Source organism: Melospiza melodia, chromosome 28 (genome assembly GCF_035770615.1).
Source record: "Melospiza melodia melodia isolate bMelMel2 chromosome 28, bMelMel2.pri, whole genome shotgun sequence".
NCBI lineage: Eukaryota > Metazoa > Chordata > Aves > Passeriformes > Passerellidae > Melospiza > Melospiza melodia.
In genome coordinates, this window is record NC_086221.1 from 1,855,686 (window position 1) to 1,970,648 (window position 114,963).

The 114,963-nt window shown below is 56.6% G+C and overlaps 6 protein-coding genes across 14 annotated transcripts; 1 reads left to right on the plus strand and 5 right to left on the minus strand.

Annotated features, from left to right (window-relative positions):
- Positions 1-37,406: 37,406 nt before the first annotated feature.
- Positions 37,407-51,820, minus strand: LOC134430259 (copine-5-like). 3 transcript variants are annotated; one of them, XM_063177834.1, is made up of 21 exons: positions 51,437-51,818; positions 49,898-49,938; positions 49,254-49,300; positions 48,025-48,128; positions 47,489-47,528; positions 47,325-47,401; positions 46,213-46,272; positions 46,065-46,128; positions 45,750-45,853; positions 45,444-45,548; positions 44,488-44,529; positions 44,140-44,215; positions 43,349-43,402; positions 43,210-43,271; positions 42,413-42,459; positions 41,542-41,723; positions 40,620-40,747; positions 40,451-40,553; positions 39,726-39,783; positions 39,432-39,505; positions 37,407-37,686 (listed from the first exon to the last, which is right to left on the minus strand). In XM_063177834.1, exons 1-21 carry the CDS (start codon positions 51,517-51,519, stop codon positions 37,639-37,641), a joined length of 1,599 nt encoding a protein of 532 aa, XP_063033904.1. In that variant the 5' UTR covers positions 51,520-51,818; the 3' UTR covers positions 37,407-37,638. The 3 variants fall into 3 exon arrangements, with proteins under 3 accessions (XP_063033904.1, XP_063033907.1, XP_063033903.1); XM_063177837.1 differs by having other exon boundaries at positions 37,550-38,108; positions 41,542-41,600; positions 51,437-51,820; XM_063177833.1 differs by having other exon boundaries at positions 37,550-38,108; positions 51,437-51,814.
- Positions 51,821-53,256: 1,436 nt separating this feature from the next.
- Positions 53,257-56,127, minus strand: PPIL1 (peptidylprolyl isomerase like 1). Of its 3 annotated transcripts, none has more exons than XM_063177996.1 (4): positions 55,989-56,127; positions 54,685-54,839; positions 54,537-54,605; positions 53,257-53,545 (listed from the first exon to the last, which is right to left on the minus strand). In XM_063177996.1, the coding sequence occupies exons 1-4, from the start codon at positions 56,042-56,044 to the stop codon at positions 53,325-53,327; spliced, it is 501 nt and encodes a 166-aa protein (XP_063034066.1). In that variant the 5' UTR covers positions 56,045-56,127; the 3' UTR covers positions 53,257-53,324. The 3 variants fall into 3 exon arrangements, with proteins under 3 accessions (XP_063034066.1, XP_063034067.1, XP_063034068.1); XM_063177997.1 differs by having other exon boundaries at positions 55,908-56,035; XM_063177998.1 differs by lacking the exon at positions 55,989-56,127 and adding an exon at positions 55,835-55,951.
- Positions 56,128-56,356: 229 nt separating this feature from the next.
- Positions 56,357-59,904, plus strand: PSRC1 (proline and serine rich coiled-coil 1). Of its 4 annotated transcripts, none has more exons than XM_063177993.1 (6): positions 56,357-56,422; positions 57,504-57,541; positions 57,624-57,681; positions 58,117-58,468; positions 58,663-59,068; positions 59,156-59,904. In XM_063177993.1, the coding sequence occupies exons 2-6, from the start codon at positions 57,526-57,528 to the stop codon at positions 59,269-59,271; spliced, it is 948 nt and encodes a 315-aa protein (XP_063034063.1). In that variant the 5' UTR covers positions 56,357-56,422; positions 57,504-57,525; the 3' UTR covers positions 59,272-59,904. The 4 variants fall into 4 exon arrangements, with proteins under 4 accessions (XP_063034063.1, XP_063034065.1, XP_063034062.1 ...); XM_063177994.1 differs by lacking the exon at positions 56,357-56,422 and having other exon boundaries at positions 56,458-57,541; positions 58,663-58,819; positions 58,898-59,068; XM_063177992.1 differs by lacking the exon at positions 56,357-56,422 and having other exon boundaries at positions 56,456-57,541.
- CELSR2 (cadherin EGF LAG seven-pass G-type receptor 2) lies at positions 59,559-90,570 on the minus strand. 2 transcript variants are annotated; one of them, XM_063177990.1, is made up of 34 exons: positions 86,719-90,570; positions 83,992-84,639; positions 83,200-83,422; positions 82,527-82,642; positions 82,032-82,120; positions 81,248-81,405; positions 80,641-80,804; positions 79,614-79,739; positions 79,006-79,172; positions 78,208-78,393; positions 77,983-78,096; positions 76,582-76,756; positions 75,775-75,916; positions 75,228-75,348; positions 74,833-75,016; positions 73,957-74,058; positions 73,125-73,219; positions 72,838-73,047; positions 72,023-72,206; positions 70,995-71,138; positions 70,202-70,439; positions 69,618-69,803; positions 68,384-68,510; positions 67,184-67,384; positions 66,507-66,681; positions 65,400-65,512; positions 65,252-65,328; positions 64,311-64,437; positions 63,707-63,823; positions 63,493-63,623; positions 62,855-62,943; positions 62,620-62,763; positions 61,867-62,074; positions 59,559-61,793 (listed from the first exon to the last, which is right to left on the minus strand). In XM_063177990.1, exons 1-34 carry the CDS (start codon positions 90,533-90,535, stop codon positions 61,760-61,762), a joined length of 9,132 nt encoding a protein of 3,043 aa, XP_063034060.1. In that variant the 5' UTR covers positions 90,536-90,570; the 3' UTR covers positions 59,559-61,759. The 2 variants fall into 2 exon arrangements, with proteins under 2 accessions (XP_063034060.1, XP_063034061.1); XM_063177991.1 differs by lacking the exons at positions 59,559-61,793; positions 61,867-62,074; positions 62,620-62,763; ... (7 more) ...; positions 67,184-67,384; positions 68,384-68,510 and having other exon boundaries at positions 69,624-69,803; positions 70,293-70,439.
- A 1,358-nt stretch (positions 90,571-91,928) lies between these two features.
- SARS1 (seryl-tRNA synthetase 1) lies at positions 91,929-99,312 on the minus strand. Its single transcript, XM_063177751.1, has 11 exons — positions 99,125-99,312; positions 97,019-97,089; positions 96,779-96,859; positions 96,079-96,237; positions 95,478-95,621; positions 95,180-95,335; positions 94,202-94,423; positions 93,661-93,790; positions 92,666-92,823; positions 92,450-92,579; positions 91,929-92,375 (listed from the first exon to the last, which is right to left on the minus strand). The coding sequence occupies exons 1-11, from the start codon at positions 99,258-99,260 to the stop codon at positions 92,221-92,223; spliced, it is 1,542 nt and encodes a 513-aa protein (XP_063033821.1). The 5' UTR covers positions 99,261-99,312; the 3' UTR covers positions 91,929-92,220.
- Positions 97,019-113,132, minus strand: ELAPOR1 (endosome-lysosome associated apoptosis and autophagy regulator 1). Its single transcript, XM_063177750.1, has 23 exons — positions 112,981-113,132; positions 110,772-110,892; positions 109,589-109,781; positions 108,380-108,527; positions 107,770-107,850; positions 107,416-107,521; positions 107,189-107,338; positions 106,745-106,833; positions 106,495-106,672; positions 105,769-105,897; positions 105,596-105,686; positions 105,410-105,515; positions 105,195-105,332; positions 104,838-105,092; positions 104,049-104,222; positions 102,695-102,860; positions 101,953-102,049; positions 101,776-101,877; positions 101,089-101,215; positions 100,843-101,021; positions 100,597-100,762; positions 100,146-100,398; positions 97,019-97,089 (listed from the first exon to the last, which is right to left on the minus strand). Exons 1-22 carry the CDS (start codon positions 113,077-113,079, stop codon positions 100,330-100,332), a joined length of 2,964 nt encoding a protein of 987 aa, XP_063033820.1. The 5' UTR covers positions 113,080-113,132; the 3' UTR covers positions 97,019-97,089; positions 100,146-100,329.
- Positions 113,133-114,963: the final 1,831 nt, after the last annotated feature.

The following is a 114,963-nucleotide window of genomic DNA, read 5'->3' on the forward strand; positions in this document are numbered from 1 at the left end:
CTAAGGAAGAACTTGTTTACTCGGAGCATGGTGCAATCCTGTCACAGCTTGCCCCAAGAGCTTGTAGGTGCCCCATCCCTCCAACCATTCTGGCTCCGGTGGCAAAGGGCTCTGAGCAACCTGATCTCTTTAAAGATGTCCCTGCTCATTGCAGGACACTTGCACCAGAGGACATTTGCAGGGCCCTGCCAGCCTAGCCCAGTCTAGGATTCCTCACTGTTTTCATTTGAAGAGCACCAAGAGTGGAGGTGAGGAGGAAGGGGGCTCATCTGATGCCTTGGACTTGAGTGAAGGAGGAGCCCATCCCTCAGAGCCTGTTTCACCTGCAGCCTCTTCACATTTTACCTGCAGGAGCTCCTTGGCAGACCAGCACTGCTCCTCATCTCTCTGCAGGCAGCAGCTCAGGAAGTCATGCAGGCAAGATGAAAATAGGTTGGGCAGCTTTTGTCTTCCTCCTGTGGCTATCAGGAGTTGAGGCTGGGGAAAAAGGAGACACCAGGCTCCACCTGCTTCTTTCCATCTGTCACTGCTCTCCCAGAGCCCATTGATTAAGCTCCACTCTGCAGTGGCAGTTTCTGCCCTGGCAGAGACACAGAGATGACTTTGCTTTACCAAACAAACACCCAAACCCCGATGCAGCCACAGCTTTCCCACCATCCTGCAGATCTTGCCTTGGCAGCTGATTTCATTGACTGACCTAGTTAGTGGGAACTACATCAGCACAAGCACATTTCCTTCCCTGAGGATTCATACCAGCTTGAGGAGGTTTTTGGAAGAATGACTTTGCTATACTGACTCCACTCTGTACCCAAGGGTTAGTACATGGAAAATATGTCTGCAGTGCTTCTCGTCCCTTAAGCACAGCTGCCATAAAACAAAATGAATCAAGATTTTTGCTTTGTTCTTGAAAACAATGGGAATTGGAAGAAAAGAAAGGAAATCCACCAAGTATTCCTCACGTAAGGAAACAAACATTTGGAATCTCATCTTCAACACAGACACATTAAGATGCATGCACAAATGTACTGGGATGAAAACGCCTGCTTGGACACACAGGAGCCACATGCAGCTCTGTCTCTCAGCAGCCTGAAAATTTCTGCTTTACTTACATGGAAAAGAAAAAATTTTCATGGTCAAATCAGAAGGAGAGGTTCCATCCCTACGGTCACCCTCTACTCATTTGGCTACTCAAGTCAATGCATGAATAGTAAGCCCATCCCAGAAAGTGCCAGGAATAAATGCGAGGTTTTGGCAGGCTCTCCACATCACCAGGCTCTGGCTTGGTGACGAGCAGAATGTGGCTTGTGCTAGGAGAGAAACACGGTCACTGAGTGTTTCAGCAGCACTGCACAAGAAGCAGAAGAGACTTTGTGGCCTTTACACCCTCATGCCCAGGTTTCAGGCATGTTTCCCAGTGAAAAGAAATTGCACACGGGGTTAAGTTCCTCTCTAAAAACCAGTGCCTTAGGAACTTTCATGTGTTTGGGCTTCTTTTCTTCATTTCTGCAAATGTAACACCAGTTCTGAGAGGCTTGCCTTGTGGTTTAAGGGGCATCTTCACAGACAGACAAGTGGGAAAAACTTGAAACCCAAAGCAAATGTTGCCTGAGAAGAGCTGGGGAGTGTTTACCTTTGGTGAGGCTTGAGCTGTCTGGCAATCGCTTTCCATGATGTGCAGAAACATCCAGCTGCTCCCCAGAACTCAGTCCCTCTGGGCACACAGGCCTCTGGAAACACCTGACAATTCCAACCTTTCTCCTGCTCAAGAGCATCTAACCTAAGCTGAGCTCCAGTTTCTTCAGCAAGGCCAAGGATGCTCACTTCCATGCAGCTGACAATGCCCATGGAGCTCAGCAGGTCTTTCTGATACTCCTCAGGCCAGGGAATTACAGTGTTGATTGGCAAGACATTGGCTGATCATTATCCAGTGTGGTTCATGTGGAACCAAGCTCTAACATGCTGACAAGCCAGAGGGAGAGAGCTCATTCTGCTTTTGCAAGATGGTATTTAGAAACATAAGACACCGACTTGGAACTATTCAAACTTGCAGAATCCATCTCAAATAGACAAAAATAACAATGGCAAGAGCCCTCGGAGCCTCCATAAAAATGCCCACCACTGTCATGATAACTCTGGGCTTGTGGCACTGAAATAGATGGTGACCAAAGAGACTTTGCTATAATCCTCTTTAACTCAACAAAGGTTACAATGGCTTAGCTCCTGTGCTCAAGTTAATGTGCATTTTAGAACTTCCCAAGAAGGTGAATTCAACCTCCTTCATTGCTCTCTGCTGGAGTCCCAAGAGAATTTCAGGGTGCTTTTTGTCATTTACAGCTGTCACTGCTTAGCTCTTGAACATGAGACTCCCTCATGACTGATGAAAGTTGTCTAGTTAAGAGTGGGTAAAAGACATGGTCTTGCTCTAGAAGGAGATGAGAAGGTTTCTGCAGTCTTTGTCATCTCTACTGCTCGTGATTTCTATACAAAACCAGTGGGAAGTTTTCTGAAGGCAGTCCAGAAGCTGGCAATATGGACAGCTTACAACGGAACACTTGCTGCAGTGCAACCATGGTGACACCAGAAAGGACTTCAAAAATTTAAAAGGGCAAACAAAGCAGTTGGAAGGAAAAGAACATGAACCATTATTCCATTTTTCTAATCTATCTTTCTTTAAATCATCATTTTTGTGCAGTTTCGCAGCTTGCGTTGGTATCCCTCTGAAGGAATCTGAGACAGAGTAAGCTTTTGAATGGAGTAGAAGTGAGAAACGCAGGCCAAGTTGCCTTTTTTGCCATCAAATACCAGTTACGCTTGAACTACCCTTTGCTTAAGGTGCTTAGCTTACACTAAGAATTGATTAGCACATTTTGATGGGAGCAAATTTTACTGTCATGACTGAGTAAATTTTGTTGTCACTCAGAATTTTGCTGTCATCTGAATAGCAATGTTTGTGTCAAAATAGTATTTTGTCTCCTGTATCTGAAGAAGGTAAGCCTTTTCCTGTCAGCAGTGTTGCTTAACCTTTGATGTCATATCCCTCTTCACATCCATCTTCTGCTTAAGGCTTATTAATCTACTTTAGAATTGGCACATGGAATAAGACTACTTTTCCTTTTTGAAAGCTGATGTCATTTGACCTACTTACAGCAAATAATTCATTAATTGCAAGTCCCCAGCTAGCATCTTTTAGGCATATTCTAACCTTCTAAAGAAGTAACAAAAGCACTCTCGAATACTTGACTTTCTTAAGCACACAAAATGCTTCCCTCCTTTGCAGTTGGCATCTCTCAAATGAACCACATGTCTGCAGTATTTTAACATGCGCCATATTTAGCCAAGTCAATCATAACAAACAAAAAGCAGTCCTATTACAGCGACCTGAGTGGGCACGGCTGGTGATAGAGAGACGGTGAATCTTGTATCTTGATCAGAAGGCTTATTTATTAAGATATGATATATAATACATTATGACTATACTAAATAGAACATAGAGAGAGGTTTGCAGAGCTGCTAGCTAAGCTAAGAATAGATAGAAAAGAATCCCAAACAAAGTTGTGTCCAGGGACTCAGTCCCCTCACTTGCCCTGGTGATTGGCCCTTAATTATAAACATAGGAAATGAGCCAATCAAGGTGTCCCTGTTGCATTCCACAGCAGCTGATAATAATTGTTTACCTTCTCTTCGGAGGCCTCTGGCCTCCCGAAGACACAGAAATCCAAAAGAAAGGATTTCTGTGGAGAAATGTCTGCGACACAGTCCCTTCAATTCAGAAATAGTTTTCAGTTGTTCTTGAATATACAAAACATGCCCTTACCATACGCATTGCATGCAGATTTAATGGTTGTGAAAGCAAACCCTGTTTCTCTTGTGATAGAATGGTTTTCCACAGTTTTCCACAATTGTTCTTGGCACAGTTTTCTACTGATGTGACTGTTAGGAAACTTGAAGGTACTTCTAAGGTACTGTAGTAAGCAGAAAAGGAGGAGAGGTTGTGCCTTATTTCTGATTTTCTTTTTGAATTTCTTCCTCTTGCTCTTTTTCATGTCACCTTTCTAGATATTGTGATTTAGATTGGTAGTTTACTAAGCTGTGTTTTCTGTCGGGAATTCTTGTAAATTCCCAAAGGAACCCACCTGGTGAATAGGCATCTTGTTATGATTTGCTAGCTACGTAGAAAATCTTCCTGTCGCTCTAAAATGTTTTTGATACGCATTTTTATCACCATTCAAATGAAAAGAGAACGGTTCCTCTAGTCACTACTTTTGTACTAGATTCAGTTCAATGTGCGCTAACGGTGCAAAAAAGTCCTGCTGGAAGAAAGGATCTGTATAGAAATTGACCAAGACATGTGCTACATGGGTCTTGGAAAGGTTTGAAGTTTCTCTACTTTCCGGCAGTCTGTCTTCACAGCAAGACTTGAGGAGGGCTTTTGCTAGCATTTCTTTGACAGAAAGCAAGAACAAAGCAAGCAAAATAGAGCAGCAAAAGAAGATAGCAGCAAAAGGCACATTAATCTGTTAATCTGTTAATCTGTTAATCATGCATCGATGGAGTATACCATCTATGCATGCTGCTGACAAAACTATATACAATCACGAACGGAGACGGGACATCCGGACCAGTGACATGAGCTATTTATTCAGCACATCAGTCTCAGCACATTGTTAGACCATGGAGACAGGATGTTAACAGCTTGCTGATCCACAGGGAATGCCAAGGGGGTGTGACATTACAGCATAGCATAAAACCATCTCGGCCTAGATTTCAGCCAATCACACCTAGAGCAACACATATTGCCAAGAATTCTATCCAATCCTATGAAACACACGTGATGGTAGGTAAAAGAAAGACTGGTTCATAAGAGACAAAGAACAGAGATCCATTCATACTAACCTTCTAAAGAGATACATTAAATAACCCTGTTGCAATCCATAAGCCAGTTCTACAGAGGCCTATTGTTATTTGTCACCTATGCTCTACTGCTTAGGAAACTTTTTTGCTGTATTTGCAATGCTAACAAAACTTCTGCCTGAGGCTTACTCTTTTTAACCATTTCCTCCAAACCCTCTAACTTTATGAATTCCAGCATATGCATACTAATAAATGGGGACTCCAGACAAAGGGACAAATGCAGATGAATTTCAGGGAAGGAAATTAGTGGAGAGCTAACTGCAGTCCCTTGACTTCACAAGAAATGGTGTCCGGTAATCCCAACCAGAAAGAAACAGAACTCCATTTTCAAATGGGTTGCCATCTATGGTCCTCTCTTCTTCCTGTATGAAGGAACTGTGTTTTGAATCAATCTTCAAGATGGGATGGCTAAAGACCTTAGATGCCTCCAATTTTTTTTTTTCCAGAAGCAACTGTCTCAAAACCTCTTCAAAGCTGAATTTTTCCCTTAAGATGCCATCATTTAAAAGAGCACCTTTTCATTTAACAGGGTATTTCAAACATCATTTACGAATTTAGACTAAAAGTAACACTTTTCCTAGTAGTCTTTCATTTTTTGCAGCTCAGTGTTAACATAGGCAGCAAAGAAGAGAACAGACCACAGCTCTTTCTGGAGCATCTTGAACAAATGCCCTTGCTTATGTTCTAATCATTCACTTCACCAAAATACCTAATGATGAAGAAAAGGTTGTTTACATGGCAATGAATGGGTGTGATTTCTCAAGTAGAATTTGTATCACATAGATGATACTTGGCAAACAGCAAATGAAGGGGTTTTCTTCAGCTCTCGGACTGATGTTATGTGTGGGTAATTTAAAGAAAAGATAACAAGAAGGATATTTTTAACAGGTGAATTTAATTACACCCCTACCATGGGCATCTGAATCTTATGAATAGACAGTGTCTGATTTAGAAAAACATAAAGAATGATCACAGTTTAAAGAAAGATAGGATCATAAACCCTTTGCTGATGGAATGTAGCCTATTCATTGGTTGAAATGAAGCAGGTAGACAGGACATATGAAATATTTTTTTTGTGGATCAAACATTTATTTTCGAAAGTGATGCTGACAGATGGAGAATTCACCAACTTAGATATTGCCAGTAGACAAGGTTGCATAACTTGCTTCATCAAGTTATGCCTTGGAATCATCATCCAAGTGGATTTTCCCTGCATCTGTGAAAATGTGCCTACCTTTTTGACAATATTTTTGCAGCAGCATTGTTCGGCCTGATCAGCTGGTATGGAGGGTGAATTAGCAGCAGCAGCAAGGTGACTGGCCAGGAGAATTTGCTTCAATGGATTTTGATCTCCTGGATATTTTGAAGATCTGCTTCAGCCCCGTTTGTCAAACACTACCTTTAAAGGGTGCTAAACAATTGTTCAGGCTATGGATCACATGAAGAAGTATTTTCTGGGGTCCGTACTGGGCCATATGCTCTTTATTCTCTCCCTCAACCTCTCCATCACCTCTCATCTGTTTCACATGAGCTATCTTCAAGGTCCACAGGCTAGTTTTCACAGAATCTTCAGGCCTGATGCAGTAAGAATGATGAATAGAACAGAGCTGGGATCAATTTTCCAGTTTGGATAAAATGCATTCTGCACACAAATCCAAGGAGAAGGTGCTGCCCCGATGCCCAGAAAAACTTTCACTACTACTAGTGCTCTACGTCAACCGCAACTTAGTCCGAAAGAAAAGCTTTTTCTCTGAGAGCATCTGAGAGGTTTGCATGAAACACTGATATCTGACATATGCAATTTTGAATAGGAGAGGAAAAAGAAAATGGCAAGAAGTTTTTAATTTTAGTGGTTTCAATTTTAATTTCCGTGCACTTTTTCAAAACTTGTCAGCTCAAATGCCCATCAACATCTTTTAGTCATCTGTAAGTCAGTATTCATATAAAATGTGCTTCAAATCAAAAGAATTTCAAATTTTCACTCCAAGTTTCTATGCCTAGATTTATGATTTCCTACACATATTAGATGAAAGGAAGGCCTTTTTTACTGTGGGAGTGCTGGAACACTGGAACAGGCTGCCCAGAGAAGTTGTGGGTGTCCCATCCCTGAAAGTATTCAAGGTCAGCTTGGACGGGGCTTGGAGCAGCAACAAAGGAGAAGCTTGATGGTAGAGAAACGAAGTTGGACTATAGAAGAAACTGGGATTGAAGGATAGGAGCAAGTTTTCTCTCAGTTCTTGGGGTAAATTCAAAGTTGTACAAAATGACATTTATCTGTGCTATTCACTACTGTAACAGAAAGGTTCATGAAAACTGTACAGAAGATAGCAAATTTTGAAAGAGATAAGAATTACAGCATGAAATCCATGGGATGGGTTACAGCATGAGACAACCTCTAAGAGAAAATCTCTGTGTTTCAGCACCTCATCATGGTAAGATTTCATGAAGTGCCAAAGAAGGCGGCAAAATATCATTCCGGACATTATTTACTGGAGTTCAGCCTGGACTGAACTCCATTAGTAGGAATTGGGTTTGAACATCATGTAGATATACCACACAAACTTTCCCTTCACTGAAAAATTACTGTTTACAACGAATAAGCAATTGACGATCAAAATTGATGGAAAGTATCTTAAACATGTCAAGTATTTCATTGTAGATGATCTGTGATCCCAATACTTCTTCCACCTTAGAGAGGGACAAAACAATTCTTCCATATCATGATGGTTTAAAATTGTATCAACCAATGTTTTCTGCTGAAAAGATATCATCTATTTTTTTCTATTTTTGGAAGGAAATATTCCTAGACATACAACAGGTGAGAACTAAGTAATTTTAAAGAAACAAATGAAATGAAAATATTTTAAATGAAAAGCTGTGTTTTAAATAGGAGCTAAATATTAAACAGAATTTTTGTACCAGGCATTTGAATTATTGCACCAGCTCTTTTGCCCATAAAGAGAGGCATTTAGCATTTCAGTCTTTTCCAAGGTGTCCATGATCTGCTATGCAGATCTCTGTGTGTGCCTAGGTGTGTGTGGAAGGCGGGGCATGTGAAGGGGAGTGTGTATGTTTGCTTTACAATTGTTGTGGCAGATTCAGCCTCAGCTCCACATTTTGTTTTAGAAAGGTCACACAGAGTGGATATGAAGTTTACTATCAACAAGAGATCAATTCCCAAATCATCCATTTGACTCTACCTTATAAATCATGTGCTTTGTTGCATATTTTATCAAATCTACTTTCAAGCCAGATGGAGGAAGGAGAATGTGGGAATCCCTCCGCCGTCTTGCAACTTTTATGCACGTAGATTTTCAAGAAAATCATCATTTCTCTTTTAAATATGTCTGGAACAGGCATGATGGTAGTGTCAACCTCTTGGAGTTTTTGTTGCTGGGAGAAGTTGTACAAAAGGATTGGTTTTACATTGACCAGTTACTGAATCAAGCGCAGGAATACATTGGAAATTCAACTGGGGGTTCTTTTTCCCAGCAGACTACTTCTAGAACGAGCTTGTACACTGGAGCTGACTCTTTTGCTCTCTTTTTGTTTCTTTCCTGTTTTCTTGGCTTCTTTGCCACTATCTAGACAATTTTGGAACTTTTTACCCAACTAAAATTGTTTCAATAGTCTGATCGTGATAATACATTTTTGCAAGGAATTTTTTAAATCTTTCCTCGAGTTAAGAAAGTCAAGGACTTAGGTCTTTTTCTTCCCTTATCAATATTGCAATGAAATTGATAAATAAAGACCAACTCTTTATTTTTGTTTTTAACCCAAGAAGATAATTCCCATCCATGAATCCATTTTGTGGACCATTATTTGCCATTCTGATATAAGTTGTCACTTCTTAACAATAGACATTCTGTGACTATGTTGACAGCACTTTGGGTGAAGATCCTAACTGGTCTTAAATACACATAGGGAGAAATTTGCTCTGCCAGTGCCAGTCGTAAGCACGCGTATCAGACTATCTTTCTATAGCTGGGAATTTTCCGATGAAAGGGATTCAGTTAGGGAAGAGACACTTGTCCCAGAGTTTTACATTCTTCTTGAACACTGCTTAAATAACTTAGATCCCATGTCCATTTGGATCTCTGTCTGCACAGAACTTTGTCATGCCAGTGCTTGAAATGCATCTTGAAGAGAATTCACTAGCACAGAAAGAATGAGATTGGAAGGGGTTGGTGGGGCTAATCAGGCGCAACCCCTCTGCTTAAACCAGGATACCTAGAGCCTCTTGCCCAGGATTCTATCTGGGTGTACTTTTAATGTCTTCAAAGATCCAGGCTCCACAGTCTTTCTGGGCAGTCTGTGCCGTGGTTCAGTCACCCTTACAGTAAAAAATCATTTGGTGATGTTCAAAGGCAATCTCCTGTATTTCAGTGTGTGCCCACTGCCTCTTGTCTTTTCACTCAGCATCACTGAAAAGACACTGGTTCCCTCCCCTTTGCCCTATTGCTTCCGGTAGGTATGTGTGCTGCCATGTAGAGAAATGTCAAAAACATCCCTGAAGCCCAGGCAGACAATATTCCCTTCATCTACCAGTCAAGTTGATTCATGAGAGGAGTCTAAAAAGATGTTCAGCATGAAATTCCCCTGGAAAATCCATGCTGACTACATTAGTTTGTCGTCCTTCATGTGCCTGGAAAGGCTTTCAAGGAATAGCCGCTCCATTAACTTCCTGAGGATAAAAAAGAGTCTGGCTGGTTTGCACTCTTCCGAGTCCTCCTATTTGCTTTTGTGAAGATAGGTTTCATTTCCTTCCATCCAGTCTTTATGGCCTCTTGTCGTCTACATCTTAGCAAAAAGCTGTTCCACTATGTCTGGCAAGGGGAAACTGCGCCAGCCAGCACAGAAAACATCTCCCATCGTGTTCAAGATGTTGCACGGAGGTCTGCAGAGTGTTTGGAAAGAAGAGAAAGAAAGTTGTCCAGAACACCTTCCAATCGAATGTTCATGTGATTGGAAAAGCAGGAGAGTAGTAAGGTACTGTTTTGTATCAGTTTGCAAGCGGCGCACAAAATCCCAGTGTTGTACAGCTTCCTTCTGCACCTTCCCGAAGCTGCCGATCTCTCCGGCTCCCGGAGGCGAAGAAGCAGCTTCTTCGCGCAAAGATGATTGTGCCGGCCACAGTGCTCTCCGGAGCGCGGCTTCACCCGAAAGATTCTCGGGAGCGGTGCTAGGCTCCGGGGAGCGCCGTATCTTCGTCTTTAGCGTCTCTTCTCGTCTACATCTTAGCAAAAAGCTTTTCCACTAGGTCTGGCAAGGAGAAACTGTGCCAGCTCAGAAAACATCTCCCATGGTGTTCTAGAAGTTGCACGGAGGTCTGCAGAGTTTTTAGCAAGAAGAAAAAGAAAGTTGTCCAAAACACCTTCCAATTGAATGTTCATGTGATTGACAAAGGCAGGAGAGTGGTAAATGTACTGTTTTCTACTGGTCTGCCAGCTGCGCACACAATCCCTGTGTTGTGCAGCTTCCTTCTTCACCTTTCTGACGCTGCCGTTATCTCCGGCTCCCGGAGGCGAAGCAGCGGCTTCTTCGTGAAAAGACGATTGTGCCGGTCGCAATGCTCTCCGGAGCGCGGCTTCACCCGAAAGACGCCTGGGAGAGGTGCTTAGCTCCAGGAGGTCGGTGCCTTCGTCTTTAGCGTCTCTTGTCGTCTACATCTTAGCAAATAGTTTTTCCACCAGCTCTGGCAAGGAGAAACTGTGCCCGCACAGAAAACATCTCCCATCGTGTTCTAGAAGTTGCACAGAGGTCTGCAGTGTGTTTGGTAAGAAGACAAAGAAAGTTGTCCAAAACACCTTCCAATCGACGGTTCATGTGATTGGAAAAGGAAGAAAATTTGTAAGGTTCAGTTTTCTATTGGTTTGCAAGCTGCACACAATCCCAGTCTAGTGCAGATTTCTTCTTCACCTTTGCGAAGCTGACAATCTCCGGCTCCTGGAGGTGAAGAAGCGGCTTCTTCACACAAAGACGATTATGGCGGTCACAGTGCTCTCCGGAGCGTGGCTTCGGCCAAAAGGCATACGGGATCGGTGCTTAGCTCCGGGAAACTCCGAATCTTCATCTTTATCATCCCTTGTCGTCTACATCTTAGCAAAAAGCTTTTCCACTAGCTCTGGCAAGGAGAAACTGTGCCAGCAGAGAAAACATCTCCCATCGTGTTCTAGAAATTGCACGGAGGTCTGCAGAGTGTTTGGCAAGAAGAAAAAGAAAGTTGTCCAAAACACCTTCCAATCGAATGTTCATGTGATTGGCAAAGGCAGGAGAGTGGTAAATGAACTGTTTTCTATGCCTTTGCCAGCTGCGCACACAATCCCAGTGTTGTGCAGCTTCCTTCTGCACCTTTGCGAAGCTGCCATTATCTCTGGCTCCCGAAGGCGAAAAAGCGGCTTCTTCGCGCAAAGACGATTGTGCCGGTCACAGTGCTCTCCAGAGTGTGGCTTCTCCAGAAAGAGACTCCCGGGAGCGGTGCTTAGCTCCGGGGAGATCTGTTCCTTCGTCTTTAGCGTTGCTGCTCATCTACATGTTAGTAAAAAGGTTTTCCACTAGGTCTTGCAAGGAGAAATTGTGCCATCTCAGAAAACATCTCCCAACGTGTTCTAGAAGTTGCACGAAGGTCTGCAGAGTGTTTGGCAAGAAGAAAAAGAAAGTTGTCCAAAACACCTTCCAATCGACTGTTCATGTGATTGGAAAAGGAAGAAAATTGGTAAGGTTCGGTTTTCTATTGGTTTGCAAGCTGCACACACAATCCCAGTCTAGTGCAGATTTCTTCTTCACCTTTGCGAAGCTGGCACTCTCCGGTTCCCGGAGGTGAAGAAGCGGCTTCTTCACACAAAGACGATTGTGCCGGTCACAGTGCTCTCCGGAGCGCGGCTTCACCCGAAAGATTCTCGGGAGGGGTGCTTAGCTCCGGGAAGGTCTGTACCTTCGTCTTTAGAGTCTCTTGTCATCTACATCTTCGCAAAAAGCTTTTCTTTCCACTAGCTCTGGCAAGGAGAAATTGTGCCAGCACAGAAAACATCTCCCATCGTGTTCTAGATATTGCATGGAGGTCTGCAGAGTGTTTGGCAAGAAGAAAAGAAAGTTGGCACAAAAATTCTTCCAATCAAATGCTCATGTGATTGGCAAAGGAAGGAGAGTGGCAAGGTACTGTTTTCTATCCGTTTGCCAGCTGTGCACACAATCCCTGTGTTGTGCAGCGCCCTTCTTCGCCTTTCCGAAGCTGCCGCCATCTCCGGCTCCCGGAGGCGAAGAAGCGGCTTCTTCGCGCAAACACGATTGTGCCACTCACAGTGCTCTCCGGAGCGCGGCTTCGACCAAAAGGCATACGGGATCGGTGCTTAGCTCCGGGAAACTCCGTATCTTCATCTTTAGCGTCTCTTCTCGTCTACATCTTAGCAAATAGTTTTTCCACCAGCTCTGGCAAGGAGAAACTGTGCCAGCACAGAACCCATCTCCCATCGTGTTCTAGAAGTTGCACGGAGGTCTGAAGAGTTTTTAGCAAGAAGGCAAAGAAACTTATGCAAAACACCTTCCAATTGAATGTTCATGTGATTGGCAAAGGCAGGAGAGTGGTAAATGAACTGTTTTCTATGCGTTTGCCAGCTGCGCAAACAATCCCACTGTTGTGCAGCTTCCTTCTGCACCTTTGCGAAGCTGCCGTTATCTCTAGCTCCCGGAGGCGAAAAAGCGGCTTCTTCGCGCAAAGACGATTGTGCCGGTCACAGTGCTCTCCGGAGCGCAGCTTCACCCGAAAGATTCCTGGGAGCGGTGCTAGGCTCCGGGGAGCTCCGTATCTTCGTCTTTAGCGTCGCTGCTCTTCTACATGTTAGTAAAAAGCTTTTCCACTAGGTCTGGCAAGGTGAAAATGTGCCAGCTCAGAAAATATCTCTCATCGTGATCTAGATGTTGCACGAAGGTCTGCAGAGTGTTTGGCAAGAAGAAAAACAAGGTTGTCCAAAACACCTTCCAATCGACTGTTCATGTGATTGGCAAAGGCAGGAGAGTGGTAAATGAACTGTTTTCTGTCCGTTTGCCAGCTGCGCACACAATCCCAGTGTTGTGCAGCGCCCTTCTTCACCTTTGCGAAGCTGCCACAATCTCCAGCTCCCGGATGCAAAGAAGCGGCTTCTTCATGAAAAGACGATTGTGCCGGTCGCAGTGCTCTCCACAGCACGGCTTCGGGCACAAGACACACGGGAGGCGTGCTAATGTCCCGGGAGCTCCGTATCTTCGTCTTTAGCGTCTCTTGCCGTCTACATTTTAGCAAAAAGTTTTTCCACTATGTCTGCAAAGGAGAAATTGTGCCAACACAGAAAACATCTCCCATCGTGTTCTAGAAGTTGCACGAATGTCTGCAGAGTCTGTGGAAGAAGACAAAGAAAGTTGTCCAAAACACCTTCCAATCAAATGTTCATGTCATTGGAAAAGGAAGAAGATTGGTAAGTTATGGTTTTCTATTGGTTTGCCAGTTGCACACAAAATCCCAGACTATTGCCAATTTCTTCTTCACCTTTGCGAAGCTGGCACTCTCCGGCTCTCGGAGGCGAAGAAGCGGCTTCTTCGCGCAAAGACGATTGTGCCGGTCACAGTGCTCTCCGGAGCGCGGCTTCACCCGAAAGATTCCTGGGAGCGGTGCTAGGCTCCGGGGAGCTCCGTATCTTCGTCTTTAGCGTCGCTGCTCTTCTACATGTTAGTAAAAAGCTTTTCCACTAGGTCTGGCAAGGTGAAAATGTGCCAGCTCAGAAAATATCTCTCATCGTGATCTAGATGTTGCACGAAGGTCTGCAGAGTGTTTGGCAAGAAGAAAAACAAAGTTGTCCAAAACACCTTCCAATCGACTGTTCATGTGATTGGCAAAGGCAGGAGAGTGGTAAATGAACTGTTTTCTGTCCGTTTGCCAGCTGCGCACACAATCCCAGTGTTGTGCAGCGCCCTTCTTCACCTTTGCGAAGCTGCCACAATCTCCAGCTCCCGGATGCAAAGAAGCGGCTTCTTCATGAAAAGACGATTGTGCCGGTCGCAGTGCTCTCCACAGCACGGCTTCGGGCACAAGACACACGGGAGGCGTGCTAATGTCCCGGGAGCTCCGTATCTTCGTCTTTAGCGTCTCTTGCCGTCTACATTTTAGCAAAAAGTTTTTCCACTATGTCTGCAAAGGAGAAATTGTGCCAACACAGAAAACATCTCCCATCGTGTTCTAGAAGTTGCACGAATGTCTGCAGAGTCTGTGGAAGAAGACAAAGAAAGTTGTCCAAAACACCTTCCAATCAAATGTTCATGTCATTGGAAAAGGAAGAAGATTGGTAAGTTATGGTTTTCTATTGGTTTGCCAGTTGCACACAAAATCCCAGACTATTGCCAATTTCTTCTTCACCTTTGCGAAGCTGGCACTCTCCGGCTCTCGGAGGCGAAGAAGCGGCTTCTTCGCGCAAAGACGATTTTGCCGGTCACAGTGCTCTCCAGAGCGCGGCTTCACCCGAAAGATTCTCGGGAGCGGTGCTAGGCTCCGGGGAGCGCCGTATCTTCGTCTTTAGCGTCTCTTCTCGTCTACATCTTAGCAAAAAGCTTTTCCACTAGCTCTGGCAAGGAGAAACTGTGCCAGCACAGAAAACATCTCCCATGGTGTTCTAGAAGTTGCACGGAGGTCTGCAGTGTTTTTGGCAAGAAGAAAAAGAAAGTTCTCCAAAACACCTTCCAATCGAAGGTTCATGTGATTGGCAAAGGCAGGAGAGTGGTAAATGAACTGTTTTCTAGGCGTTGCCAGCTGCGCACACAATCCCAATGTTGTGCAGCTTCCCTTCTTCACCTTTGCCAAGCTGCCGTTATCTCCAGCTCCCAGATGCGAAGAAGCGTCTTCTTCACACAAAGACGATTGTGCCAGTCACAGTGCTCTCCGCAGCGCGGCTTCGGGCACAAGACACACGGGAGGCGTGTTTATTTCCTGGGAGCTCCGTATCTTCGTCTTTAGCGTCTCTTGTCGTCTACATTTTAGCAAAAAGTTTTTCCACTAGGTCTTGCAGGGAGAAATTGTGCCCGCACAGAAAACATCTCCCATCGTGTTCTAGAAGTTGCACGAATGTCTGCAGAGTGTGTGGAAGAAGACAAAGAAAGTTGTCCAAAACACCTTCCAATCAAATGTTCATGTCATTGGAAAAGGAAGAAAATTGGTAAGTTATGGTTTTCTATTGGTTTGCCAGCTGCACACACAATCCCAGACTAGTGCAGATTTCTTCTTCACCTTTGCGAAGCTGGCACTCTCCGGCTCCCGGAGGCGAAGAAGCGGATTCTTCGCGCAAAGACAATTGTGCCGGTCACAGTGCTCTCCAGAGCGCGGCTTCTCCCAAAAGACTCCCAGGAGCAGTGCTTAGCTCTGGTGAGCTCCGTACCTTCGTTTTCAGCGTCTCTGTTCGTCTACATCTAAGAAAAAGCTTTTCAACTAGGTCAGGAAAGGAAAAATTGTGCCAAACAGAAAACATCTCTCATCCTGTTCTAGATGTTGCAATAAGGTCTGCAGATTGTGTGGAAGAAGACAAAGAAAGTTATCCAAAACACCTTCCAATCGAAAGTTCATGTGACTGGCAAAGGCAGGAGAGTGGTAAATGAACTGTTTTCCGCCGGTTTGCCAGCTGCGCACACAATCCCTGTGTTGTGCAGCTTCCTGCTTCACCTTTGCGAAGCTGTCGCTCTCTTCAGCTCCAGGAGGCGAAAAAGCGGCTTCTTCACGCAAAGACGATTGTGCCTGTCACAGTGCTCTCCGGAACGTGGCTTCTCCCAAAAGATGCCCGGCAGCAGTGCCCCACTGGATGAGGCATTTATAAGGTACAGACTTCCTGAATAGCCTACTCTATGCTCTATTCTCTTATGCACTCCCACTTTTGTTATATATAAGAAAGAAAAATGAACTCTTCCTAATTCTTTTAAATCTCTCTTCTCTTGCTCTAGGTTCATCAATATAACACAGCCTTGGCTGAGCAACAGTCCATGTTGCTTTTTAACAATTTCTAGAACAAAGAGTTTCTTCTGTTACCTCACTTTCTATAAGTTCCTGGCCTTGTCTACAAGCAGATTCACATGGTCTGTTTGTAAAGACACATTCATCTTATTCCTTTCAAGCCCTCCTCTTTTTATTTTCTCTGTATTTGTCTTTACAGGCCCTAATTACCGCTGATTTAAGTTTTACTTCCTGGGCCTTCTTTGCTTTTGCAAGTATTTGCAGTGACATCATTTTCCATCTTTTTGTAATCATTCCTGCATTAGTAGGTGTAGCTACTACCTGCATCCCCTCGATCACCTGCTGAAAGAGTTGCACTCAGCGAGGCGTCATGCATGGGAAAAAGATTAGAGTTGCTAGAGCACATAGGAGGAGAAATAGCATTCAGTTAACCCATAGATTGCCAGGGAACCACTGCTGTCCCATTCCCATTTTTTCATGTTTGGACAGGTACATGATGTAACCCTAATTCCTTTGTTATTTGCTTGACCACTTTTCTGCTGCCATCTCTTTGCAAACAGCAGTCTGAACACTTTAATTTTCCAAAAACTCCTCCTCCTTCTGCTAAGAGATAATGTAATACTATCCAGTGCTAAAATATTGCATTCCTCATTTGAGTGGATTGGTCATCAAGAAGGTCAAGAGACGTAGCTGTTTGGATGGTTATTGTTTCAATGACAACTTGTAAGCTAATTATCCCATTCAAATTATAAATGAGTTCTCTGGCTCCTCATATTAATTCATAAGGATTCCACATGGCTGGTTGTTGTAGTGTGTTGATTAAGTTCATTTAATTCCTCCCCCATTTTATGTATCTGCTCCCCCCCATGTTGTGTAAAATGGTTCTGCCCTCCTCAGTTTTCCCGCCACAGCTCTGCCAGTTATATTGTCAATCTTCTAAGTTATATAATTCCTCCTCCCCTTTTTAACATATATGTATGCTTTTTCTCCTCCCTGGGCCAAGTCAATCACCCCCCCACTCCACCTAGCATTCCAGAAACTTCTCGTCTTTGGGGGTTGTGGTTGGCTGTGGTCCCGGGACCCCTCCCATACCTGGTACCTATTGGGCTCTCCACTAGGTCATTTGTGTTAAGCTCATCCCCTCTTCTCCCCCTACTCGTCTTCTGTAAACCCCTCCCGGGTCGACTCCTTCCCTTTATAACCCTGAAGCACGCTTTGTTCTTGGTCATTCGCAGATACATCGTGGGCTTTCCAATAAACCAAGTTTAGACCCCCCCGGCAAGTGTCCAGTTCCTTCCTTCTCGTCTTTTAGCAGCGATCCAGTCCGCAACCAGCACAGCCCGAGGCCATACGACGCCGAGGGGTGCTGGTAGACTATGCAGCTGGGTGTCGGCCATAACCTCAGCTAGCCGAACTCTGACCTTCTCTGCCTTTGAAGGCCAAATACACGCAGCTGCAGCTGGCGCCCACGCAGGGCCTGGATTACAGCTGAACGCCTAGCCATTTTGACTGCCGGACCCCACGAACGGATTACGAATTCCTTTGGATTAGGTGAGCCCCGGACTCGGTGGTAACCCCCCCTGCCTTTTTAATTTTCCCTGGGAGCCCCTCCCTGCGTTGGGGACCGCCCCCGACCCTTCTTCCCTTGAGGACTGGTTCCCGGGCGCTGCTCGTGGCCGGGAGAAATTCTCTCTCTGTGCGGGGCGGGGGTAGAGCTCTACGCGGGGGGCCGCGCTCTGCCGCTTTCCGCGCGCACGGTGTCCCTGCTCGGCGGTGCTGGGGCCAGTTCCGGGCTCTCGGCGCGGCGCCGAATGGCTGCCGCGTGTTTTTTCAACCCGAGGCGGTTTTTCCGCGCGGTTCGCTGCGGCGGGACCGCTCCACCCCCACCGCTTTTTCGCGCGCGCGGTGTCCCGGTTCGCCACGGCGGGGCGAGCTCCGGGGGTCTCTCGGCGCGGCGCCGGGCGGCTGCCGCGGTTTTTTCAGCGCGGGGCGGCTTTTCCGCGCGGTTCGCCGCACCGGGGCTGCTCCCCACCCCCCCGCCGCTTTTCGCGCGCCTTTTTTCCGCCTGGCGCGGGGGGGCCCCGGTGCCTGCCACGTGGCGCGGCTCTCGGCTCTGCGGGGGGCCTTCGTTCCACGGCGGGGGAGCCTTTGGATCTGCCTCGGCTCGGCAGGGCGTGTCCCAGCTTCCTCCTGCTACTACCCGGGTATTTTGAAAGCAGTATACACAGCTGCATTTTTTGCGGTTTTTTTTTTTTTTTGCTGTCTTTTGGAATTCGTGCCGGCGGGCGCGGGGAAGCTCTGTCTTCTCTCTGTCTGGGGGGAAACCCCTCTGGGCGCGGGGTGCTCTTCTGGGGGCAGTCCTCTTCCTTTTCGTTTTTTGTTTTACCTTCCCTGTGGGGTTTGTCTCCCCAGACTTGGGATCAAATCCCACCACCTAAAATCCCTTTTTTCCCTTTTGTTGAAGGCCCAGACTTGGGATTCAGCGAGGGGAGCAGGGGCCGGCAACGTGTGTTTTCATTGTTTTAATTTGCATTTTTCTCGGGGGGTGGAGTGTTCCATTGTGGGTGCTTGCTCGTCCTGAAGTCGCTAAGGTGCTTTAGGAGCACGATCATGGGTGCTGGTCAGCAAAACCCAAAAAGGAGGTTTTTTTGTAGTTAAGGGTTTGTTACTTGGGGGAGGGCTTACTGCCCCCCAGAAAGAGTTGATAGTGTTGATTAGATGGGTATCCTCCTGAAATAAACAAAAAGGGGCCAGGAGACTTCTTCTCCTTTTTTAATGCCTTTATTAAAAGTGATCAGCTCAGGATTGGGCAGCTCGCCGGTCTGCAGCGTCCGTCGTCTCTCCCAAGGCGACTCAGAGGAGGAGGATATGCACAGCTCTGTCCACCAGGGGCAGAGCTGGGGTTCAGATCCTCTTGGGAGCCTTTGGGGTCTCCTTATCCCATAAGATGGTGCCCCTCCCACTCTGTCAGCTTGGTCTCACCGCCAGGGTCAACTCCCTTGGTCAGGGCGGGAGGGTCCGAAGGTGTTCCGCGTCTCTGCAGGCTCAGCACTCAGTTCCTCACGTCCAGACATCACTCCGGTCTCTCAACTCTTAAGTGGCTCGTTGTTTTTGGGGTTTCTCTATGAGTTTGGAGATGGGGGTCCCACAAAGCATTCTGGTCTTGCGAGTCACTTTGCATAACCCCCCCCACCTTCTCAGGTGTCTTCCCTATTCTGAGAAAGGTAAAACTTAGCTTCGGGCAAGGTCCCCACCCAGGGAAAGGGCCATTACCTCGCCCCAGCCAGGGCTTTTACTAATACAAAAACAACCATTAACGACAACGACCCGTGATTACAATAACAAAGGCAGCAGCCCAGCAGTAGTGGTAACTTCTTCTCACAAAAAAAAATATTAACCAAATTTTTGTTCTTAACACCTCCCATTTCCCCGAAGTTTCCCCAGAACTTGTAAGGGAGCCATGGTTTTGAGCAGCCGTTGTGGCAAAATTAGATAATGCAGTTAATTCTGGACAAACTCATCTTTCAGCCGTGAGGGGGGGGCAGAGTGCATTCTACACTCCGTCCGTCACGGGAATTGAGGAAAAGTCCCTCACGTTCTAGTTTGATCCCTGGTTTTCCCAGTTCTGGTGTTCCTACTCCTCATTCCTTACCGTCTACCCCTAGGCAGGATCCCTTGAGGCCAGCAGCAAGCAGGGGGGTCACCTTGCCCCTGCTCCCTCTCGACCGGCTCGGCCCCCCCCCCTCCGAAGAGCCCTGGCCAAGCTCTCCGGAGTTCTCTTCCTGATCCCTTTATCCCTGTCCCCAAATCCCCAGTTTCAGTCCCCAAAGTTGTCCGGTTTATTGAAAATTCCCAGGATGGCTCCCATGGAGCCCAAAATGGAGGCTGCCACATGGTTTTCCCGCCCTTACCCCTTCTTCTCCCCAGAATCCCTTTCTTTCCAAGTCCGACCTTTTCCTCTCTCTTGACCCCTCCTGCTCCTCTGTTTCTCTGCCCCTGGTTCCACCCTCAGTTCCTTCCTCAGCTCCTCCCCTTACTCTGCCCACGGCTCCACCCCCTATGGGCCTCTTCCAAGTTCCTCCTCCTTATTCTGCTCCACCTCCTAACTCCACCTTGGAGGCGGAGAAAAGAGCCATCACACCCCTGCTGTTGCCCTACCTGGAGACCAAGCCCCGCCTCAACCTCCTCCAATTCTGGTTCCCACGTTTCGTGTTCCGGGGGGGGGGGGTGGTGGGGTGGTGTGACCGGAGCTGGGACAGGCACCTACATTGGAAGCTGCCCCGGTCACATATCACCTTAGGGGGGAAGGGAGTTCCCAGGCCCAGTGGGTGCCTATAGCCCAAGCCCAGATGAAGGAGCTGTGCAAGGCCCAGAGGAGTACTCCCGGGAATCTGAATATTTCCGCAGGCTCCTTTGCCCGGTCCTTGCACAGGGAGATCTGGTGCCCGCGGACCTGAGGGCTCTCTTCTCCAGCCTTTTAGGGCCCATGGAATTCAGGGTCTGGGCGGGAGAATGGAGGAGGGAGATTGTGGAGGTTCTCCCAACACTTTGGGGGAACCCCTCCACATCTCATGACACCGAGGGCTTGGTAATTTCTGAGGACCATCTTGTGGGCACTGGGCAGTGGGCGAGTGGGGCAGCTCAGGCAAAGGCGTTGTTCACAGAACAACTTGTGGAAACAGGAAAAACTGCGGAGCGGGCTTTTTATAAGCTAGCTACTACCACTTCACAGCTAGAAGAAGAAGAAATAAGGAACCTTACCTGGCATTTATGGAAAGACTTTACTGGTTCGTTGAGGCGCAGGTTCCGGGGGAGAGGGAGAGAGATGAGATGCTTAGGCAGATGGCTTTTTATAATGCCAACACAGCGTGTAGGCGGGCTATGCAATCTCTCCCTCGAAACCCCCGACCTACAGTAGAAATGATGATGGAAGTGTATGCCAGAAAGGTTCCTCTACAAGGCCTGAAAGCGTGCCCCAAAAGAGCCTCCGTAGCCTTCGCAGAATATCCGACGCCAGGACGCCAGAGGACACAGACGCCGAAGCTGCCGCCGCCACCGGACCAATGACACCGGGGTCCGGGAGAAGGACGACGGCGACTCACCCTTGCCACCTCTGTGGCAAAGTGGGCCATTGGATGCCCCAGTGCCCTATGAGGCAAGATTACTTAAAATATAGGGAGGAGGAAGGAGGAGAAAGACCATCCAAATAGGTCAGGCCTTTTGTCCCAAAGCAGAGGATGCAGAAGGAGGCTGTGTCACAGGTTCAGGTGGCGTGCTGGAGGCGGCGGAGAAAACCCTCCCAAACACCATCAGTTTCCTCAGATGTTCAGTTCCTCCCCAATGCTGAGACAACTCCTCCTACCCCTCTTCTCACTGAACTACCTCTGGTTTATGAATTCCAACTTCCCTCCCCCATTTCTTTTCCTTCTCCCAAACTTGATTTATTATTTGGGGCAGAACCATCTGTTTAAGTGTTTTGTGTCCTTTTTGTCTTTCAGTACATTTCCCTAACTGGCTTTTGATTTGCACCCTCCTGATTCACGAGCTAGTCGGGAGAAAACTGAAAGCGCCGCGTGCCACTGTCCCTTGCAATGAGCCCATGGAAAGGAGCGACCCCTCTCTTTCAAACCTCTTTTCGGAGGCAAGCCGCAGAGGAGATGGAGGCTACCGCTCCAACATCCAGCTACTCATGGGCCGATGGACTATGTTCAGAAGACAAAGGCACTTGTCATGACCAGCCGCGAGTCAGAGCCTTTTAAGTTATTTCACTTGGACTCTTCAGTTTTACATGGAGTTTTCTGTTCTTTTATTTTTATTTGATAAAAAACAGGGAGATGTTATAGTGTATTCATTTGGTTCATTTAATTCCTCCCCCATTTTATGTATTTGCTCCCCCCCATGTTGTGTAAAATGGTTCTGCCCTCCTCAGTTTTCCCGCCACAGCTCTGCCAGTTATATTGTCAATCTTCTAAGTTATATAATTCCTCCTCCCCTTTTTAACATATATGTATGCTTTTTCTCCTCCCTGGGCCAAGTCAATCACCCCCCCACTCCACCTAGCATTCCAGAAGCTTCTTGTCTTTGGGGGTTGTGGTTGGCTGTGGTCCCGGGACCCCTTCCATACCTGGTACCTATTGGGCTCTCCACTATGTCATTTGTGTTAAGCTCATCCCCTTTTCTCCCCCTATTGGTCTTCTGTAAACCTCTCCCGGGTCAACTCTTTCCCTTTATAACCCTGAAGCACCCTTTGTTCTTGGTCATTCGCAGATACATCGTGGGCTTTCCAATAAACCAAGTTTAGCCCCCCTGGCGAGTGTCCAGCTCCTTCCTTCTTGTCATTTAGCAGCAATCCAGTCCGCAACCAGCACAGCCCGAGGCCATACGACGCCGAGGGGTGCTGGTAGACTATGGGTGTCGGCCATAACCTCAGCTAGCCAGACTCTGACCTTCTCTGCCTTTGAAGGCCAAATACACGCAGCTGGTCTATAGTGCAGTATAATTTTTTTGGCGGCCATTTGTCTTTTCCCCATTTTGGGGTACTCTCTCCAGCCAGTGGTGCATCAGTCAATTCCTTTTCTTTAATTAAATCATCATAGATTTTGATTCCTACGTGATTTCCCTGAACTTGTGGTAGAAAAAAGAGTAACGGTTTAATATATCCTGTATAACATATCCCTGAGCAGTTTGGAGGTAACCTTCGATATTCGTGTTGGCCACAAATCCGATAATGTCCTTTCAAAGCCCATGTTCTGTTAGCAAAGGGACGTTCCTATGCTCTGTCATCAATTGGTGGGTCACAGCTTGTTTCCTGTCCTTAACCATCCTCCAACAATAGTTGCCCCACCATGAGAGTCACAATATTTGCAGGGTTCCCACATGGAGTTCCCATCTACATTTACATGGGCAATCTGGTTGGATTTGGAACAGAACTCAATAAAAAGGGCTCTAACGCAGCCTCCGCTGGGGTGTCCCCAGCGGGCTGCAATCGATCCAGATAGTGCAGTCCTATTTGACACAGCCTGTCCGAGTACCTAGGCAGCTCTTAGCCACAGGCAACCTTAGCAAGCTTAAGTGATATCAGCTTTCAGTGATTATCAGCTTATTTTGTGATTTCAGCTCTTATCCTGCTAGGTGCTGCAGGCAGGCAGATGCAGGGAGAGAGAGGAGAAGCGCTGTATGAAGTTCCACAGGTTTGTCTCTATTGGCAGCCTCTACGAAGGTTTCGGGTTACAGTGTCTTCTGCCAAGCTGGGCAAAAGTAGGGGTTTTGATAGGATACAGGGGATTTAGAAATTGTCTAGTAACGGGGGTCAAACGGAAAGTGACCTATAGTCTTGCAGAGAGATGAGCAAGGGTCTGAAGCAGAAAAGAGGGGCTTCTAAGGTCCGGTCATCATGACTCGGCATTTCCTATCTTAGGCTGCTGACTGCCATGCAGGCATTGCAGGCTCTGGGTCTGCTACAGGGCTCAAGTTCCATTCTGGTGTTGCCATTTCCACTGATATTCACAAACAACGTGTTCTACTTGTGAATTTTCACAGGGGTAGCTTAAACAGAGGCGGCCAAAAAACCCTTGTCTCTCCCTACTGCTTTACAGCCTTCAAAATCTTTTCCTCGGTTATGGTAGGAGCACCTTATCCCGCTAGCATTAGTGAGCTAAACAGGCATTTGATTGCATTTTCCTTGGTATTTGGAACAATTGTAAGGAGGGTAATTGGAAATCCAAAGCCAATTGTTTTAACCCAAAGATAAAGTCAACACACAAACATGTTTTCTACATAGGTCCTCCCATTCTATTTAGGCTATAAGTGCCTGTTTGAGAAGAATGAAGTCGCTATGGACTTCCTTCATTGTCCCCAAATCCTGTCCCATTATGGACTTCACTTAGGGTACTGACCCACCATTTAGGTTCAACTGGGTTAGGCACCCATGGCCACTGTTCAGATCCTTCTGGCTCTCCCCAGACCAAACAATTGCTAAGGTTAAAAGCTCTTGCTACTTCTTCTCCTAAAGGTGCAAATTGATTGTACCACTCCTGGCTCAAACTTAGCTGACAATATAGAAGTAGAATCAGCAAGGAAAATATTCTGTATTATTTATGGTATTCTAATGACCTAGTCAAATTTTCACCTTTTTTTCTGCACCACCTGTGGCCAGTGAATGCACAGAAAACACCGAAGATAAAGAAAACAATGACAGCAAGTAGTAGCTCCCCAGTGAATGGAGATTCTAAAGGAGGGATGCCCATAGAGACTATTTCAGCAGACAGTCTGTGGGTAGGTACACATGGCTTGCCCGGATGTTGATTCACTGGCTGCTGCTCCAGACCACTCCTGCAGAGTGTCAGTCCAAGCCTGCTGTCCTTCTTTTCCTGCTGAGATGTCCAAACCTCCAGGGCCTTAGAGACCTTGACCAGAGTGTGATGGGTCCACCTATGTTCAGCTGTCTTGATGGCTGTTTCTGTGGTCAGTTACACTTGGAAAGGTCCACTTCACCACTTCACCAGCAGTGGTGCTTCTTTCTAATCCTTAACTGGGACTAAATCCCCTGGTTGGATGTTATGAACAGCAAAGTCCAAAGGCAGGGGCTGTGCCAGCTGAGTTGCCTGTTGAAGGAGGTTTCACAAGAGACCGTATCCTGGAAACATATTGTTTTAAATATACATTACATATCTCCACCCCCCCACTAGGCTTATAATTACCTGGGTAGGAATTCCAGAACACTATTGAAAAGATTACTGATTGTCTCTTCTGGGTCTGGCCTTCATTCTTGCCAGAGTCAATGGCAAAATTCCCACCTGTGGCATCTTGGTTTCTATTACCAGCTCCAAAAGTGGTTTTTCTTTTTTCCTATTCATTTTTTATACCCAATACAAGCTCTGGCAGTGCCAGGAGTATGGAGGATCCATTGTTTTCCTAAAGTAGCCATAACCCCTTGAAGGATCTTTCCTGTAAAATGAGTTCCCCTCTTTGAGTCTATCGCTTGTACAGTCCTGTGTCCTGGAATAATTTGTTCCAAAACTACCTTAATAACTGATGCTGTAGTTGCTGAAGCAGTTGGGAATGCTTCTGGCCACCTTTTTAGCTGATATACTATTACCAGAAGACATTTAAGCCTTCCCACTTGGGGCATCTCAGTAAAATCCACTTGGCATCTTCGCAAGGGACAAACAGCCCAAGGCCTCCCTCCCCTGGAAGCTTTCTTTGTAACCCTGTTATTGGCTTAAGCACAAATGAGGCAAACTTCAACAGCTGGTTTTGCCAGACTAAAAAGACCCACAGCAACACACATCTTGAGGAAGGCTTCTGCCAGTCCTTGAGAATTCCAATGACTCCTTTCATGGAGATGTTCTACTACTTGTAGGGCTAAAGTTTCTCGTTATCTATTCTTGGCCATCCTTTGTTAACTAATTATTCCCTCTTTTTCTTTGCCCTACCATTTTTAACTATCTCCAGCTCTTTTGGTGGAAACAACAGTGAGACTTTCATAATAAAACAGTCTCCTGTTAATCAGTTTTCAGGCTTCAGTTACCATGAAAGCACATGGTTACCATGGTTGCACAATTTTGCAGACAATGAGGCCAGCCAGCTGGCCTCTGGGTTTAACATCTTAGAAGAGTAAGCAAGAGGTTGCAGTGTTCCCCAGTTTTGCCATACTAAAATACTTTTAGTATGGTGCTGTTTAACAACAACAAAGATATTATTCAATTTTTTTTCCCTTTTTGGAAGGGCTATTGCAGGAGCTTCACTTAATTTGCCTTTTGGTTTTTTCTAACACTTTAAAATTCTGGATTCCTTCTGGTGTCCATTCATGCACTTTCTTAATTGGCAGGACAGGAGTATTATATGCAGGCGTGCATGGCTCTAAAACACCTGCCTTTAACAGGGACTCAGTAACAGATTGTAAGCCCTTCTTTCCCTGCCTTGGAAAGAGGGTATTGCTTTTTAGACATCACTTATCATGGTCGCTTCAAACTAGCTTGGAGAGGCTCTAGAGTTCATTTTCCAGAATTCCCTGGGACTGCCCACACTTGTGGGTTTACTGCAGCATAGACCTTCTCAGACATTCGACACAAAGATCCAATAGCATTAGTTTTTGCATCACTTTTTGCAATGTAAGTTTGCATTCCTGGTGTAGCCCTTCTCAGTAACTTAAAATTACAAATAAGAACAAACAGAAACTAATGCATTTCAAACTTAACCCCCACATGTACTAACCATGGTAGAATGAAACACATTCCCACCTCTTTTCCACTTACCCCCTGAAGAGTTAAAGAAATTTTTGACAAATTTTTCCTATTAAGGGATAAAATGCAAAGTGGATTGAGCAGCCTCTGTGTCTACCAGGAAAACATCTCCTCCTGTTCCAGACCCACCCTAAATGTTATCAAGGGCTGCAATGTGGCCAGTCCCTGGTATAACGGGAACCCCTGGCACTTCTAACAATCCATGTCATTCATCACTGGACTTGATCCTCCTGAGGATCCAGTTGTTTCTGCGAGCAGTCTTGCTTTCAGTGTCCTTGCTGATAGTACACTGATTCCTTCCAAGATGCTTTTTGGGTGGGCTCTCCTCTGCAGAGGAGGGAATGCCTCTGGCCCATCCCTTCTGTCCCGGAGGACCCCTTGGGCACTGCAGTTTATCCCTCCGCAGCAGAAGGAACACTGCCATCACTACTGCCTTCACCTTTTCCTCATCTCTTCTTACATACACCTGCTGTATCTTTCTAACCAATTCATCCAGGAGCTTTATTCTGTCCTTTCTTTAGCCCCCGCTCCTGCTACTGCCTGTGGGTGCTCATACTTGCATAGCTCAAAATCATTTGTTTCACCAGTGACCCAAACAAAATCCTTAAAAGGAAGGATTTGGTTATTGGCTTAAGCACAAATGAGGCAAACTTCAACAGCTGGTTTTGCCAGACTAAAAAGACCCAGAGCAACACACATCTTGAGGAAGGCTTCTGCCAGTCCTTGAGAAAATCTTGAGAAATCTTATTCTTTCCACATATAATCCTCATTTCCCAGATATTCCATCTCAGGTTTACTCCCTGAAAATCCTTTTGACTGGTGAGATTTTCAGTGCTCCTTCCCTATGGACTCTTCCTGGATCCCCTGGTCTGCCATTCCTCAACTGGTCACTATCAGGTACCTAATCAATTGCCCAGTGCCAGCCTCCACCAAAAGAAGCTGATCATCAAAACCGATGAGGGGTGCTTTCAGCTCCACTCGCGGCCCCTGGATGGTCAAAGGATCCTGGACAAGTTCCCATTTTGTTAGGAAAATTAATCTTCAATATCTCAGTTTTATGTACAAATAGGAGACAGAGGACTCCTGCAACTTTATTGGGATAAAGGGAGATTTCCCATGGGGAATTTCCCATATGGTCTCTGAAATGGTTTGGTGATACAGCCTCCTTATTATTTTAAGTTCTCCACTGCATCACCCTTTTCCTTTCCCCATTGGCCGAGGTAATCAGAAGGTATTGAATTCCCAAATTGCCTACTGTATGTCCCGCTCTGTTGTCATCTTATTGTAAAAGTTCTATGCCTTCTTGGCGATTTCTCATGGGTAGCCCTCATAGACTAACTCCTTCTTCACAGCACAGCTAACAAACTCTAGCTCTTTTCTCAAATAGCTAACCCACTCTTTTATAGCACTCATCTTTATTGGACACAGCTGTGGCCTACTAAGGGCAGGCTTGTTCCTAATCTTTGGTTATTAGTACAGCTGCAACTCTTCAGGGGTGCGATTGCCTTCTGCACTATCTCTATTCTCTTATATTCTATCCCCCCCACACCGCTCTAATATGCACCCTCCTTTTGTTATACAAAAGAAAGAAAAATAAACTCTTCCTAATTCTATAACATCTGTCTTGTCTTGCTCTAGGTTCAGGAGATTAACATAGCTTTTGCTGAGCAACAGTCTGTGCTGCTTAGTAACAGTTTCTAGAACTAAGAGTTTCTTCTGTTGCTTCATTGTCTGTAAGTTCCTGGCCTTATCTAGAAGCAGATTCACATGGTCTGTTTGTAAAGACACATTCACCTGACTCCTTTCTCTCCCACACAATCTTGGTGGTGGAGTGGCTGCCACTGCCACCACACCCCACACATGAGTCCCACACCACCCCCCACTCACATAAACTTACCCCACACAACTTGCACACAACCCTCCACACATTCTCCATTGCCTTGGATTGACTTGCTCACCCATCCCCCACTTGACTTCCTGACCCATTTGTCCAGGTCTGGTCTTTGCTTCTCCTTCAAGCACTTGCATCACCTTGCCTTAGAATGCCACTACTTGCCTTGCCATGCCCTTGAACCCCTCCCTTGCTTTGTATTCCCTTCCTCCGCCCTCCCCCACCTGGAATTCAAGACCCTTTTTTAGTGACATTTCCTGGCCTTGGCCTGCCCTGTCTGCTCCCCCTAAGACTCTCAAAGCTCTCATGTGCCCTGAGTGCTTCAGGAACACATGAGAGAAAGCCTAGGGGAGGGCACATGCTGCCAGACTCAGCTGGCTTTGTCTCATCTTTTGTCTGACACCAATCCAAGCACATCTTAAGTTTTGGACAGGCAATTCAAATTTTGCCCTTCGGCTCCAGGACCACAATGACAGTTCTTTTGCATATGAAGGAAAGCAGGTAGCCCAAGTGTCTTAGGTGTAGATTAGAGATGGCCCATGTGAGATCAAGGCAGGACAGAGTGGTCTGTCCTGGCCACTTTCGAGTACTAGCAATCCTTGAATGTACCTCTCACCTGCCTTGCCTTGCCTTGCCTTGGCAACCCAACAGATTCCTTGCCTTGCCCTTCTAACCCTCCCTAGCCTTGCATTCCCTTGCATGCCCATGCCCCACCCTTGACCTGCTACTGTTTTCCTCCAGGGCCTTGCCTAGCCCTTCCTGTTTCTGCCTGGCCTACCCATCACTGGCCTTACCTTCCTATCCCCAATCTTGCCTAGAACTTCTGAGTCTTCTCTCACCTACCATTCCATTTGCTTTCCCCTCTCTGCTCTGGCCTTGCCAAGCGCTCCCTTGACTGGCCTGCAACTGCCTACATGTGGTTTGCATTGCCTTGCCTGCATGGAAGGCAAGGCAAAGCATGATAGGCAAGACAAAACAAAGGAAGGAAGTTGTAGGTAGGGCCAGGCAAGGCAGACATAGGCAAGGCAAGCAAAGCAAGGGTGGACTAGGAAAAATTAGGAATGCCACTGAAGGCAAGGCAAGGCCAAGGGACTTGGTGTGCCTTTCCTTGGGAAGTAAAAGATATAGTGCCAACTGTTTTTGGAGAAAATGTTAAAGGTACTGGGGCAAGGAATAATCCAGCAAGATATTCCTAGCCCCTTCTGTGTAAGCGCATTTGTTGGATATATTCAACACTGGAAGTGAATCAGTCCCCAGATGTTTTGTATTTTGGAGGAGGGAATGCCATTTCTTTTGAGATGGGCTTTTTGTTCATCTCTCTGGCCAAGAAAGCAAGTTTGGATCCACACTCGGTGGTCTTAGCGAATTTAAAGGCTTTTCCTAATAGGCAGTTCTCTGGATTAAACTTGTTGAATTTTCAGTGGGAATGCAGACACCAAGGTTTTTGTCCTTTAGTGTGCAAGCAGTCACTAGTGCCGTTCCATTTGGATCCTGACTCTGTGAAACTGAAAGCTTAGGATGATACTTAGAGCTGAGAAGGAAAGTGCGCGTAACAGGGTGCATGCTTGTAGTTTGATGAGTACAGTTGAAATTGTACGTAGCACGATCTTTCTCAGCTGGTGTCTCTTTTTTGTACTCTGTTTTTTCCAGATGTTCTCAAGTTTGTTATCAGACTCTGAGAGAATGAAAAGCTTTTGTAAGGCAAAGGATTTTGTGATTCCCTTTGAGTGTGATGCAAAGAAGAGTGCAGTCAGAAGGGGAAGATCAAGGAAATCTTTTTGTGCTGGCAAGCTCAGGGAAATCTTGTTGTCCCGGAAGAGTTCTCTGCTCAAAACATAACTGAGAATTTTTCCGTTAATATCTGACAAGAGAACTAAACTAAGGAGGCACCTCTTTTTAACTGTTAAGTACATCACCCAAGTGTCCTCCAGCAGAAGCAGTTCGCTGGAATGCTTCCCCGCCAGCTGAGTGTTTTGTGTGTGAAGTAGAGGACGATTCACCTTCGTGAGGATGTAAGTGCGACAGGTTACAAAAGGAGAAGAACAAAGAGCCAAGCACCGGGCTACGCTGAGCATAGCCTACCAAATTGGAAAAGTCCAGCAACAGCTCATTCACAGAGTCAGCTAAGAATGCTCTTGCTGCTTGAAAAATAAAGTGTTGTCAGTGGAATTCATCACACGACTTGGAGATTAGTTCTTTTTTAAACTCTTAGCATAGCCAAGTCTTTGATCACCCAGTCCATAGATTACCCAAAAAGATGTGCCAAAACAGAAAGTGTTTTTGAAGCAGCCCTTTTTAAAGCAGTCATGGAACTGAGCACAAAATAGTGAGGTTTTGTACCTTCCTTCTCAGATAGACATACCCTCATGTTTTCCACCCTTGCAGCTCTGTTACCAGCTTTCAGGAGATCCTTTCACAGAAGAACGCTCTAGAAGTAAAAGCAAGTGCAGGGCTGCACCATCCACTTGCCACACATAAACTGCATCAAACTCACAGATGGAACTTATTCCTACCCTTCTCCATTGAGTCTATGATTTTTTTGCCTTGGTCTTGCTGCATAAAGTAAGCACAATTGTTCCCACAGAGGTCTGGAAGAATGGGTGGCAGCACAAGTAGTTCTCAGTGAGTTGTCCCCTTACTTCTGCCAATGTGGATTCAGAAGCCACGCTTCTCTGGCAGCCAGCAGCTGTGCCCACCAGGCTCATGTTCTGCAGCTTCTTTCTACACCTTTTGAGACCTGTGGCTCTTTCATTCTCCTGGAGGCGAACTGTCGTCTACTTTAAGCACAGAACACTGGGCTAACAGTGGAGAGCTCCTACATACTGCTTCTGCTGAAGCTTGCCTGTAGCTTTCCCCTAAAATTTGTGGAAACTTCTACTGGCACCACAGTCAATCAGCAGTACTATTTCCTTTTCCATCTGCAAATTGCCACCAGGTCACCGCTTCTATAATCGATGTACTACCACTCACAATTCAGCTTCACAGGACTAAAGATCCAGAGAGACATGGCTGTGCTTCTGTCCTGTCCGGATCACATAAGTCGAAGAATAAAGCCTTAATGTGTGAGTAGTCTCTGGTGCCATTTTGTTTGGATACTCACTTGGTGAAACTGAAGGCTTAGGACAGTACCTAGTGCTGAGAAGGAAAGTGCCCATAACAGGGTGCATGCTCATAGTTTGATGGTGCAGTTGAAATTGTAGGCAGCAAGATCTTTCTTAGGTGGAACTTATTTGTACTCTTTTTGCCAGATGTTTTCAAGTTTGTTAGTAGACTCTGAGAGAGTAAAAAGTTTTGTTAAGGCATAGGAACTCGTGTTTCCCTTTGAGTGTGGTCTAAAGAAGAGTGTGCAGTCAGAAGGGGAAGATCAGGGAAATCTTTTTGTGCAGCACAGTGGATTTGAGAGCCGGGACGTTTCCAACTTGGCTCTGCGCTCGCGGGTTTCGATCCGTTTCCTTCTTTTCCCAGCCGACAGCGCCATTGTGTGGTTGTTTTGGTGAGCTCTGACAGTGCCCAGGAAAAAGACAAGCGCTCTCCTTGCTCGAACCCATTCGTATTAGGAGCAGCTTGGAGATTCTGCTCCACCGTGCTTCCTGGCTCTTGGAGACTGACAGAATGGGTTTCTGCATGTACGAGGGAAGGAAGAGGAATCGTTTCATTGTTGGCTGAGCAGTTTGTAAGCTGCAAAAATAATGCAATTGCAACATTGTGTCTTCCTTTTAGAACGTTTTCTGTGTGATCAGCTGCTCAACATGTAACTCACATGCACTGAACTACGTGGACCTCCCTGAAGATATATGCTTTCTCTAAAGCTCTATCCTACTCTCTAAAGTACCATTCTATCCTGTCAGTTTCACAGATCTCAAACCCTTTCAAAGCATCCAGCAGCTGCTTTGCAAAGAAAAAGTCCTACAACAAAAAGCCAGTGCTGGCTTTCATAGTCCCTTTGCAGTCTGTAAACTACACAAAACACACTAGTGATTCATACTTTCCTTCCCAAGTATATATATAGCATCAACATGTTTTCTCAAAGTGGCAGAGTTCATCTTTACAACAAAGCATTTCCAGCTGCAGTTCAGATTGAGAGAAGTGCCAGGACAGAAAGTACTTGTTGCCCTACCCGCCTCCCCATGAAACACAATATCTGCAGCTCAATCACTTTCACACACTTTCAAGTGTGGCTGAGTCCAGGCAGCTGGAGATCCTACAGAAGTGCTAGGACAGAAAACGCTCTTAATGTATCCCCTTCTCTTAGCAGCATTTAGGTTTAGCACAATGCACTGCTGCTGTGTATCTTATTTTCCAGCTAGATCTGTTGTCACTTTTTTTCATTCTCATCTCTTTGTTGCAAACATCCAAGCATCTGTGCCTACAGATTAAAGCTTGAAAAGTAAAAGCCAATGCAGAGCTGCATCTTCCCCTTGCCACACATAAGCCACATAAATGCACTCTCTGTATCTGTTTTCAGCTGAATCCACTAAGGTGCTCTCCCTGGTCCTCTCCTATTCATTCCTCGCCTTTAGAACCTGTCTCTCTTTTATTCTCCCAGAGGAGAATCATTGTCTCCTTCTTGCAAAGAACAATCCTCCTGAAGCCGAGGGCTCCAGCAAAGTGTTTCTGCCAAAAGATGCTCGGGCCATGCTTTTACCTACTCAACCCTATGTAGTCCCTACTCCCACCATTGTTCATTGTTGTGTTACAGAGAGAGGGACAGTGGGTGAGGGACAGTGCTGAGGTGTCACAAATAGGAGAAAGCTGGGGCTGCTCTCTCCTGCCGAGCCCCATTAGCTCTGCCAGCACCTCATGGGGACACAGGGCCTGAGTGAAACGGTGAGAATTGCAGAAGGGCTGAGCTGGAAGGGTGACCCAGCAGAATTGTCGCGTCCATTACGTGGCCCTGCACATCAACAAACCCAGGCAGTACATCCCTGAGAGCAGTGTTGGAGACAGGGAGGGAGAGAAGGGAGGGAGAGAAGGGAGGGAGGGAGGGAGGGAGGGAGGAAGGAAGGAAAGGAAGGAAAGGAAGGAAAGGAAGGAAAGGAAGGAAAGGAAGGAAAGGAAGGAAAGGAAGGAAAGGAAGGAAAGAAGGTGCAGATCTGGTGTTCACCAGGGCCTGGAATCTGGTGTTTGCTGGCACCACCAGTGCCCAGATCTGATCATTTGCTGGTGTCAGGCTCCATAGCCCAAGTCTGGCACCGGTACCACCCAGACCTGGCAAGTTCCTGATGCTGGGGCACTCAAAGGGTCTGGCTGAGCAGGAAAGGTGGTCCTGAGCCAGGAGTTTTCCTTGACTGCAGCAAAGCCTCAGCATGGAAAGACTTTCCTGGAACTCTGCCCTTGGCCAGAAGAGATTGTCCCAGCAGAGCTGACCCTAAATTTCTTCTCCCAGGCAAGCTTTAGGACATGGAACACAGAAAAGCCAGAGCTGAGTCTCAGCTTTCTGCAGTCCTCCAGAAAAATCCTGTGTGTGAAGCAGCCTTTGAGCAGGGTTTATATGCTAGGTGTGGGCAATTCAGAGCCCTTTTCTTTCCCAGGAGGCTGAGGCTCTGACCCTTGCCCTTTCCAAAGGCCCTAGAGCTGCCTGCCAAGGGGTCTTTTTCTCTGGGATGAGAAGAGTCTTGCTGCAAGGCTGTCCTCAACCTGCTTTTGCTGCATATATGCCTGAGGAGTGCTCATTGCTTTTAGTCTCAGGTCCTGTGTGTGTGCAGGTGAAATTAGGGAAGGAGGGAGCAGCTCTGCAGAGTGGAGTTGGCTTTTTTTGGTGTTTTTTTTCTTTTTAATGAACCTTCCCTGTCAGCTCTGGGCAGAGCTATGTAACTGTATCTGACACTTGCCGGTGGCACTGTGGAGGTGGCCAGGGGGACCTTCCCTGAGCCCAGGCCAGGGTGTTCATTGGCCGGTCAGTTCCATTGACTGGCCGTGGCTGTGGGCGCGTTCCTTGAAGCGTCTCCAGGGAGGGAACGCCGGGGCTGTCACCGCTGGGGTGTCACCCACAGGGCAATGCTGGGGCTGTCACCGCTGGAGTGTCACACACAGGGCAATGCTGGGGCTGTCACCGCTGGGGTGTCACACACAGGGCAATGCTGGGGCTGTCACCGCTGGAGTGTCACACACAGGGGAACCCTGGAGCTGTCATTGCTGGGGTGTCACACACAGGGCAATGCTGGGGCTGTCATTGCTGGGGTGTCACACACAGGGCAACGCTGGGGCTGTCACCGCTGGGGTGTCACACACAGGGAACACTGGAGCTGTCATTGCTGGGGTGTCACACACAGGGCAATGCTGGGGCTGTCATTGCTGGGGTGTCACACACAGGGCAACGCTGGGGCTGTCACCGCTGGGGTGTCACACACAGGGAACACTGGGGCTGTCACCGCTGGAGTGTCACACACAGGGGAACCCTGGAGCTGCCATTGCTGGGGTGTCACACACAGGGAACGCTGGGGCTGTCACCGCTGGGGTGTCACACACAGGGCAATGCTGAGGCTGTCACTGCTGGGGTGTCACACACAGGGGAACACTGGGGCTGTCACCGCTGGGGTGTCACACACAGGGCAACCCTGGAGCTGTCATTGCTGGGGTGTCACACACAGGGAACGCTGGGGCTGTCACCGCTGGGGTGTCACACACAGGGCAATGCTGGGGCTGTCACCGCTGGGGTGTCACACACAGGGGAACCCTGGAGCTGTCATTGCTGGGGTGTCACACACAGGGCAACGCTGGGGCTGTCACTGCTGGGGTGTCACACACAGGAACGCTGGGGCTGTCACCGCTGGGGTGTCACACACACACAGGGGAACGCTGGGGCTGCCCTGCTCCTGCCCTGTCCCCAACAGCTCTGCCAGTGCCTCGAGGGGACACAAAGGCTGAGCCAAAGGGTGAGAATTGCAGAAGGGTCTAAGCTGGGAGGGAGCCAGCAGAATCATGGAGTGTAGTCCCTGGCCCTGCACAGACGGCCCAACAAGGGCAGCCTGTGCATCCCTGGGAGCGGTGTCCAAAGGCTCCTGGAGCTCCGGCAGCTTCGGATCAATCCAAACAGAGCAAGGAGGAGAGGGGCGGCCGGCGGGGAGGTGCCGCCGGGCTCGGGCGCGGGGCGGATTTGGCGAGGCGCCAAGAGCAGGGTGAGGCGGCCAAGGGCGGCCGGACATGCAGAGTCCCTTTCGACTGTCGGCAGGAGCGGCCTGCAGGCACCGCAGAGCGCAGTGGTCCCAGGGCCGCAGGCAGGCGCAGCGCCGGCAGCAGGCGCGGCACGGCCGCGGGGGCGGCGCGCGAAGGCGTCGGGCAAGGCCTGAGGGCGGCACGGGGGCGGCCGGCCCGGGGCTGAGCCTTGTGGCACGAGTTCGCCGTATTTTATGTACTCGGCTGAGATGAAGCACACGTTTCGACTTTCAGCAATTCATCAGCAGAGATGGCCTTAAGGAGAGTTTTTAAGATTCTGCCGTCTTTTAGGAGGAAGGCTTTTGCTGCGGAGTTTACTCCAGCACACATCCCACCTCCGATCCGAGGCTGTTGTGGTACGGTGGTGACTGAAGGAAACGGACAACCCCCAGTGGAACATTTCTGAGTAAGCTTTAGACAGAAATCTGAATGGAGAATTAACCCTCACACTAAACCTAATCCCCAACCATAATCCCCAATCCTAATCCTAACCCAAGTTTTTTTTCCACGTTGATGCTAAAGAGGTTAGTGTTTGGGGAAGGCCCAATGGATAAATGTGGAGGAACCTGGATGTATGATAATCATGTCTCTCCTCAGGATTTCCTGGAGCAGCAGCCTCTGGAGATGCCTTGCTGGGCCCTCCCCCCTCACAGTGGGTTCGCCCAGACAGGCAATGACCTTCCCAAACAGTCAGGCACCCCTGCAAACTGACAGGGCCTCCTCACAAAACAAGGTGAGCTCCCCCAAACAGTTAAGGATCTTCTCCCTGCTCTTCTGCAGGGAGACATACATGCAGGGCTTTATCTGCCCCTCCTCCCTCTTTATTTGGAGTGGTTTATTTCCATGAGCAACCCCTGACATCCGCTGGGTGAAAGATGACACCCGTCGTGTCAGCCCTGCTATGGGGGGTTTCAGGGACTTTCTCCCCTCCTGTTGCTCTCCACAACAATAGGAGGCCTCTCGCACTGCCTGGTCTGAGGGAGGCTCCCCGTGTTTTGGTGTGCCAGTTAGGGTCTGTGCCCCCTGGGATCTGTGCTGGTTTCCCCTGGGGCTGACCTTGGCCGAGGGAAATGCAGCAATAAAGAATGGAATCTCGAAGCAGTTTGGGGATCTGGAGGGCCCCCGCAGCCTGAAGGGGTGCAGGAAGGGGGGAGTGAGAGCAGCTACCCCAACATGGGGTTTCCCCCCCAGTACCTGCCGACCGGTTTGGTCTCAGCACTGGTACAATCCCCTTACATTGGAAAGCCACTTCTTTTGGGGGGACATAGGGGCCTAAAACAACCCCCACCTCCCAGCCAGGGGAAGGAAGCCTTTTCATCTCCCCACTGGAGTGGAGGGGCTTTGTGACCCCCAAGCTGGGGGATGGGCACTTTGCGACCTCACCCAGCTGGGATGTCTCTGACTCCCTCAATTTGGGTGCAGGGGTTTTATAACCTCTCCCAAGTTGGAGTGTAGGCACTTTGTGACCCCTCCTCCCCTTCAGGATGGAGGGCTTTATGAACCCCACAGACACAGTTGGGGTGCGCTTTGTTACCCTAAAGTAGAGTGTGAGGACTTTGTGACCCCTATAACTGAGATGTGGATACTTTGTGAACCCCCCCAGTGGGATATGGGGTCTCTGCGATCTCCCAGTTGGGTTTCAGAAGCTTTATGACCCCCTGAATTGGAGTATGGGATCTCTGTGAGCCCCCCTGACTTCCCAAGGCCCTCTTCAAACAGTTTTGGGGTGCAGGGGAGCAGAGTCCTGTAAATAACCCAACTCTCCCCTGCCCCAGGCGGTTTCTGTGTATTTGCAATTTTGGGGGTCACACACTGAGGGCGTGTCACACACACCTGGTGAGGAGTTAGACCTGGGGGGCATGCCAAAGCCTGAGGGGGGTTACAGCGTGTGGGGGCATCACACACAGCCAGGGGATATCAGCATCACACTGCTGGGGGCTGTCAGAGCTGGGGGGAGTCATACATTTGAGGGGGTTCACACAGTGTGTGGGGGATCACACAGCTGGGGAGGGTTCAGGGCTGGGCTGTCACAGCTTGGAGGGGATCACAGGTGCGGAGGGGACAGAGCTGGAGGGGTTCATAGCTGGAGTGGGGGAGTCACACAGCTGAGCAGGGGAGTTATCACAGTCCTGGGAGGTGTCCCACAGCTGGGGAGGGTCACACATTGGAGGGTTACACATACAGCCAGGGCAGGGCCCCTTTTAGGGGAGATGCTTGAGCATCCCAGGGGAGGGGGCTGTAATTAAAGCCACAATAATTTATTGCGATTTAAGGCAACTCAATACAAACCCACATGGACACAGGCGACACAGCAAGTGAGAACATCAAAACACTGGGGACCCCACTGGGATCAGCCCAGGTAATGTAGGAGAACCATGGATTTAGGGAGGCTAGTGAGGTGATGAGGGGTCATGCATCACGCTACGGGGGCACTCCACATTTGGTGGAGGCTCCTGCGCACCCCAGCTTTCTGGTCAGGCTGCTGAAGACCCCCTGCTACTCTTCTGGGGGACAGGACAGTCCTGGATGGGTAAAGGGGTCAGCCCCATGGCCAAGAATGCTCAGGCAACACCATCCCAATTCCCCCGCGAAACCCAAAAGCTGGTTTATGGGTGTGGTGGTGGGAACCCGGATTGGGGAGGGGACCCCAAGGTTGTGGAAAGGAGGAGAGGGACCTCCAGTCCCAGGTCCCTGACAGAGGATGCCTTTGATCCCTGATACAGGGTCCTGGGGTAGGATGAAGGGACATGGTGTGTTGGGAGTGGACAGTCAGGGTGGGAGGGTTTCAGGGGACATGGGAGGGATGGGGGTTTGGTTTTATGCCCCGTGCCTTCATGTAAGAGAGGAGCTGGTCGGGAATCTCAGCGAGGACTTCTCGTGCCAGCCCTGCCATGCTCAGCCCCGCACCAGGACCCCCCGTCATGTAGTCACGAAATGGAACAAACTGGGGGGGCACAGGGGGGCAGAGCGATTGAGGGGGTCCAGGACCGGGAAGGCCCCAGTCTGTGTCCCTCACATCCAGGTACATACTAAGACACAGTGCCACCCCCCCCCCCCCCCATCCTGGTAACCCCTCTCCATGTCCTAATGTACTCCCATATCCCAATGTTCCCCATTTTCCAATACAGCCCTCTTTATGTCCCAGGGCACCCCCACATCCATGTGCATCCCAAGCCCCAATGCCCCTCCATATCCTAGTGCCTCCAATTTCCCACAGCCCCCACATCCCAGTGTCTCTTCCTGTTTCCCAATACACCCCATGTCCCAGTGCTCCCCCCATCCGGGTCCATCCTGGTGCCCCAGTGCCCCCTTCCTTTGCCAGCACACCCTCCTCATGTCCCAGTGCCCCCCACATCCAGGTGCATCCCATATCCCATTACCTCCCTCCAATCTCCCAATGTTCCTGCCTGCTAATGATCTGGGCTTCCCCCCATATCCAGGAACATCCTAAGTCTCACTGCACCCTTTTTTCACAGCACAGCCCCCCCAGAATGTCTTAGTACACGCCCTTTTCATGTCCCAGTGCAACTACATATTCCAGTATATGCCCCTCCATGTCCCAGTGCTCCCCACATCCCAGTGTCCCCCCCTTTCCCAGTACCAACCCCCTTCATGCCAAAGTGCCCCCCATATCCTGATAGACCTCCATGTCCCACTGCACCCCCATTCCAAATCTCAGTGTATCCACTTTTCCCAGTGAAGGCCTCCAACATGTACCCAGTGCACCCAATGTCCCAGTGTTTCCCTCCACTGAGGTACATTCCAAACCCCAGTGCACTCCTTTTTCCCAGTGCATCCCTCCCATGTCACAGTGCACTGCTTCTGTGTCCCAGAACGTCTGACATCCCAATTCCAACCCCCCCACTATTTCCCAGTAAACTTCCTTTCACATGCTATTGTCTCCTTCATGGCTCAGTGCTTCCCATATCCTAATACACTCCCATGTCCCAGTGCACCCTCATTCCAAGGTACATCCCAAGTCCCAGGGCACCCTCTTTTCCCAGTGAAGTGCCCCTACCATGTGCCAGTGCACCCCCAAATCCCAGTGCATCCCCCCATCTACGTGCATCCCAAACCCATTGCATCCCCATGTCCCAGTGCCCCTCCTATATCCCAGTTCACCTTATCATCCCTCCGTACCAGTCCCACCAAGTGCACTCCAGGAGTGATGGGGCTGATTTGAGCTCCCCAGGGCACCCTCCCACCACCACCCTGCTGGGTGGGCTGGGAGGGGGTCCCCAAATTCCTCATTGGTGAGGTTGGTTACCTGGACAATATCACGCTCAGCCACTTTGCCACGGGAAGAGATGCGGATGTCATCCCCATCTAGCTCCACCATGGCTGGGGGCAATGTAGGGGGGAGGTCAGGAGCACCCTAGTGCCCCCCATCCCAGGATGGGATCCCATTATGTCCCTCTCAACCCCACACCCAGAACCCCCAAGCTGGGGTATGCTGAGCCCATTCATATGCTGACACATTCAACTCATAGTTCAGTGGCCAAGGGACCCCGCCCCCATCCCCTCAGCCTTCCCCTAGTTCCCCCCAGCCCCCAGATCTTACCATCAAACTCGGCCTGGCCAACCCCCACGATGATAATGGACATGGGCAATTTGGCAGCCTGAGGGAGCCAGGGAGTAAAGGGAGTCCCATGAAATTTAATGATGCTGCCACCAAATGAGCCATCCCCCCCGCTCCCTGCAGCACCCGGGGGTGCCAACACCCCCTCCCCCAAGGATTCCAGTCCCCTACCCACCCCTCCCCCATCACCCAAAGGTCTCAGACCTCCCCAATGGCACCGGGGGGTTCCAGGAACTTCCCAGTCCCTTTGCAGCACCCAGGGGTTCCAGACACCCCTGCACATCAAACCCTGGGGGTCCAAGCCCTTTCCCACCTCTCAATGGTCCCAGTCCCTCCTCACTACCTCCAGCACCCAGGGGTCCACATTCCCCCCAGCACCCAGGGCTCCCAGCCCCTTCCCCACCCCTCCAGTATGCAAGGGTCGCAACCCACCCCTTTCCTCTCAGGTTCAGGGTCCCAGCTCCTCTTCACCCATCCCATCACCCAAAGGGTCCCAACCACCCCAACCCCTCAGAATCCAGGAGTCCAAGCCCCCTCCTATCCCCCTTCTAGCTCCTCCTCAACCCCCCAGCACCCAGGGGTCTCCATCCTTTCCTGCCCCCTCAAGGGTCCCAGTCCCTCTCCACTGCCCCCATCACCCAAGGGTCCCTAGTTCCCAGCACCCAGGGGTGCCACCACCCGCCCCAATGCCACTATGAGCGTCTCACATTGACAATGGCCTCCTTGGTCTGGGCCATGTCAGAGATGACACCATCGGTGATGATGAGGAGGACAAAGTACTGGGATCCGTCCAGCACCGTGGCTGCCGAGCTAGGGGGACCCTGCGTGACGCCGAGGGCACAGGGACCCCACCCCAGGGCGTGGGGCCCCTCTTACCGGGCAACATGGTTGACGACAGGGGCAAAGTTGGTGGGGCCGTAGAGCTGGACATGGCGCAGGCTGCGCTGATACGCCTCCAGCACCCCCGCAATGCCATGACATGCCGGGTTTGACGCATCCCCATTCTGCCACAGGGTCACCAGGAGCACAGTGACACCACAGCCCCCACCCATGGACAGGGTGACACCATGCACCCAACCCACAGACAAAGATGGCATTGCTGTGGCCCCCAAATGCTGACAAGGATGATGCCACTATGTCCACAATGTGGTGACAAGGGAGACACCAACATGTTCCCAACTCAGTGTCAAGGATGATACTGCCATGGCCCCAACCTAGTGACAAAATGATGATGCCACTATGTTCCCAACCCAAGACAAGGATGACACCACCACATCCCCAACCCAGTGAGAAGAATGATACCACTATGTCCCCAACACAGTGAGAATAGGTGACAAGGACAACATCATCGTATGCCCAGCACAGTGACAAAGACCACACCACCACATCCTGAACCTGGTGACAAGGATGATACTACTATGTCTCCAACCTGGTGACACTGCCATGACCCCAAACCAGTCACAAAATGATGATGCCACTATGTTCCCAGCCCAATGATAAGGATGATACCACCACATCCCCAGTCCAGATCCAACCCGAACACACCATATACCCAACTTGGTGATCAAGGATGAGACCACTATGACCCCAAACTGGTGACAACACCAAGCCCCTTCCTAACCTGGTGATAAGGATGACACTGCCATGGCCCCAGACCAGTGACAAGGATCACACCACCACAGCCCCAACCCAAGGACAATGTCCCTCACAACATGACAGGATGACTCCACCATGGCCCCAACTGCATGACAAGGACACCACCGTTCATCCGCAGTCCTGTCCTGCCTTGGCCCCTCACCAGTGGGAACTCGTGGGACACGTGCCCATCCGGGGGGACCTTGGCACCAAAGCCAAGGGCTGGGAACATTTTGTCACTGTCGTAGTCTTGGATGATGTCCCCCACGGCCCTCAGTGCCAGGCTGTAGGCATTCAGCTGGAAGGGGCTCAGGTAGTGCAGGGACGTGGGCTGTGAGGGGTTCCCTGCACAGGCATGGGCCTCAGCACCCCCACAGCCCCCCAGCACCCCCATAACACCCCCAGCATTCCCACAACCATGGCACCACTATGGCCCCAACCCAGTGGCATGGATGATGTCATCCCCAACATTGTTACAAGGACAAGGATGATCCCACCATGTCTCCAAATGCCACCACATCCCCAACCCAGTGACAAGGGTGACACCACCATATTCCCAACTTGGTGACAAAGGTGATGCCACCATGTCCCCAACCTGGTGACAGCTGGTGACAAGGATGACACCACCATGGAACCAACAGTGACAAGGAAGACATTGCCATGACCTCAGCCAGTGACAAGAATGATACCACTGTCCCAAACTCAGTGGTGATGATGGCACCAAATCCCCAACCCAGAGACAGCCGGTGACAAGTATGACACCAGTATAGTGCCAATACAGTGACAAAAATAACACCACCATGGCCCCAAACCCACGATAAGGACAACACCATCATGACCCCAACCCAAGGGAGTGACAAGGGAGACGCCACTGGGTCCCCAACCCAGTGACAAGGGAGACGTGACCATGTCCCCAACACAAGGACAACAACACCATGTCCCCAAGTTGGTGACAAAGATGACACCACCATGACACCAAACTGGTTACAACTGTCCCAAATAAATCCCTCAGGGGGGACACAGTTGCCACTCACCATTGGATGCCGTGAAGTCTATGGCCACTGTGAAGTTGAGTTGGGTCCTGGGGGGTTAAAGTGGCCTTGGGGTGACATAGGGGGTGACTTGTGGGTTTGGAGTGGGGCACCCCTCTGGCCACAGGCTGAACTGGGTGCACCCATATCACAATTCAGAGCACCCCCAAGTGTCCCTGCACTGAGGTGTCAGTGCTGCACCTAAAGGAGTGGCTGCAGGTGCTGAGGAGCCCCTGCCCATGAGGGAGCATCTGGGTGGGGTGCTGAGGATTCACAATGAAGAAGATGGGAGTGGTGGGGATCCTCTTTCCCCAAAGGAGCAACTGTGGGTGCTGGGGATCCCAAAGCTGTTGGAAGTGCTGGAGACTTCTAAAGGGAGCAATTGTGGGTTCTGGGGACTACCAGTGAAGCAGCTGTGGGTGATGGGGACAGCCTACCCCCCAAGGAGGCATCTTGGTGGGAGTGCTGAGACCCCCAATGGAGGAGCTAGGTGTGCTGAGGATCCCCCAGTGAAGCAACTGGGGGTGCTGGGGATCCCCCAGGGAGGAGCTGAGGAGAGCAGGAACACAATCCACCCCTCCCCTCCATCCCCGAGGGAGCAGCAGTGGGTACTGGGGACCTCCAAGGGAGGAGATGGCAGTCCTGGGGACTGCCCTGCCAGTGAAGTAGAGGCTGGGGATGTTGGGGATTCTCTGCCCTTGAGGGAGCAGGTCAGAGTGCTGGGTACTCCCAAGGAAGGAGCTGGGGGTGTTCAGGACCCTCAAAAGTGCAGCTGGAGGTGCTGCGGACCCCCTGCTCACCCGCCCCTGATGTAGTCCAGGAAGGTGTGCTCAGCCTCCACAGTGAAGGACAGCAGTGTCACCTGTGGGGACATGGGACTCAGGGGAGGAAGCGCCCACTCCCCCTGTGTCCTCCCCCTCCGCACATCCCCATCCTCACTGTCCCAGAGTTCAGGTACTTCTTCTTCTTCATCTTCTTCCGGGGGTTCACCACCTGCAGGGATGAGAGGAGAGGGAAGGGGGCTGCTTCTTACAGGGACAGGAGGCCCCAGGGAGCAGTGTAACAGACTGTCACATCCAGGGGGACAGGGGGGCACAGAATACTCTGGGAGGCAGCAGTGGGAGCACTGTGCTGAGTTGCAGACAGGGACCTTGAGAAGCACATGGTGGGCTGTGACACCCAGGGGTGCATGTGGGGACCCTGGTGATTGTAGATCCATGGTGGGGGCTGAGGACCCTCAAGGGAGCAGCTGTGGGTGCTGCACCCCAGGGTGCAGCATGGGAACCATAACACCCCAGGGATGCAGTGTGGGGATCCCAACACCCTAGGCTGTAGCACAGGGAATCATGGGGACTATAAACCTCTATGGCTGAAGCATGAGGACCCTGGGCATCACTGCAACTCAGAGTGCAGGAGAGGGACTCTTGGGTATATGGCACACCAGGGTGCAGGGTTGGGAGGGACCCTGGGGACCATAACATCCCGGGATTGCATCACGGGGATCCTGGGGTATGTAGCACCTACACAGAGACCCCGGCACACAGAGGTACAGCAGAGGGACAGACCCTGGGTACCATAACACCCAAGGGGTGCAGTGTTAAGACCCCAACACACAGAGGTGCAGCACAGGGTCCCTGGGGACCGTGACATCTGGGGGTGCAGCAGTGGGACCTTGACCCCCATGGGGAGTGGTGCAGGACCCCCATGCCCATGTACCCATCCCCCCTCACCTCATACACGTTGAAGTGGCTCTGGCCTCGTGCCAGCTCCCGATAACTGGTGGTGAACTCCCCGATGAAGTCGTGGCTGCACAGCCAGTGAATCTCCATCAGTCCGGTTAGGGAGGTTCCCATTACTCATGGGGATCCCCACCAGTCAGTGGTGTGGGGATGGGGGGCTTCCCATTGCCCAGGAGGTTTCCCGTCAGCCAGAGTCCCGAATAGCCGGGGGGGATTCCCATCAACCGAGGTGGGGGCAGGCTCCATCTCCCCAGGGATGCAGGGCGGGGAGGGGATCCCTGTCACCTGAGGGGTGCAGGTCCAGGGTGTGGAGGGTCTCCAGGACCACACACAGCTCACCTGCCATCACGGTCCCAGTCATATACCTCCACCTTGATGGCTCTGCAAGGCAGAGGGGGGGGTCACCGACACCCCCAAATCCCAACCTCCCCCCCCCCCCCTCCCCTGGGGACCCGTCACACACAACCCCCCGCTCCCTGTGGGATTTGTTTTGACGTCTCTGTGGGCTTTTTCCTGCTTCCTTCTCCTCCTCAGGATATTTTTATCCATCGTTGCCACAGCAACGTTCAACGTGGGGCCAAAGCAGTGTGAAGAGATTTTTGCCAGGACAGTAGCTGATGACACTGGTTTGGGATTGGGGCGGGGGGGCAGGGGGGGAGGAATAGCTCGGTGACAGCTGTGATGCCCATTGCCCAGATGGGTAAACTGAGGCAAAAGGGCAAAAGTGGGTAACACGAAGGGGGCGGGGGTGTGCTACTGGTACCACAGAGACAGGGGAAGGGGTTTTGGGAGTTGAGGTGGCCACAGAGGGTGTCTCATGGGGCCACAGAGAAGGTGGAAGCACTGCAGGGGGTCCTGAGGTACCACAGAGATGAGGAGAAGGGGGTAAAGAGGGTCCTGAGGTACCACAGACACAGGGGAAGCGATTCTGGGGGACTGCAGAGAGAGGGGAAGGGGATCCTGGGATACCATGGACATGGAGTGAGGGAGGCTCTGAGAGTCCAGAGGTAGCACAGAGATAGGGACATGGGGTGCAGGGGTTCCTGGAGGACCTGGGAGATGGGGGAAAGAAGGAAAAGGGGGTCCTGAGGGCCCATAGAGATGGGAGGAAGGTGGTTCAGGGGGTCTCAGAGGACCACAAAGATGGGAGTGCAGGTGGTTCTCGGGTATGACAGAGATGGGAGAAGGGGGTTCAGGGTTAGGGTTAGTGGACCCTAGAGATGGGGGAAAGAGGGAAAAGGAGGTCTTTGGGGCCGAAGAGGGGGTGCAGGGGGTAGCAGTCCCCTGACGCTCACCGGTCATGGTCCCCATTGCAGAGGGCACGCACAGGAATGGCAAAGGCTGCCCAGACGGGGTTCAGTGTGTTCCGCACCACTTCTGTCTTGTGGCAGATGGTGAAACTGGGGGAAAGACAAGGAGTAAAAGGGAGTCACTCCCCCAGCCCAACAGCCCCCAAGTCTGTCACCCCCACAGTGCAGTGAGGATTTTTAGACACCCCCGCCAATGCCAGCCCATGGGGACGTAGAGGTGTCCTGTGCTGGGGCTGAGCCCTCCCATGAGGTGTGGGAGGGTCACTGCAGTTTTGAAGGGGGGTCACTCACGTTCCGTCTTCGTTGCTGCGGTAGAAGACCATGAAGGGGTCAGATTTTCCGAAGAAATCCTTCTTATCCAGCTTGTTGGCACAGAACTGGAGTGTGGCCACGTCCTGGGGGGTGGAATCGGGGGGAGATCATCCACCCTGCACTCCCCTCAGGGGTGGGATCCTTTGGGGCAGCTGCTCCATGAGGGGAGGGATCCAGGACAGGCAGGATGGATAAACAGCCCACACTCTCATCTGCGGACTAGTGTGTCTCAGCCAACCCCGATATTGCGGGGTTCCCAAGCTACACCCCATCCCCTGCCCTGCCGCAGCTCACCCGGCAGTTTCCCAACTCTTCAGCGAGGAGTATGATGGTGCCGCACTTCTTTCCCGGAATGCCACTGCCGGGATGAGATGTGAGCAGAGTGGGGGCACACATGGTGCCCTGGGGGGGTCCCCCGCGCACTGAGCACCCCAAAACTCACCCATGGGAGGCAGCTGGGGCAGGTCTTCTGCCCCGGGGGTGCATGGTGGCTGTTCCCATCCTGCAGGGACACATGCTGAAGGGTGATGGAGGGGATCCCCACCCAATAAAAAGCCCCCCTCCCAAAAAAAGGAAGTCTACAAAAAAAAAAAAAAAAACACCCAGCTCCGCCCCAGATTCCAGCACCCTAAAAAGAAGCTGTTTCTCCCCTCAGAAAAGCCAGTCCCCAAAAGACATTCAGCCCCCACAAATAGTCAATTCCCACAAAACAAACTGCCCCTGAAAAAGCCAGCCCCAAAAAGTCAGACCCTTCCAAAAGCCAGAGCCCCCCTAAAAGCCAGATCCTTCAAAAGCCAGATCCCCCAAACCCATATTCCCTCCAAAAGCCACCATCCCAAGAAAAAGCCAGACCCATCAAACCCCACCAAAAAGTCAGACCCCCAAAAATGCCTTTCCTGCCAAAATCCACCCCCAAAAGAAAAAAAAAAAAAAAAAAGGAAGCCAGACACCCCTCCCCCCCGCTTCCAATCCAAAATGCCACTGTTGGCTCTGAGGTCTGGGTCCATCCTGGGCACACCAAAAGGGACCTAGGGAGACATGAGGACACTGGGACCATGGGGGTTCATGGCAAGGGCTTCTCCAGGGGGGGACATGGGGACACTGAGTTTCCCACTTTTCTCCAAAACACTGGTTTTGGAGAAACCCAAGATTTTCTTCAAAGAGGACATGGTGACCTCAGGGACACTGGGGCACAGGCAGGACTCATGTCAGGGGCTTCTCCATGGGAGAGGTCATGGGGACATTGGGATCAGTGGGGGAGGCTGCTCACATTGGGAGCTTCCCTGGGGCAGAGACATAGGGACCATGGGACACTGGGGACAAGAGGGGCTACCATCAGGAGTTTCTCCAGTGCAGGGCATGGGGACCCTGAGGACTCTCTTGGGGAAGGGGAGGGAGGTGGGTGGGGGCAGAGACATGGGGACACTGGGGCTGGGGGGGTTCATGTCAGGGGCTTCTCTACGAAGAACATGGGCATACTGGGGCACAAGAGGGCTCACAACAGGGGCTTCACTGCATGGAACATGGGGACACTGGGGCAAAGGGGGGGCTCACGTCAGGGGCTTCTCCAGGCGGCTGCCGGCTGAGCCCACGATCTCCCCCAGAGTGCAGAATGCCTGGCCCAGGAAATCCTGCAGGATCAGGAATACTGGGTGTCACCAAGTGGATGCCCATCCCAGGGAGTCTAGGAGAGCAGGGCTGACTGATCCTGCACTTACATGCTTGGAGAGGTCAGGGCTCTTGGAGTCCACATCATACCTGGGGGCAGAGGGAACATGTGGGCATGGAACAGGAAGGGGGGCCTTGGATGGGACAGGGATGGAAACAGGGATGGGATGGGATGGGAGGGAGACAGGGAGTAGGAGGGATGGGATGAGAGAGGGATGGTACACAAATAGGGATGGATTAGGTGTGGGGATGGGATGGGGAAAAGAATAGGGGTAGGATGGGACAAGGATGGGTAAAGGGATGGGATGGGATGGGGACAATAGAATGGACAGGGATGAGATGTGGATAGGGACAGAATGGGACAGGGACAGAATGGGGACTATCCAGTCCAGGATAAGCATGACAATGGGACAGAACAATGATAGGGAAAATGATGTGAACAAGGGTGGTAATGGTCCAGGAATGGGGACAGAACCAGGATGGGGACAAGGACACCCTGGGGGCTGTGCCAGGGTGGCCAGGGGGTGACCCTGGGGGAGAGAGGGTTGACACTGGGGGTGACACTGGGACCACAAGGGCCACTCACAGGTCAAAGCGCAGATTCTGCCGCTCCTCAAAGCAATAATCGAGGACAAACTTGTGCAGGAAGTCAGGATTCAGGGAATTGTCGATGACCTCGGTCCGGCCAAACTGGGGGATATGGGGACAGTGGAGATAGGGTGACAGGAAAACATGGGATGAGGACAGGGACATGGAAACACAGGGACATGGGGATGTGGTGATTTGGACACGGGGACATAGAGATGATGAGACATGGGGGCATAGGGATGGGAACATGAGAACATGGGCAGGGGGGATGGGAGATACAGGGATGTGGGGACATGGAGATGCAAAGTCATGGGGGCATAGGGATGAAGACACAGGGACATGAAGACATGGGAACACAGGGATATGTGAACAGCACCAGAAAACAGGGGTATGGGAATGAGGGTGGGGCATAGGGATGGGGGCAGTGGGACATGAGAATGTGGACACGGGGACATAGAGATATGGGGACACAGTGACATAGAGACACAGGGACATGACAACACGTGGGCATGGAGCTGCGGACATGGGAACATGAGGATATGGGGACATAGAAACATGGGGACACAGGGACATGAGGACATAAGGACACATGTGGGCGGAGAAGGTGGGGCAAGGGTGGGCAGCAGGCCCGGGCTGGAGCACGTGTGGGAAAGGGGTGGGCAGGGGCGGGGAGGGCCCAGGTGCCGCTTTGTGCCTCGGGGTCGTCCCACGCCCTGCTCATTACCCCGCAATTAACACATTGTTAATTACAGGGGCCCTGGCTGCGTGCCGACAGCTGATTGGCGGGCTGCCTGGCACCTCGACATGCTCCCCAGATCCCCAGGATGCTGGTTGGCTGATCGCTCTGCCCCCAGGCATTGATTGGATGGCTGCCGCATCCCAGAATGCTCATTGTCCAGGTGCTGCATCCGAAGATGCTGATTGCTCACTGGTGACTGGCCAACTGGTTGGGACCCCAACACACTGATTGGCTATCTGGCCATCACCCCAACATGCTGATAGGCCAGAATCTTACATGCTACTTGGCTGGCTGGCTGCCATCACGTCTGACTGATTTGCCATCTGGTCGGCACACAGACATGCTAACTATTCATTGCCCCAGCATGCTGATGATTGGTTGGCCAGCTAGCACCCCAACATCTTGATTGGCTGGCTGACATGCCAACTGGCCAGCTGAGCACAGCCCAACATGCTGATTGGCTGCCCCCCACCAATCGGGTCACTCACCTCCCGCCATTGGTGGCTGCCAGGGCGCTGCGTGTACAGCACACAGACTGCAGGGGGAGGGGTCAGGGGAGGCAGGCACCCCCAGAGACCCCCAAAACTGTTAGAGACACCACCATTCCCAGAGACTCCCAAAATCCCCCAGAGAGCCCCCAAAACACCTCAGAGACACCCCTGAACCCCCCCATAACCCCCTAAACTCCCTCAGACACCCCTAAAATACCTCAGAGGGTCCCCAAATCCCCCAGAGATCTCCAAAACCCAAAATACCACCCAAAACCCCCAGAGACCCCAACACTCCCCAGCGTTCCCAAAACCCCCAGAACCCTTCAAAATGTCCTTGAGACCTCCAAACCCTCATAGAACCGCAACAATCCCAGAGACCTCCCAAAACATGTCAGAGACCCCAAAAACCCCCAGAGACCACAACACTCCCCAGAGACACTCATGCTCCCAGAGACCCCCAGAACCCCCAGATACTCCCAAAATACCTCAGAGATCCCCCCAATCCCCTAGACACCCCCAACCCCCCCACAGATATAAAAATCCCCTAAGTGCACAACACCTTCCGGAGACCCCAAGCCCCCCAGAAACTCCCCAAAACACCTAAGAGCCAAAACACACCCCATCCCCCCTGCCTCACTCACTTGGGTCCGACTTGGAGAAGGTGTCCCTGTCCAGGAGCTGCCTGGGGGGCAGGGAGGAGTGAGTGTGAGTGTGTGTGTGTGAGTGTGAGTGTGTGTGAGTGTGAGTGTGAATGTGAATGTGAATGTGAATGTGAATGTGAATGTGAATGTGAGCACCTGGCTGTGTCTGTGACTGTGTGTACCCATTGTGCAGTAAGATGTGCCCCAGAACCCACGTTGAGGTGCACAGCCACATGTCGTGTAGGTGCACAGCCACATGTCGTGCCCTGTTGTGACAGGGTGGGTGGCAGAGTGTGCACAGCCAGGTATGCCCCAGGACAGGGATTGGCGTGCAAAGCATGTCTGACACATGTTGGGGGACCATGTGCTTTGGCGCTCAACCATGTGTCAGGGTGCTCCACGGAGTGTTGGTGAGGATGACCAGGTGTTGGTGAGCATGGTTGGCTGTTGGGGTGCACTGCCAGATGTGCCCCACAACATACGTTGGGGTGCACAGACACATCTGCGCAGGGTGCACAGCATGACACATGTTAAGAGTGCCATATGTCAGGGGTACAGTTATGTGTCAGGACACTAAAAAAAGACCTCAGGTTGCAGGGGGAGGGTACAGGGACTGCAGGGTGGGCAGGGGGTACAAGGGATGCAATGGTGCAGTGCAGCCTGGCCGGAGGATTCAGGAGTTTCAGGGTGGGCGAAGGATACAGGGGGTGCAGGGGATACAGGATCCAACCTGACTCCCCTGCATCCCCAGAATCCCCCAAACCCGACCTTCTTGCACTCCCAGTCCGAGATCCCAAATGCCCCCCCCATGCCCCCCACTCCCCTCAGTGCCCCGCACCCTCAGCACCTTTGGCTTACCCAGTGCCTTTCTGTCCCCATACCCAACACTCCCTGTACTCCCCATGCTCCCCAACGCCCACCAGCACATTCCAATGTCTTCCAGTGAATCCCAGTGCCTCCTAATGCATTTCAGTGCCTCCAGCGCCAGCTGCCCAGCTTCCCAGTGCCTCCCAGTGCTCTTCATTGCCGACTGCACCCCGTTCCCTAGTGTCTCCCGGTGGCTTCCAGAGCATCTCAGTGCATTCCAGTACATCTCAGCAATTCACACCACCAACTGCTCCCACTCTCCGGTGCATTCCAGTGCCTCTCAGAGCATCCCAGGGGATCTCAGTACATCACAGTGCACCCCGGCATCCTTCGACGCCAGCTGCTGTGGCACTCCAGTACCTCCCAATGTGTCTCATTGCGTTCCAGTGCAACCCAGTGCCCTACAACGCCATCTGCTCCCAGCTCTCCAATGCTTCCCAGTGCATCCCACGAGATCTCAATCCCTCACAGTGTACCTCAGCACCCTCCAACGCCGCTCCCCAGTGCTTCCCAGTGCCTCTCTGTGCATCCCAGCACCCTCCAACGGCAGCTACCGCTACACCACAGTGCAACCCAGTGCAACCCAGTGCCTCCCGGCACCTTCCAACGCCAGCACCAGCGCCTCCCCGCGCCCCCGCCGCCCGCTGCCGGCTCCCGCCGCGGCCCCGCTACCTGCAGGACACCGTGAGTTCCACGCGAGTGGCCGGGACGGGACTGGATCCGGTGCCCGGTTCCGAGGCGCCCAGGCCCGCCATGCCCCGGGTTCCGTCGCTGCCCCGACACCGGCACCAGCACCGCGATCGCGATCGGCTCCGCCCCGGGACCGCCCTTGGCACCGCCCGAGGCTCCCAGCACCAGCCCCGGCCCCTCACCGAGGGAGTGCCCGGAGTCTTCTTCGGGACCACCCGCCGGGAGACCGGGACCGCCTTTGGCACCGCCCGGGGCTCTCGGCACCGGCCCCGGCCGCGCACCGAGGGAGTGCCCGGAGTCTTCTTCGCGACCGCCAGTGGGGAGACCGGGACCGGCTCGGGACCGCCCCCGGGATCGTCCCCAGATCCGCGGCACCGCCTCCGGGATCGCCCCCAGGGCCGCCTCCCCTTCCCCGGTACCACCACGGACCGTCGATACTGCCCCCGGGATCGCCCCGAAATTTTCGGAATCACCCCCAGATTCCTGCGATCTACCCTCGCACCGCCTGCAGGCCTCCTTCCAAATCCCCGGTATCTCCCGGGCCCGGGGGACCCCTCCGGCTCCGCCTCGGAAACGCCCCCAGATCTCCGGGATGCCCCCCGCATCAACCCCAGCGCCGCCTCCACAGCCCGGTTCCCCCCTAGAAGCCCGGTACTGCCACCGAGATCCCCCCCAGATTCCCGGCATCGCTCCGGGATCAACGCCAAATCCCTTGTACCTCCCCTGACCACTGCCGCTTCCCCCGCATCGCCCGCCGGGCTGCCTCACCATTCCCGGGACCGCCTCGGACCACCGGTACTAACCCACAGGATAGCTCTCAGATCCTCGGCATCTCCCCCAGATTTCCGGCATCAGTCCGAGGAAGTCCGGTGCCTTTCCCTGCATCGTCCCCAGTGCCACCTCCCCATCCTCAGTGCCCCCCGGACGCGGGTACCAATGATCAGCCCCGGGATCACCCCGAGACCACTGCTACTGCCCTGGGATTGCCCCGAGGCTGCCTCCAGACCCCGGTACACCACGGACCATTGGTACCATCCCCGGGATCACCCCCAGACCGGACCCCCGATGCTCCCTCCCCAGTAGCCCCAGCATCCCTCTGACACTCCCAGTGCGCCCCCCTGTGACACTCTCGATGCCACCCACTCCACAGAATGAGGTCCCAATCCCCCTAGTTCCCCCTTATTCAGAACCTTCCCAGTATCCCCACAGCCCCCGCAACTGCAGATGCAGAGTCCTCCAGTCCTCTGCTATCCTTCAGTAGCTGCCAGTACCTCCCCTGCACCATTCTGGTAACATCCAGCAGCTCCAAGTACTGTCCCGGGTCCTGCACTGGGAGCAAGGGGGGTGACATCGAGAGCCAGAGGGGGCACCCATTGCTGGGGGGGGTTACCCAGTGCTGGGGGAGAACCCAGTGTGTGCTGGCTTGAGGACTCTGCTGCCAGTTTGAAGGTCCCCAGTGCTGTGTGGGGAGCCCACTCTGGGGGGACAGCACCAACCCCCCCTTTCCACCCAGAGCTCAGTGATCCAATGGGTCCATAGTAGAGGGACATTCTGGGGTGTCCCAGGAAACTTTGAGGACACACAGACACAACACAATAGGGGTAAATTTGGGTCTCTGGCATCCACTCTGCATGCCCAGGAAGTGGGGCCACTAGGAGCTCCGTGTCCCCAAAGAACGACACCCACCCCTCCAAGGGCACCCACAAACCGTTTTCGGGGGGGCTCACAACCTCCCAGACCCCACTACACCAAAGACATTTCCCCCACCTCCCCCTAAAACCACCACTCTGTGAGGGAGCCCACCACATCCAACTTCCTTTATTACAAATAAATGAGCAGTACAATTTGGAGGGAGGGCACCCCACAACCCCTATCCCGAGGGATACGCCTTGATGACCTTTACATCATCGAGGGGTCGGTCCTGGGAGTTAGTCTCCACCATGGCTAGGCGCCCCAGCACCCCCATTCCTTGGCACACCCTCCCAAAAATGCTGTGCTTCCCATCCAGCCACTGTGCTGGGCCCAGTGTCAGGAAAAATTGGCTTCCATTGGTGTCCGGCCCTGCATTGGCCATTGCCAGGATCCCGGCACCTGTGAGACATGGGGACATGTCACATTACGGATGGGGATACAGGGGACATGCCACCCCACAGCCAAGGTTCCAGCATGATAGGGGACATGTTATCCCATGGGAGGATGTCATCTCATGGCCAAGACCCCGGTATCATGGGAAACATGTCACTCCAAGACTGGCATCCTGGAGGGCGTCATCCTATGGCTACGATCCCTGGGACATGTCACTCCATGGACAGGCTGCAGACGAACCTGTCACCTGACAGAGGGGTCTTAATGGACATCAGTAACAACTTGCTCCCATTGGTGTCCAGCCCTATACTGGCCATCACCAGGATCCTAGTGCCTGTAGGACATGGGCCAAGGATCCTGGCACCCTGAGGGACATGCCATGCTATGGCCAGGGTCTTGGAAGGCATGCCATTTCAGGGACAGGTTCCGGGGGATATGGAGGACATGCCACCCCATGGATGGGGTCTCAGAGACATGTCATCCCCTGGCTGAGGTTCTGGTGTTATGGGGAAAATGCCATCCAATGGAGAGGTCTTAGGGAAACATGAGGAAGAATTGGCTCCTGTTAGTGTCCAGCCTCATGTTGGCCATTGCCAGGATCCTGGTGTCTGTGGGACACAGGGACATGTCACATCAGAAATGCGGAAATAGAGGACAGGGCATCCCATGGCAAAGCTCCTTGGGGTCATGCCACTCCATGGATGGGGTTTCGGGGACACAGAGAACTTGTCACTCTATAGACAGGATCTTGGGGGACAGGGGAGACATGCCACCTCATGGCCAGGGTCCTGGAGGACATACTCCATGACCAGCCTCCTTGAGACATGCCCACCCCATGACTGGAGTCCTGGGAGTCATGTCACTCCCGGGATGAAGACACAGGGGACATCCCATCCCATTCCACAAGTGTGTTCTCAGGGGTCCTGCCCCTCTATAGGTGGGTCCTGGGGTCCCAGGGATGTCCCTCCAGTGTTCTCCCAGTGCTGGCCCCACTCACCAGTGAACTTCAGGTCCGGGTGCAGCTCATCCTCGAACTGTTTCCCGTAGATGGAGGCACCACCACGGCCTGCAGGGGAATTTGGGGGTCAGCAGGAACCCCTGGCACCAGGGTGGGTCCCAGGAAGATTTCAGAGGCCTGTGCTCACCAGTACCCGTGGGGTCCCCTCCCTGCACCATGAAGTCCTTGATGATGCGATGGAACTTGGTGCCGTTGTAGTACCCGCGGCGGCTCAGCTCAGCAAAGTTCTTGCAGGTGCGGGGGGCGTGTTGCCAGTACAGTTCCAGCACAAGTGGGCCCATCCTGGGATGGGAACACAGAGAATGGGAACGGGAAAGGTATCAGAAATGGGGAAGTAATCCCCACATCCCAAAGTGGTACCCACATCCCCAGCTTCAGACCAAAGCCAGGGCTTGTGTTGCCAGTGCAGCTCCAGCACCAGCAGGCTCATTCTGTGAATGGGAACAGCAGGAATGGGAATGGGAACTGGAGACAGGGTCATCACACTGTGATTCCCACAACCAGTTTCAGACCAAAGCTATGGGCTTTTTCTGCCAGTACAGCTCCAGCACTGGAGAGCCCATCCTGAGAATGGGAAAACCAGGAACAGGAATGACACTGAGAATGGGGAACAGCACCAGGAATGGGAACAGGAGACAGGGTGGGTCCCCCTGCTGTGAACTCTTCCACCTATAGGGTCAATTCTTGCAGCTGCAGGGCAAGAATTGTGACCCTCCCCCAACCCCAGTTTGAGACGAAAGTCAGGGGGGCTGTGCTGTTAGTACAGCTCCAGCACCAAGCAGGCCCATCCAGGGAATGGGAAATAGGAATACTGGTAATGGGAATGGAACAAGAACAAGGACGGGTAACAGGAAACACCTCAACGTGATCCCTCACTCCCCCCGCATATCCCCCAGGGCCAGTCAGGGACAGGGACCACAGGGGTGAGAGGGGATGGGGGGCAATGGGACACCAGGAGGACATGGATGGCTCTTGGTACCAAGGGAAACAAGCTGGACTGGCTGGTTCTGTGCGGTATCGGGAGACACTGGGGCTAACGGGATACCATGGGATCACTGGGATCTGCCTGATACCCAGGGGCTTGGGGGTTACGAACACCAGCGGGGAGACCGAGGGAACCAGGGGCCCTCTAGTATCGGGGCGAAAACCAGGACTGGCTCATGCTGGGGGATAACGGAGCTGTCCCGTTCTGGAGACACTGAGAGTTTCTTAGCACCTGTGGAGTTCAGGGTCTGCCTGATACCGGGGGCTCACGGACACCGCGGACTGCCCCGTACCGGCAGGATCAGGGACTCAAGAACATCGGGGCTGCACGGAAGCCGGGGAGAGAAGGAGCGGACACCGATTTACCGCCAGTGCCGGGACAAGGGGTGGGCAGGGCCTCCCGTGCCGGTACCGGTGCCGGTACCGGGGCGATGCCCCGCCCCTTACGTGGTCTCCATGGAAACGGTGGGCGGCTGCCAGGAGTCGGGCGGGACGGCGGCCATGCTGCGGAGGCACCGATGGCGGAACGACCCTCAGGCACCGCGCTTCCGGGCCACACCCCCAGCTGTTGAAGGCGGGGCGTGGGGGAGGGGAAGAGCCAATCAGCGAGACGAAAGGCGAGGAGACTGGCCAATCAGAATGAACACCTAAAGGGAGCAGGCCAATCGGAACCCGGGGCGGGCACGCCGCGATTGAGCCGCAAGGGGAGGGGGAATTCGAACGAGACCTCGCCCCTTTCGTTAGGCCACGCCTCCTCGGCGCGCGCGACGAGCGGGAGCCGGGGGCGGTGAGGTGGCGGGGGAGAGGGGGACGAGGGCAGACCGGGACCCCCGGGGACAGGAGAAACCGGTGGGGAGATCGGGTGGGCCGCGGAGCGCCGGGTAAACCACGCCATGCGGAGATGGGGAGACATGGGGTCGGGGTGAGGGGCTGGGACCCCCTGGTAGGGGCTGAGGACCCTCAGGGCTGGGGCTGCGGGGCCCGGACCCCCGGTGGGGGCTGGTACCTTCTCAGTGTGGGGCTGGGGTCACCAAGGGATTGGGGTGCGCGGCTGGGACTCGTCGGTGGGGCTGGAATCCTCTTACTCTGGAGTTGGGACCCCCCAATGTGGGACTGGGGTCTCCTGGGCTGGGGGTGAGTGGCTGGGGGATTCACCAGGTGTGGGGGAGGGATCGCCCCATTATGGGGCTGAGACCCCACAGTGTGCGGCTGGAAGGCCCAGGAATGGGAATGGGACCCCCTGGGTCGGAGTTTGGGTTTGAGACCCTCCCGGTATGGGGGCTGGGAGGCCTAGGAATGTGGATGGGACTCCCTCGGGATCGAAATGCAGAGCTGGGACCCCTCAGTGTGGGGCTGGGCTCCCGAAGGGACTGGGGGTGAAGGCTGGGATCTCTAGTTACGGGAATGAGGTCCTCTTGCATGGGGATGGGACGGACCCCCTGAGGATCAAGATGTGGGGCTGGGGATCCTCCGGAATCGGGGTGTGGGCCTGGGGGTCCCCCGGGATCGGAGTGTGGGTGTGGGGCTGGGACCCTCTGGGTGTGGAACAGGGGCTCCCCTGGGTGTGGGGCTGCGACCTCCCAGCGGGGTTGGTCCCCCTCAGTGTTGGGCTGGGGTCCCCGATAGGGGCTGGGAACCACCATTGTGGCGCTGGGGACTCGCACGGTGCGGGTCTGGGACTTTCCATCGTGGCACTGAGGACACCCGGGCTGGGGGTGCTGGCTGTGGGTTCCCCGCACGGGGGTCGCCGGTGTCACCCCCGCCTACTGGCGCTGGCGGAGCCATCCCTGTCCCCATCCCGGTGGCACCGAGCCCAGCGGCGCCTGGCACTGGCCGTGTCACCCGCGCGCTGGCTGGTGCCACCGGGCCCCCGCGGGGGGTTGGGGACACGGCGAGGGGCGGGTGGGGGCACGGGTGGGGAACCCCGATGGGGTCGGTGGTGACCCCCGCCAGCTCCCACAGGTGGCCCCGGTGCCCCGAGGCGATGGCCGAGGACCGAGGTACGGCAGCACCAGTGCTGCATGTCCCCCGTGTTTCCCCCCTGGCGCGGGGGGCCGGGGCTCACCCCCAGTGTCCCCCTAGATGTTCGATTTGTCACCGAGGAGAGCTTCGACTTCGGTGTGCTGTCGCCGTCTGACAGGTACGGGAGGGTGGTGGGGAAAAGGGCACCCCATGGATAGGAACAGGGTGGACAAGACACCTTGTAGTTGGGAACGTGGGGAATAGGATGGGACGTGGAGGACAGGGTACCTCATTGTCAATGTCCTAGGGGACATGTCACCCCATGGATGGCGTTGTGGGGGATGTGCAACTCATAGCTGGGGTCCTGGGGGCCATGAGGGACATCACTGCCCAAAGATGGTGTCCTAAGGAACATGTCACCCCATGAACACAGTTCTGAGGGTCCTGTGGATATGTCCCCCTCACAGATGTGGTTCTGGGGGTCCTGGGGGACGTGTCACACAATGAATGGGGTCCTGGGTGGCATGGGGGGGGGGGGGGTTCCTGCCACTTCTTGGCAGCGGTGTTTGGGGGGCTGACACAGCCATTCCCCCTCCCCCCTTCCCATCCGCAGCCAGGAGGAAGAGGAGGATGAGGATAGCCCGGGCAGGGGGTGCCGGCACGGGGGCAGCAACGGGCGCTGGAGTCCCCTGAGTGGGGCCCGTCTGGAAGAGATGGTGCGGGAGGCCACGCGCCTGGCGGCACAGTTGGAGGGGTGTCACCTGCCCCCTCCCGCTCCCGGAGACCCCCCCGGACCCGCCTCCACGCCCCCCAGCACACCCCGCAGCCCCCGCCGCCAGACCTTCGTGGTGAAGGACAGCCCGGTGCGGGCACTCCTGCCCACCGTGGAGTCTCAGGGCCCTGCCCCCAGCCCCCGCCCCCCCGCCAAGCCCCGGGGGGCCTCTGCTGCCACCAGTGTCCCCAAGGTAGGTGAGACCCAGGGGTAGGGGTCCCAGTGTGGCTGTGTCCCACCTGTGCTGAACACCCAGATCCCCCCCAAACCCATCCTAGATGGGGGCAGTGAGTGCCCTCCTGTCTCCAAGGGGCATCGTGAACCCCCCAGCCCTGTGGGTGAGGGGGCACTCACTGAATGTCTCCATGTCCCCCGCTCTATTTTCAGGCACCTCCCAGCCGTAATTCCACAGCAGCGGCAAAGGGACCCTTGGGTGGCAGGGGGCTCCCCCCCAGCCGTGCGGGCCCACCCCGGCCATGCCCTCCCCAGGGGCAGAGGGCTGGTGCCCGGGGCAGGTCAGAGCCCCCCCAGGGGGGAACAGCAGGTAGTTATGGCAAGGGAATGGGGACACCATGGCCACGGGGGCTCCTGGGCCACACTCCAACCCCCCCTCTCTCCCCAGGCCAGGCTAAGGTGAGGGGGGGCACAGTTTCCTGTCCCCCCCCAACCCGCCAGCCCCACACCAGGACCACCACCACCCCTGTGCCCTCCGGCTGTTCCCCGGCACCCACTGCCCTCCCCAAGTTGTCCCCTCGGGCTCCAGCAGCGGGTGGGAGGACCCCCACCCCCAGAGGTAAGGATGTAATGGGGTTTGGGGGGGCGCAGGGGATGCCCCATCCCCCGTGCCTCAGTTTCCATGTGGCTTCCTTCTCCTTTGCAGGTGCAGGGGCAGCACGGGCAGCCCCCACAACTGGTGCCTCGGGGTGCAAACCAGGACCCCCTCCCACCCGCCTGCGGTCCTCCCGCAAGACGGCGGTGAGCAGCACCCCGAGGTGACACCCCCAAACCACCCCACACCCACCCAGAGGCCCTGGGGGCACCCAGACCCCCCCCTAGGTACCAGCTAAGGTACCTAGTCTGGGGGGGGCAGAGCCAAGGCCACCCCAGGGATGAGTTGAGACATCCACTGGGTTTTGGAAGGAGGCAGGCAGCACCAGGGGCCCCCAGGGAGCAGCCAAGGCACCCGTTGGGTTAACAGGTTGCAGGGCAGAGCTGGAACCCCCAGGGACCAGCTGAGGTTGGGGTGGCAGAGCCAGGGGTGTCCCCAGGGATGAGCCGAGGCACTCATTGAGTTTTGCTTTAATTACAAAAGGTCTCATCAGCAGTAGGAAACCCTCCACATTCCCCAGCACCCAGGGGCCCCTCATCCCCCCAACACCCATCCCGGGGTTCCCCCACTTGAGCCTCACCCCTGGGCAGGGGGGGTCCCAGATTTCCCTGTAACCCCTAGCTGATACCCCCTCCACATGCTCCCCACCTGGGGGAGTTGGCACCATGGGACGGGTTGCACCTTCATGGGAGTTGGCACCTTGGGGGGCAAGGGGGGTTGGCACAATGGGGGAAGTTGGTTATAAATTCCTTTTTTTGTATTTTCATGTATTTTTTAAATAAAACACTCTGCTGGGCAAAGGGGCTGGGGGTGATCGTGAGGGGACATCAGGGGCACCCTGTGCCATCATCCCAAGGTGCCAATCCCTGCAAGGATGCAAAGTGCACTGAGGAGAGGGTTGTGGCTCCCTGCTCCTTCCTGATGTCCTCCCAGTCCCTGTGCATCCCCAGTCCTGGTGTGTTCTACCCCCCGCCCCCACCATGCTGGTGCCCTCCCTGTCCTGGTGTCCCTGGCACAGTGGGTAGGCTGCCTGCTGGGTGGGTCCCCATTAGATCGAGGTCTCGTCGCTCCTGGTGGGGGGACGGACAGATGGGGGAGGGGGGGGATGGATACAAAGTGCAGGATGGGGGGAGAATAAAAAACAAGACAGACAGATGCATGATGGAGGAGGTGGATGCCAGGGTGCCCTCTGTGCCTCCCAGCACCCAGCGCCAACCCCTGGGGGGAGATGGTGGGGTGGGGTTTGGGGGGGAGCCCCCAGCCCCCTTGGGTTAATGGAGAAAATTAAAAAACAGAAATCTGGGGGGTAGAAGGGGAGAAAAGAGTAGAGTTAGTGCTGCTGTGCCACCTCTGCCCTAGGCATCCGTGGGTGGTCAGGGGTACCCAGTGGGCACCCCAGCACCCAGTGAACACTCCAATGGGCACCCTGACACCTAGTGAGCGCCCAGTGGTCAACGGGCACCTTTGGACAGTCAGTGGGCACCCAACATGCACTCCAACACCCAATGGGCACTGTTGGACCCGAGGGGCACCCAGTGGTCAGTGGACGCTCATGAACAGTTAACGCACACCCAACAGGTGCTATTAGAGCCAAGGGGCACCCAGTGTGCACACAGAAGTCATTAGGCACCTAATGGGCAGTCAGTGGACACCAAATGGACACATAATGGTCAATGGATGCACAATGGGCATCCAATGGGCACCCACGGACAGTCAACTGGCATCCAGTGGGTGCACTTAGACCTGATGAACACCCAGTGAGTATTCAGTGGGTATCCAATGGGTATTCTGTGGGTTCCCCAACCCTCAATGGGCACCCAGTAGGAATCTAGTGGAAAACCAACAGCCACCTTTGCACCCCATGGGCACCCAAGAGGAATACTGGCACTCAATGGTCACCTGTTGGGCACCCTGGCACCCTATAGACAGCCAACAAACACCCTACATGTGATGGGCACCAATGCGCACCCTGGCACCCGATATTCATTGGATCCAAAGGGATTGCTGGGACCTGATGAACACCCAAGAAGGAACCCTGGCACCTGATGGGCATCCAAAGGGTGCCCGTTGGGCACCCTGACACCCAGTGGACACCCAAAGGGAGCCCTGGAACCTGATGGATACCCGACAGGTAATGTTGTGCCCAATGGGTGTTCAGTCATTACTGTGGCACCTGATGAGCAGCCAAGAAGTGTTGGATCCAATGGGTGCCCAATGGGCACCTGAGAGAAACCCTGGCACAAATGAGAGTGCAACAGGAACCTTGGCACCCTGATACCCAGCTATCCTTGCATCTGATAGGCACCCAAAGGGTACCCAACAAGTGGTGTTTGACTGCTTGTCCACCCAACAGGAACCCTGGCACCCCAAGGGCACCCTCAAACCCAAGAGGTGCCCAGAGGGCATCCTGGCACCCAAAGAACTCCCAGTGAGCACCCCTCAGATGTGGTGGGCACTCACTCAGAGCCAGAGGAGTCCTCGTCAGCGGTGCCTGTGCGGATGCTCATGGCAATGGGGGTGAGGCTGCTGAGCTGCTCCTGGAGGCTCTGCCGAGGCCGGGGCACGGGGAGGGGGCCCACATCACTGCCTGAGGAGGCAGCCGTGCAAGCAGGAGGCGGTGGGGGTGGCCCAGGGTGCTGGGCACTGCCCCGCTCACTAATGGGGGGCAGGCACTTCTTCTTCAGTATCCCTGCAGGAGCAGCATCACCCATGGGTGGGGAGGCCAGATTTGGAGCGCCCACCCATGCCATGGCAGCCCATACCTTTGTGGGGGTGGGGCAGGGGCAGCAGCAGGGGGTTCCTGGGGAGTGCCTCGCCGTTGGGCTGGGGGGGGGTCACCCCAGGGGTGTCCCTGCCCCCCTGCTGCCTGCACTCGCAGCCCCTCGCTACCTCCTGGTCCCTCACTCTCGCTTGCTGTCGTCACAAACTCCCCTGGCCAGTATGGGCATCCCGGGGGCACCAGGGGGTCACCTGTGGGGAAGGAAGGAAGCTGGGACAGGCAGGACCAGGGACCCCCTCCCATCCTCACTGGGTGCCCCCATCAGCACATAGTGTGAGAAATACACCCAAACCCATTGCATCAGTCCCATCCACACCTCAGAGTGGACAAGGGGCCATCTTTCCCCCCTGGGTGCCCCAATCAGCACCTCTGACTGCATGAGGAACCCCCAAACCTTTTAAGTGTCTCCCATCACCAGACCGGACAAGGGACCCTCTCTCTCATACCCACTATGTGTTTATCAGAACTACAGGCTGGACCAGGGATCCTTTGTCCACTGTGTGCCTCCTGCATCAGGACCCAGCCAAGATGCAAGACCTCCTCCCACGCCCCTAAATCTATTCAATGGCCCTATCACCACTCCAGACTGGACAAGGGAGCCCTACCCCCACCAGGTGCCCCCCATCACTGTCCTGGATAAGGCAAGGGACCTCCGCCAACCCATTGGGTGCCCCCATCAGCACCCAGCCAGGCTGAAGGTCCCCCATCTCCACGGGGTGCCCCCTGGGGGTGTTACCAGGGCCGGGGGGACCCGGCGGAGCCCCGGGCAGGGGGTCCCAGCCACGGGGGGCCTCATCCTCGCTGTCGGAGGAATGTGTGGAGCCATAGGATCCGCTCGGGTCGTCCAGGGACAGGTCACTGTCTGACTCTGTGTCGTGCTCTGGGGGGGTCACAGGTCAGGAGGTGCCCAGAGACACCTCCTGCCCCCTGGGCCGAGGCTAGAGGCACTTGCCCTAGGGGTGAGGCCATACCCTCGGGCTGGTCCCGAGTGTCAAGGAAGAGCCCCCCAGGCTCGGGCAGCAGAACTGGCCCCGGGCTGCCTGCCAGACCTGAGTCCTCCCTGTGGAGACACAATACTCATCAACACCTGATCCCCACTCCCAAACACCTACCCTACCATCCACTGTCACCCACTGACTGACACCAACCCACTAACACAATATTCATCCACTGACATCCACCACCCTGATATCCATCACCCTGACACCTACCTCTGCCACCACTTCACCCCAACACCCCTTCAACCCCCCACTCTGTGACCACCCTGCCACCTCACCACTGCATGTGCATGTCACCCTGCCACTGTAGTGCTGTGCATCCATGCCACTGCCCCATCACCCAGCCATCCCAACACCCCTACAAGCACGCCACCCCACCATCCACCAATCCCAACACCCCCACAACCATGTCACCCCACCACCCACCATCCTGCTATCCCAGTATTCCCATGCCATGCAATGCCATATTGCCACCCCACCAACCCACCACTCAACCACCCCAGCACCCCGCTACCCCACCATCCCATCACCATTCCAGCTTGTCATCCCAGTGCCACACCAGCCCAGGACCCCACGAAAACCCATGCCCTGGTCCCAGCTGTGCCCAGTACCGCCGCACAAAGGGGATGTAGCTGTGGTGGCTCTTGCCCGAGCGTGCAGTGCTGTGCAGGGACCCCGAGGACCCACCACCTGGGGGCGGGTACAGTCGCCCTGCCACGTATGTGCTGTCCCTGCCACAGGCCTGCCAAGGGCACAAGGATGTCATGGCCATGGCACAGGCTGCCCTTCTCTTCCTGGCACCCCCCCATGTGGCCCAGCACTCACGGGAGTGAGGGTGGCCTTGGTGGCCAGCGGTGGGTGGTGCCAGCGGGCACAGCTCAGGCGGAGGCTCCTTCGCACCTCCTTGCTCAGCACCACACAGGACAGGAAGATGAGGGGGCCCTGGGCAGAAAGGGGGTGGGGGGACAAGGAAGGGTGGGTACAGCCTGGAAGGATACCAGCAGCACCCTGGACCAGTCAAGGGGTCACCATCCAGACTGGGTGCATCCCATTTGTACCTCAAAGAGAATGAGCGTGCCCTCCACTGATATCTCAAACGGAATGAGGGACCCCCATATGCACTGGGTGCCCTCCATGGGCACCATGGAGTGGTTGAGGTGCTCCCATATACACTGGATACCTCCCATTAGTGCCTTGGATATGGCAAAGGACCTCTTTGTGCCCACTGGGTGCCCTACAAATAGGTGTGGGACTCTGGAGGTGCCAAGGGTGTGGGGTTCAGGGGGCTCTGGGATCTCTGGGAGTCCCAGGGGTCATGGTCACTGGGGATCCCAGGGGCAGAGGCTTTGGGGCTCTGGAGTCTTTGGGGGTCCCAGGGGTGGTGGCTCTGGAGGTTCCACGAGTGGAGTCTCAGGTGGTTCCCACTGACCTGGAGGCAGTTGGAGGCGGCGAACAGGTAGTGACAGAGCAACATGTCACTGTTGACTGAGAGCAGGGCCAGAAGCCAGGCCAGGCTGGGCATGGCCAGTAGGACTGCAGCTGTGCGCACCCCAGACCTGAGCACCCCAATGGCATCCAGTGTTACCACAATGACATCGCATGTCACACCCCTCTGCACTTCTGGCCCCCAAGGTTGCCCCAGCCCCTCATAGCCCCCTCCCCCTCCAGATGCCTCAAATTCCCCCTGACCCACTCTGCCATCCATGGGTCCTCCAGCCCCCTGAGCTCCCCTGTTCCCTGTGGGCCCAGCCTAACCCCAGCCCCCTGTGCCCCTTGCCCCAGTGCCCTTCTGCCTCCCTATGGGTGCTCTGTAACCCCCTGCCCCCCTAGATGCCCCAATCTCCCCTGACCCCCTCAGTCCCCCACAGGGGCCTCTGCCCTTAATGCCTCCCTGCCCTCCACAGGTGTCCCAACCTCCTGTGCCCCCCTGCCCTCAACAGATGCCCCAGACCTCTCTATCCCCCAACCCACCATGGGTGTCCTAGTCCTTCCTGTGCCCCCCTGCCCTCCACAGTTGCACCAACCTCCCGTGCCCCCATGCCCCCCATTGGCTGTAGCCCCCCATACCCCCCTGCCCCTTGCCTCCCCACGGCTGCCCTGCGCCCATGGATGACCCAGATACCACTGTCCCCTCCTACCCCTGCCCCATAGGCAGCCCAGTGCCCTCCTGCCCCCCATGGGCGCCGCAGTCCATCCTGTGCCTCCCTGCCCTCTGCAGGTTCCCCAAAAGGCCAGCTCCCTATGCGTGCCCCCTAGCCCCCAGTGCACTGCAGCCTCTGTGGGTGCCCCAACCTCCCATGCCCCCCTTAGGCAACCCCATCCCCGCTGTGTCCCCTGCCCCCTGCGGATGACCCCGCCTGGGTGACTCACGCTGAGCCCTTTTTCTGGAAGCCCTGAGGGGTGGCACAGGTGGCCCTGGCTGCCAGCACCAGGAAGAAGATGCCGACCTGGGGGTGCAGGGAGTGAGCAGGGTGATAGGGGGTCCCATGCCCTCCCCAGCCCCCAGCCCTGTACGCACAGCAAGGGCGGCAGCGCAGGGCCCAGCCAGGCTCCACACCAGGCTGTCGTGCAGGGCCAGCCAGCAGAAGTCGGGGTTCCCGTAGCCCTCAGGGTCCAGCCCCACCGCCAGTCCTGCAAAGGAGAGATCAGGAGTGGGGCCAATTCAGTGGATGGGGCTATAAGAGGAAACTGGGCTAAGGTGGGAGGAGCAGGGCTAAACAGTGTGAAGCTATGGCAGGATGGGGCTCGTGGAGTGGCAGGGAATGGCTCATGGGTGGCACAGGGCTGGTGCTGCTCTTGGGGCTGTGGCTACACTGGGTAGAGACAGCGCTATGCAAATGAGGTTTGCCTAAGCTCTTGGACATGCGGCAGTGCTGGTGAGAGCAGGGATATGGCACAGGGGGCTTGTCTAAGAGGTTAGTACAGATCTAGTCTCTGGAGGTGGGGTTATGCTGATGAGGGCAGGGCTAAGATCCTGGGGGAGTATCTGACTACGATTGATGGAGAAAGGCCATGGCCCTGGGAGCATATTGAAGACGTTGGGAAAGATGCTCTTGGGGTGGAGATATGATGGATGAGGGTGGGGCTAAACTCTTGTGGTGAGGATAAAATGTTCGCCAGGGTTATACTCTTTGGGAGGGGGCTATGACCCCAGGGGTGTGTCTGAAATTTGGAGGCAGAGCTATGATGAATGAAGGTAGGATTATGGACCCCAGGGGCCTGTCTAAGATCTTGGGGACTGGGTCTGATAGACAAGGGCATAGCTATGACTCTGCCTATGTATCAGGGTGGGGCTATGGTGGTTAAGGGTGGAGCTAAACTTTTGGAGTGGGGCTGTTTTGGACTGGGCATGACTATCCTGCTGGAGGCAGGGTTATATCCAGGAGTGTGGCTATGCTGGTAAAGATGGATTTGGGGGTGGGCCTATATTCTGGGTGTAGGGTTACACATGGAAATAGGACCCCACCATGCATCAAATTGATTGCGTGACTGAGATTCAGGTGGCAGGCCATAGCCTAGAAGGGGATGTGTAGCCACCAAAAGTTGTTGACTCAGGTGGAGGTGGGCAGCTGGTGGTCCAGGGCATGGCGTGAGAATGAGAGCAGGGTTTCACAGGAGGGCTCACCGGTGATGAAGGCAGGCAGTCCCCAGCCCAGTACATGGTAGAAGCGCATGGGACCACGGTCGACATGACGGGGTTCACTACGGCGCCGGTAGAGGTGCAGCGCCTCCAGCAGCGCCCAGCCTACCGCACTCAGGTACAGGAACTGCAGCAGGATGGCCACCACCGTGCACGCCAGCTGCACCCGCCCCATCAGTGCCAGCCCACAGCCCCACCCATCCAACCATATGCACAACCCCCCCGAGCTCCCCTTTGAGACATCATTCCTCTGTTGAGGTCACACTCCTCTAGAAGGCCCCATTCCTTTTATGGGCCTCCCCCTTGAGTGCCCCACCTCTTTGATGGGCCCCACCCCCTTGACAGCCAAGCCCTTTGAGATAAGATGTATCCCTTAGGGAGCCTCACCCCGTTTATCAGACCCTCTGCTTTGCAAGCCCCACCCCTTTATACAGACTCCACCCCTTGAGATCGCTACCCCTTTGACAGACCCCACCCATTATAGTCCTCATGTCTTTTAGCTGCCACCCCTTAGGCCCAGCCCACCATGGCCGTGCCCACCCCTTAGCCCCACCCATTTCAGCTCCACCAACCCAAACAATTCAAAGGCAGCAGATCCCCTGACCCAACCAGCCCTTCCCAGTGATCCTTCCCTCCTTTCCCAGCCCCCTTTTCCCACACACCGGGACATCGGCCTGGTTGATGCCAAGCAGGAAGACAAGCTGTGCAAGGAACAGTGCAGCTGTGCCATGCCGGCGGATGCTGTGGCGGTTGGAGCGCAGCCGCCTCAGGGTCCCCAGGGCCAGGACCACCAGCGCCAGCCCCGCCAGCCCCACGCCCAGGGAGCCGTAGGTGAGTGCTGCCAGCGGCAGCACCTCCCCGTTCTGCAGCACCAGGAACGGCATATGTCAGGCATGTGCTCAGCGGCACGCACCCCCAGACATCCCCGTCATACAAAGCAATCAGCCCCTGGGCGTGGGAAGTCCTGCCCACAATGCATAGCCCAATAGGAAGCCCTGCCCACATAATTCAGCCCCGCCCCTGGTAACCCCACCCTTTGAAACCCCTATCACAGCGCTTCAACCATGCCCCTCAAAACCCCACCCACATCTTGTAGCTCCACCCTTTTAAACCTTTCCCGTACCACTAAGCCCCAGCCCTCAAAACTCCACCCACATCTCCCAGCTCTGCCCCTTTCAACCCCACCTGCACCGGACCCTGCCCCCTGAAGCCGCGCCCACAACACTGACGGCACCTCCTTATGTCCCACCCACAGTTTTCAACCCCGCCCCAGGAAACCCTGCCCACATTACTCAGCCACAGTCCCTGAAAACATGCCTGCATCACTCAACCACACCTCTTGTAACCCCACTCACATCAGCTCTGCCCCTTGGAGACCGACCGGCCCACCCTGCTCAGCTGCACCCACTGGAATCCCACTCACGCTGACTGGACCCGCACCTGGGGCACCTCTGACAGATCTGACATAGCCCGGCCCATCCCACTTAGTTCTGCCTCAAGGGAGCCCCACCCACTGGATTTAGCCGTACCCCTTGGATTTAGCGCCATCCCACTTAAGCCCCACACTTCCCTCAGTTCCACCTCCATGAGCACTCCCACCTCCACCCTGACCCTGCCCCTCCTATCCCTGTCCCTCCCCTTTTATCAAAATCCCCGCCCTTGTCCATAAAGTCCCGGCCCTGTGCGTGGCACCACCGGACACCCATTTCTGCATGTGTCTCCATCCACCCCCATGTGCCCACCAGGGCCCTCACCCTCAGTCATTCCTTGCCCCCAGGGTCACTGTGTCCCTCCACGTCCCACGTGTCACATCTGTCACCCTGTGCCCCCATGCACCCCTCCGTGTCCCCCTATGTCCCCACCTCTCGTCGGGAGATGTCCATGAGGACGGCAAAGCTGGTCAGATGGTGGCACTGGCAGCTGACGTGGCTCTGGTTGCGGAAGGCGACTTCGCAGCCTCGTGCGGACCAGCCGCCTACACTGCCCGCCCTGTGCAGCACCAGAAAGTGACGTGAGCCGCGAAACCCGCCAGGACACCCACCGGGGACAAACACATACACACACACCGCAACACCCACCAGGGACACCCACTCACCCACTGGGGACACCCACGAGGGACGCCCACCGGGAACATCCACCCCCACCGAGGGACACGCACCTGACCCAGGACATCCATCCAAGGCGTCACACACTTGGACACCCACCAGCATTCACAGCACTTCAACCGTGTCCCTCAAAACCCCACCCACACCGTGTAGCTCCACCCCTTTAAATCCACCAGGGACACACGTGCTGGGGACACCTGCTGGCGTCACCCTCCCACAGGGACTCACACCCACCAGGTACATCCACAGACAAAATACTCCCACCCACTGGGATATCCATCCACCCAGCAGAGACAACCGCTACCACCTGGGGACGCTCACTCACCAGGGACACTCACCCGGGAACACCCCTCCATTTGGGAACACACCCCCATCCTATCTGACACCCACCAGGGTTACAGCTGCCCCCTCACGTCCTGTTCCCATGTTACTCACCCATTACCCACAGGGTTATTGGGGCATCCATCCTGCCCTGTCCCCATACTCCCTGTCCCCTATTCACATGTCCCCTGTCACCTCAAGGTGTCCTTATCCCTGTTATTACGTCCCTTGTCTCCATGGGATGTCCCCTTCCCCATGCTCCCTGTACCCGCAGAGTGTCCGCATCTCCTTAGGGTGTCCCCATTACACATCTGCTGTCCCCTCTGAGGTGTCCCCATCTCCCTGGGGTGTCCCAATTTCCATGGCCCCTCTCCTCCACAGTGTTTCCTGCTCCCCAGGTGTGTGCCATGTCCCCTGTTACCTCAGCACGTCTGTGTCCCCCCAAGATGTCCCCACCCTTCCAGGGTGTTCCTTGGGATATTCCCTGTTCCCCTGGGTATTGTTACACCCAGATCTCCTGTCTCCCTGGGGAGATCCCTTGTCCCTCTGGAGTGTACCCATCTTCCCCAGGGTGTTCCCATCCCCAGTCCCATGTCCCTCTCGGCTGGGATGTCTCAGTGGCCCCAGGGTGTTCCTGTCACCCCTGGGGTGTCCCCTGTCCTGCTCTCACCACAGAGAGTGGTTCCAGAAGACGCAGATGGGCTTGGAGCGCTCCTGGGTCTCCAACAGCCGGAACTGGAGGGTGATGGGCTTGGCCAGCACCTGGGGGGTCCCCATGTCCCCCACGCCATCTGTGCCCCCCGTGTGCACGCTGATGCTCACCACTGGTGTGTTGATGACGGGGCGCTTGGGCACCCTGGGGGACACTGGTGTCAGGGAGCCCACTCAGGGTGCCCCAAAACCCACCTTGGTGCCACAGAGTGTACTGGCACCACACAGACACTGTGAGGGCACCTCTTTCTACCCTGTCCTCTTTTTTGGGCACTCCTTTCTCCCCTGTGCCCTCTTTTTTGGGCACCCTATGTGCACCATCCTTGGGCATCCCTTGAGCCACCTCCCCAACCCTCTGCCCCCCATCCTCAGGCACTCTCTGTGCTTCCCAGCCTTGGGTACCCCATGTGTCCCCTTTACCATTCCTCCCTTGGGAACCCTCTGGACACCCCTGGCTCCATCTCCCTTGCCCCCTAGATGCTTGGTTTTGCCCTGACAGCCCATGTGCCACCACCAGCCCCCCAGGCCCCCATCCCGTGGCACCGGAGGCTGCGCTTGTCGGCGTCGAAGTGCTGGGGCAGGAGACCGGCCAGGGTACGGTAGATGATGACGCTGACGATGGCCTGGCCCTCACCCAGGGATGGGTGGCGCTTGTGCCGGGTCACCACAGTCATCCCTGCCTCCTCCTCTTCGACTTTCTCCTCTTCGCCTGCTTCATCTTCCTCCTCCTCCTCCTGCCCACCTGTGCCCTGTGGTGCCTTCCCATGCCCGGTTGAGGAGCCTGGGGGGCCATGGACAGGGGGCAGCATGATGCTCTGAGACCTCATTGGGGTCCCTACGGCCACCCTGGAGTCCCCAGCTCTGCCAATGCCATGACCACAACAAGGTTCCCCCAACACTTCCACCTCCAGGGGTCCCCATGTCCACACCAGAGTCCCCAACCCTGTCAGCTCTAGGACCACAATGAGGTCCCATGGTCACATTTGTGTCCCTAACCCTGCCCCCCGCCATGGTCACACCAGGATCTCTGATGCCATCCTGGGGTCCCTGGTCTTCGCATCCTTACCAGGGTCCTCAGCCATGCCAGTACCATCCTGGGGTCCCAAACCTGCCAGCCCTGTGGCCACACTGGACTCCCCATGGTGGCACTGGGATTCCTAACCCTGCCAGCCCATGGGTATCTGGGGTTCCCCGATCCCTGCCAGCCCCCAGCCAGGGTCTCCAGCTGTGCCATGTCCCCATGGCCAAATGGGGGGGGCCTCCGAGCTCTGCCAGCCCCATGGATGCAAATGGGTCCCCAACCCTGCCCCCTGTCCCCCCTATGCCCCAGACTCACGCCTGTCCTTGGGGGGCTGGAAGATGTTGTCAGGCAGGATGACGGTCGTCTCCAGATCTGGGAGTTTCTCCCCCCGCAGCGCCTCATACCGTGGCAGGCGGGCACCCGCAAAGCTGCTCTTGTCCAGCCGCACCACTGACACCACTGTGGCACCACGTCACCCATGGCCCAGCATGGCCCCACCAACCCTGAGGCACACAGACCCCGGCACCCACCGACCCCAGCGCACACCGACCCCAGCATTCACTGATCCCAGGGCGCACCAGGCCCAGTACACACCAATACCAGCACCCACCAATCCTGATACCCACCAAACATGGGAAACACAGACCTTGGCACCCACCATAGATCTCACCACCCAGCAATCCTGTGGCAACACAGACTCCAGAACCCACTGAGCCCAGCATCCACTGACCCTGGCATCCAACGGCCCTGGAGCAATGAATCCATACACCCACAGACACTAGCAGCCACCAACCCTCCCATGTCCCTGGGCACATGGACCCCAGCACCCACTGACCCCAGTACCCACCAACCCTGGAACAGACAGAACACAGCACCCTCTGTACTCAGCACCCACTGACCCCAGGGCACACAGACCACAGCCCATGTCCCCAGGGACACACACATGCCTCTAGGCATACCCATGTTCCCCAGGACACGTTCCCCAGCCACACAAATGTCTGTGTCCTCAGCACATGTTCCCAGGTACCCATCAGACATGCATGCATGCTCCCAGCTCACATGTCCTTGTGCACACATACTCCAGGTATATACATGTTTGTGTTCCCAGACACACATCCATGCCCCCAATACACACACATTCCTTGAGCACACACACGTCCCCAAGCACACACATGTCCATTGTCCCCAGCACATACATCCCCCAGGCATATCCATGCCCATGTGCCCAGCACCACACCAAGGGCACATGTGTGTCCCCAGGCAAACACATGTTCCCAGCATGCCTATGTTTCCAGGCAGATACCCCCCACCACAGCCCTCTGGCCACACATGTCCCCACTGACCGATGTTAGGGGTGACAATGGTGAAGGGGCTGAGGTAAGTCTGGGGCATATTCCGTGCCAGGGCTCGTGCATACTCCTCAAAATGCTGCAGCAGCTGGGCTGTGCCACCCTCCGTCTGCTGGATCAGCTCCCAGTGACGCTTGTTCCCCATGTCCAGCAGCGCACTGCCCACCCGCAGCAGGTTCTGGGGGCAAGGCAGAGGCAGTGGCACTGGGAGTTGGCACTTTATGATCTGGGCAGGGGGTCCCTAACCTCCCCTGCAGGACTCTATGGTGGGGGCACTGGCAGTGGGGAATGGGGGTGCTGAACCCCCACAAAGCTGAGGCTGCACACTGAGCCACACCAACACGCACTGCTCAGGACTGCCCACCACCCTGGTATCAAACCTCCTACACCAACATTCCTCTCTAGGTGAATGCCTATCACCCTGGTGCATAGGATCCCTCATCAATACCCTTCCGAAATGGGTGCCATTCACCCTGGCACCCAGATTCCTGCACCAAGACTTCGCCCCTCCCCCTGCAGATGCTCATCACCCCAGTGTTTGACCTTCTGCCCAAATACGGCCCTCCCCAAAGGGGTCCCCCTAACTCCAACCTCTCTTCCTTCTCCCTCAACCTCCCTCCGCAATGCCTGTCACCTGGGTCTCTGCTCTCCTGCCCCAATACCCCTCCCCAACAGGCTGCCCATCACCCTGGTGTCTGGGCTCATGCACCCACATCCCCCACCATGGGAGCGCTCATCATCCCAACCTCTTTTCCACTTTGCCCGTTCTCCCTCCGGGCACGTCCCCATCCCTGTGATCTCAGGCCCACCTCAGTGAAGTGCACGTCCTGGGTGGCAGCGAGGCGGAAGCCGCGCTGGTGGCTCTCGTGGCGCAGCAGGGCCCCTGCCAGGCGGTATGCCAGGTGCACGTCACTGCCGAAGTACCCGCGGGCCTCGCGCGTTGCTTCGCGCAGTGCCAGCGCCACGCGCCGGGACTGCCCTGCATCCCACCGGGACTCGTTGCCCACCAGCTGCTCCGCCTTGGGGGGACACACACAGAGTCAGGGGAGCCCCAGCGGCACTGTGGCATGGCTGCTGCTGGGGTCCCCCGGCTCACCCAGGGGCGAAGGGCAGCAAAGGCCAGGGCGCTGCAGTTGAAGAGGTTGGGGGGCAGCCAGCCCTTGTGCTCGTCACAGTGGCGCAGTGCTGTGCCTGTGGGATGGGGACACTGAGTGCACCATGGGGACAATGGGGCAGCCTCACCTCACAGCACGCTAGCAGTGCTGCCAGTGTCACACTCCTACTCCACCGTGCAGTGATGCCAGAGCGGTGCCCCCAGCCTTGTCCCAGTGGTGCCATGCCCTGTTCCAGCTGTGCCACCACAGTGTCACACTCCTGTGCCACCCCCCAGAGACACCACCATGACAGTCACCAGTCCTGATGCCACCAGTGTCACACTCTTTGCAGTGACACCACAGCCTCATCTCAGCAAGTCTACACTTAGGTCACCCCTACTCCAACGTGGTAGTACCACCAAGGTGTCACCACCCCTAACCCATCCTAGCAATGCCACCCCAGTGTCACCTCCTGGTACCAACCCAGTAACACCACTACAGTATCACCCCCCTGCCCTGTCCCAGTGATGCCTCATGGCACCTCCCCACCCCAGCTCCATCCAACTGGTGCTGCCACACCCCAGCCTTGTCTCCCACTGGTGTCAACATCCCATAGCAGTGTCACCACCATATCACCACCCTGAAGTGACACCATGGTGTCCTCTCTCCCCACCATGTCTCAGCAGTGTAATCACAGTGTCACCTCCCTGTACCACCCAAGCAATGCCACCCCTCTAAGCCCCAACCCAGTGATGTCACTACCATGTCACCCCCAGCCCCTTTCTATCAGAGTGCCCAGTGCCACCCTCGTCCTGTCCCCATGTCCTCACGTACCGACAGAGCCCTTGGGGCACGGGGCTGCAGCTGGCAGCCCAAACCGAGTGCGGGGCCACCAGATGCTGGCCTCGATGGCCCGGGGACAGCTGTCATAGTTCACTGCAAAGACACAACAGGGCATCAAAATGGGGGACTCAGGGTGACAGCAGGGCAGCAGTGGCACCTGGTCACTGGAACCCAGCGTAACACAGTGTGACACAAGCTAACAGCATGGTGACAGCAGTGGCAGAGCAGGATGACAAAAGGATAACACAGGGTAAAAGTAGGATGACATAGTGGCACAGGGTGATAGCAATGTGACAGCAGTGTGACACAGGGTGACAGTGGGGTGACACAAGGTTTCAACGGGATTACACCAACAACCAAGGTGTTGGTGGAACTCAGTTGCCAGCAGCCAGGGTGACAGCAGGTGACACAAACAACGAGGCAGTGATGCAGGGTAGCACAGGGTGACAGAAGGGTGACAGTAGCACCCAGTCACTGGCACTTGGAGTAACACAGGGTGACACAGGGTTGCAACAGGGCAGAGTAGGGTGACACAGGGCAATAAAGGGTGACAATGGCACTTGCTGGCACCCACGATGACAGCTGTGGCAGAACAGGTGAACATCAGGATGGCATAGGGTGGTGTGGGGTGACACAGGATGACAGCAGGGTGACACCAGTGTGACAGAGAGTAACAGTGGGGTGACACAAGGTGACAATGGGGTCAGTAGGGTGACAGCAGAGAGACAGTAATACCTGGTCACTGGCACTCAGTGACACAGGATGACACAAGGTGACACAAGGTCACAGAGAGTAATGGAGGGTTACAGCAGGGTGACCGTGGGCACTCAGGGTGACACAGGGTGACACAAGCTGACAGTCTCCTACCTTCGCAGCCGCTGGCTGTCACCTCAGCAAAGGGATTGTCACAGCGGTCACAGTGACGGCCGATGACACCAGCTTTGCAGGGGCACTGTCCAGTGTTGGCATCGCAGCGGCGCGACAGTGACCCAGTGGGGTAACACTCACAGGGGTGGCACGTGTCCCCTCCTGGTGGGCGGTAGTGGTTGTCCTGGGGGGACACAGGGTCACTGCAGGCATGGGCATGGGGTGACAGGGGGCTGACAGGGGGTGACAGGGAGGTGACCGGGAGGTTGTTGGGCGCATGGGAGGGTGTGACAGGGAGGTGACAGGGTGACAGTGGGGTAGCAGGGAGAAACAGAGAGGTGACAGGAGGATGGCAGGGGTTGGCAGGGGAGGTGACAAGGGCTGGCAGGTCCCACCTTGCAGCGACACTCGCCCGTGGTCTTGTTGCAGTCTGGGTCAAAGCCATGGGTGACGTCACAGCTGCAGGGGCCGCACGTGGGGTGTCCCCACCACCCCCGTGGGCATGGCTGCGCCTCCCTGGGGACAATGGAGCTGGCACTCGAGCACCATGCCAGAGTAGTCCCATAATGCCACTTGTAAACTCACATGGCCACTTGTACCCTCACAGTGCCACCTGTACCCCCACAGTGCCCCTTGCACCCCTACTGCGCCACTTCTACACCCACAGTACCACTTTTCATCCACAGTGGCCCCTGCATACTCACCACAGCTCTCACACAGCCATTGTGCCCTTTCCATGCTCCCCCTGCCTTTTGCACACCCACCACAGCTCTCGCACATGCACTATGCCCTTTGCAGTAGGGGGTGTCACACGTACCCTGCCCCATATGCCCACCCTCCTCTCACCCCACGCGCTGCCCCCGATGTCCCTCGCTGTGCCCCCGCTCCCCCGGGCGCCCCACGCCCCCCCAGAACACGCGTGTGCCCCACAGTGTCACCAACCGGTGCTGGCAGAGGGCCCCAAAGGTGCCTGGGGGACAGTGACAGGCATAGCCGGGGGCCGTGCCTGGATGGCGAGTACAGGTGCCCGGAGGCTCGCAGGGGTCCAGGGCACAGGCACTGACACAGCTGTCACCAAAGTACCCTGGGCACAGGACAGGATTGGAGACAACAACGGGAGACACTGACAGGGGACAGGGATGGGGGTGAGGGGCAGTGCCCAGGGGTGACAGTGATAAGGAGTGGCAGCGACAAGGGAGGGTGGCAGTGCCTTGGGGACAGGGGTGGAGGGGGGGTGCCCAGAAAGGGTGGTGTTTTTGGGGCAATATGTCACAGGGTGGCAGTGCTGGGGATGGCAGTGTCTCAGGGCTGTCAGGAGGTGCTGGGGGTTTTCCACTCATGCGGGTGGCAGTAGGGGGTGTCAGAGGGGTGACAGTGTCTCAAGGGGTGTTGGGACTTGTCGGAGGTTCCAGGGGGTCTCTGGTCACCACGGTAGCAGTAGGAGGTGTCACAGGGGTGTCTCAGTGGTGTCAGTGTCCCACGGGGTGTCAGGGGATGTCAGGATGTCTCCATTCAAAGGTGTAGAAATGAGGAGTGTCACAGGGGTGTCAGCATCTGGTGCTGTCAGTCTGTGCCAGGAGAGTGTCGGGGAGTGTTGGGAGACTGCTGGGGGAGTCTCAGAGGTCTCAGGGTGTCCCCATTCACTGGGGTGGCAGAGGGGGGTGTTACATGGGTGTTAGTTCCAGGGCCACTGGGGGAAGTCTGGGGTGTGTTGAAGGGGTTTCAGGGGTCTGGGAGATCCCTGCTCACCGGGGTGGCAGCGGCATGAGAAACTGTCCCAATCGTCACTGCAGTAGCTGTGGGGGGGGCAGGGCCCCGAGTCGCAGGGATCGGGCAGGGCACAGCCCCCCTCCACATTCACCTGCGCCGCCTGTGCCAGGCTCAGGGCATCCGCAGTCACCACAGGGTCCCCAACACGCAGGCCCTGCAGGGTCACTCATCAATGTCTTCACTAAGACCCCTGAGCCACCCTGGACCCCCCAACACACTCCACTCCATGCCTCAGTTTCCCTCACCATTCCCCAGAGACACCATGAGAATTCCCTACACAGTGTCACCATCAGTGTGATCTCACCACCACACAGGACCCACTGCGTCACCCTAAAATCCCCTGCCCCACTGCCATCCCTACCTCAGTGTCCCCGGCCACAACGCAGGACACCCCAGGACAACCTGGACCACCCTGCAGTGTCACCCTCTCCTCAGTTCCCCCACCATGACACTGGATCCACTGTGCCACCCTGAAGCCCCTGCGTCACGTCGCCTGTCGCGTACCTCAGCACCACCTGCAGTGACCTCTCAGTGACCTGGGACACCCCTTCACCCCGACCCAACTTCCTGGTGTGGGGTCACCTGACAGTGATGCCCCAGCCACCAAGACCCCCCCGGACCCAGTGCCATGCCCACTCTCAATGTCCCTCGCTACCACCCAGGACCTTTTGTGTCACCCTGTTCAGTCTGTCCCCACAACACGTGACACCCTGAACCCCACACCAGGACCCACTATGTCATTCCAGCCCCCCTCTCCAGTCACGTCACCTCTGGGTGCTTCAGTGGCCCCAACACCAGCCGGTACCCCCTGTACAACCCATGACCTCCCCAGTCACACCCGAGTCCCCACAGCCATGTCCCCATCTGCCCAGGCCTATGTCACTATGCAGTGTATCCCCAATGTCCTGCCCACACAGTCGATGTCTCCTTGTCCTGTGTCATCTCCCTGTACCCACATCCCTGTGCCCTTCTCCATCCTGCCCATGTCCCCCTGTCCTTGTGCACATCCCTGTGCCCCCCACTATCCTGCCATGCCCCCACTTCTCTGTGTCATGCTCCCAAATCCCAAGTCCCCAAGCCGGTGCCAGGTCCCCAAGCACTGTACCCATGTCCCTGTGCCCCTCTTCATCATACCCTTGTCCCCATCCCCAAGGTAAGGCCCTGCTTCATTGTGCCCTGTGCCACATCACCAGTATCTGTGCCCACATCCCTGTGCCCATTCCCCCAAGCCCTATGCCGTGTCCCTGTGTTCATATCCCTGTGCCGCCCTCCCATTGTGACCATGTCCTTATCCCCTCTTCCACATTCCCAAGCCCACCCCCCTTCCCCTACACCCTCCACGCCATGCTCCCCACAGCCTCGGTGCCCGCACCTCCATACCTGCAGACACCCCTGGAACCCCTCCTCCACGGTGCCGCCGTCCCCCGGCAGCCCCCCGAGGCTCAGCGTGCGCAGCCGCAGTCCCTGCAGCTCTCCAGGGACATCGCCCACCGCCTGGGGGGCACAGGGACCCCCGTGGGTGCCTTGGGGTGCCACAGGGGGTGCCACAGTGGCACGCGGGGATCATCAGAGTGGATGTCCCCCTGTGCCTCAGTCTCCCCATACCTGGTGGCGGCCATAGTCAAGGGTGAGAAGGAGGAGGGTGGCAGAGGGGCTATGGCCAGGGCCCCCCCGCAGCTCCAGCTCCACGTGGTGCCAGGCACCGTCATTGACTTTGGCCTGGGGCAGACGCAGGGTGGCCAAAATGGACCCCCCTTGCCAGGCACCAGCCTCCACCTGTCCCTCGCTCAGCTGTGAGGGGTAGACATGTCAAGGACCCCAAAAACCTGATGGGCACCAGACATTACCCACCCGGAAATACAATTTCCCCTGGGACAGTTAGACAACCCCTCAGGTAATGCCCCCTCAAGGAATGGCACCCCCTTGCACTGTTCCCCCCCACCCCCAGCAATACTGCCAATGCCAACAGACCCTCCCAGGGCAATGCTCCCCTGGCACAGGGTAACTCCCCTATTCCAACTCCCCATGCCACTACCTCCCCGTGGCCATATATAACGCCCCAGCAATACCTCCTATTCCAATGACCCCCCCGGGGCAATGACCCCCCCAGGGTAATAAACCCTGTGCCAACAACTCCCCAATGCCAATAACACCCCCATCCTCAGAGCAATAACCCCTGGCACTGCCCCAGTGCCAACCCCCCTATGCTCCTGCTCAAGTCAATACCCTGCCAGGGCAACAACCTCCCTCCAAAGCTATGACCTCCCCCATGCCAATGACACCAAAACCAATTCCTCCTGTGGCAATGATCCCCACTCAAATCAATAACACCCCCATGGCAACCACCTCTCCTCCCCAGCCCCTTCCTCAGGAAAACTCCCCTATTGGCCTCCCCGTGCCCACCTGCAGGATGAGGCTCAGGCGCGCTCCGGCCCCCGCCCGCAGCAGAACCCCGTGGGGGTGCCGGGTGCGGAACATGATGCGGACTGGCCAGGGCAGGGAGAGGGGCAGCGCCAGCCCGGTCCACGCCACGCGGCTGCTGCCCAGGAACCGCTGCGGGCCCACCATTTCTGCGGGGCATGCACGTGGGACAGGGGGCAGGCAACTCCATGACCCCCCACAAGCCCACCCCAGGGACGCCCGTGCCATGACACGGCCGGGCACCCCCCACACAGGCCACCCACACCCACCCGTGGACCCCCCGCACCCCACCCAGGACCTCCCACAACCCCATGTGGCCTCTCACATACCCAATCTCAGATCCCCAGCACCCAACTGGGGACCCCACGCACATCCCCCAGATGCCAACACACCCTCCCACAGATCTCCTGCACCCATCCACAGATCCCCCATAACCCCTGATGAACCCAAAACAAGCAGGGATGCCCCTCACCCCCTTTCCACACCCCTCACACCCACCCAGAGACGCTCCCCATGCCCCCCATTGCCCCAAAACAAGCCTATGTATGCCACACAACCCCACCACAATGTCCCCCCAGGCCCCCCAGTACCCTCCTGGCAGGTTTTTCCCCCAAAGCCCAGTGGGCAGCGGCAGCTGAACCCCCCCCATTCATGCACGCAGGTGCCACCGTTGTGGCATGTGTTGGTGTCACACAGGGTCTTCTTGGGAGGACAACCTGTGAGGGGGCACTGGGGTCACATTCACACTGACTTGGAACCCCCAGTCCCATGGGGCACAGACATCCCCACATCCTTGAACCCTCATCCAACCCCATGGCCCTAGTACCCCCTGAGCCCCCACCCCACATCCCCAACCCCTAAGGGGATACAGCCCCATCCAGCTCCCCAGTCCTGGCACCTCCTCACCCCACCCCCAGGGGACACAGCCTTGTCTGTGCCACCCACTCCAGCTCGATGGCCTTGGCAGCCACTCACCCCCCACCCCAAAACCAGGAGACACAGAATGTTCTACCACTGTGTCCCTGGACCCCCATCCAGCCCCATGAGCCTGGCACCCCCTCCCCACACACACGGGACACAGAGATGCCCAAGTCCTGCCCAGACCTGGGCCCCCAGCCAACCCTCAAGCCCCAACAACTCCTACTCTATACCCCTCACCCTGTGGCCCTGGCAACCCTGAACTCAAACCTGCACCCCTTGACTTCCCATCCCACCCCCTGGGGAGCCCCAGCCTGTTCCCTGGACCTCTCTTCAGCCCCGTGGGGCTGACATCCTCTCACCCCCTCCCCACAGCTCTGCCCTGTGGCCCTTGCACCCCCATCCAGCCCCATTACTCCGGTACCTCCTCCCCACACCCAGGGGGGCACAGCACCAAGGTCCTGGTACCCCTCAACCCACACCTGCACTCCCTAAACTCCCATTCCACACCCCGGGAGCACAGCATCCCCCACACCCCTGGACCCTCATCCATCCCTCCAGCCCTGGAACCCCCTCCCATCATTCAGGGGACACAGCCACACTTCTCAGCTACCCCTTAACTCCCCACCCCATCTGGCCCTGCTGGAAGCAGCACAGCCCCTCCCAGCCCCTCGCCAGCGTCCCGATCCCGGAGCCCACCGGGCAGGGTGCCGTTGTTGGCAATGAAGGCTGCCATGTCCACGGGGCGCTGGTCAATGTGGAGGTGCCGCATGCACCCCACAAAGTGCCGGCTGCGGATTGGGAAACTCTCGGGCAGTGTTGGGACTCCCCCCAGCAGCAGTGGCCCCGTCAGGTCCAGCGACCTGCAGAGCACACCATCACCTCAGGGACTCAAGAAACCCCCGAGGGACCCCACAACCCGTGGGGACCCTGATGGAACCTCAAGGGACACCCAGCCACCCCCTATCCCATGGGAGTCACAAGGGGACCCCAAAGAACACTCACTCACCCCAAAACCTATGGGGACCTGAGGGACCACCCAAAGGGTGTTCCCCCATGGGGAACTCAACAGACTCCCAAGGGAATCCCCACTTCCCCCCAGTGCCATGGGGACCCCAAGAGAACCCCCCAAACCCATGGGGACCTCCAGTGACTCCCCCATCCATAGGGATCTGTAACCCCCAAGGGACCTTTCACCAGTGAAGACTTCAAAGGTACCACACCCTAAGGGGCCGTTCACCTACAAGGGACCCCTCTATGGGTACCCCAAGGGACCCCGCCCATGGGATCCCCATGCCCCTCTCACTTCTTGCTGCCAGTCTGGGTGCCCTGGGCAGCGCAGGAGTAGTTGCCGAGGCGGGGCCCGAAGCGCAGGGCCATGGCTGTGTCGCAGTCGTCCACAGTCACCACAGCCACCTTCTGCTCTGAGGGGCCCTGTGGGACCCCCGAGCGCCCCACAACCGGCTGGGGGGCCCCATATTAGGCAGGGAGGCCCAGGACCCCCATCCTGCAGCCTCTGTCCTGCTCCTCATCCTCCCACTGCCCTCTGACCCCTCAACCCTTACGGCGCTCCCATGTCCCTCCAGCCCACAAGCCCCCCACCCTTCAGATCCCCCAACACTCCCCTCCATCCCTTCAGCCCCTTAAACCCCTCAATGGTCCCCTCCATCCCCCCCAAGCCTCCATCCCTTTGACCTCCTCTTCCTCCATCCCCCCATTCCAATTCCTCAGGGGTCCCTACAGGTGAGGAAAGTACATGGGATTCCCAAGGGGACCAATGGGTGAGGAAGTGGGTGAGGGGCCTTGGGATCCTCATGGATGGGGGCATCTCTTGACAGTCCCTTGGAGTTCCCAAAATTTCCTCTCTATTCTCATCCCTCCAACACCCCCTTGCCCTCCACTCCTTTCTCTTCCTCCGTCTCCCATCTCCACCCCTTGGGACCCCCTTAGGGGCCCTTTAGGTGCCACAAATCCCCTACCTGACCCACCCCATCTCTGCATTCCCCCACCCTTCCCCTCCATCTTCCTTTCCTTTGTCTGCCCCAAACACTCCCCCCACACTGCGCCCCACAAGACCCCCATTCCCCCACCTTGTTGTAGTAGTGCAGCTGCACCCGGTGCCACTGCCCATCGCTGACTCCTCCTGGCACGAAGGGTGACACCGTGGTGGTGGTCTCACCTGTGGGCACAGCGTCAGGGCAATACAGCCAGAGGCAAGGAGGGGTGGTGGTGCCAGGAATGGGATGTCCAGGACGCAGTGCCAGGGATGCAGTGTTGGGGACATGATGCAGGGGTTGCAGCTAGCAAGGGAATGTCCAGGATGTAGTGCCAGGGAGGCAGTGTCAGGCATGGGATGCTGGGGATGCAGTGTTGGGCAGCACCAAGAATGGCAGGCCGGGGATGCAGTGAGGAATGCAATGAGGAATGCAATGAGAGATGCAGTGCCAGGAATATGATGCCCAGGATGCAGTGCCAGGCAGTGCCAAGATGGGATCTCTGGGATGAAGTGAGGGATCCAGTGAAGGATACAGGGCCCACAAGGGTGTCAGGGCACAGGGCCAGGGCAGGGCAGGGGCAGCACGTACCTGCTGAGAAGGTGAGCTGCAGCTGCTCGTCCACAATCTCCAGCGCCACGAAGTCATGCCGCTCGTTGAAGCGCCCATTATACAGCAAGAGCCCATCCCGCTCCTGCGTGGCAAACCTGGGGGACACAAGGGCAGTGCCAGGCCCCAATACCCTGCAATCCCACGTGCCTCCCTGGCACTCCCCAACACCCCCTGACCCTGTCGTGCCCCAAGGCACACCCCTCATGCCCTACTCCATGACCTTGTATCCACTGTGAGATGCTCATACACATCAGCCCCTGCCCTTACAAGGTGCCCCCTACCCCACTGCCCTCCATGCCAAGGGGTCACCCACACCCTTGGCTCCTACCCTGTGCCCTCAGGGTGCCCATCACCCCACACACAATCACCCCACAGCCCATATGATGCACGTGGGGTACTGATCACCACCCATCCCACATGATGCCAATGAGGTATCCCCACCCCATGTGATGCCCTTGCGACACCCACCATCCCACATCCCAAATTATGCCAATGAGGGCACCCATGCAGTGTCCACAAGACACCCATCACCCCACACCCCATCACCTCATCTCATGCCAACAGGACAAACATCACCATCTACCCCACACTCCATGTGACACCCATAGTGGCACACATCACCCTCCACCTCCCCAGATTCCCCCAGGCTCACGTGAGGCCCAGGGTGAAGTGGAAGCGCTGGCGGAGGCCACGAAAGGTGAGGAAGGAGTGCGGGGGGAAGCTGCGGGTGTTCATGGTGCAGAAGGGCTTCTCATAGTGCCCGGGGGGGCACTGACACCGGAATCCCCCCACCAGCAGGTTCAGGCAGGTGCCCCCATTCCGGCAGACCCCTGGGGTGCAGCGGCCCCCTCGGGCACTCAGCTCACAGTGCTCCCCTGTGTGACATCCAGAACCCCAAAACTGGGGTAAGGAGTCCCATCTTCCCCCCACACGTCCCTATTAAACCCAGAGTGGCCCCCCTCAGGTGCTCAGCTTGCAGGGCTCCCCTGTGTGATACCCCAATGGCACCAGCATCCCAAAAATGGGGAGCGGGGGTCCTCTCTCCTCGCCACCCCCCAGTAACCCCCGAGTTCTCCCCCCAGGCACTCACAGGGCTCCCCAGTGTGACACCAAGAACCCTAAGTAGGAGGGTGGAGATCCCCTCTCCCTCCCTGCCCCCCAGTATCTTTATCCCCAGCTCTATTACCATGGTAACCAGCTCCCATTACCATGGAAACCCAAAGACACCCCCTCCTCTCACATGCCCTCCGCCGCCTGGCTGGCACCCCCCACCAGGGGTCCCGTGGGGGCTGGAGCCCCAGGGTGGGCGCAGGGGGTACGACCCCAGTGCCACCAGTCTACCGGCAGAGGGAGGGAAGGAGTGAGGGAGGGCTGAAGAGGGGCCGGATGAGGAAATATGAGGATGGACACCACGAGGAAGGGCTGGCTGCCCAGTGACTCTAACCAGTGAAGTCTTCGTGGCACTCGCAGGTGTATCCACCCTCACGGCTCCGGCACCGCCCGTTGTTGCCGCAGGGGCTGGAGTAGCAGAGGTCGATCTCGGTCTCGCAGTAGTCGCCGGTGAAGCCAGGCGGGCAGCGGCAGCGCAGGCCCGTGACGGGGTGGATGGGGCGAAAAAGGATGGTGTCGGAGGCGAGGAAGGGCGCGGAGCTGTCGAACTGCAGAACAGACACGCAGCGCATGTAGTTCTCGCAGGGCTCGCGCAGACACACGTTGTCATCAAAGGGCAGGACTCGCTGGGCCGTGGTAGCTGCCAGGAGCGATCGGTTCAGGTACAGCCGCTCCTGCAGCTCCTCCGACGAGAAGAACCGCGATGCGCCCGGCACCGCCGCCGGCAGCAGCGCCGAGAGGCTGACATTGAGGATCCGCGCCGGCCCCACGTCCGTGTCTGCCTGGATGTTGAAGAGGACGACGCGGTGGCGGGGGGTGCCCAGGACAGCGGCCACTCCCTCCAGGAAGCGGCTGAGTAGGGGGGACAAGAAGCGCTCCTGGGACATGTCGGCCAAACGCAGGGTGATGCTGTTGCTGAGCATCTCATCTGTGATCACCGTCACCCGCAGCGTGCACTGCGCCGTTGCACTGTAAACGCCATCTGGAGACAAAGGGGGGGACACAGGAGGGAGTCAGTGACAGCAATGGACAACTCTGGGAAAGGATGGTGCGAGATATGTGCACTGGGAATCGTGCTAGATATGGGGCAACCAACCAAATCAGCTGCTGTTGGACGGAGATGGTGCTATGGGGGCTTGACCTGCTCGGCCACCATAGAATGGGCACAGCACTGGCCATGAAACACCTGGCCCATGTAGCCACTGTGGAATGGGGACAATAATGGCTATGAGGTGCCCATCCTGCTTGACCAGCATGGAATGGATACAGTCAGGTGGGGACAGTGCAGGCTATGGGGGACCTTTCCTACTCAGCCACCAAGGCATGGAAAGTGATGGTTATAGGGTTGGTGCTGGTTATGGGGCTGGTACTGTTTTTGGAGCGCCCATGCCACCTACTTAGGGTAGGGACAGCAGGATGGGGATAGTGTTGGCAATGGGGCTGGAATGGGTTACAAGGCTCCTGTCCCACCTGGCCACTACTGAATGGGGACAGCGCTGGTTATAAGGCTGGTGCTGGTGGTGGATGCCCATTCCACTTGGCGACCATGGAATGGGGACAGTGTGGGTCATGGGGTGCCCATCCTGCCTGGACACTGTGGGGTGGGGCATCTAAATGGGGTTGGTGGTAGGTTATGGGGTTGGGACTGGTTATGGGGCTGGTTATGTCTATGAGGCTGAAGCTGGTTATGGAGTCAGCACTGGTTGTGGGGTTGGTGCTGGTTTCTGGGGTTAGAGCTGTTTCTGAGGCTGGGGCTCAGGTATGGGGATGGTGCTGGTTAAGGGGCTGGTGCTGATTGTGGGGTTGGTGTTAGTTGTGGGGCTGGGGCAGCAAAATCTCTGCTAAGCACTGGGGCACCCACCTTTCTCCTCTTCCTTGTCCTCCCCCTGGCTGAGGGCAGTGGGATGCAGGACAGATGGGGAGCAGGCAGACAGATGGATGAAGGGAACATGGGGACAGGTGGGGGGCCAAGCCGGCAGAAGGGAAGTGCTGCAGGGGGTGGCAGGGGCCAGGGCTGCCCAGTGGCCCGTGGCCTGTGACTGGTAGCCAGTGGCTGGCGGGGGGGGAAGGTTACCATGGCTGCGGCTGCGAGGGCCCAGCTATGGCTGGACCTTTTGTTTCCCTCCTGCCTGCCCCTGCGCTTGCGGGGGGACACGGGGGACTCCCTGCCCCCACCCTTTGTGCCCTGGGCCCCCTGCTTTGTGTGGCCAGAGCAGGAACCCCTGCCAGGGTAAGCTGTGGGGTGATGGGGACAATGGACATCAGGCATGGCCTGTGACCCAGTTTTCCCCTGACCTGGGGGTGACCAAGGAGGTGATCATCCACCATGGGGTGACTCCCATCCCCCAGAAACACCTCCTGGACACCCCACCACCCAAATGATGATGACAATTGATGGCACAACCCCCCTTATCTTGTGATGATCCCCCCCCCCACTGGGTTTGGGGACATCTCAGTGGAGGCCAGGTTGCCCACCCAAATACACACACCAGGCCTTGTGTCTCCTGCACTGAATTCATTCAAGTGGAGTCTCCTGGAAACACAAATATGGCAGTGCCAGGACTCCCCCAATATTGCACTGCACCCTGAGCCTTCCCAGATTCACCCATCACACCCTCATAATAAGCCCCCAAGGGTACCAGGACCCTGCTGGCTTACACCAGCCTCTGCTCCCCCAGTACGTGCACTGGGTCCTGCTCTACCCTGCTCAGTGACAGACAGAGAAGTGCCAGGACCACCTCTGGACAGCACGACAGCCCAAGGGGGTGGGGAAAGCCTCAGCTTGGATGTCTGGGGTGTGAGGGGGGCACAGCATCCCATTATTCCCCCTTCCCATATATTTGGAAGGTGGAGGCAACCAGGATGGGATGGCAGAACTCCAAAACACCTCAGTGGAGTCATGGGACCCCACAACACATCATCCCTTCTGATCTGGAAGGTGGGGACAGCCAAAACAGGGTAGTGAGACCCCATAACACCTCGCCTCCATGCAGAAATAGAGGTTGATATACCCACAAACTTCACTCCCCCTGCAAGGTGCCTCTATAGGTGGGGGTCTTACCAGAGACAGACACCCTCATGACGGCCTCAAGTGGGCGATTGTTGTCCAGGGCCGGGCTGAGGCGCAGGTCCCCACTGTGTGGGTCCAGCAGCACAAGGCTGAGCTCATTGCCCTGCTCAAAAGCATAAGTGAGGTGGTCAGAGACGTCAGGGTCATAGGCAGGGATGCGGCCAATGATGCCCCCAGGGAAGCTGCCAGAGCGGTTGGTGATGTAGTTGTTGAAGAGGATCTCGAAGTTCTTGAGCTGGGGGCTGTTGTCGTTGGTGTCACGCAGGCGCACATGGATGGTGGCCCGACTCACTAGTGGTGCCGAGGTTGCCTGGACCACCATGATGTATTCAGCCTTGGTTTCATAGTCCAGGTCAGTCAGGGCGGTGAGCTCTCCAGAGAAGATATCCAGTTGGAAGACCTCAGGGATGTTGCCCTCCACGATCTGGTACATGATCTGGGCATTGGTGCCCTCGTCGGGGTCGGTGGCGGTGATCCGGGCTACCACCAGCCCAATGGGGCTGTTCTCCTCCACAAAGATGTCAAACTCGTCCTGCTCGAACACGGGCGGGTTGTCATTGACATCCAACACTGTCACCTGGATCTCTACTGGCGTCCGCCGGGCTGGGACCCCCTTATCCACAGCAAATGCCTGCAGGGAATACAGTGGCACATTCTCCCGGTCCAGACGGCGCAAGGTGCGGACAATGCCTGAGGTGGACTCAATGATGAAGTCACCATCACCATCATCACCCCCTTGGAAGGTGTAGAAGACCCTGCCATTGAGCCCAGAGTCACGGTCAGTGGCAGAGACCTGGAGGACGCTGGTGAAAGTGGGGACATCCTCGTAGATGGATCCCTGGTAGGAATGACGGAGGAACTGGGGTGCATTGTCATTGACATCACTCACCAGGATCTCCAGGTAAGTTGTGTCAGATTTCTGCGGAATACCATTGTCCCGTGCTGTGATGGCCAAGGTGTAGGACACCTGGTCCTCATAGTCCAGCTCCATCTGGGTGGTGACAGCACCAGTATCAGCAGCAATACTGAACTGGGGTATGCTGTCCTCCATCAGGTAGGTGATGCGGGCGTTCTCCCCTGTGTCCTCATCTGTGGCACTGATGACCACCACTGTTGTGCCCACTGGCCGATCCTCATTGATGTTGATGGTGTAGTGGGAGCTCTGGAAGACGGGGCGGTGGGTGTTGGCATCAGTGACGTTGACAACCACCTGGGCAGTGTCCTGGCGGGTGCCATCAGAGGCAGCAATGGTGAGCAGGTACTGCCGCTCCAGCTTGTAGTCCAGGGGCAGGGCAAGGGAGATGAGCCCACCACCGCTCTGGCTAGTGATGGAGAACCGGTTGCGGGTGTTGCCGCTGGAGATCTGGTATGTGATGACGCTGTAAGCATCACGGTCAACAGCAGAGACAGTCAGGACACTGGTGCCCACCGCAGCATCCTCGTTCAGGCGGGCGCCATACTCCCGCTGGGTGAACTCAGGGCTGTTGTCATTGACATCTAGGATGGTGACACTGACACTGGCTGTGGAGGCCATTGGGGGGGTGCCATGGTCTTGCGCCTCCACCCTGAAACTGTAGAAGTCGACTATCTCCCGGTCCAGCTCAGAGGCCACCACAATCCACCCGGTGCTGTTGTTGATGGTAAAGGGGAAGCTGGTGCCAGTCTCCAGCAGGGTGTAAACTAACCGGCTGTTGTCACCTGAATCGGCATCAATGGCTTGTACATGGATGACCGAGTAGCCAATGGGGACATTCTCCAGCACGGTGGCCTGGAAGGGTGTGCTGACAAAGATGGGTGCATTGTCATTGACATCCAACACCTGGATGGTAACCAAACCGCTGATGTTGGAGAGAGGTGGGCGGCCACCGTCCTGCGCCCGGATCCTCAGGGTGAACTCCTTGGTGACCTCGTAGTCCAGAGGGGTAACGACATCCAGCGTGCCTGTCTGCGCATCGATGTAGAAGTGCCCACGGGTGTTGCCGCTGACAATGCTGTAGTGCACCAGTGCATTGCTGCCTTTGTCACGGTCGGTGGCCATCACCTGCAAAATCGCCACATTGGGCACCACATCCTCAGGGACCTGTGCTACATAACGTCGCTCACTGAACTGCGGCGCATTGTCATTGTCGTCCTCCACAGCGATGCGGACAGTGGCTGTGGCACTCCGGGGACCTGGATCCTGGCCCTGGTCTGTGGCCTCCACCAACAGCTCAAAGGCATCCACTACTTCCCGGTCCACAGGGCCACGGGTGCGGATCACGCCTGAACGGGAATCGATCTCAAAGACCCCATTGGCATCACCGGCATTGAGGAGGCGGTAGAGGACGTTGGCATTGGGACCAGCGTCGCCATCGGTGGCCCGCACTGTCAGTACCTCATAGCCCACCTCCAGATTCTCTCGCACACTCTCCCGGTATTCTGGTTGTTCGAAGGCGGGGTCATGGTCGTTGGTGTCGCTCACTGTCACTGTCAGTGTGGCCATGGCACTGTGCCGGGGTATCCCGTGGTCCACTGCTGTCACACGGAACACGTGAGTGCTCTTGCTCTCGCGGTCCAGCGGTGCAGCGGTGCTGATGGCACCAGTGACAGGGTCTACAGTGAAGAGGTCATCGGAGCGGCTGTCGAAGAGCGCAGCCATAGAGTACTGCAGCCAGCCTGCCTCCCCCTCATCAGGGTCCTGTGCTGTCACCTGTGTCACTGGAGTGCCTGCTGGCCGGTTCTCCTCCACTGTGGCCTGGTAGCTGGAGGGCTGGAACTGCGGTGCTGTGTTGGGGCTGCGGCAGGGACGGTGGTGAGGTATGGGGGGTCTGGGGACTGCTGTGGTCTGGAACTCCACAACATCCGTAGGGTCTATCGCATCCCCAGTGCCACTGGTCTCCCTGGGGATATTGGTGTTCCCAGCATGTCCAGTGTCCATAGTGTTCCTGATGTTGCTAGGGTCCTTCCCAGTCTCCCCATTATGATCAGTATCTCTGGTGTTCCCAGTATCCCTGGGGACTTTCCTAGTCTTGCCAGCACCTCTGGAGAACCTCCCAGTCTCCCCAGTGAGTACAGAATTCCTGATGCCCCTGGGGACTGGAGTGCTCCCAGTGCCCCAAACACCCCCAGTGCTCAGCATGTTCCCAGTGCTCCCAGAGTCCTCCATGGGGATGCTGGTGTCCCCAGTGTGTCCAGTATTCCCAGAACTCCTGGTGCCCCTGAGGACATGGGTGCTTCCAGTGCCTCCAGTTCGTCCAGTAACCCCGGTGCCTCCACTATCCCGGGTGCCTCCAGCGTCCCAGGTGCTTCCAACGCCCCCAGTGCTTCCAGGCTTCCAGGTGTCTCCAGCATTCACGGTGCCTCCAGCGTCCCTGGTAATCCTGGAACCACCGATACCTGGGGCCCCCTTAATGCCACCGCCGCGGTCCCCACTGGAAAAGCCGGTGCCTGGTGCAGTCCCATCGCTGCCGCTCGCGTCCGGTGCGGGCCCAGCGCTGTCGCCGCTGTAACCGGTGCTCGGCGGGGTCCACGCACCGCCGCTGGAGCCGGTGCCTGGTGCAGTCCCATCGCTGCCGCCCGCAGCCGGTGCGGGCCCAGCGCTGTCGCCGCTGTCCCCGGTGCTCGGCGGGGGCCATGCGCCGCCGCTGTCCCCGGTGCCGCCGCGGAGCTGGAGTGGCGCCGGTAGCGTGCTGGACCGACGGGTGCTGGTGCCGGTGCCGACGCCGGAGCTGATGCCGGTGGCGATGGTGAGTCCCGGTGAGAGCAGCGGCGGCAGCAGCAACAGCGGCAGCAGCCGGAGCGCGGCCCGGCGGGTGGGCGGAGGGCCCATGGCCGCTGCCCCCCGGTGCCCCCGGTGCCGGTGCCCGCAGCGACCCGCTCCGCCGCCTGCGCCCCGCCCTCGCCCGCGCGCGCCCGCAGGGGCGGAGCCGCCGATTCACCGGCCCGGCCGTTCTTAAAGGAGCCGCCGCCGCCGCCCCCGGCACTCGCCGGCGACGCCCGCACCGGCAGCGGCAGCGCGGGGGGAGCGAGCGCGCACTGCGCGCAGGTTGCGCACACACGAGGTGCGCAGGTTGTGCACGCTCGTGTGAGGTGCACACGTGCGCCCTGCGCGCACACACGTACATACACAGATGTGGAGGGCCTTGCACGCACCTGTGCATTGCAGGCATGCGTGTTGCACGCGCGGGGAACACGCACGTCGCACACGCAGGGCACACAGGCATCTGTGATCACATATGGCATGGGAACCATGTATGTGACACACACAGCACATGTGAAACACACACGGAGCATACACTGTGAGACAGAGAGCACGTGTGTGACAAAGCACAGAGATCATGTGTGTAAACGCCCAGTACATGTGTGGCACATACAGCACGTGTGACATTTGTCCCCCAAGGCTCCCGTGTCCCCACCGCCGGCCGTGACTCCACACACGGACGTCCATCTCCCCTCATTCCGTGCCACATCCCCACCCCAGACCCCCGGCCTCGTCCCACCGCACCAAGACTGGGGGCAATAGAACAGACCGGGAGCGACTGAACCAGGCTGAGAGAGACTGGGGATGCTGGGGGCCGCTGGGACAAACTGGGAGGGACTGGGGATGTCGGGGGCGCTGGAACAGACTGGGAGAGACTGGAGAAGCTGGACGGGGGCGGATCCCCGCGGTCTGTGGCTGCTGCTCCCCCCCGCCGCCCAAGCCGGCGCCGGTCGCGTGGGTGCAGGCAGGCGGCGCGGAGCCGCGTCCCCCCCCGGCGGAACGGGTCCGACGGGTACCGGGGAGGGGCCCCCCCGCGCCGGGGAGGCGCTTGGAGCGCCGAACCCCCCCGCCTCCGCCGGGGGCTCCGGTGACTCACTGGGCCGCTCCCCGCCGGTTCCACCCGACAGCCGAGGCCTGCCGGGGGTTTCCCACGCAAAGCAGCGGGCGGCAGCCAGGCCTCCCTGCATGGCGACGGAAGGGGGCAAAGGGGGCAACCCTCCCGTGTATCACCCCACCCCGGAGCGGGGGGCGAGCAGCAGCTGAGGCTGAGGCTGGGGGCCCTCGGCCCCACTTAGCATCACAAAGGAGCTTTGTCTGGGGCTTTGTGTGGGGCTGGCAGGAGGGAGGGAGAACGGGGAGGAGGGAGGTGCGGGGGGGAGGGGAAGGGTGGTGTGCAACGGAGACACCTCCCCGGGCTGGACCCCCCCCATTCTTTCCTCGGAAGCCCCCAAGAACACACAGCTCAGCAGCTCTTGGCTTTATTTTGGACGGAGGAGGGTCATGTTACATGGGCACGGGGGTCCCCAGCACCACTCAGCATGAGGGGGACACAGGGGAATCGCAGCCCGACTCAGCAGGGTAAGGGGGACACACAGGGAGAGGGCAGCGCCCTGACAGTGTCAGTTCTTTGTGGAGCAGGGGGGACAGACGGTGACTCCCCTCCAAGCAAAGACGATGATGAAGGGCACAGCCTGGCAATGAAGGTGAGATGACTTGGGAGGCCCTCAAAGTCCTTGGGGTGCAGGGGGACACCCTCAGACCTCCATGTTCTTCATCTGCTCCTCCAGCACCTGATCGCGTCCCCCCCCTGCCTTCTTCTTGCCCCCTCCTTCCTGCTGCTTCTTCTGCTTCTTGGAGAGCTCCTGCTCAATGGGTGCCGGCCTGGTGAATGGAATCAGCTCCCGCAGGTCTGGGGGGACAAGGGATCACTGTCACCCTCCCCGCCAAGAAGCAGGGGATGGGGAAGGCACAGGGGCATGTTACCTGGAGGCATGAAGTTTTGGAGCTTTTCAGGGATGCGGATGCCCTCAGGGGTCTGGTGGTTCTCCAGGATGGCGCAGATGGTGCGGGTGGTAGCGCACATGGTGGCATTCAGCATGTGCACAAACTCTACCTGTGGTAGGGGGACACAGGGGACACCTGTGACATGGGGAAAGCACAGGAACACAGGAAGAACTCTCCTATGCCCACTAGCCTCACCTTGTCCATCATCTTCTTTGTCTGGCCATAGCGGATGCGCAGGCGCCGGGCCTGGTAGTCAGTGCAGTTGGAACAGGAGACAAGCTCACGGAAGGCGCCAGAGCCAGGGAACCAAGCCTCCAGATCCAGTTTTTTGCTGGCTGCATGGTTCAGGGAGCCTGGAGAGGGAACAGTGCTGAGTGGGGGGCTCCCACTGCCATCCTGGATTTTCCTGTCCTGGGGCAGAGTGTAGGGTGAAGCCTCCAAAGTCATTCCAGCAGCTTGGTGCCAATCCACCATGGATTTCTGCTCTGCCATAGTGATGTGGGGTTACGTCTCAGCCATGAAAATGTGGGGTACCCACTTGGCCACAGGGTCAACAAGCCACATGCTGTTTGGTCATGGGAACATGGGGGTGTAGGAGTCCTGCCCAGACACAGAGATGGGGAACTCCTGCTCAGCCACAGGACACTGGGTTCCTGCTGTGCCATGGGGATATGGGGATCCCACTTACTCACAGGAATGTGGGCGCCTCTCTCAGCTTTGTGGATGTGAGATTCCCACTCAGCTATGGGAACATGGGCTTCGCACTTGACTATGGGGATGTAGGATTATGCCATAGGGATCTGGGATTCCTGCTTGGACGCAGGAATGAGGGATTTCTGCTCAACAGTGGGGATGTGGGGTTCTTGCTCTGCCAATGGGATAAAGGGGATAAAGCTCAGCCACGGGGAGCTTTTAAACCAGATCTTTTTCCTGTGAGCATTTCCAGGAGGAGCTGGGACACTCCAACTGTCCCTCTGGAAGGGACAGCAGGGACAATCCATCACAGCAGTTTTCACACCCATTCCCACGGACCCAGATCAAGGCTGAGGATTCCACAGAAAGCAAAATGTCCCCTTCCCTTCTCTTCCTCTGTCTCAGGCTGGGGACAGCAATGAGCCAGAGGCAAGAAATTGCCATGCAGGAAGCAGGTCAGGGCCCCCCTCAACCCCCCGTGGCACAGGAGCCCCTACCTGAGACGATGTTGACGATGTGATAGGGAATCCCGAGGGACTGGTAGAATTCCTCAGCTGTGGCCATCATCTCCTCAAATATCTCCCAGGATTTGTTGTCATGGGGGGAGGAGTAGACGAACTGCTCAATCTGCAGGAAAAGGAATTCCACAGTGACACCAGGTATAGCTCCAATTCCCACAGGAACCCCACGGTACAGCCTGAATTCCTACTGCAACCCCACAGTGATACCCAGTACACCCCAAATTCCCACTGGAAACCTGCAGTGACACTAAGTATAGCCGAAGTTCCCATCAGAACCCCACAGTGACACCAGGTACACCCTGAATTCCCACTGGAACCCCACAGTGACATGGGGTATACACCCCAACTTCCTGGGGTGTATACCACGGTGACAATGGGTACACCCTGAATTCCTGCCGGGTATGCTGCAGTGGCACCAGATACACCATGAATTTCCACTGGAACATACTGAATTCCCACTGGAACCCCACAGCAACCCTCAGTACATCCCACACTCCTCCCGGGACCGCTCCTTCACCTTCTCAAACTGGTGGACGCGGAAGATGCCGCGGGTGTCCCGGCCGTGGGACCCCACCTCCTGGCGGAAGCAGGTGCTGAGCCCCGCGTACTTGAGGGGCAGGTCCTCCGGCCGCAGCCACTCGTCGCGGTGCAGGGCGGCGATCGGCTGCTCGGACGTGGCGATCAGGTACTTCTCATCGATGGAACTGTCCTCCGCCCGCTCACTGCCCTTCCCAATCACCTGCAGGGGACATGAGCCACCAGCCTTCTTCTAGCTGCTCTTGCACCTCCAGAGACCAGCAGGGAGGTTTTCCAGCACCAGACGGTTTAGGAATTCATCACAGGGGGAGTTTGTTGGTCGTTCAAAGGGGCTGATGGCAGGGACGAGTCACCTGTATCACCCGTGGAGATGGACTCCAGAGATGAGCCACCTCCTTGTCACATCATCACCATCACAAGCCACCTCCTTGTCACCTATGTCACCCATGGAGATGGCCCCCAGAGCATGTCATCTCCTTGTCACTGCACTGCCATCATGTGTCACCTGTTCAAATGGATCCCAAAGATGAGCCACCTCATCACCATCATGTGGCACCCATAAACATGGACCCTAGAGATAAGCTACATCCTTGTCACCACACGTCACCAATGGAGATGGACAGATGGACTCGGGAGACCAGCCATCTCCTTGTCACTTCATGGCCATCACAGTGTGTCACCCATGGAGATGGACCCAAGATGAGCCACCTCCTTGTTACTGCAGTGTCACCCACGGAGGTGTTTCCCACAGAGGTGGACCCCCAAGACAAGCCATCTCCCTGTCACATCATCACCATCACAACGTGGAGATGGATCCCACAGAGAGGGGAAGGAACCACTACTACCATTGTTGCCACCACCACAAGCTTGCCAGGGCAGAGGGGACCCTGCTGCCTCCCTCTCCACAGTCCCATTGGGGTGCTTGCTTCCAAGTCCCAAATCTGGAGTGATCCCTTACCTTGTAAAGCTCCTCGTCAAACTGGCTGAGCTGGGCCACCTCCTGCATCACCTCCTTGCGCATGAAGAAGGGGGTGTACACCGGGGTGTACCCCCGGGCACGGAGGCTCTGCAGCGCATACTGGATCAGCGCCTGCTCCAGAAACACCAGTGGGCCCTGGGAACAAGGGTCACACACACACTCAGCTGGGCCACTCCTTGCTCAGAGGGTCCATCATCAACCCCAGGGGAGGAGAACCCAAGGCCCTTGCTCCTCCTCGTTCCTCTGAACCCAATCATTCCGGGGTCACAGCTCTCACCTTAAGGAAGTAGCCACGGCTGCCAGCCACCACAGCGCCCTTCTCCCCCTCATAGCCATCCACCATCACCACCAGATCCACATGAGAATACTTCTTCCTGCAGCTGCAGTCACCCCACACCCGCTCCACCTTGTTGTCCACATCCTGCAGGAACAGGAACCCGGAGAAAAGAGAAGCAGGAGCCTGTCACCTCCTCAGTGCCCTGGAATGCTGTGACACCAGCCCCTGAACCACACTGGGCCCACTTTGGGAGCTCAAACTCCAGCCTGTAGCTTATTGTGCAGCCACTTGGCAGCAAGCCTGCCCCAGTTGTGCTCCCTCTGCAAAAATATTCCCATGGGATGAATGGAGGCAGCAGAGGGAGACCCTGTCCTCACCACAGTAAGTGCCTTTCCCATGAATTCCCCCAACAATGGTGTGCCCAGTGTTGTCTGAGCTGCTCTTTGTCTGATCCCGGTGGGAAATGCTGGCTTGTCATGCAGATTTCCCTCACCCGCCCACCCAGACAGGCTTGGGGGATCCCCTGCTGGGAGCCCCCTGCTTCCCACTGTGAGCTTCCTAGCCCCTCTGACCCAGCCCCACCTCCCTTCCCGTGTCCCACCTCGTCGTTGCTAATGGGCACAGAGGGGTGGAGGAGGTTCCCAATCTCCCGGAGGCTCTCAAAGCGTTCAGCCTCCAGCCGCAGGCGCTCGGAGTCACACTCCAGGATGGCCTCATCAATGAGCAGCCGAATTTTCTTTATCTGGGATACCTGGAGACACTGCAGAGAGACCTCTGGATGAGGTGGGGGAGAGAGAAGACCACTGGGAAGAGGGTCCTGTTCATCCAGCACAGGGAATCCTGGGCCCAGCATGGTGAATTCTGGACCATCCACATATTCTGGAGTGGGTCCCTGGGCTGGACACACTCAAGAACAGCCTGAAAGGATAAAGGGGTGACAAGCTGGAATCTGGAAGGCCTGAGCTGCTCCCGTGGCAGCCAGCATTGCATCCATTAACCAGAGTGACTATCAAACTGGGAAGGAAGTAGGCAGGGAGGGACACACTGAGGACACAGAAGGACTGAGGCTGCTCAAATTCCCAGGGATCAGCCCTTGACTGACACAGGGGTGATGCTGGGGAGACCAAGGACACTGAGGAAGAGTCACTTATTGGTGGTGTGGGAATGAGAGATAAAGGATCCTCCCAGCTGGGGAAACAGGCCCCCCTCATTTGGCACTTTAGGCCACCAATTTGGGCAATTCCAGGCAAAGCTCTGGACAAACTGTAGGCACAGTGGAGGGAGTTGGGGGTCTCACTCACCCCCAGGACATCAGCCGTGAGTTCATCCAGGTTCTGTGCACTCTCTGGTACAGATTCATCCGTCCCTACTGGCTCCTTTTTCTGCAGCAAGAGGAAAAAGGAACCTCAAGAGAGTTAAAAATTCCAGTGGGAAAACATCCCTCAGTGACACAAGGGAGAGACTGGAGGGCTGGGAGAAGGAGAGATGTCACCAGTTGGTGATGTCCCACCTCAAGGTGACCCAGGGCACTCGTGTCCTACCTTCATCTTGTCCCCAATGGTTTTGCTGCACAGGTTCTTCAGCTTGTTCAGGTTGTCGGCACGAAACCTGCCTGGAAAGGAAGGCAGGGGCTGTCACCTGGACTGAGAGAAGGGCTGGGGCCCCCATCTGGTTCAGAGAGGTGATATGGAGCCCCCATGGGAGCAGCAGGGGGGATGGCAGTTCCCAGAATATCCACAGGCACCATCCCTGGGGTTTTTGGAAGGACAGAGGTTGATCGTGTGGAGCAGAGCTGCAAGGAGTAGGGATGTCACTGGAAAACACCTGGAGTGACATTGCACTGGGACCTCCATGACAGGCTGGAAACCCCCATGATGTGCTGGAACCCCGCTGGGATGGGACACCCCAACTCCAAGATGAGAACCCTACACTGGGAATCCCTGTGCTGGGCTAGGACCCCCACAGTAGGATAGGACCTCCACACTGGGACCCCCATGAGGGGATGAGGTCCCCCACACTGGGGTGAAAGTCCCATGCCCGGCTGGGAACAATGTACTGGAATGGGATCCCCATCCCATGCTAGGATCCCCCACATTGGGCTGTGACCCCCATGCTGGACTGGGAACACCACCCTGCCACAATGGGAATCCCTCCACCAGGATGGGACCCTCCACATCAGTATAGGATCTCCATACTTCACTTGGACCCCCCAGTGCTGGGCTAGGACCCCCACACCAGGATGAGATCCCTCTCACGCTGCACTGGGACACCCATGCCAGGATAACATCCCTCCCTCCACAGGCTCAGAGCCTCCCGTGCTGGGACCTCCCTGTTAGGATGAGACCCCCGCATTGTGCTGGGACCCCACCTTGTGATGAGACACCTCCCTCAGCGGAATGGGATTGCTAAGGACTGAGCAGACCCTGGGATCTGAGGCCACAATAACGAGATTCAGGGGGTGTTGGATGAGGGGAGCATGGATGTTCCCCCTTTGTGAGCCCAGGGCTGGTAAGGGCAGAGCCCAGGACCCGGGGCAGCTCAAACTGGGGGCACCTACGCTGAGAACGCGCCACCCCAATCAGCAGGAGGGATCAGTCCCAGGGGATCCAGAACCAGGGAACACCAACAGGACACAGCACGGGCTCCACGCACCGGCGCCGCGGGATTGCATCAGCCAGCACGACCCGCCAGCCTGCCTCACCCTGCAGGCACCCGCCATTCTCCAGCACCGCCGTCCTGGGGACACGGAGCCCGCGGGAAGGGGGCTGGGAAGGGGGTGACCCCTTGGACATCAGGGCAAACGCATTAAAGAGGAGCCCCAAGCGCCGCTTTCATTCCGCAGCAATGGAATGCTGGGGGGCCCTAGGAAAGGCGGGGTTCGGGGGTACCCACTCCTCCTGCCGCTCTCCAACTCCTCCCCACATCCGGCACCCACTGACGGAGCTGGATGCGCTTCCCGCTGCCCCATATCCCGCCGGGAGCTACGAGGAGGGGGCTCCTGCCCCCCACCCCCCCAAGCCGCCCAGGTGTGGGTGTACCCCAAATCTGGGGGTGGCACTGTCTAGGATTCCCCCCGCCCAGCTGCATCCTGCGGCAATGCAGGGAGCGGATCCCTGGGGATCGCAATGGGACGGGATCCAAGTCCGGGCCAAGGGGAACCTGGGATCTGCCTCCCAGCCTGGCAGGACAGAAGGCGGGTCTAGTGGGAGAATTTCTCCCACCTCAACCCCTGGAATTAGGGACGAGGGGGATCCGCCCAGGGACAGGCCCTCGGTCTCTGCCGCGACCTACCCACAGGATCCAGTCCCACAGGGCAGTGATCCACCGAGGTGATCCCCGAGGGTTGGGGATGAATACACAAACAGCTGGGGAGGATGGGAAAGACCTCCCGAAAGGTCACCCCATCGAGGAGGTTCGGGGATCAGCGTGGGGGCCGCTTCCAGCTCCTCGGGAGGGAGAGAGGGACCCTTAGGGGATCCCTCATCCCCGAGGAGGGGAAATGGTGGGGAGTTCCTACCACCTGCGGAGCGGTCACCAGGCTGACGGGGTGGGTGGAAAGGCACCGGGAAGCGGAGATACGCCCGCGTGTGACAAGGGGGTCCCCCAGCCCGGAGGTTGCCTCCCCTCACCCACCCACCCCCACGTACACCTCCGCCAGGCGCCGTCCGCTCGCACCAGCGCATCCACCAGCCCGGGGTCCTTGAAGCGCTTGCGCTGCATGTCCCGCACCATGGCGGGGTCTCCGCCCTTGTCGGCGCGGAACAGGTCCAGGTCCAGCACCATGACGGGTGATGGCGGCGGCGGCACCGGGAGCGCCGGCGGGGACAGCTGCTCCGCGCGCGTGCGCGGAAGGGGCGTGGCCGCGGCCGTGGGGCGGGGGGCAGCAGCGCCCCTCGGTGGCCGGGAGGAGGAGCAGCAGGGCGGGCGGGCGGGGCACGGGGGCGATGGGGAGGGGCCCGAGCAGCCCTGACCCCCGTGAGGGACTTCCGGCGGGCCGGCAGGCCCGGGCAGAGCGGCCGGACGGGGGTATCGGGAAGTGTTGAGAGGGTTTGGGGACGATATGGCGCGGTCTGGAGGGGCCCGAGCGGTCCGAGCATCCTTGAGCCCCCCCGCCAGAGGGGTCTCCGCCCTCGCACCCCGAGGATTCCTGGGGTTCCTCAGCCACATCGCAGGCATACTGGTGGGCTCTGCGGATCTCCCACCCCAGGACACCTCGCACCCCTCTGCTCTTGGGGCTCCCAAAAGCCACCCCATGCCTCTCTACAGCGCCCCATGGCACGACTGTGGCCGTCCACGTCACCCCATGTCACCCCACTGTCCCCTCCCTGGGGGTCCCGGCGGGGTTCTGGTGCCTTCACCCATTTGGGGGACCCTACAGCACTTCCCCCATGAGGAGGCGTGCAGATAGAAGTCAAAGTTCCGCTGCTCCCTCACCCCACCCCTAGGTACCCACTCCCACGCCTGTGACACCCTGCGGACACCCCCACATCCTCACCCCACCCATTTTTGATGCCCACGCTCAATTCCCCGCATCCCTTAGGCGTGTCCCCCCGCCCCCGTGTGCGCACACACATGGAGCCCTTATACAAACCCCACTCCTGTATTTGGCATTTTTAGGTGCTTGGGATGGGGAGGACACGGTGGGGGTACGAGTGGGGACACACGTACAAAAGCCGTAACGAGGCTCCGGTCCGAAGCGGGTCCCTAAGGCCACGTTGGGGGCGCAGGGGATGGGCCGTGGGTACCCCCCCTTCCCTTCACAGCTGTCCGGGGCCGGGGTGTCCGTGGGTGCCCCTCCGGCCCGTCACAGCTCCCGGGAGGGCTCCGGGATGCGAGGGTGCCCCCCGTCCTCTTACAGCTCGCGATCGGTGCTGCTGGATGAGGTCTTGAGCGGGACCGAGTCGAATCCATCCGGCATCCGCTGTGGGGTAGGGAAACTGAGGCCCGGAGCCCCCGGCGTGGGGAACTGAGGCACAGAACCCCCCTTGGAGTGGGGAAACTGAGGGCCGGAGCACTCCCGGGGTGGGGAATTGAGGCATGGACCATCCTCAAATCCCACCCCCACCACTTTTGCGGTGGCTGCTCCAGGGTTGTTTCCGCCGCCCACCCCACCCCTCACCTTGGCCGTCAGGGCTTTAAGTTTTCCAAAAAGTGACATTTCGGTGGCAAAGAGCAGCTCGTCCTCCGCGTCCTCCCCCTCCATGATGGCGCAGCTATCGGGCGACGTCGCGTCGGTCTCCCGGGCCGCCGCGTCCATCACCAGCTTGGAATATTTGTATTCCAACCTGGGAACGCAGGCGGTGCCATCACCTCCCCGTGACAGTGCTAGCCCCCGTGTCCCCAAAACCCGCCGCCAATTGCTCACTTTTGAGTCTTTTTCCAGAAATAAGCGGCGAGGGCGGCCAGCAAGACGGCCACGCCCGTCCCAGTGGAAATTCCCACTTTTAGCCAAAAATCCACGCTCCGGCACGCCTGGATCACCTGCGGCGGCAGGCCGTCTCCGCCGTGGCACAGCCGGGGCTCCCGCCACACGTAGGTGGTTTTCTGATGGGGGGAAAGGGGGCTCAGGGGCCGCAGGAGCCGCTGCCCAGCCCGGGGCACGGGGCGGTACCTGAACGCCGCCGATGCAGGCGCCGACGATGGGGCGGTGGTGGGAGCTGGAGCAGCGGGGACATCCCTCGGCCGTCACCCACAGGAAATGGAAGGTGCAGCCGTCGCAGGTGCCCTCGGGGCATTTGCTGGGGAGGGACAAAAAGGGGGGGCTCAGGTGACGGAGACACTCCAAAGTGGGGATTACAGCTAAGGTGACACCCCAGGGTCGGGACAGCATGACAGCAGTGTCCCCAAAGTGAAGCGCTCCAAAGTATCTACCGATGACAGCAGGGGATCTTGGAGGTTCCCAAACCTCCCCCGGGAACTCCTTTGTATCACTGCCAACCTGAGTACACGCAGGGCGCCCGTGACACAGCCGGGATGACACCTCAGGGTGAGGGAATCTGACGCCATGTCAGTGTCGTCCCCAGAGCAAAGCACCTCAAGGGACATGCCCACCCATGACAGCAGGAGATGTTTTGGGTCACTTTGGGAGACCCCTAAGCCCCCCTTGGTGTCCCCAGTGTCCCACCGCCCCACCCCCCCCACCTGGGAACAGCCAGGGTGACGCCTCAAAGTGAGGGACACTGACACTGTGAGTATGGTGTCTCCAAAGCAAACCACCCCAGGGATATGCCCAACCCTGACAGCAGGAGATGCTGTTCACCCAAAACCCCCCTCGGGGTTCCCCGTGTCCCCTCCCCACCTCGGGACAGCCAGGGTGCCAATGCCGACACGCAGGGGGTCACAGCGTAGGCGGATGGTGGTGGCCCGGCCACCACTGCAGGGCTGTGTCATGTCGTTGGACCTGCCAGGGGACATGGGGGGTCAGGAGGACAGTGGGGTACAGTGTGGGTGTCAACCCCCTGTCACCTGCCTGCACCTGAAGAAGAAGATGATGTCAGGCAGGTCAGGGTGGCTGGGGGGGAAGAGCTCTGGGGGAGACACGATGCCGTCCAGCACGGAGCTGGTGGTGACACCTGCAGGGAGAGAGGGGTGTCTCCAGTCCCACTGGGGTGTGTTCCAGTCCCAGTGTCCTAGTGCCACCAGAGGGTCCCAGTCCTACTAGGGTGTCCCAGTGCCACCAGGATATCCCAATCCCAACAGGGTGTCCCAGTGTCAGTGTCCCAGTCCCACCAGCATGTCTCAAGTCACACCATGGTGTCCCAGTCCCACTGGGGTTGTCGGTGACATATACCAGTGACAATGTCCCAATCCCAAAAAAGGTGCTCTGTAGTGTCCCAATCCCACCAGGGTGTATTTCAGTCCCATTGGGGTGTCCCCGTGGCACCAAGGTATGCCAGCGCTGCTGAAATGTCCTAGTGCCAGTGTCCTAGTCCCAGCAGAGTGCCCCAATCCCACCAGGGTATCCCACTCTCAGTGTCACTGGGATGTCCTGGTCCTTGTGCCACCAGGCTGTCCTAGTCTCAACAAGGTGTCCCACTCTCAGTGCTGCAAGGTTGTTCCAGTTCCTGTCCCACACATGCGTCCCAGTCCCCCTGAGGAGTCCCAGTGTTGGTGTGCCAGTGCCACCAAGATGTTCCAGTGTCTGTCCTGCCCATGTGTCTCAGCGACCTCGGGGTGTCCCGGTGCCCCAGGGGTGTCCCCCCTCCCTCCCTGCTCACCCAGCAGGTGGTCACCCAGGCTGACAGGCTGAGAAGACACAGCTGCGCGGGCACCGGTGACATCGGAGGGCACCAGAATGGCCTGACACACATAAGAGGTGACCACCCGGGCAGGGCCCCCCAGACCCGCCGTCACATTGTCAGCACATGAGGCCATTTTCCTGCCCTGTGGGGACATACAGGACACACGTGTGTGGAGTGAGACTGTGTGTACAAGGGACTAGCATTTGTGTGTGCAGGGCCATAGGTGTACAGGTGTGGCTGCACAAGTGCCCATACGTGTTTACATGAGTGTTCACATGTGTCTGCACAACTGTGCAGCTGTGTTTGTGTGACTGTGCACAAGTGATTGCGCAAGTGGGCGGGTGTGTATGTGCAAGTGTGACAGTATGTACACCTGTATTTGCACACCTGCATGTGGGAATGTGTGTTTGCATACACGTCCTTGTGTTTGCATGACTACGAGAACATATGCACATGTGTGTCTGTGTCTGCCCACCTGCATGCCCCATTCCGTCTGTGTGCCCAGGTGTGTGCCCGTGTTCGCCCATGCACATGCCCATGTGTGCATGTGTATTTGTGAGCCCTCCTGCCCATGTGTGCCCACCTGTGTTCCTGTGCCCACCCTCCTGAGTACCCACCCATTGTGCCCATCTTTGCACTCGTGCTTGTGCCCACCCACTTGTGTGCCCACCTGTGTGCTCGTGTTTGTACTCATGTGCCTGTGAGTGCACACACCCCCTGTGTGCTCGTGTTTGTACCCACGTGCCTGTGAGTGCACACACACCCCCTGTGTGCTCGTGTTTGTACCCATGTGCCTGTGAGTGCACACACCCTGTGTGCTCGTGTTTGTACCCATGTGCCTGTGAGTGCACACACCCCCTGTGCTCGTGTTTGTACTCATGTGCCTGTGAGTGCACACACACCCCCTGTGTGCTCGTGTTTGTGCTCATGTGCCTGTGAGTGCACACACACCCTGTGTGCTCGTGTTTGTGCCCATGTGCCTGTGAGTGCACACACACCCCCTGTGTGCTCGTGTTTGTACCCATGTGCCTGTGAGTGCACACACCCCCTGTGTGCTCGTGTTTGCCCTTGTGTTCCTATGACCACCCCCCCATGAGCCCAGTTGTGTTCCCATACATTCATGCATGATCCTCTGCTCTCCTGTGTGTGCCCTTGTGTGCCTTCCCAGGTGTGTTCCCATGTCTGCCATGCATATTTCCATGGCCTCCTGCCCATGTGTGCCTACTCTCCTGAGTGCCCACCCACGTGCCTGTGTTTGCACTCGTGTGCCTGTGCCCACCCCTGGGTGTGCTCCCATGTGTGCACACGTGTTTGCCCACACGTCTCTCACCTGGTGCCCACAGAGGCTCAGGCGGAAGTGATGGCTGTAGCGCAGCCCTTTGGGGGTGAAGCCGGGCCCTGTGCCCACCCCAGCACCTTGGCCCAGCGACGGGAACTCGAAGTGCAGCATCCGGCCTGGCAGTGCCAGTGCCAGGCTGCAGTTGTTGTAGCATAGCGATCGCAGCTGGGAACAGGGACAGGGAGCTCAGGAATGGCCATGCCACCCACTGGGGACACCCTTGTGGGGGACTCTGGGGAGCTGGCACCACCCCTGAGAGACAGCAGGGCCATAGTGGCACCCACCAGGGTCACTCACTGCCACCCACCAGTGTCAGATACTGTCACCCATCTGGAATGGCTGGGAGGGGCTGGTGTCATCTCTCTGGGGACAGCTGGGGGACTGGCATTACCCACCCAGGATTAGACATTGTCACCCACCTTGCCATCCACCCAGGATTGCCACAGGGTTGGTGTCACCTCCCTGGAGATGGCCAAGGGGGGCAGGCATCACCCACTCTGGGTTAAATAGTCACCCACACTGCCACCCATCCTGTCATCCACCCAGAATGGCTGTAAGGGGCTGGTGTCACCTTCATGGGGACACAGTGTCATGCACCCAGGATGACTGGGGGAGGCTCGTGTCACCCACCCGTGATGGTGTCACCCTCCTGGTGCTAGCCAGTGCCACCATCTGGGACATCCTGGCTCTGGGGGAGGCTGGTGTCACTCCTCTGGGGCCCACTGGCATCACCCATGGGGACATTTATGGACACTTGGACCCCCTGCCATCCCCAGTCACCTGGTTGCTGCGTGTGCCAGGGCCACAGGGGTGGCAGGTGGGCGTCCCGTCGGAGGGGTGGCCCCGCAGGTAGGTGCCAGGCGGGCAGGGCTGGCAGGTGCCCGAGCTGGGGTCCACAGCACTGCCAGGGGAACACGGGGCACAGGACCCAGTGGGCTGGGGGGCACAGCGGCGGCAGAAGGAGGCCACCCCCCCCTGCACATTGGTGACGTTGATGCTGTACAGCTTGGCCACATCACTGGTGAACCGCCGGCCCTGGCACCGAGAGCACCATCACCATCTGCCCCCCACCCTCCCCCAGATCCCCCAAAGTGGGGGCCCTCCAGCCCTCTCAAAGCAGGGCCCCCTGTCCCTCACCGCCTCGTGGTAGGGGGTGCGCTGGAAGGCCCAAGTGAAGCTCATGGTCGCGTTCTTCTCCACCAGGTAGGTGTAGGATTGTTTCCCTGTGGAGCCTGTCCATGTCTCCACCGGAGTGTTGGTGTGTGAGTTGACACCCTGTGGGGACGGTGGAGGTGGCACCACCCAAGTTCACTGTGCCCCCCCCGCCCAAACTGCTGTGTCTCCCCACTCACCACCATAAAGTAGAGCTCACAGCCAACGCTGCAGAGCGTCTCGAAAACGAAGGTGATCCTGGCCACCTCCCTGCTCTCTGTGTCCTCTAGCACTGGGCTTGGAGGGCTGGGGACAGTGTGGGCACACTGCTAGCTCTGCTCCATGGCTGTGTCCCCCCTGCTCCCTGGTGGTGGCCCCCACCTCACCTGAAGCCAGGGACCACCAGCGTGAGGATCATGAAGTCGCTGTCAGAGGCTCCAGCTGCCGTGTAAATGTAGTCCCCAGCTACCTCCCAGCCTGCAGGGGTGCAGTGACACTCAGAGAGGTCCCTGGCCGTGCCCCAGCCAGGGACAGGGAAGGGACAGCCCTCTGGCACTACCTGCAATGCCCTTGTACTCGAAGTTGATGCCGCTGAGCACGGTGGTCTCCATGTTGGGGGGCAGCACGTTCCACCACTTGTACTCCAAGCCCAGCACTGGCTCAGTGCCCTCTGGGCAACTGAGACAGGCTGGGGAGAGAAGGCAACAGCCCTGCACAGGGGTGGCACCCACCTCCCCCTCTGTCAGCTTGGTGTGCCCTGCTTACCCCTTGAGGCCAGTGATGGGGACAAGAGGGGACAGCCCTGCACTAGAGTGGTACCACATTACCCTCCCTGCAGCTTGGGATGACCTGGTAACCACCTCTTGGGGACAATGGTGGAGACAGGAGAGGACAGCTCTGTACTGAGATGGCACCCATCTTCCTAGGCAGCTCCAGGGATCCCAGTTACTTACTGGGGACAATAACTGGGATGTTCTTACTGGATACATAGGGACAGCCCTGCACCAAGGTGGTACCACTTTTCTCTCTGTCAGCTTTGGGTGCCTTGGTCACCACTTTGGAACAATGATGGGAACAGGATGGGACAACCCTGCACTGAGGTGGCACTCACGTCCCCCTGGTAGCCCCAGAGACCCCAGTTATTCCTTGGGGACAGTGGTGGGGGTGCCTTATTGGAGCCATGGGGACAGGAGGGGACAACCCTGCACAGGAGTGGCATCCACCTTCCCCCAGCAGCTCAGGCTGCCCCAGTCACGCCCTGGGGACAATGACGGGGCCACCTTACCGGAGCCGTTGGAATAGAAGCCATAGGGACAGGGCTGGCAGGTGCTGCTGTTGCCTTTGGCGAAGCCAGGGTTGCAGGGGGGGCATCGTGTCTTGACCCCCGAGGATGGCAGCCGGGTCGCCTGCGGCAGCTCCTCACTGCAGATCTTGGGCTCTGCCCACTTGTACATCAGCTGGGTCTGCCGGGGCAGCGGGTGAGCTGGGGGGGACACGGGGGACAGGGGGCCCACCCCGGGCTGCCCCTGCGTTACCTCCCCACGGGCGTCGCAGGCCGTGTGCGTGTAGAAGAAATCCTTGTCCGTGCAGGGCGGGCGTGGCTTGCAGGACCCCGAGCCGGGCTCTGCCGAGGGGGAGCACGGCGGGTGAGCCAGCACAGCCCGGGGACCCCAGCGCTGCTCCCACCACGCGGGGTGTCCTTGTCTTCCCTCCCAGCCAAGTGGTGCTCCCTACTTCCCACATCATCTCTCCCTCCCCCAGGGCCACTCCTGCAGTGCAGATTGCGGGGACAAAGGGACCCCTAAGGGTGTCCCCCCTCACCAGCGTAGGTGTCAGGTTTGTCAGGGGTGCCAACACCGTCGCCACCAGGGGATGTCAGGTCACACCTGCTCCCCAGATCACCCCTTCCCTTCCCTTCCCAGGGTCAAATACTAGAGGGACAGCTCTGGGCGGGGGGAGCCCCGGGTGTTCCCTCTCACCGGCGTAGGTGTCAGGGTCGCAGGGCTGGCAGGCGGTGGCCCCTTTGCCAGAGAAGGTGTCAGCGGGACAGGGCTGGCAGGCGGCTGAGCCGGCAGCGGGGGCGAAGGTGCCGGGCTTGCAGGGGAAGCACTCCGAAGTGAAGGCCACCCCTGAGAGCGGGAGGAGTCTCAGGCAGCGGGGACGGGGGTGCACGACCCCCGAGACCCTCCTTCCTGCCCCCACCCACCTGTAATGCCGATGTTCCTCACCAGCACCGGTTTCGGCACCTTGGACCAGACGGAGAAGGCGGTGGTCCGCCAGTACAGCACGTTGTTCCCACGGCTCAGCTCCACCTGGGAGAAGGATCCCATGGGATTGGGTAATCCCACTGCCAGGGATGGGTTTGGCACCATGGGTGGGGGATCCCGCTGCCGAGGAGGGGGCGGCCACCAGTGGAGGGGGGTGTGCGGCAACCCCGTCTGTCCCCACCCATCGCCCCCTCCTCAGCCTCGTGGAGCATCTTCGTCCCACGGGGGGACAAGAAACGCCGGGGCAGCGCCGAGGGACCTCCCCCCAGTGTCACCTCCCGCCGAACACTCACGCTGTGGAATTCCCAGCCCTTCTCTGTTGTCCGCATCCAGCGGGACTCCTCCACCGTGGGCTGGCACTGGTCGTTCTGCACCTGCAGGGAGAGTGTCAGGGACCCCATGTTCACAGGGAACCCTGCATGTCCCCATGGACACACCCCCATGCTCCCAGGGACCCTCCATATTCCTAGAAACCCCTCCTCATGTCTCCGTGAACCACTGCCATATCCCATGGGGCTCCCCTCATGTCACCAGGGACCCCTCCATGTCTGCAAGGATCCCCATGATGTTCCCAGGGACCCCTCCCATATATCCAGGGTCCCCTTCCCCATGTCCCCAGAGACCCCTGTCACATCCACCAGAGATCCTGCCATGTCCCCTGAGACGCACATCATGTTCTCAGGGACTCCTTCCACGTCTCCAGGGACCCCTGAGGAGTCTCCACAGACCCACTCAGGTCACAAGGGACCTCTCCCATGTACCTAGGGACCCTTAATGCCATCTAGGACCCTCTCCCATATCCCCATGGACCCCTCCATGTACCAAGAGACCCCTCCCATGCCCCCAAGGACCCTCCCATGTCCCCAGAGACCCATATCCTCCACCCCTGTCCCCGTCACCTACGAAGAATTCGAAGACGATGCTGCTGTCAGGGTAGATGTACTCGAAGGTGACAGTCCCCGACTGTTTGAGGCTCACAGCATACATGAGGGTGGCTGTGCATTCATCTGTGTTGGAGGCCACGTAGTCCCCCAGTGGCACCCACGTTGACCTGGGGCAAGTGGTATATCCTGTCACAACACTTGGCAGGCAGGACAAGGATTGTAGGGACAGCTAGGAGGGTACCCAGGAAGCAGGGGAGAAATGGGGGGCACAGGGCTTGGGCACATCTTAGGGACATGGCAAGGGCTAGCCACATCTCCCTCGGGAGAATCCCCCGGCTCTCTGAGAGCCGTGTGCAGTGTGGACTGCAAGGAGAAGAGGATGGGGTCCCCCTGTTCTGGGAATGTGGCTGGATGAGGAACACACTACTGGGAGTAGGCAATGCATAAGAGGGGCATCAATGGAGCAGCGTGGTGGTGCCAGTAAAACTGAGGGCTTGGTGGTTGTTGGTAAATCTGGGAGGGTTTCTTGGTTGTTGGTACAACTGGGAAGGCTCAGTGGTGTGGTACAACCAGGAGGGTTTGGTGGCTGTTGGTATTTGTTGTATACCAGTGGCTGCTGGTACAACCAGTTGGTGGGAAATTCAGTGGCAGCGGAACAACTGGGAGTGCTTGGCAGCTGCTGGTGCAACTGAGAGGCCTTGGTGGCTGTGGTGCACGTAAGAAGGTTTTGTGGCTGCTGGTGGGATGTTTAACGGCTGTGCAACAACTGCAAGGGTCTGGTGGCTGGCAGCACAACCAAAAGAGCTCAGGGGTTGCTAGTGAGAATCAAAGGACTGTAGCAGAAAAGGCTCTCGCTGGTGGCACGGGGGTGTGAGGACCCCCATGGGTCCTTTAGAGACCCTTATAGGAGCTCTGGGGACCTCCATGGGTGCTCTGTTCCCAAGGAATATTGATGTGGAAGTCCCATGGGGTTGGGGTCCTGCCACTTCTGGGGAATGGGGGATGCTGCTAGGTGTTCCCCTGCTGTGACCAGGGTGCCCCTGTAATGCCCTGCTGGTGTCACCTCCCAGGGCAGGATGACAGAAGGGTGTCGGGGCAACTGGATGCACAGGGGCGCTATGGATGCACAGGGGTGTCACACCCACCCTGCTCCCTGTGCCCCCCGCACCCAGTGCTGACAGGCCAGGTGCCCGTGTGCTGGCGTCACAGCAGTGACACCGTGACTCACGCGGTGCAGTTCTCTGCCGCATCACCAAAGCCGTCATCCACCTCCAGGTTGGTGGCCACGTTGGCGAAGCCATGGGGCACCTCGTCCCACTCATCGAAGCGGACGCCAGTGCCCAGCGAGTAGGTGCCCGCAGCGCAGGGCCGGCACGTCTGCGTCTGCATCTCCAGGAACTCACCCGCCTTGCAGGAGAATGCTGCCAATGGAGACGGGGGCACAGGGCATGGATGGTCACTCCCAATCCTCCTGGTGCCGCTACAGCCTCATCACCCTCAGCTCTGCATTTCCAAGTGCTCCAACTGTTGGAGGTGCTGGGATCCCCAATTCTTACCACTCCACAAAGGCAACCCTCCCATCCATGGGTTTTGGTACCTGATGCCCAGCTCTGCCCAATCCAGGCAGGATGTAACACTCTACCATGCAACCGGGGCACCTCCAGGCTTTGGGGGGCATGTGTTTGGGATTCCCATCCTGCTCATCCCTCCTGGTAAGTTTGTGTGAGGGGGATTCTCACCTTTCTCAGCCATCCTGGTGCATGTGTGTGTGGAGAGATTGCCATGGCTCTCATTCCGTTTGGTGACTGTGTGTGCGATTCCCCTCCCATCCTCGTGCATGTCTATGTATGATTTCCATCCCTCTTATCCTGTCCTAGTGCCCATGTGTGGGATTCCCATCCCATCCTATCCCATTATGTGTGTGGGATTTCTATCTCTCTCATCCCATTCAGCTGAGTGAGTGCTCATCTTGCTCATCCTGTCCTGGTGCATGTGTGGGATGAGGGGATTTCCATCCCAGTGTGTGAGATTCCCATTCCTCTCATCCCATTCCATCATTTTATGTGTGATTCCCATTCCTTGACTTAATGTGTGATTCCCATCCCATCCTATCTGTGTGTGCATGTGATTCCCATCTGTCTCATCCCATCCCAATGCCTGTGTGTGTGTGGTTCCCATCCCTCTCATCCCATCCCAGGGAGTTGCTGTGTGTGTGATTCCTATTCCATCCCATCCCAGTGCTTGTAGCTCTTCTACCATCCCACTGATCCCATTCCATCCTCCTGCCTGCACTGGAGCCAACAATGGCTGTGCTTGTCTCCCCACTCTCTCCCTCCCCTCGCCCTCATTTCCCATCCCTGCCATTCCCACCCCCCAGCCTAACCCCTAGCCATTCCTGGTGGCAATCTTACAGCATTCAGTGCCCCTGACAGGGTCAGGCAGGCCAGTGCAGAGTCCAGGTGTGTGTGGTACAGCCACCCTCCAGCGCGATCCTGAGCTGTCACAGGCTGTGTACTCGTAGTGGTACTCGGACTGCGGGAGACACAGAGGGAGCGTGCAGGGAGCTGTGCCCCGGGCTGCCCCTGCACCCTCTGCTCCCTGACAGGGGCTGGCCCTGGGCCCAGCAGTGCCTTCAAGGGATGGTTTTGAGTGAAGGTGTGGCAATGTCCTGTGGTGCCCAGGGCCTGGAGAGAGGGGCCTGAGAGGGCGTTCGGAGTGGGGGGATACTGGGGCAGGGGAGAGTTCAGTGTGGGGGGGGATCCTGGAAAATGGGGGTGGATCTGGGGGGGAGATGCTCTGGATTGAGGGGAGCTGGGGACCAGAGGGATGCTCAGAGTGGGGGAGCATTGTGGCAGGAGGAGGGGGGGGCAGTTTGAGAAGACGCTGGGAAATGGGGGTGCTGTGTGTGGGGGGATGATCTGGCTGGGGTTGCCCAGGAGCCTTGGAGCAGCAGCAGCAGCCCTGCACCCCTCCCTGGTGTGAAGGGGAACCCCTGCGCCCCCTCCATGCTCCTGGGATCACATGGCACTGTCCCGCCCCTTGGCACGGCTGTGACACACTTTGCTCATCAAACAGCTGTGGCACAACCCGGATCCAGCCGGGGAGCAGCCCGGGCACAGGGCGGGAGCACAGGGGGGACCAGGAGGAACCAGGAAGTGCTGGAGACAGCAGAGGCACCGTGACCCCCCCATCCTCCCACTGCACCGAGCTGGGACTGCCTTAAGGCCGGTGAGGAGACGCCAGGGACAGACGGCGTGGGCAGGGTGAAGGACACATCTGGTGGTGGTGTTGGGGTTTGGGGTACAAGGGGAGCTCCCCACCCCCCGCAGCAGCGCTGAGGTGTCAGAGCCAGTGCTGTGGCTTCAGTGCTCCCGGCGGCTGCTGGAGCGTGGCAGGTTGATGAGAAAACAACTGCTTTGATGTTCCCATCAGCTGGAAACACAGCAATGGGGGGGGGGGGGGGGGGATAAGAGGGGGATGGGGGGGTGTGAAGAGGAAAAAGGGATTGGAGAGGTAAAAGGGGGGTGGAGAAGGAAAACTGAGGACAGAGAGATGCCTGCAGCACCCCCTGCCCATGTACAGGCAGCGTGGAACCCCCCTGGCCCTGGGATGGGGACACGGAGAAAGGTCCCCACCACCCTGGGGGTACCCGGAGGGTCACTCCAACTTTCAGCAGCCCTGAACTACCACATTACTCTCAGTCCTGAGGGATTTCCTTGGGGAGAGGGCATTTTTTTTTCACTTCCTAAACTTTTCCATGTTTTCATTAAATCTACATAAATTGACCTAATTCAGCCCCAGGGTGGCTCTGGGGGTGGAGGGCACCCAAAACTGCCACTGTAACTCTGCTCTGGCCAGGGGAGGGAGAAGGGCTGTCCCTTGTGAAGGACAGGGGACACCTCCTCTGGGGGACTGATCGCTCCTGGGGCAGGTGCCAGCCCCAGTCTATTGTTTCCAGCTCTGGATCATGGAACACGGACAAAAATAATTGGATCAGAGAAAAAAAAAAAAATCCTGGCCCAGATTAAAAGCAGACGCGGGTCTGAGGAGGGGGGAGGAAAACTGGGGGGAGGGGGGCAATACAGACAACCCAGGGAGAGCATTTGGGGGTTCACCCGCTGTCCCCAAGGTGGACAGATGCTGGTGAGTGACAGTTTTTCTTCACAGAATACCATGTGCTGGACTGGGAATGACACGTGGCCGTTGGGATTGCCCCCCCCCTGCTCCTTGTCACCCCCCAGCAGCACTCAGGGAGACCCCAATGTGTCTGAGGGGTAGGGACTTAGGGACCATGATAGGGTGACACCAGTTGGGGTCCCAAAGGAGAGCGTCGGGCTCTGGCCGAGCCACTGGGAGCAAAGACTGCTCCCTGGGCCCCCAGGAGGTCGGCCACTCCCTCCCCCCTACAGGAGACACCCCATCCCCAGTGCCACCGGGATGCCCGACCCCCACCTGTCCCCTCCTTGTCCCCCCCATCTCATAGGGAGAGGCCTTCCCGTGCTCCGGGACTCCGTTTCATCGGTGTGCGGGGGGAATTTGGGGGTGGTTGCAGCGGGGCCGGTGTGTTACCGGTTGCCCACCCCCATCCTCCCCGCCCCCCGCCATTCCCGGTGCCGGTACCTCCTTGCAGACGTGTAGCTGCTCTCCGGTGCGTCCCGGTGACACGGTGACAGCCAGACACAGCGCCAGCGGCATCCACCGGGCTCCGGTACCGGCCATGGCGGCGGCAACGGCGGCGGCAACGGCGGCAGCTCGGCCGGTGCGAGCACCGGCGCCGCTGCCCCGCCCCCGCCAACGGCCCGGCCTCCGCGCACCTGCCGCTACCTGCCCCCGCCCCCGGGAACGGGAACAGGCACCGGGAACAGAACCCCCGGGAACGGCACCGGCATCGCCCCCGGGAACGGGAACAGGCACCGGGAACAGAACCCCCGGGAACGGCACCGGGCAGCACCTCCGAGAACGGGCACCGGGAACGGTGGGAATGGCACGGGCCATCGCCCCAGGGAAAGGGAACGGGCAGTGGATCACGAATAGACTCCCTTGGAACGGCAACTGGCATCGCCTTCGGGAACGCTTGCCATGAGAGCGGCACCGGGAATCGGTATCGAGAATATTATTCATGGGAATGGCACCGCGCATCGGTATTGGGAATAGAGACACGGGAAGGGAACTCCCGGGAACGGCACGGCCAAGGTTACACCCGGGAATGGTATCCTGAGATTGGCGCCGGGCGCCGGCAGCGGGAGTGCTATCCGTGAGAACGCCGCCGGGAACCCCACCATCCTTGGGAGCGTATCCCCGGAAACGGGACTGCGAATGTGATCTCCGGAACGCCTTCCCGGGAACGGCATCGGGAATTTATCCTCGGGAACGGATTCGGGAATGTTACGCCAGGAACAGCACCGGGACCGTCGCGGGGCACCACGCCCCCGGAACAGCCCCTCCTCCCGCCGCCCGGGGCTGGGGGCGGACCGGGACACGGCGAGGGGCGGTCAAGAGCCCCCGCAGCCTGGAGCTGCCTCCACCCCACCGGAGACTGGGTGCCACTCGTGTGCCCTCAGGCCATGTCCTCACGGAGCCGGGCCAGCCCCACTGCACTGGGGACAGGACACGGGACACATGTGGCTGCATATCCTGGCCATGGAGGACATGAGGGACATAGGGGGTACAGGGGACATAGGAACACGGGGGACACAGGAACATTAGGGACACTGGGAATACAGGGGACACCGAGGGACACGGGATACAGGGGATATCTGAACATGAGGGACGTAGGAACACAGCTGGTAAGGGGCTGCAGAGGGACACTGGGTACACAGCTGACATGGGAACGCAGGGAGATTGGGGACACAGGGGGACATGAAGGCTATGGACAACACGGGAACACCAGGGACATGGGGAACATGGGCATATGGGGGCCACAAGCACAAGAGGACATGAGGGACAGAGCTGCTAAGGTGACACCGAGGTCTCAACTCTGGTGGCAAAGGGTCACCCTGTGGGTTAGAGGACACTAGTGACACATGTCCATCTGTGGTGACACAGGGATGCCAGCAAGTACCACGGGCAGGACACGGCCACAGGAAGGAAACATGCCTGTCCCTATGGCAGCATGGGGACAACCCCACGCCTACTTGTGCCACAGCTAGAGACAGTGGCATGGGGTGGCCATGCTCCACGGCATCCACAGTGTCAGCCTGGCAGATGAAGCCTGCCAGGCACCATTAAGCTGGTGACCTCCTCTCAGAGGCCCTCTCCCCATAGCAAGGCCACCATCAGCAGCCACCGCAGCTGCTTCTCCCAGTAATGCCAGAATCACAGCCGCCCCCTTTTCACCTCTGTGGCTGTCCTCTCAGGCTCATCCTCTTGTCACCACTGTAGCCACCCCTCAGTCACCCACCCTTACTGTCCCCTTGGCATAACTACGGCCATCCTCTTGTATCACCACAGCTGTCCTCCTGTTATCACCGTGGCCATCCTCTTGTTACCAGCATAACTGTACTCTTCCAGTTTCCACAGGGGCTGTCCCCTGGTTACCATCACAGCTTTGGCAGCACCACGGCTGCTCTTTTTGTCACCATGGCCATCCCCCAGCCTTCACCA

Bases quoted from the DNA above. Each gene is read 5' to 3' on its own strand.
- LOC134430259 (XM_063177833.1), bottom strand. From the start codon at position 51,519: ATGGCGGGCCTGGGCGCCTCGGAACCGGGCACCGGATCCAGTCCCGTC. The intron at 47,529-48,024 runs GTGAGTGGCCCT...CTCTGCCCCCAG, and splicing joins CAGAATCTGCGCTTTGACCT to GTATGATGTGGACTCCAAGA. The intron at 40,748-41,541 runs GTGAGGGGCCAA...ACCCTGTGGCAG, and splicing joins TGTCCCACGAGTTCCCACTG to AATGGGGATGCGTCAAACCC.
- PPIL1 (XM_063177996.1), bottom strand. From the start codon at position 56,044: ATGGCCGCCGTCCCGCCCGACTCCTGGCAGCCGCCCACCGTTTCCATG. The intron at 54,840-55,988 runs GTAAGGGGCGGG...TTCCCATCCCAG, and splicing joins ACCGTTTCCATGGAGACCAC to GATGGGCCCACTTGTGCTGG. The intron at 54,606-54,684 runs GTGAGCACAGGC...ATTCCCCTGCAG, and splicing joins AGGGGACCCCACGGGTACTG to GCCGTGGTGGTGCCTCCATC.
- PSRC1 (XM_063177992.1), top strand. From the start codon at position 57,469: ATGGGGTCGGTGGTGACCCCCGCCAGCTCCCACAGGTGGCCCCGGTGC. The intron at 57,542-57,623 runs GTACGGCAGCAC...GTGTCCCCCTAG, and splicing joins GGCGATGGCCGAGGACCGAG to ATGTTCGATTTGTCACCGAG. The intron at 57,682-58,116 runs GTACGGGAGGGT...TCCCATCCGCAG, and splicing joins GTGCTGTCGCCGTCTGACAG to CCAGGAGGAAGAGGAGGATG.
- CELSR2 (XM_063177990.1), bottom strand. From the start codon at position 90,535: ATGGGCCCTCCGCCCACCCGCCGGGCCGCGCTCCGGCTGCTGCCGCTG. The intron at 80,805-81,247 runs GTGAGAGGGGCA...TGTGCTCTGCAG, and splicing joins ACCCAGACTGGCAGCAAGAA to GTCGCTGGACCTGACGGGGC. The intron at 64,438-65,251 runs GTGAGTCACCCA...TGGGGTGCTCAG, and splicing joins TTCCAGAAAAAGGGCTCAGC to GTCTGGGGTGCGCACAGCTG.
- SARS1 (XM_063177751.1), bottom strand. From the start codon at position 99,260: ATGGTGCTGGACCTGGACCTGTTCCGCGCCGACAAGGGCGGAGACCCC. The intron at 96,238-96,778 runs GTGAGTGAGACC...GTCTCTCTGCAG, and splicing joins TCACGGCTGATGTCCTGGGG to TGTCTCCAGGTATCCCAGAT. The intron at 92,580-92,665 runs GTGAGGCTAGTG...CCCCTACCACAG, and splicing joins CAAAGAAGATGATGGACAAG to GTAGAGTTTGTGCACATGCT.
- ELAPOR1 (XM_063177750.1), bottom strand. From the start codon at position 113,079: ATGGCCGGTACCGGAGCCCGGTGGATGCCGCTGGCGCTGTGTCTGGCT. The intron at 110,893-112,980 runs GTACCGGCACCG...TGTCTCCCGCAG, and splicing joins AGCTACACGTCTGCAAGGAG to TCCGAGTACCACTACGAGTA. The intron at 101,022-101,088 runs GTACCGCCCCGT...TCCCCCCATCAG, and splicing joins CCTGCATCGGCGGCGTTCAG to AAAACCACCTACGTGTGGCG.